General features: G+C 46.8%; 7 protein-coding genes across 9 annotated transcripts in view; 3 read left to right on the forward strand and 4 right to left on the reverse strand.

The window, feature by feature from the left end:
- Positions 1–197, reverse strand: part of Znf74 (zinc finger protein 74) — a 7,309-nt gene extending 7,112 nt beyond the window's left edge. The window contains exon 1 of the mRNA XM_090320608.1: positions 1–197. This exon is cut by the window's left edge and continues 222 nt beyond it. The gene's annotated coding sequence lies outside the window, so the exon portion shown is untranslated.
- A 22,269-nt stretch (positions 198–22,466) lies between these two features.
- On the forward strand, positions 22,467–23,171 carry Fam246c (family with sequence similarity 246 member C). Its single transcript, XM_090320239.1, has one exon. The coding sequence runs from the start codon at positions 22,467–22,469 to the stop codon at positions 23,169–23,171; it is 705 nt and encodes a 234-aa protein (XP_090176365.1).
- A 1,642-nt stretch (positions 23,172–24,813) lies between these two features.
- Positions 24,814–28,643, reverse strand: LOC150045296 (carbonic anhydrase 15-like). Of its 2 annotated transcripts, XM_090320166.1 has the most exons (8): positions 28,437–28,643; positions 28,176–28,211; positions 27,571–27,741; positions 26,718–26,878; positions 26,538–26,630; positions 25,413–25,479; positions 25,159–25,325; positions 24,814–25,061 (listed from the first exon to the last, which is right to left on the reverse strand). In XM_090320166.1, exons 1-8 carry the CDS (start codon positions 28,501–28,503, stop codon positions 24,834–24,836), a joined length of 990 nt encoding a protein of 329 aa, XP_090176292.1. In that variant the 5' UTR covers positions 28,504–28,643; the 3' UTR covers positions 24,814–24,833. The 2 variants fall into 2 exon arrangements, with proteins under 2 accessions (XP_090176292.1, XP_090176291.1); XM_090320165.1 differs by having other exon boundaries at positions 25,159–25,479.
- A 2,555-nt stretch (positions 28,644–31,198) lies between these two features.
- Positions 31,199–100,657, reverse strand: Dgcr2 (DiGeorge syndrome critical region gene 2). Of its 2 annotated transcripts, XM_090320612.1 has the most exons (14): positions 100,588–100,657; positions 100,013–100,081; positions 99,583–99,674; positions 99,303–99,385; positions 98,345–98,765; positions 69,924–70,046; positions 55,102–55,227; positions 52,147–52,357; positions 49,847–49,923; positions 48,067–48,243; positions 43,821–44,024; positions 35,942–36,094; positions 34,458–34,694; positions 31,199–33,047 (listed from the first exon to the last, which is right to left on the reverse strand). In XM_090320612.1, exons 5-14 carry the CDS (start codon positions 98,421–98,423, stop codon positions 32,791–32,793), a joined length of 1,644 nt encoding a protein of 547 aa, XP_090176738.1. In that variant the 5' UTR covers positions 98,424–98,765; positions 99,303–99,385; positions 99,583–99,674; positions 100,013–100,081; positions 100,588–100,657; the 3' UTR covers positions 31,199–32,790. The 2 variants fall into 2 exon arrangements, with proteins under 2 accessions (XP_090176738.1, XP_090176737.1); XM_090320611.1 differs by lacking the exons at positions 35,942–36,094; positions 98,345–98,765; positions 99,303–99,385; ... (1 more) ...; positions 100,013–100,081; positions 100,588–100,657 and adding an exon at positions 59,827–59,896 and having other exon boundaries at positions 52,147–52,364; positions 55,100–55,227; positions 69,924–70,035.
- A 78-nt stretch (positions 100,658–100,735) lies between these two features.
- Tssk1b (testis specific serine kinase 1B) lies at positions 100,736–102,218 on the forward strand. The gene has a single exon (XM_090320613.1). It carries the CDS (start codon positions 100,927–100,929, stop codon positions 102,013–102,015), a length of 1,089 nt encoding a protein of 362 aa, XP_090176739.1. The 5' UTR covers positions 100,736–100,926; the 3' UTR covers positions 102,016–102,218.
- A 3,970-nt stretch (positions 102,219–106,188) lies between these two features.
- On the forward strand, positions 106,189–107,528 carry Tssk2 (testis specific serine kinase 2). The gene has a single exon (XM_090320614.1). It carries the CDS (start codon positions 106,321–106,323, stop codon positions 107,395–107,397), a length of 1,077 nt encoding a protein of 358 aa, XP_090176740.1. The 5' UTR covers positions 106,189–106,320; the 3' UTR covers positions 107,398–107,528.
- Positions 107,529–109,252: 1,724 nt separating this feature from the next.
- Ess2 (ess-2 spliceosome associated protein) lies at positions 109,253–121,537 on the reverse strand. The gene is made up of 10 exons (XM_090320617.1): positions 121,368–121,537; positions 120,162–120,330; positions 119,969–120,064; positions 117,451–117,620; positions 117,217–117,334; positions 116,137–116,270; positions 114,489–114,591; positions 113,771–113,880; positions 110,259–110,374; positions 109,253–109,778 (listed from the first exon to the last, which is right to left on the reverse strand). The coding sequence occupies exons 1-10, from the start codon at positions 121,500–121,502 to the stop codon at positions 109,499–109,501; spliced, it is 1,431 nt and encodes a 476-aa protein (XP_090176743.1). The 5' UTR covers positions 121,503–121,537; the 3' UTR covers positions 109,253–109,498.
- Positions 121,538–121,896: the final 359 nt, after the last annotated feature.

Raw genomic sequence — 121,896 nt, forward strand, 5'->3', positions numbered from 1 at the left:
CCCATCCCCTCACCCTCCGCAGACCGCACAAGCCCCCATCGCCCCCGTCCTTCTCTCCTCGGAAGAACACTGGGGAGATAGCCAATAGGCGAGGAGCACGGCCAGCAGAAAGACGGTCCGAGCAACTGGCCGGCCAGCGAACCGCACTCCCCGGAAAGCACAAGCGACCGCCACAAAGAACAACCGGGCGGCCGCCGCAGGGAAATGCGCATGCGCATAATGGATGTGAACTACATTTCCCAGGAGCCTTTGAGCCGTACGGGCATCTGGCGTATTTCCCAAGAGGGTGACCGAGCCCTAGCAGAGGCGAAGCATAGGCTTCTGGGAAATGTAGTTTGGGGGCACTGCAGCTCAGACTCTGAGCTCCCCTTGTACTTTGTTAGAAGAGCTCTACGCATCCCTACCGAGACAGTTCCTGTGGATGACTGCGTTGGGGGGTCTATTTGCAAGAGTAGAAGACTGGTCTATAAGGTTGTCATTGTCCTGTCGCCTTCTATGTCTCTAGATTGGGAGAGTGGACTCTCACTCCTATCTTCCTACAGGCAAGGTGCAGACCAGGCTTTAGGAATACTGACAATGATGGGCCAGCCTTCTAGAGTTTCCCAGGAGCACTGTCCCCATTGTCCCTCCTGGAGCCACCCACTTGAGACTAGGGACAATGCCTTTCACAAGACAGCTAGCCCCAGGTGTGGCCCTGGATCCACAAGTCCACCCTCAAGGTATTGGAAAAGCTGGCCTCCATGATGGCCCAGTCTTGGCAGTGTTTTTTTGTTTTGTTTTGTCAGTCCTGGGGCTTGAACTCCTGGCCTGAGTGCTGTCTCTAAAGTTATCTTGATCAAGGCTAGCACTTTACCACTGGGGTCACACTTTATTGTTTATGTGGTACTGAGGAATGGAACCCAGGGCTTCATGAATGCTAGGCAAGCACTCTACCACTATCTCTTTTCTACCGTAATGCCTCTAAATAGTCATAAGTCTCTTATGCCTAGAACTTAATGTCCTTCCTGCAAGATCTGGACCTGCAGACGAGATAATAGATATGTTTGTTTTGTGCATGACATTCTCCATGGTACCCACATCTCTTTTGTACCACTCTTCCACTCTGTTTAGCCCTTTGGTCTTTCTTTTTCCCTTTTCTGCTATATGGGCTTTCCCATCTACCTTATAGGACTCACCTGTCTGCCACTAGTCAAAAAAGTAGCTTGTGCTCAACTTTCTTTACAGCTCCTACTCGAGCTCTTTAAAGACTTAGCTGGTCCATTCTGTGCCCTGAGGGAAAGTTTTTCACTGTTACTTTTGTATTGCTGATTAAAGATCTGAACAAACCTGTCTTTGTGCCATCATAAAGTAAAGGACATTCTCCTGGCTTGGGAGAACTTTTATCCATTTATTTATTTTTTAAATTTTGTCTGTCACAGGGCTTGAACTGGGGACCTGGGCACTATCTCTGACAGGAACAATGCCACACTTTGAGCCACAGTGCCACTTCCAATTTTCTGGTGAGTACCCAATGCTATGGACCTAGTCTTGGGAGATATAAACATAACTACATAGACATAAAAATCTATGATGGAATATATACTCTATAGACATAATTTTACATTATATAAATTAATGTGTATCTATGATATATAAACCCTTAGCTTAATTTTAATTATCTTCTAAAAGCTATGTGCCAGTGATTGTATATAGAGATTCCCTTCTTGAATACTTTTTTGTTAAACATGACATTTAAAATATGATGTAAAAATCAATGTTAATAAAATCTTTCAAAAAAATTTGGGGCTGGAGGCTATAAAATTAACCCTCAAAAATCAACTGCTTTTCTTTACACCAACAGTGAGAGGAACGAGGCAATAATCAGGAAAGCAACTCCTTTCACAATAGCTTCAAAGAAAATAAAGTACCTAGGAATTAGCTTAACTAAGAATGTAAAGGACCTTTTTGATGAAAACTTTAAAACCCTAAAAAAGGAAATTAAAGCAGAACTAAGGAAATGGAAAAACCTCCCATGCTCCTGGATTGGAAGAATCAACATTGTGAAAATGACAATCTTGCCAAGGGCTATCTACAAATTCAACGCAATACCCATGAACATCCCAATGTCATTCTTTAAAGAAACAGAAGAGGCAATCCAAAATTTCATATGGAATAATAAAAGACCCCGTAGAGCAAAAACACTTCTTAGCAGAAAGAACAGCGCTGGAGGAATTTCAATTCCAAACTTTAGACTCTATTACAGAGCTATAATTCTCAAAACAGCTTGGTACTGTCACAAGAACAGGCCTGAAGACCAATGGAATAGAACTGAGGACCCAGATACTAAACCACAGACCTATGGCCACCTAATCTTTGACAAGGGAGCCAAAAAAGTAGAATGGAAGAAAGACAGCCTCTTCAACAAGTTGTGCTGGCAGAACTGGTTAAGCACCTGCAGAAAACTAAAGTTGGATCCTTCTTTGTCACCCTGTACTAGAATTAACTCCAAATGGATCAAAGACCTGGAGGTAAAAGCTGACACACTGAAAACTTTACAAGAAGGAATAGGAGATACCCTAGGCCTCCTTGGCACAGGTCGAAACTTTCTTAATAAGGACCAAGAATCACAGCAAATAAGAGAAAGGCTGGATAAGTGGGACTGGACTGCATTAAACTGCGGAGCTTTTGTATGGCAAAGGACATAGCTAGTAAATTAATTAGGAAGCCTACAGAGTGGGAGAAGATCTTCACCAACCAAGCAACGGACAAAGGCCTCATATCTCAAATATATCAACAACTCAAAAAATTGAATCACTCCAAAACTAATCTCCAAAGTAACAACCATCCCATTAAAAAATGGGCCAAAGACTTAAAGAGAGTCTTCTCTGAAGAAGAAACAAAAATGGCCTACAGACACATGAAGAAATGCTCAACATCTCTGGTCATAAAAGAAATGCAAATCAAAACAACTCTAAGATTCCACCTCACTCCAGTTAGAATGGCCAGGATCAGGAAAACGAATAACAATAGATGCTGGAGGGGATGTGGCCAGGAGGGATCACTACTACACTGTTGGTGGGAGTGCAAACTCGTTCAACCACTATGGAAAGCAGTGTGGCAGTGCCTCAAAAGGCTAAACATAGAACTCCCCTATGACCCAGCAATTCCACTACTTGGCATTTACCCAACCATTCAGGAACTAGGGCATACTAAATCCACTAGCACAACAATGTTCATTGCAGCATTATTCACCATAGCAAAGATATGGAACCAATCTAGATGTCCCTCAGTTGATGAGTGGATCAACAAGTTGTGGTATTTGTACACAATGGAATTCTATGCTGCTGTCAGAAAGAACGACATCGCCCCATTTGTTAGGAAATGGAAAGACTTAGAAAAAAATCATATTAAGTGAAGTAAGCCAGACTCAAAGGAACTTAGGCTCAATGGTTTCCCTCATTTGTCAAAATCAGTAGAAACCTTGGGCTCTACTAGCAGAGATCTGCAATAGAGCAAAATCTTGATACATAAGGCCATATAATATGAAGCTAATTGAAAAGACCTCCAGGATATTGAAACAAAAGCCATATAACGAATGATTGTTGTCCTTAATGTACTATGTTATATCTTTGCTGTCCCTTGGTTATCTCATATTGTTACAGTATCTCACTTAGTTATCTGATATGTTGAATTTATTTGTATTTGATTATTTGAAATTTGATAGGGAAGGGGGGAAAACCAAGACGGGTGGAGGGGTGGGGGGGAGGGTAATGGGTACCAAGACATGTGAAAGGGTATCAATGTACGTGAATTAATGCACCTTCTATCTGGCAAATATCATGTAACCCTTTTGTTAATTACAATAAAAAATATTTTAAAAAATTATGGGGCTGGGAATTTGGCCTAATGGTAGAGTGCTTGCCTAGCATGCATGAAGCCCTAGGTTCCATTCCTCAGTACCACATACATAGAAAAAGCCAGAAGTGGTGCTGTGGCTCAAGTGGTAGGGTTCTAGCCAACCCAAGGACAATGCTCAGGCTCTGAGCTCAAGCCCAGGACTGGCAAAAAAAAAAAAAAATTATGATCCTCGAATCTTCCTGGATAGCTAGGATTGTAGACGTGAATGATTGGCACCCAGCTCTTCTTACAGAGCTGTCAGTATTCAATTGCAAAGAGTTCCCTCTGATGACTCTACTTCCTCCTCATCACCCAAACCCTGTTTTCTAACTAAATACTGCAATCAGTTTCCATCCCCTTCATTCCAACCACTAGAGGACATACTTGCACCATACCACTGGGTTTCGGATTGTCACCTGGGCAGAAGTTGATGGTGTTGCAGCTTGTATCAGCAATCTCAATTCAGATAGTCAAGGATTGAAAAATAAAAATCAAAGTAAAATCTACTGGGAAAACTGCACCCTAAGTCCTACATGGATTTAGAGACAGATGGTGGTGGCATGCAGACCCAGTGGTGCAAGCTGAAACTAGAAAGAAAGCTCAGGGTAGGCGTCAGATGTGGCTCTGAGCCAGTGGATTTCTGTGCAGGCAGCAGCCAGTCAGACACTTAGCCACACAAGCCCAGCAATCACATGATCACAGAATGTCACGTAGGTTTGTTTGTGAGTTTGGCCTAGTGGTAGACTGCTTGCCTAGCATGCACAAAGACCTGGATTTGACTCCTCAGTACCACATACATAGAAAAAAGCCAGACGTGGTGCTATGGCTCAAGTGGTAGAGCTCTAGCCTTGAGAAAGTCCCAGGACAGTGCTCAGGCCCTGAGTTCAGTCTCCAAGACTGGCAAAAGCAAAAAAAAAATAAAAATAAAAAGAATGTCACCCAGGGACTACAGACATTGAATTTCCACCCAAATTAAGTCTCTGTTGCATACCAATCTGGCCCATAGAGTAGATAAAATGATTCCTTGGGGGCTGGGAATTTGGCCTAGTGGTAGAATGCTTGCTTAGCATGCACAAAAACCTGGATTCAATTCCTTGGTACCACATACATAGAAAAAGCTGGAAGTGGTGCTGTGATTCAAGTGGTAGAGCTCTAGCCTTGAGAAAGCTCAAGGACAGTGCTCAGGCCCTGAGTTCAAGCCCAGGACTGGCAAAAACAAAACAAAACAAGAAAACTATTCCTTGAATACCAAAAGAGGCTGAAAAGCAACTCCCAGGATTAAATGCTGAAATGCTTTCCTTCTTTCCTTCTCTCTTTTCTTTCTCCTTCCCTCCTTTCCTTTCTTTCTTTATTCCTCTCTTTCTTTCTTTCTTTCTCTCTCTTTCTTTCTTTCTTTCTTTCCTTCTTTCTTTCTTTTCTTTCTTTCCTTCTTGCTAGTACCGGAGCTTGAACTCAGGGACTCACACACTTGCTTGGCTTTTCTTCCTTCCTTCCTCCCTTTCTTTTCTTTCTTTCTTCTTTCTTTTTATTCCACTTGAGCCATACCTCTGATTCAGACTTTTTTCTTGTTAATTGGAGTCTCAGATTTTTATTTTTATTTTTATTTTTATTTTTTTGCTGTGGCTCAAGTGGCAGGGCACTAGCTTTGAGCAAAAAGTGTCCGAGGACAGTGCTCAGGCCCTGAGTTCAAGAAGTAGGACTGGCAAGAAAAAAGTTTTTAATGAGTTGCATACCGTATAATACGTGCAAATATACATACACACTTTTTTTTGTCAGTCTTGGGGCAACAGCACCACTTCCAGTTTTCTGGTAGAGTTTTCTGGTGGTTAGTCTCATGGAGCTGGGTGCCAATGGCTTACATCCCTTACTTACATCTAGTTACTTGGGAGGCAGAGTTCTGAAGAGCATAGTTCAAAGACAGTCCAGGGAAGGAAAGCCCTGGAGACTCATCTCCAATTAACTACCAAAAAAGTAGGAGTGTAGCTGTGGCTCAAGTGGTAGAGAGTTAACCTTGAACACAAAAGTTTAGGAACAAGGCCTAGGCCTTGAGCTCAAGCCTCACAACTGGTACACACACACACACACACACACACACACACACACACGCACGCACGCACCCACACACAGGTAAATCATGACAAGCAAGGCTCTTGTTAATGGCTCTGTAAAGAGGAAGAAAAAGAGCCATTAACATTAAAGGGTGGTTCATGATTGAGAAGTTAGCTCATATGTGTTTGTTATGGATGCTTTTAGCTTAGGTAGATGTTAGGTAGTGTTTTATGTGTTATCACATTACAGTAAACACATAATAAAGAGAATAATTAACCACCTTCAAGATTGGAGACAGGAAGACAGAGAGAAAAGACCTTGGTGGGGGGTGGTTACAAGGTCGTGGACAATGTCTGCTGTGAGCTGATACAAATCTGATTTAAAGCTTAGCTTCAGGTCTACCTCTGTTCTGCCTCTGTCCCACCCACCAAGGCAAAATGGCTTAAAGTAGGGTTCAGTGGGGTAGGTGGCATAAGCTCTGCTGCTGTGACCATCCATCTGTGCAGCCAGATGTGGGTGAAGCTTCAGCTTTCCAACCACAAAATGAGGAGACAGGGCTTCAAACAGAATGGGCTGGGGAGGACCCTGCCATGGCTCAAATACTTCAAGCACAAGGCTGAATATGCAGCCAGCCCCACAACTCAGCCCCACTATGAGGAAGAGAGGCCCAAACACACAACTGAACAAGTATGAAAGGCAACGAAAGCTGGGCGCCAGTGTCTCATGTCTGTAAAACTAGGTATTCAGGAGGCTGAGATCTGAGGATCACAGTTCAAAGCCAGCCCAGGCAGAAAAGTCTATGAGACTCTTATCTCTAATAAGCTATTCAAAAAAAACCAAAGTGGTGCTATGGCTCAAGGTGGCATTAGTCTTGAGCACAAAATTTCAGGGACAATGTCAAAACCCTGAGTTCAAACCCCACAACCAACAACAAGGATTTGTTTTTTTGTTTTTTTTTGTTTTTGTTTTTTTTGCTAGTCCTGGGGCTTGAGCTCAGGGCCTGAGCACTGTCCTTGGACTTTCTCAAGGCTAGACTCTACCACTTGAGCCTCAGCACCACGATCAGCTTTTTTCTATGTATGTACCAAGGAATCGAACCTAGGGCTTCATGCATGCTAGGCAGGCACTCTACCACTAGGCCACACTCCTAGCCCCAAGGGCCCTGCACTCTTGCTTAGCTTTATTGTGCTTTACCACTTGAGCTAAACCCACTTCAAGCACTTTGCTGGCAAACTAGAGATCAGAGTCTCTCAGAAGCCAGGTACTAGTGGCTGATGCCTGGTAATCCTAGCTACTCAGGAGGCTGAGATCTGAAGGTGGAGGTTTGAAGCCAGCTGGGCAAGAAAGTCAGTGAGACTCTTATCCCCAAGTAAACACCAGAAAACTGGAAGCAGAGCTGTGACTCAAAGTGGTAGAGTGCTAGCTTTGACTTCAAAAGCTCAGGGACAGCACCCAGACCCTGAGTTCAAGCCCTATAACCACACACACACACACACACACACACACACACACACACACACACACACACACACAAAGCCTCTCAGATTTGACTGTCTAGGCTGGCTTCAGACTAAAATCCTCAGATCTCAGCCTCTGGAGTAGCTAGAATTACAGGGGTGAGCCACCAGCTTCTGGCAGAAGATAAGTATTCGATATACATGTTTCATGCCAGCTCCTTTTCCAGAGGGCACAGGACATAAAGAAATCCCTGTCCTGGCTAAAGTCAAAGAAAGACAAAGACTATACTGTCAGGAAGAATTATAAGGAGAGGAGGACTGCAGGCAGTGAGAAACAGGGCCAGCCAGGAGAAGGGCAGAGGACACAGTAGGCCTCTGAGAGGGAGCAGGAGAACTGGCCTCAGGCACAGGATGTGTATCAGGCCCAGAATAGGATTTGACTGGCATGTGGACATGACAGCGTGCCACTGTCACTGAGGGCACGGTGAAGGCCTCTGGGCAGGCTGATCCAGCCATCGATAAGGTGTTCTCCAGGGTCTGGTTGTGCTGGAGATAGCCTTGGCCTAGAGACTTCAGCCCCACAGGCAAGGAGGCACTGGGAGCCAGAAGAGACCCCTAGACCAGCATGGCATAGCCCTCCAAGGTGGCTCCACACTGCCCTGCAGCCGTCTTATGTGCTCATGTTCCTTGGTCTCCATGGCTAAAGGAAATCAGTTGAATGACATTTGTTCAAGCAAACTCAGTGAGGAAGACTTTGCTCAGATCCACCATGAGAGAAGCAGGAGCTGGGGCAATGGAGTTTGAAGTGAGGAGAGATGGCACTCAACTCTGGTGAGGATGGTGAGGGGAACTTAGGGCCAGGGAGTAGGGCAGGGCAGTGAAGGAAGGCAATGAGAGGAGACGTTAGGTGCTGGGTGTTGTAGTTGGAGGCAGGCTAGGAGATTAGACATTACCTGAGGGAGGTTGGTGAGGGAGGGATGATGGTGAGGAGTCTGACTGGGTATGGAGGGCAGCTGTTGAGAGAGAGATGGTAGAAGATGGAGACTTCTGCTAAACAACTTGGCAGAGTTCTTGCTAAAACTGGATTTTAAAGAGAAATGTCTAAATGGGCCTAGAAGAAGGTTTAGGTGAGGGGTTGGGAGTTTGCATCAGGTTTGAGCAAGCAAAGGGGCTCTACCACTCCCATGTGTGGTGGGGTGTTCAGATACAGGCTTCAGCTACTTCTCTACTTGGTTGTACAGTTGAGAGGGGACTGTCAGGAGCTCAGGTCATCCCACTGGGAGCTAAGGCTGGCTCCTCAGAGCTCACACAAATGTTGATGGTCCCATACCCTGTTCCCCTCTGAGGCAGGTGGCAGGAGCTTGAGGCATAACCATGGCATGGACTGGTCAGAGTCACCTGAATCCAGACATTCCTGGGATGTAGGGCAGGGGGGGTGGGTTCGGCTGCTGACGCCAAGACGAGGCAAACAAAGCCATTACCAGTGAATGAAGTCATTAAAAAGTCAGACAAGGTCATTACTGTGTAATGAATTACACCCCCTGCAGAGCCACCCAGTCCCAGAGAAGACCTCTGGTGACATTGCCATCAAAACCTGAGGAGGGGTTAAAAAAAATAAGGAAAAGAAAAGAAACATTACCAGGTGCTGGTGGCTCAGGCTGAAATCTGAGGACCAAGGTTCAAAGCCAGCCCGGACACAAAAGGATTGGAGACTCTTATCTCCATTTAACCCCTAGAAAACAGGAGATGGGGCTTGGCTCAAGGGTAGGGCAGTAGCCTTGAACTGAAGAGCTCAGTAACAACACCCAGGCCATGTTCAATCCCCATGACCCACCAAAAAAAAAAAAAAAAGTGAGTCTCCATCTTCAGGCTTCATTCCCATTACCTGCATGGGATGTTTCCCTCTTTCCTGTTTCACCCTACTTTCTCCTGTTTTTACTAACACAAAGCCCTGAGAAAATTTTACTCTAAAGGTTTTGCTTTTGGTGAGAGTTCTTGAAATGCTTTCACCATGGACCTCAAGTTTCTGTGATTTGCGTGAAGCCAAGGGATTTCTTTTGTACTCCTCCATAACACTTTGACAGTGGGGAAACTGAGACAAAGTGAGGCAGGGCGCAAACATGGGAGGTCCTGGTTGCCATGGCAACAAGACTTGGCCCATTGACTGGCCCTAGGTCTTCACACAAGACACATCTTCATATAATCAGCATCCCAAGGCTCTCAGAGATCGTCCCTAGGGAATGGTGAAGGTACTGATGGAGATGCTGATAAAGTTCCTTGGGCCTGACAGCTGGCACCAGGTTCTGATAACCGGGGGCTCATCTAGCAAGCAGGGCCTCCTTCCCAGTGCATATGTACCATGGTGCCTGCAAGTCTCACTTCCAGACTATTCAATCTATAGGGAATCGGGTATGGCATCCCAACAAAACTGGGCATACGTAGAAGTATGTGTGTGATGCACGCAATCAACCTATCCACAGAGTTCCTGCCCAAGGATAGCCCCCACTGAACCTGGAAATATAAAAACAAAACAAAAACAAGGGCTGGAAATGTGGCTTAGTGGTAGAGTGCTTGTCTCGCATGCAAAAAAACCCCCCTGGGTTTGATTCCTCAGTACCACATTCACAGAAAAGGCCAGAAGTGGCGCTGTGGCTCAAGTGGTAGAGCATTAGCCTTGAGCAAAAGAAGCTCAGGAACAGAGCCCAAGCCCTGAGTTCAAGCCTCAGGAATGTCAAAAACAATAACAAAACAACAAAAACCCTCAGCTACACAAAGCCCCCTGGGTCTTTGGAGCCTTGCTGAAACCCAGAACCCTGCTGGTGACTGGATCCTCTGATGAGATGAGACATACCAACTAGGTACCAGCTAGTTCAAAGATCCCCCTCTAGCTCAACCCTCAGGCCTTCCCCTGGTCCCCAGAGCCAGCCCAGGAATTTATGCGCTGTCAACTTCAAGCATCCGTCTGGACTCTGCCTCCCCCAAAACTGGATTGGCTGAACTTGATGGTCAGACACACAGAGAAACAAAGATGTGTCTCTACCTCACGGGGTCCGGGGGGTACCCAGGAGACTGTGAAGCTGTAGTCATACCTGCTTGCTCCCTTCCCTCATGGGCCACGCAGCTTCCTACAGCTGCCCTCTCCTGAGAGGCCCTCAAAGGCTCCCCCAACATGGTTGAGTACTTCCTGGCTCCCAGATGCCTCAGGCTCTGAGAAATAAATCTTCTGGTTCCTGGTGGTTTCCAGGGCTTTATGGAAACAGAGCGTAATAATAACCACCAGTGACGAACAGAGTGCAATAATAACCACTAGTGACAAAGAAATGCCCCACAGGAAGATTGCCCTATTCAGACCCCTGCCTGGAGCATCAAGCTTTCTCCCCCAGGTCTTCCTCCTGCATTGCTAATGAGTGAATGAGAGGCCCTGGGTCCTAGCAGGAGATTCCACCTGGTACAGAGCTGGAGCTAGGGGCACTATGGGGACATCACACAGCCATGACCCCTTAGCTCCATCTTGCCTGTCCCAAGTGGCCTTCTGTACAAGGAGCTACCAGGTAGACCTGGTTCCTAGAGAAGCCAAAGAGGCAGGGAGCCAGATCCTGGTGCCTCATGCCTGTAATCCTAGCTACCCAAGGAGGCTGAGATCTGAGGATCATGGTTTAAAGCTAACCTGGGCTATGAGATTTTTATTTCCACTTAACTACCAGAAAACTGAAAGTGGAGCTGTGACTCAAAGTGGTAGAGCACCAGCCTTGAGCAAAAACCTCAGGGACAGTGCCAAGACCCTGAGTTCAAGCCCCATGATAAGAAAGAAAGTAGAGGGCTGGGAGTTTGGCCTAGTGGTTAAAGTGCTTGCCTAGCATGCATGAAGACCCGGGTTCGATTCCTTGGTACCACATACATACAAAAAAAAAAAAAACCCAAAAAACGGAAGTGGTGCCGAGGCTCAAGTGGTAGAGCTCTAGCCTTGAGAAAGTCCAAGGACAGTGCTCAGGCCCTGAGCTCAAGCCCAGGACTGGCAAAAAAAAAAAAAAAAAAAAAAGAAAGCAGAAAAAGGAAGAAAGGAAGAAAGAAAGAGAGAAAGAGAAGAGAGAGAGAGAGAGAGAAGAAAAAGAAAGAAAAAGGAAGGAAGAAAGAAAGAGCAAGAAAGCAAGCCAGAAGACAGGCCTGCTTTCTCCTTCTCCTCTTCCTTTCTACTTTCACCCCTGCCTCTGCCCATCCCTTCTATTCAATTCCTAAGGCTAACATGTCTGCTCTCCCAGCCAGTCTGAACACAGCTGCCCCACTCCACTCCGGACAGTAGCATCCACTTGGCCTGCCACCACCAATGAAGCCTGAGCCAGGGTCCCCACCACCCTGCACTTGAGCTTAGGGGCTCAAGGCTGTACATCACCCTGCCTGAACACCTCAGTATCCCATCTCAGAACCAGCAGGGGCTTCCTACCAAGTCTCTTGCTACAGGTGGGTGGTCAAGGAGATGAAGATCCTAGATTCTTAGGAGTCTCAAATGTAAAACAGAATGAAGGTATGTACACACACACACACACACACACACACACACACACACACACACACAACGGCAAAGCAAGGAATTTAATAGGACAAAGTAACTGGGTGCTAGGTGCTAGTGGCTCAAGCCTGAATCCTAGTTACTCAGGAGGCTAAGATCTGAGGATTGCAGTTCAAAGTCAGCCTGGGCACAAAAGTCTATGAGACTCTTATCTCCAGTGAAGCACCAGAAAACCAACTGTGGCTCAAAGTGGTAAAGTGCTAGCCTTAAACCTAGAGCTTAGGGATAGCGCCGAGGCCCTGAGTTCAAGTCCTACCACTGACAAAAAGAATTGTATATCTGGGCACTGGTGGCTCATACTTATGAATCCTAGCTACTTAATTGGCTGACAACTGAGGATGGAGAGTCAAAGCCACGGGAAATTGTGAGACTCTCATCTCCAATTAATCATTTTAAACAAAACAATTGAAAAAAAAAAGTCAGAAGTGGAGCTGTGACTCAAGTGGTAGAGCAGTAACCTTGAACAAAAAAAAGCTGCAGGATAGCTTCCAGGTTCTGAGTTTCAAGCCACAGGACACATACATACAAAGTTGTTACCCTTATCTATTAGACTGGAATCTCAGTTTATATGATCTATGACCTTTCCTTAGAAACTAATATAAAAGCAACATTCCACTTCTGGTAGATACAGACTGGTTCCTCCAGTATTGGCTGTTACTAGAGCCAAGGCTCTTCTATTTTCTAAAGCAATGACTTCCAACAGTTCTACTTGTTAGATCAGTTACTTCCTTGAGTACCAGGTTAGGATGAATTGACATATAAACAGAAGAGCTTTCCACGGCTACTCTGGCTAGACCTAAGACCCCAATAATTAAAGGAACTAGCTAGAAGTATCACTACTCTCTTTTGTTGCTGTCTTTTCTTTTTTCTGTTATAAATCTGGGCAACCAAGTGTTTCTATTAGCATAATCCACTTGAGAGAAGAGGTAGGCCAAAGATGGGAAGGATAAGAGAAGCTGAGATACCATGGAAAAACAGCCCTTGTATGAGATGCAAAGCTAATGGATACCCATAGTTAAAAAGAATTCTTTGGCTCTGTCTGTAGGGGAGGATCCTCTGCCAAGAAATGGACATGAAAGTTCTAAAATCACAATGGCCAGTGCTTCCCCTGGCTAGGTCTTGAAGGAACAAAACAAACCAAAACAAAAACAACTACAGCAACCAAAAAACAAGCTAAGATGCCATCAGGAAGCCTTTTGGCAGAGAGTTAGAGAAAGAGAAACTTAAAATCTGATAGGTTAAACTGGGCTTAAGCCTGTAATCCTTGCTACATAGGAGGCTGAGATCTGAGGATGGAGGTTCAAAGCCCACCCAGGCAAGGTGAGACTCTTATCACCAATAAATCACCAAAACACCAGAAGTAGAGCTATGGCTCAAATGCTAGAGCCTTGTGCTGAGAAAGCTCAGGGACAGCACCTAAGCCCTGAGTTCAAGCTCCAGAACTGTTACCCTCCAAGAAAAGAAAAGAAAATGGCCCCTGAGACAGGCACCAACATGATGGGAACAATACTTTCTTATTTCCACAGAGACATGCATGCTCTGAGACCATGTTCCTCCCATACCCATATCAGGATCCCTTTCTCATGCACGCTCCAAATCAGGAGAACCAATCACAAATCTTCCCATAGTGTATGATCAATTCTTAAATAAATCAAACCAAGAAAATACTCTTTGTTGGGGGGGCTGGTCATGGGGCTTGAACTTGGCCTGGACACTGTCCTTGAGCTCTTCAGCTCAAGGCTACCACCCTATCCTTGAACCAAGCCCCACTTCCCATTTTCTAGGGGTTAGTTGGAAATAAGACTCCCAGGTCCTTTTGTACCCGGCTGGCTTTGAACCTCGATCCTCAGATCTCAGCCTCTTGAGTAGCTAGGATTACAGGTGTGAGCCATGGCGCACTGGCAAGAAGATACTCTTGAGGAGAGAGGAAACCAGGTACCATATATCTAATGAGATCAAAGAGATTCTGGGTTCCTATTGTTGGGGTCCTTCTTTACAGAGAGTCTATTATTTCACTGCTTTCTGTTCCCTGCTTTCTTTTTCCTTTTAAATAAACTTGTCTGTCTGCTTAAAACCCTTTCCTGCCTTAATTCTTTACTTGGTGGAGAAAATGAACCTGTAGCCTTAAATACTATCCCACTGTCTCTATTTAATCCTTCCCATAGATTCAGTAATCTGTTAGATTACTAACATAATCATATCCATGGCAGCACTGGGGCCATAGGGGAACAGAAAGCAGGTATATAGAGGAGATTTTTGAGGGTCACCAGAGAGTGGCCCTTTTTAGCACAAGGAATTCCACTCAGAGGGAAGAAAGCACCTTATGTACCAGTCCAGTACTATAAGAAGGCACAGAGGACAACTACAAGCCAAAACAAGGGATGCTTTAGGGTGCCTGGGTTTCTCATTAAGACACAGAGGAGGGCTGGGAGTGTGGCCTAGTGGTAGAGTGCTTGCCTAGCATGCACAAAGCCCTAGGTTCAATTCCTCAGTAACACATACACAGAAAAAGCCAGAAACGGTACTGTGGCTCAAGTGGCAGAGCATTAGCCTTGAGAAAGCCCAAGGACAGAGCTCAGGCCCTGAGTTTAGGCTCCAGGACTGGCAAAAAAAAGAAAAAAGAAAAAAAGACAGAGGAATTCTTAGACTTTTTGCAAAAGGGGTTTCAGGTCCTCTAGTGGCTCACAGAAATAGATATCCTTTAGCTCCTTCTGGTCAGGAGAAATTTCCTCTGGTATTCATTTTACCCAAGCCCTGAATCTCCAGATCAACAAAAAGGTCTTTGGAGTGGAACAATAGTCTGCCATATAACATTGCAGAAGGTCTGAGTGTCAGGCCTAAAATTATTTCCTGTCCTGATTAGGGCAAATAAGCAAGACAGTGAGCCAATTTTCAGAATTCTTTTGGAACAATTTAGTCAAAGTTCTCTTTTAAGGTTTTGTTGGGTTCTTTCCCCCTTTCCCTGAGGCTTGATGTTTCCAGGAAGATTTCTAGTGGTAGTTAATTCCCAGTGTCCTAGCCATACCTTGGAAGACCTGGGCAATGAATGCTGTTATTCATTGTCACTTTGAATGCTTTGAGGTTATCCAAACCTGGGAATTATTATTAATTTTTTATGGAAGACTTTTACTACCTTTATGACTTCCTTTTGGCTAACTACTTAATTTCCTGCTTTTCATTCTCTATTTAGTATATAACTACTTTTCTCCATGAATCATTCATAATCTAGGTGCCTCAAAGGCTTGTCGGTCACGTCTGACTTGTTAGCAAAGGTTTGTAAGATTGCTTATTTAAGATATCTTGACCCAGACGAGGGATAGGGTGTCCTAGAATTATGAAAAACTTACGTGAGAATGCCTGATCCCCAATCTGGCATGACAGATCAGGGGTATAATTATAGGTCTTTGGCAGTATGAGAGAATTTTTGAGCCTAAAGGAATAGATAAAGCTACCTCACAGTAAAAAAGAAAAGAAATTTGCTTTCCCAGATATTCAAGATTGTTCAAATTTCCACAAAGGAGACAGAGTTTCTGTGGGGGTTGCTAAGGGCATCTTGTTCCTCCTCGATCTGTTTCTGAGTGTGTCTTTATTTTATTTATTTATTTATTGCCAGTCTTGGGCTTAAGCTCAGGGCCTGAGGACTGTCCTTGGATTTTTCTCAAGGCTAAAACTCTACCACTTGAGCCTCAGCTTTTTCTGGCTTTTTCTAAGTATGTGGCACCAAGGAATCAAACCCCGGTCTTCATGCATGCTAGGCAAGCACTCTACCACTAGGCCAAACTCCCGGCCCCTGAGTGTGTCTTTATAACTAGAGTCTTGGTGGTTGGCTTTCATCCTGACAGCAGGGATAATCAAGTCTCCAATGCCAATACTTCCTCTCCTATTTCGGAGTACTAGCAAACACAGACTAGGTACTGAACAGCACATCATGAAATGCCATGACTTTTAACATTTGCAGCAATTGCACTTTCTCGGCTTGCTACCCTTCTCCTTCTGGGACATCCTAGGACCTCTAGGAGCCTTTCCAGTCATGACTGCCACAACTCTGGCTCATCTTTCTTTCATATCTGGTCCCTGTTTTCCTTCCTCCAATTGGTAATTGCTACACAACACGGAGGCAGTATCCAATAACTGGATTCCAGTAGTCTGTGGGCCCAGCTTAAGCCTTTGGAGCTTCTGTCTAATAGCTGAGGCTAATTGAAAGGAAAATAATGTAGGGGTCCTAGCAAATGCTTCATCTTTTTCTCTCCTTGCAGCTGTGAAAATTCTGTATCCATGGGAGTGCAGCAGACTGCTCGGATGAACTGGGAATCCCACCAGGACAAATAAAAGGCTTTGGAATCCAGATGCAAATCTGTCCAGGACCTCTTAATAGTTAATGACTTAGATTGTCCCTGCACCATTAGATGTCAGCCACTGAGGAGGGGGGATTTGAACTCGAATGGGCCCTTCTAGCCCTGCCTTTTCACAGAGTGGCAATTGAGCTTCAGGTGTCTGTGAATATGGGGCTCCACTTCTGGTAGGAGGAGGACTGAAGAGGATAGGAGGTACTTGGAGGTCTCTGGTAAAGATGAGGCTGGAGACAGGTGACACTCTAAGAAGCGGATCATCAAGGATGTTTTTCTTTTTTTTAGTTTTCTTTTCTGACAGAAGAGAGGGTCTGGTGCAGGGTCATACGGTACCTAGATCTACTTCCCCTTTTTCTTACAGGAGAGATCTAATTGCTCACTGCCACTTTTTGAGTCACAGCACCACTTCCGATTTTCTGGTGGTTGATTGGAGATAAGACACTCATGGATTTTCCTACCCTGGCTGGCTTCAACCCTAATCTTCAGATCTCAGCCTCCTGAGTAGCAAGGATTATGGGGTGAGCTGCCAGTTCCTGGTCCAGAGGGCTATTTTTTATTATTGTTCTCTCAGCTGATAGTGGGGTCAGGTTATATTTCAGTTCTTCAGGTTCCTGAGATCAAAGTGGTGTAGTGCCTTAAAACACTGCTGAAGGGCTGGGAGTTTGGCCTAGTGGTAGAGTGCTTGTCTTGCATGCATGAAGACCCAGGTTCAATTCCTCAGTACCACATACATAGAAAAAAGCTGGAAGTGGTGCTGAAGCTTAAGTAGTAGAGCTCTAGCCTTGAGAAAGTCCAAGGACAGTGCCCAGGCCCTGAGCTCAAGTCCAGGACTGGCAAAAACAAAACAAAACAAAACAAAAAACCACTGCTGAAATGAGATTCTGCAGGAATGGAACAAGATCCCTCCATGTTAGCACGGAAGGAGGCAAGGGGGAAGGGTGACACCCCTATTACATCTCTGGAGGAGAAGCAGCTCCAGGAAAGTGGAGTTGAATTTTAATTACTGATCTGGAAGATCAGAAAGTCTAGAAAGCCGGGGAGGAGTTGATACCCCTATTACTAATCCAGAGATGCTTCTGGAGGACAGCCCCAGGAAGGAAAGTGGAACCCCCTGTGACTAATATGGAGGGAGTCCTAGGGCTCCATCAGGTATCACAGCCAGATGGAGTACCCATTGGATTGCTAAAGCTTGATTCTTGAAGGAATAAAAGGTGAACTCTAAGCCCAGAGCGGTTAACTCATAGAGTGTCTTTACTAGAGGTCAACTATCTCCAACCAGGAGAGGGGTAGAATTCCTATTGGGTATGGGTGGCTTCATTTGTCAGTTGCTGTCCTCTAGAGGCTATTTACCATTCAAAGGGGTCTACTCAGATGAATGCTCAGCTACTAGCATTAAGGAGGATATTAATTTTTTTTTTTGCCAGTCCTGGGCCTTGAACTCCGGGCCTGGGCACTGTCCTTGGGCTTTCTCAAGGCTAGGGCTCTACACCACTTGAGCCACAGCCCCATTTCTGGCTTTTTGCTATGTGTGTGGTACCGAAGAATTGAACCCGGGCCTTCATGAATGCGAGGCAAGCACTCTACCACTAGGCTAAACTCCCAACCCATTAAGGAGGATATTATAGGCAGCATAGGAAAACCTGGAGGAGCATGGGTGATCATGGAAGTAAAAAAATTCCTTGGCATCTCTAACCGAACATACACCTAGTGGCAAAGAGTTTGACAGAAAGAGGAGAACATCAAGGGAAAACAGTGGGCCTTAAGTAATTCAACAGCAAGCGTGTGGTGAAAAATTTTCAGTTTTCCAGCATTCAGGAAGTTTGGAAGTAGTTCATAGTAATGTCGTGGGCTGATCTTAAGAAAACAAGGGAGATAATTTAGTAGATTTGGGGGAAAGGATCTACCGAGTACAAGGAAATCTCATAGTTTTGCTTATGTATGAGATGTAACCCATCTGCATAAAACCTTAAGTAGAGGGCTAGGAGTTTGGTCTAGTGGTAGAGTGCTTGCCTAGCATGCACGAAGACCTGGGTTTGATTCCTCGGTACCACATACATAGAAAAAAGCCGGAAGTGGTGCTGAGGCTCAAGAGGTAGAGCTCTAGCCTTGAGAAAGTCCAAGGACAGTGCTCAGGCCCTGAGCTCAAGCCCAGGACTAACAACAACAAAAAAAACCCAAAACAAAAAACCCTTATGTAGAAATTGTTGTATGCAAACAGCAGGCTAAGGATGCTTATGTTTCCATTGGGCAGAAGCCTCAGTTTGGTTAGAACTGGCCCAGAGTTTTTCTACCCCTAGGGAGAAGTCCTAACTACAACCTGGCCGCTAATTATCCACAAGGAAGAGTGGCCATGGAAAGAACTAGAGAAGAGATAGAACTCAGAAGAAAGAACTCACATGTATTTCCCAGGGTAAATTGGTTTCAACATTCTTTCCTTTTCACTAACTTGCTTCACACTTCACACCCTCACTCCGGCCTATACCAACCATGGCTTTGGGACACTCTACCACCAAGTGAAGCCCCAATCTGAACTCATTGCGAAGATTCAATCTGAGCCAGGCATGGTGGCTCATATCTGTAATCCTAGCTACTAAGGAGGCTGGGATCTGAGGATCACAATTCAAAGCTAGTTAGGGCAGGAAAGTCTGTGAGACCACCAGAAAACAAGAAGTAGAGCTGTGGCTCAAAGTGGTAGAGCCCTAGCTTTGAGTGAAAAAGCTTAGGGGCAGCACCCAGGCTCTGAGTTCAAGTCCCACAAAACACACACACACACACACACACACACAGCACAGATTAAGCCTGTATCCTAACCTGTCCAGAAGCCTCCTAGACAGGAACACCAAGATCAGACTAGCCATGGCTCCCTTCCAAGGTCCCTGTGATTTCTCACACTCCTATATACTAGTGTGCAAACCTAGAGTCTTTCCTACATCTTCCATTCCATCCTGGGATCTTGCATTTCATGGGTGTGCACTTAGATGAGAGCCCCTAGGTCACACAGTCTGACTCCAGCAGACCCTGAGAAGGACTCAGGGCTCTTCAGGCAGCAGCACTGGTGTTAGTGTGGGGGTATAGTTAATGAGGCTCTTGGGACCCACAAAGCCAGATGCTGAAGGCCCCAGCGGGAGCAGGTGACTCAGCAGCAATGGGGGAGGGGAGTCTGGGGACCAAATTCTCATCTTCCCTCTGTACCTTCCAGACAGCTGCAATGAATGAATGAGTGAAGTAAGGGTAGTCAGGGGATTTTTGCAGTGGCTTCCCAAGAACAAGTTGACAGCACCCCCTAGTCCTTTTTATACACAAACCCAGACACTCAATCCCCTGGAGAGACAAGCCACCATGCCCCCTAGGGACCTAGGTTCCATTGGCTGTCTAACAGTCTCCCTATCCAGCCCACCTGGATCCATGCCAGTCCCTCCCTCTTTACAACTTGCTGGAGAGGCCTCAGAGCCCAGAGCACCCATAGTCCTAACTAGCCCCTAGGGATATAGTGTGAACAACATGCCTGGTGGGGAGATGCTGCCCTCTACAGGGTCTCACAGCCCCCTATGATGGCACAGACAGAAAGGCAAGTACACAGGGAGTGAGAGAATAGGGTACTGGGGTGAGGGACTCTGCAAGCACAACTAGGAGAACTAGTTGCTTGGCTGAGAAGGTAGACCAGTTGGCCATAGGACATGAGAAAAATTGGCAAATAATACCCAGGATTTGGTCCTGGGCCTCCCATCAGGAGGCCACCCTAGCCCTGGATTCAGAGCTCCCATTGTGGGTGGTAGCCAGCTAAACAAGAGACTGTAGTAGATCACATGAGGCCAGGAATTCAAGCCTGGGAAATGTAGCAAAACTCCATCCTATCTCAACAACAAAAAGCTTGTGATTGAGTAGTGGCAGCTCATAATTTTAATCCTAGCTACTACATTGTCCCTAGAAAAACTCACTAGATTCTATCCCTAAAATAGCTAGTGAAGGGCTGGGAGTGTGGCCTAGTAGTAGAGTGCTTGCCTAGCATGGGTTCAATTCCTTGGTATCACATATACAGAAGAAAAAAAAAAAGCCAGAAGTGCTGCTGTGGCTAAAGTGGTATAGTGTTAACTTTGAGAAAACCCAAGGACAGTGCTCAGGCCCTTACTTCCAGCTCCAGGACTAGCAGCAACAACAACAACAACAAAAATGAAATAAAATAACCAGTGAAAAGCAAGGTTGGAGGCATGGATCAAGTGGGATATAGTGGCAAGCTTAATATCTTGAGTTCAAACCTTGGAACCAGAGCCAAGTGATAATAAAATAAAAATAAAAAAGGCTGTGAAGTGTGCTGGGGTTAGGGACTTGTGTTACCCACTGTGGGAGTGGGAGGTCAAGAAAAGCTTCTGGAAGCTGAGTTCCAATGGCTTATATCTGTTATCTTTGCTATGCAGGTGACTGAAGTCTGAGGATTGAGGTTCAAACTTAGCCCAGGCAGGAAAGCTTGTGAAACTCCTCTCTCCAATTAACTACCAAAAAAGCCAAAAGCAGAGCTGTGGTTCAAATGGTAAGGAGCAGCCCTTGAGCAAAATAAAAGCTCAGGGCTGGGAGTTTGGCCTAGTGGTACAGTGCTTGCCTAGCATGCACGAAAAGAAATGCTCAGCTGGGCATGGTGGCTCACACCTGTAATCCTAGCTACTTAAGAAGCTGAGATCTGAGATCAAGGTTCAAAGCCAGCCCAGGCACAAAAGGACCTGAAACTCTTATCTCCAATTAACCTCCAGAAAACAGGAAGTGGGGCTTGGTTCAAGGGTAGGGTGGTAGCCTTGAACTGAAGAGCTCAGGGATACCACCCAGGCCAAGCTCGAGCCCCATGACCCACAGAAAAAGAAGAAGGAGGAGGAGGAGGAGGAGGAGGCGGAGGAGGAGGAGGAGGAGGAGGAGGAGGAGGAAAGAAAGAAAGAAAGAAAGAAAGAAAGAAAGAAAGAAAGAAAGAAAGAGAAAGAAGAAAAGTAAAGCTCAGAGACAGTACCCAGGCCAAGTTCAAGTTCAAGTCCTGGGACTGTCACTGAGAAAGGTGGGGTGAGGAGAGGGAGAGGAAGAGGAGGAAGAGAGGGAGGAGAGAGGCACTTCAGGTCTCAGTGGCATGAGTAAGATCAGGGGACAGTGATGATCGGGAGCAGTAGGAGCCTATGCAAAGTTGTAGAGGGTTGAAGGGTTGTTGCTGAGTTAGGAGAGATTAAAAAGGATGAAGCCAGAACTAGTATGTAGCTGTGTGGCAAAGGACTTGCCTAGCAAGAGCAGCATCCTGGGTTCAATTCCCAGGACCAAAAAAGAAAAAAGAAAAGGTGTGTGTGGGGGGGGGGCAGTAGAGACAGGACACAGAGTGAGGCATTAGGACTCGGCATCAGGGCACTGTCCCTTAGCATTTTCACTTCAGTCTGGTGCTCTACCACTTGAGTCACGGCATCACTTCTGGTTTTAGGTTGGTTAATTGAAGATGAGTCTCTTGGACTTTGCTGCCCAAGTTGGCTTCAAACACTGTTCAGTCTTCAGAGTAGGGAGGAATTATAGGTGACAGCCAGGGTCTGGCCTTGGGCAACTTTAGTGAGCCCTGGAGCACACCTAACCCTGAAGAAGTTGGCAGGGCAGACAAGGCTGGAGTTGTGCAGCCTCGTGTGATCACAGGAGGCCTTCAGAGTGGCCTGGGTTGGAGACTTAGCTCACAGGCAGCCAGCTTGTCTAGCACCCAGGAGGCCCCGCGCCAGTGAGGTCTGCGTGGTCTCTATGATGGAGACCACAGCTTCTAATAGTAGATTTGAGCTGGGTTCAGCCTGGGGGTGCCTGAGTTTTGCAGCCAGTTCTTCCAAGTCCTGTCATTTCTTGCAGAAACCAACCCGAGCATCCAGGAGGCCCCTGGACTGCATGGTCCCTGTAGGCAAGTCCCACACACCCACGCCTGCCCCCATCGACCTTGGCCCCTAGGGTTCCCTGGAACCCCAGTTGCCTAGGGTTTGGCCCTGCCAGGGGTTCCCTTGGCCCCAAGGCTGGATTCCCTTGGGGACCCTAGTCATTCCCACAGCCGTCCCAGAGGCCCTCTCCAGGGCTCCTGGCCCGAGGGCCCCCGCAGTCTGTCGCTAGGCTGCGGGTTGAGGCTCTGAGACAGGCCTGGTGCTAGTGACAGTCGTGGAGTGGTGGCAGCGAAGGATGGCGGCAGAGCCCGGGCGCTCGTGGACTCAAGCGCGCAGCGCCTATGGTGCCAGCGAAGCGTTGCGTCGAGGCGCGGGGCGCCGGCGGGACCCCGGATCACAGCCCAATGGACCGGTAGTCTCCGAGGACATCGGCGCCCCGGGCCGTCTGGCTCGCCTTCGGGGAAAACTGCGGGCCGAGGCTGCGGCGCGGGCCGAGGGGCCGCGGCTCCTGCGGGTGGTGGAGCGCGCGGGGGCCGGCGCGGCGGGGACCGGTGACCGGACGGAGGCGCGCAGCGGCGGCTCTGTGTGCTCCGTGTGCGGGGAGCCCCGCGGCGGGGCCACCTACCCCGCAGGCGTGCTGGAAGTAAGCGAGCGGCGGCTGCAGGAAGGCCTGGCGGCCGTGCGCGCTGAGCTGGGCGCGGGGCTCGAGGCGCTGCGCGCGGAGCTTCGGGCCGAGCTGGACGCCCTGCGCGCGCTGCTGCCACCCCAGCCCCCGCCGCCGGCCCCACGCCGCGAGCCCCGGCCAGCTCCCCGCGCGGCGCCCCGTGGACCCACCCTGCTGCGGGCTCTAGGCACTGTCAACGCTTTACTGGCAGCCACGAAAACTGCGGACGACACCCCTGATGGCCCTGCCGATGGCGGAGCCAATCGAGTCCCCGCACGGAAGAACCATAAGAAAACTCCAGTGCCACCGGGAGCCCAGCAAGGTGGAGGAGACTGAGGATGGCCACGCCTGGGGCAGATGGGAGAGATGCAGAAGAACTTGCCGCTAGCACGCAGGGCTCTAGTATCCCCGGAGGCAAATGGACACATCTATCCCTCTCCAAGGGAGCTCCAGGCGCTGCCAGCCGGGGCTTGTGCATTTAGAGGGGGCAGAGGCTGCCTGGCATGGGGGTCTGCCGGGTGAGAGTGGCTCTGCCCGGCAGGAGCCGATGATTACCGTTGGAAACTGAGTGTGGGCTGGGAGGGGTCCATAGAGCCCTTTTGGGAGGCTAGGACGTGGCAGCAGGCACAACCACGGGGTCTACAATCTGACTCCTTGGGGGTGGTGGTGGGGTTATGATTACAAGTTAGAAAGTTCTAGGGAGGAGACAAACTCTGGATTAGAGATGTCCATACACTATGCAATGGATGGCAGGGGCAAGTGGATGACTGAGACACTGTGGCCTGAAAACAGTGCTATCCCAATGCATCCACACACTCCACACGGCTTCACCTGGGTGACAGCCTAACTAGCTTATCTTACTGGGCTGACAGCTGGCTTTATCCTCTCCACTGGACAGTCGCATCTACTCTATGGCTCTTGGACTCAGTTTGCTCTGAACAGTGACACCATGGATGCTTATCCCCGTTGCCTGCAAACTAGCATCTCTCCACAGTGTCACTCTATACTTAAGTCTCCACAGTCTGGCTTCCCAGACAGTACAGGATATACATGGCTTTACCACTTGGCTAGCTGTTACCAGCCAGGACCCAGCAACCCAGTGCAGTCTGGCCCATCACAGAGTCTGGAACCAATCACTCTTACATCCCATCCTGAGGCTGTCATTTAACTGGGCATATTATCCCTAGGTTGGTTACCCAGCTTGGTTTTGAAATAAAATGTGTAGACTTGGAGTAAAGGTGGGTTATTACGTTTTTGTTGATGGTGGTGGTGGTTGTGGGGCTTGAACTCAGGGCCTCGGTGCTGACTCTGAGCTCTTTTGCTCAAGGCTAGCACTCTCCCACTTTTGAGCCACAGCTCCACTTCTGGTATTTGCGTGGTTAATTGGAGATACAGTGGGACTTTTCGGAACCACAGTCCTCAGATCATGATGAGCCACTGACACCCAGCTAAAGATAGTTCTTCCTTTTCCTTTTCTTGTTTCTGCTCCCTTCTTCCTCTCCTTTCTGTCAGTGCCATGGCTCAAACTCAAGCACTCAAGGCTTCCCACAGCTTTCTCACTCATGGACAGCACTCCATTGCCCCAGCCATGCCTGCTGCTTTTTGCTGCCTATTTTAGAGATGAAATTTCACAGATTCTGCATGGGCTAGCTTTCAAACCTTGATCTTCCAGATCTCAGGCTTTTCTAAGACGTTCTGGCTTTTTCTTCCCACATGACTGTGGAGGAGAGTGAGAAGTAATGAGAAGGAGTGGGGCCCCCTTCCTCTGGAAGGCATTTAGGGATAGACCCGGAGATTGGAGAAGAGGATACTGAACCAACTGTGCTGGAAAGGCAGTGTCTTCCGGGAGTCTCCTAGTTGGACCAACAGTAAACTGAGGCCCCAGAAACTGGGCCAAGAATCCTCCCTGGAAGGAGGCAACTCACTCTATCCCAGCCCTTTCCCCAGTCACAAGAGCCCAGAGTCACTCCAAGCCCTCTTTATTGTCATGCCTGGATCCTAGGGCCCATGCCAAAGCCACAGGCTGAACCCCAAGCCCAGCAGAACCCAGTACAACCCTCCCTGAGTGGGGCTGGAGGATGGACCTGCTGCATCTTGGATGGAAGCTCCTGGAGAGGCCCAGATCCTGCGACCTCCAAGAGGCTGCTGGGGGCGGAAATTATCTGAGAGCGGCCTGGGGTGCAAACCTGGTAGCTGAGTCTGGGGCACAGTCTGGAACTGGGCTACCTGGGGGTTCAAGGCAAAGACAGGTCAAGACAAGGGAGACACAGACAGGGAAGGGGTGATGCTGACTCACCGAGGTGGCCAGTGATTCTGGCCTCACCTGGGAGCGACCAATGGGGACTGTGTTCTCGAAGACTGTCCAGATCACTGATGGCTCACAACCTGGGGTGGTCAGGGAACCCAAGTAACGATAGTATCTAGAGAGCCCGGAGGCGCCTGGCAGTAAGGAGGCCACTGGGAAGGTGGATGTGAGATTTGTCGAGACTCCTAGACAGGGAAGGGGAGAGGAGATAGGAACCGACCTTTGTATCTTATTTCCCTTCTCCTCCAGCCCAAATGCATGCCGCTCCTCACCAGGTAAAGACACGTTTGTCAGGCTGTCCACAATGGTAGAAAAGTTGGGGTTGTCAAGGTCCCGCTCCTGAGGAGGAAGATTTCATTGAGGAAGTCTGAATGAGGGGTCTCTGGGAGCAAGAGGAAGTTTTTAAAGGAAAGCTTCCAGGGATGGTGGGTTACCTCCACTGACCTGGCAAGAGCCACCTCCTCTTCTCCTATCTTTGTCCCCACAGAATCCTTTAAATCCCAGTATCCTTATAAATTGTGGGTGTGCGCCCATGTGTGTGCGTGTGCACCCTGGGGCTTGAACTCAGGGCCCAGGTGTTCAAGACTAGCATTTTATCACTCTGGCTTTTTGGTGGTTAACTGGGGATAAGAGTCTCACAGACTTTCCTGCCTGGACTGGCTTTAAAGTAGGATCTCGGCCTCCTGAACAGCCAAGATTACAGGTGTGAGACACACTGGCACTTCTCATACACAGACCCACTGGGCCCACCCTGGACCCTCTGCCCAACAACCCCCTTTTGGGGGTTGGTTTTGTTTGTACAGATATTGGGCTTGAGCACAAGGCCTCCTCCTCTTCTTTAACTTTCTTTCTCTTTTTTTTTTTTTGCCAGCCCTGGGCTTGAGCTCAGGGCCTGAGCACTGTCCTTGGACTTTCTCAAGGTTAGAGCTCTACCACTTAAGCCTCAGCACCACTTCCGGCTTTTTTCTATGTATGTGGTACCGAGGAATCGAACCCGGGTCTTCATGCATGCTAGGCAAGCACTTTAACCACTAGGCCAAACTCCCGGTCCCTTCTTTAACTTTCTTTGAGCAAAAAATGCTCTCCTCCTTGAGCCACACCTCCATTCCCATGGGCTGTCTTGTTGGTCATAGGGCTTGAATTCAGGACCTGGAAGCTGTCACTGAGCTTTTCTGCTCAAGGCTAATGCTCTATCACTTTAAGCCACAGCACCACGTCTAGTTTTCTGGTGGTTAACTGGAGATGAGTCTCACAGACTTTCCTTCCCTGGGCTGGCTTTGAACCTTGATCCTGAGATCTCAGCCTCCTGAGTAGCTAGGATTACAGGCGTAAGTGATTCATACCCCACTACAGAACGCCTTTTTGGAAACACATGGAGTCACCAGCCCCTCTCTCACCTCCAGCAGCACTGCCAGCACTGCGAGCCCATTGGCGTGGCTTCTCGCTTCTGCCATGCTGTGGTACTCTACGTTCACGTGGACCAGGTGCATCTGGGGAAGATGAAGACCTAGCCGCTGCCTAGTTGCCCTCTCCCACCTCCCTCAACTCCATGGGTGTCCCCTCTCCCCACATCCCACCTCCATGGAGCGCCGCTGCCCATTCAGGCTGTGCTCAGAGCCTGTGTGCCTCCAGGCTCCCCAGTGGAAATGCAGCTGCAGCAGCCGGTAGGCAGGTGACGGCAGCCCTGCTCCCCGAATCTCCAGGTGGTCCTGCAGACCAGCACCCACGTGGAGCAGCACTGAAGTGAAGGGAGCGCACATGATGCTGTCTCCCTCCCCCTGGGGTGATGGCTCTGACTGTATGGTGATGGGGGTGGAGGAGTTGAGACTATTTTTCAGATGTACCCATTTTGGGGGGAGGGGATTCCCACAGTTGGGTGTGTCCTGAGTGTCCTCGGGGAACAAAGTTTAAAAAAAAAATTGTGTCAATCTTGGGGCTTGAATTTAGGGCCTGGGCATGATTATTTAGTATTTTTTTTTTTTCCCACCTAGCGTTTTGAGATTCTACAAGTTGAGCCACAGCTCCACTTTTTTTTGGTGATTAATTCGAGATGAGGAGGCTCATAGGCTTTCCTGCTGGAGCTGGCCTCAAAAATGTGATCCTCAGATCCCAGTGTCTTGGAGTAGCTAGGATCATAGGTGTGATTTACTTGTAGGGGGGATTCTGACACCTATTGGGGAGAAATGTGTTGGCCACTGTCTGTGGAAGTTCTGCCTTGTAGAGATTGTGATTCCCATAGGAGGGTTTCTCCTGGATGTATAGAGCTTAATTTTAACCCATTTGTGGGGACCAGTGACTCAGGGGTTCCTCACTTGCATGTGTAGTGAGACTTCTCTGTATGACGTCTCAGCTCCTGTAAGCTTGTGTGGAGTTATTGCCATAGTTTGGGTGAGGGTGAGGGCGGGGAGGTCCTGATTCCAGGATGCTAACCTGTATGGCCATCATTCTCTAGAGTCCAAGGACCTGGGGGTATTGAGTTGTAGCCTCGAAAGAGGAAAGGTCCTAAAGTGGTGTTGTGCTGGACCAGGCGAAGGTCAATGTTGATGGGAGACTGGGTTGAGCCTCCACAAGCAGGAGCTAGTTCTTTCCAGTGGGTGGGGCCTGAGGAAATAAGATCTGAAATTTGTACGTGTGGGGGGATATCAAGGAATGGACCCCACACCCCCCAAAATAGCCCAGGCTTGGGGAACTCCTCCTTGCTCCCTCCATATACCTGAACGGGTCACCTCCCCAACTTGTTGCCTACATCTGACCTAGTCACTAAGTCTGTAGACCCCCAGGCCCATAGCAAGACTGAGTAGAAGAGGCTGGCACGTGGTTACACAAATACATTGAGGACCCCCTCCTCACTGATTCTAATAAAAGCAGGCAAGGGGATCACCGCAAATGAGGATATAAACACAAAGGACAGCCATACACCCAGAACACCAAAGAGCCTGCAGAGACCCTAGAAGTGTGATAGCCATGTTTGAACCCCTCTAGTGGCTTTAGGACACAGACTTATCTCACACAGCTTCATGTAACACTGTCCTTACCACACTTGGGGTCCTGGGAGTCGTAGCACCACACACCTGCAGACAATGAGCAGGAGAGTGAACTGAGCCTGTCTGGATCTTCTTCAAGTCCCATCCCAGCTGGGGTCCAGGAATGGGGAGCAGGCTTAGCCCAAGAAAGTCGGGTTCAGAACCTGTTTTACTTCCCCCTTCTACCACCACCCAGTAGGACCCAGTGGGTGGCAGCGAACACCAAAGGGTTGGGTAGATGGGAGGTCAGCTGGATAGGGTCATGGTGCTCACCCTCAGAGTTCGATCGCACCATCAGCTGCACCTCAAGGAAAGGGAGCAGGAAACCCAGAGCCCTCATGGTGCCACAGCAGCTGCGACTCAGGGGAACTAGAAAGTGGCAGAAAATCTTGGAACCAGGTTGCTACATATTCATTAGTGGGTGGGACAGAGGGGTGGTTATCTGGAAACTGCCCAGGGCAGGATGGGAGTGGGTAGTGCTCAAGCACAGCCACCAGGGAGGGCGCTAAACTCACCAGGCATGCTCTCTGATCCCCAGGGCTAGCTACAGTCCAGCACCTGCTGCAGCCAGCATAAAGCCCAGAATTTGTGTGTGTGTGTGTGTGTGTGTGTGTGTGTGTGTGTGTGTGTGTGTCTCCTACCCTTCTCATTTATAGTAAACTGGAGATGGAATCAGGAGTAACTAGCTAAAGTCACCAGCAAGGAAGTTAGTTAAAACTGTTGGCCGGGGCCGGGAGATTGGCCTAGTGGTAGAGTGCTTGCCTACCATGCACAAAGACCCGGGTTCAATTCCTCGACACCACATATATAGAAAAAAGCTGGAAGTGGTGCTGAGGCTCAAGTGGTAGAGCTCTAGCCTTGAGAAAGTCCAAGGACAGTGCTCAGGCCCTGAGTTTAAGTCAGGACTGGCAACCCCCACCCCCCCAAATGGTTAAGCCATCGGGGGCAAAGGTGGAAGAGTGTATGTAGCGATTTCTTATTCCAAGACCAGTCTCCTTACTACTGAAATCTCTTTCCAAGAACTACTCTACCCAAAGGGCCTGGGAAAGCTGCTGCCCTCCTACTCTGCCCCTGTCTGGCACAGGTAGGCAGCAGTTGCTGGTTTTGAGACATGGTTTTGAGTCTAGGTGGTTGTCCTGGAAAGCAGCTGTGACTCCTCTGCTGTTCAACGTATCCAGGAGACATGTCTGGAGAGAGCTCTACAACTGCACGTCCATGTGCCTGTGGGTGTCTGCTCAACTTGGGCTCCCTTGCAGTTTTCAGTGCTGAAGAGGTAGGGTGCCGCTTTCCAGACTCCTGTGCAACTCAGTGAGAACTGGAACATGCAAAGCCCTGGATATCCCACACCCCTGGAGAAAGCTGCCTAGGCCAAGCTTTTCCAAGGGATTCAGGCATGGTCTGTGGTACGGGCAGGGATTCCCTGGGCTGCCAACACATGTGTTCTAGTTAAGAGATGAAGTCATGAAGCTTCTACCAAAGGATTCGTTTCTTCCTAACCTTTAACCCCTTCCACATCCTGCCTCACTTACTTTACCCAGACAAGATGCGCCCTTCCCCACCTCCCATAGCCTGGTCTATCCTGGTACCTCTCCCAGGGCCTGTCGCTCAGAACTCTTCCTTCCTGTATCATGAGTTGGGTGGATTTTATTGGAAGTGCAGCAGAAGAAGACAGTACAGCCTGAGAGTCCAAGAATCCCAGGTTGGTTTCCACTAAGCTCCACTTGCCTAATCTATGTGAGCATTTCAGGGCCACAATTCAGCTGGGCCTGTGGCCTCCGATCCTTCTGTGTGCTGCAAGCCCAGTCCCCCCACTTCCCAACAACGAAGCCTCAGCGGAGTCAAGCCTATCATGGACTCTGCTAGCCCATTTTAGAGATGAGTGCCACAGAGGGCCTGAGCCTCAGCCACATGACAAACATTAGGGAGGTAGAGGCCTGTGTCATTCCGGCTCTCTGGGTCTCCTGAGACCTGTAAGTATTCTGGCTGGGTTTCAGAACAGGTATGAAGAGAGGCAGGTAGGTTAAACTGCAGACAGGGGAATACTTACAGCTACCAGGATGGAGGTTAGAAGAAATGGGACTAGGCCAAGTCCCAAGCCTTCCTCTACAGATGCTCTCAGATGACACACCATCCTAGTTAAACAGAATGTGAAGTCCACAAGTGTGGACCCCACATGAAGTAGCATTTTCTGAGGCACGGGGCTTGGGTGCCAGGGGGTGCAGCCGAACACAGGGCCAAACGCTCTTGCTGCTCACTCTGCTCAGTCTAGTCTTAGTTGAAGGACATCACGGGCTGTTCTAGAGGCCTGTAAATTCCAGGAGAATTCAGCTGAAAGACGGTGCCCCAGTCACTGCCACCATGGGGGCTGGCTCACACCAAGGATTGACCACGCCTCTTCCAGAACATGTTTATTTGGCATTTGGATGAAATGGTTCTCACAGCATCTTAAGAAAAGGATTAGTGCCAACCCGACCAAAAATACACCCAAATTAAAACCCTTAGTGAAAGGAAAACATAAAAACAAGCATGGAAACAAAGTACAGTATCAAATTCTACCTCCAGGAAGGTCAGAGGGCACCTGGTCTTAGAAACAGTGGCAAGGCAATCGAGGGGTGCCCCCAGGAGCGCCCCCAGGGGCCTGGCCTGTCCCTCTGGGGCTGGCACTGGGCACATCTCTCACAAGAACACAAGCCTCCGGATCAATCAGATCTTGACAGAGTAGCAGACAGGATGGCAAGGTGAGCACAGACGAGCAGATCCCCATGCCTGGCCCCAAGAGCCTGTGGGCTGAGCGCCCTGGGGAGGCTCGATGCTCCCCAGGGGAAGGGAATCACTGGGAACCCTGAGAACACCTTGGGCAGAAACCCTGGCCAGTCCTGAAGCAAGCCACCCCCTTCCTCAGTGCCTCCGATGTGTGTCTTTAGGTCCCCAGAGGACACTTTCCATTCCACACACCTACCAGCAGCCCTGCCCTGTAAACAACTGAGGCCAGGTAAGGCTTTTCCCAGCTGTGGGGCCAGGCTCCCACTGGCACTCCTTGGGTGGCCCTCAGAACCCTCATCCATCTCTGGGTATTAGTAAGACTTGTCTGCCATTCTGGAGACTGGCCACACAGTACCTAGAACATGCCAGAGGCACGATACATTTCCTGCTCTGTCCTCAGCAGTAAAGGTGAGGCTCTTGTAGCCAATATGCGACGTGAAGAAAGTTGTGCCTTTTGCAAAGGGGAGTACTGCCAGCAGCATCTAGTTTCTGTGAGCCAAGCCCAGGGACAGATGCTCAGTGACAAACCACAACCTCCTGCCAGCTCTGAGATGAAGTTCTGGGACTCTCCAACTACTGTGAGAATGTGAGCACCACAGGACTGCCTGCAACATCCCCCCTCCTACCCAGATCCTTAGCAACCATCACCAAGGGCAAAGGCTTAGACGTGGCTGCCTCAGAGCAGCCCACAAGAACGAAACTGACACCACACAGTGAGGTTCCAGCCTGAGTTCCTGGAAGCCAGCACTACTTGAAAACATTTGGCCACAAACAGACACACATGGACACACACAAAAGAAAAGAGGCAGACATTCAATGTAGAAAAGATGTGGATGTGCTAAAAACCGCACAGAACCCGCTTCATCTCCAAACCTCAGAAATGCTACAGGTCCATGTCAGGAGACATGACCACTGCCTACAGCAGGCAACAGGGTCCCTTGGGCAAAAGGCCCCACACTCAGAGCTGCAGTGGGGTGGAGAAGCGTGCATGTGGCCATGGGGCGCTGGGCCCAGGGGTGGAGATGGTACAGCCCTGTCACCCCTCCCCCAGTGAAATAATCCTTTATGGCACAAATAAGATGGGAAGAGGGTCTCAGACCTGGGGACCATTCAATAGGAGGCAAGGCCTCAGGGCTCCAACGTGTGACCAAGAGGAGCCAGCTTGGCCCAGGCCTCAGGAGAGGTCTAGACTCCTGGGGAGACATGCAGAGCGACGCCATGGGGATGAGGGGTGGACTGGGGCCTTCTGCTATGGAGCCTGGTCTGCAAGGCCCAGACAGAGGGCAGAGAGCCCTCTGGGAACCCAGGGAACCTCAATGTTAGCCTAGGGCCATCCTCAGAGGAAGCTGCATGGCAGCCTCTTGGGCCGCCTAGTGGGAACAGACCCCTTGTACCAGCCCCTCTCAGGGCAGCTGCTGGAGGTGCATGCAGAGGTCCCCACACATCACCCACTCAAGGGCTCAGAGCCTTGTTGGTGACTGGCCGGCCGGCCGGCCACATAATCTGGGTGGCACACTGCCGTGAGCAAGCCAACCCAAGATGTTTGGTCTGAGCATGGCCTAATGCCTTCTGTCCCTTTCCTCCAAAATGTGTGATGTGAACATGATTTGCCATTCTGCCATTTAAAGAGACGGCGACCTGCAGCTATGGATGTCTGTGAAGCCCTCAGGGACACGCAGCGCAGGTGCTTGCTCCTTCCAGAGGGAGCTGGCCACATCTGTACACACGGGCCCACTGGTGGAACAGTGGCAGTGGAGTGGGATTCAGGCTGTCTCAGGGCCCCTCCAAGTTTCCTGCAGGGATGGATGTTTTCTCAACAGCAAAGAGATGCTCGCAGCCCATTTGGGGCTTTGGGCTGGGCTGTCTAGACCACAGTGTTGAGGGAGCCACGGCTGTGATGGTTGCCTCCTGATGGTGGCTCTGTAGCTGGGGCAATACCACTCTGTGAAGAATCAGGGGGCACAAGGAGGGTGCTGCTGCTGTCAGTAGAGTCTTCCAGGTCTGCCAGGGAGGTCCCAGCAGGAGGCAGAGGCTGCTCCAGGCACCGGGGCAACACACCTTCAATGCTATCCTCTCCTGGGGTTGGTGGGCCAGTTTCCTCAGGCTCAAAGGCATCATCATCTGCAGGAAGTGAAGGGGGTGTCAGAAGCAAGTAAGGACGCTCACGGGGATACAGCAGCGCTGGGCATACTGGGGACACCCTTGCCTGAACACTCTCACCACTGCTGGGCAGGGTACTGACTTCCTCGGGGCTGGGGAGAGGCCCTCCTGACATGGGCTCTGGAGCGCCCGCTGCTCCCGAGGGTTGGGGTTGGTAGGTGCACAGTCCTTTACATGCAGGCCTGCACAGCCTGAACAAAGCAGCAGAGCTTCTGTGTGCCATCATAGCTTGAGGAGGGTGAGACACAGTGACAAAGGGAGGTGAGACTCAGCAGGAAGGCAGGAACACGGGACGCCAGAACAGAAGAATACTGGCTTCAGTTGGAGTATACTAATGACAACGTTGGAGCAGGCAGCCTGTGTGAGGCACAGAGGTCAGCAGAGAGGTCTTGCAAGGGAAGTTTGGGGAATGGCAATCCATTGGTTAAATTCTGCCAGCCCATTGTTATGGGCTGCTTTGGAAAGCTGGTGGAAAAAGGCTTTGCTAATGCACCTTTCCCCAGCCAACTCTCCACAGAACCCTTGCTGACCACCTGGTATATACTGTCAGGGACCTGTTGCCACACTTGCAGGAACTTTATCCCCCTCTGTCCTCTCTACCCTTCCCACCCCTTTTATGGTTATGGAGGTTCAATCCAGGGTAGGTGTAGACCAGGAGAACACTTTACCACTGAGCTATACAGTTATCCCTAGAGCCCCTATCCTGGTCTCCTTGATAAAAGCCTGTGACAATCTGCTCTACTGGCAGGATCAAATCCAAGGCTTTCCTGTACACCCATACCATACAGCAGAGCATGCCTGTGGATGCCCACTATGTTAAGGTATGCAGGCCCATAGGAAGCAGGGACAGAACACCTTCACTGCCGGCCAGAAACACCGATACATCAGGAAGTAGGTAGAAAGGGAACACACTGGATTCTAGTTCCTTCTTAGCCGCACAGTCCTAGGGGTTTCAGGGGCAGGTGCAAAACAGACTGCACACTTCCTTGGGCTTCTTCCTGCTGTTATTTGAGGCACTCTCCCAAAGGTGTCTTCACTTTTCCACACATACATGTATAGTCTATATAGCAGAGAGACTACATGTTTGGTCTACGCCAGGGCCAGCACTATTCCCATGACCAGGCAGAATGGGCACTGAAAACTGCTCAACAGGAGCTTATAGGAGGGAGGAAAGAGGAGTTCCATGTACTAGAGGTCAAGTCCTTTCTGCAAGACTAATCATGGGAAGAGCCCTTAGAGAAAAACCAAAAGGAAGGACAGAAAGAAACAGAGATCCCCAGGCCTCTGGAGCTAAAAAAACCCCCCAGTGGTCTTGGCCCAATGTGCCCGACCACTTAACAACTGTGCCCCCTCCCGGGGGTGGGCAGGCACCTGCAGGGTCGTAGAACACGCTGTCAGGGTTGATGGAGGCCTCGTAAGGTGGCGGCGGGTCATCCGGCTGATCGAGGTCTGGGTATTTGTAAGCTGTGTAGGGAGGTGGAGGGTCGTGGAAGTGGAAAGTCCCACCTTCCCCATCGTCAGAAAGGTGCAGTGGGGTGAGGCCCGTGCCAAACCCATCTGGGCCATAGTCAAAGCCAGGGATCCTCCGGCCAAGGTTGAAGTGATGCACTGGACATGAAGAATGAGAAACAGGGCAGAGGTGTATCACTTGAAGGCAAGATTCCTGGCTCCCGAGACTCCCTCTTGAGACCGAGTCTGCCCCCAGAGGGCCACACTCCTAAAAACCAGCTGGATATCCCTTATGTCACCTAAGAAGCTTGATTTGGAAGCTTTTATGCCTGTAATCCAAGCTAGGTGGGGAGCTGAGATTGGAGGATCTTGGTTCAAGCCAGCCCAGGCAAAATGATCCCATCTCAAGCAATAAAATGTTGGGTGAAGTAACACAGGACCTATTATTTCAGTTATAGACGAAGCATAAATAAGATGGCAGTGCATGCCAGCCTGGGCAAAAAGGAAGACCCTATTTGAAAAGTGAAAGCAAAAAGGGCCAAGAGTGTGGCTCAAGTGGTAGAACACTTGCTTAGCAAACACAAGGTCTTGAGTTCAGGGCCCAGTACTCCTCAACTCCATCCCCTAGCACAAAGAATCTCCCAATTCTCCTATCCCTGACTGCTTTCACCAATGTGCCTTTACCCCTCACCCGTATGCAGTATGTCACTCTGTCCTATCCCTTCACAGAAAAAGCAAGTTTTAGGACTGTCCTATCCTTTGGTTCTAATGTCCTTCTTGGTGTCCAACCCTCAAAGGCCTACCCTTCCTAGAGCTACTCCAGTGAGTCTGAAGGAGGCTCAGGAGGAAGGCTCCTTTCCATGGTTGAAAACTGGCGAATCCTGGTGACGCGAGCTTTTCAGACAGCCTAGGTGCCCTAAAGCTCCCTCACAGAGACTAAAGGGGCACACTTGCCCCTATTCTTTGCTCACTGCAGAGAAGCCTGCTAGCCAGGCCTGATGGATTGCTGAGGAACTCAGGGTAAAGAGAATTGCCTGATGTAGCTGCTGGTGTCAGGCGCTCTTTTTCTCGCTGGTGGGCCCCACTCACAGCTCAGGCACCATAAATGACAAGGCTGTCATTTCTCCTTTAAGGACTGGAAGATGGAAGGCTTGCCTCTAAATTTCAACCATAGACAGCTTTCTCTAAGTGCCTGCCTGTGCCTCTGCCTCCCCAGTGACACCCCTGCATTCGTCACCCACACAGACGGGCCCCCTTCCCTTTCCTCCCCAACTCATTCATCAAGAAAACTTCCTTACTCCATCTTACCCTCTTCCTAACAGGGGGTATAACCCAGAACAGGGGAGTCCCGAGACCCAGAGAGGCATTAGCCTAGGCCCCTGCTGCGGCCCTCAGAGGGCACTCACAGTTTGCTCCGATCAGGGACTCGATGCGCTCCCGGCGCCTCTGGCGTAGCCGGTGAACCATGAAAAGCAGCAGCGATAGGATGAGGAAGGAGGAGATGCAGCTGACGACCAGGCGCATGCCGCTGGCCATCGAGTCGAATAGGCTGTTGCCATCTGTGAGGAGGAAGGAAGCCGGCAGCTCTGAGAAAAAGACCTTACAGGGCTAGAGGTGTGGTTCAGTGGTAGAGCAAATGCTAACATACGCGAGGCGCTGGACTTGGCTCCTGACAACACTCATGAGACAAGCTTGCACTGAAGGACACCACCGTACTGGATAATAAGCTAGAGAGTGATGATGCAGAAAGCAGAAAAATGAACTACGTACAAGTGCCGCTTGTGGGGGCCGCAGTCTTGCTCACCAGGCCTCACCTAGCTTGTTCTCTCTGAGCACTTTACTTTGAAGAGCTCCAGCCCTTGGATGGCTAAGTGTGCAAATGTCCTTCCACCTGTCATTTAAGCAAACCAAGTGAAGACTTCTGTCCCAAGACTGGAATTTCTAGGGAACCAAGCACAGCACTGGTGTGTGTAAGTGCAGTCAATACTTGTGCTAAGGCCCCACTGCATCCCAAGGGGCAAGCCCCCACATCAAGGTCACACTGTCTGTGCCCTCCTTGTTCAATAGGGCATGATGTGATCATCCCTGCCTTCCTTCCTTCCATGTCTAAAAAACAAGATGTGATTCCCAACATCATCATCATCATCATTATTTGGTTGTGGAGCTTGGACTCTGGGCCTGGGCACTATCCCTGAGTGATTCAGCTCAAGGCTACCCCTGAAGCCACAGCACCACCTTCCAGTTTTCTAGTGTTTAATTGGAGATAAGAGTCTTATGGTCTTTAGTGCCTGGGCTGGCTTTGAACTATGATCTTCAGATCTCAGCCTCCTGAGTAGCTAGGATTACAGGCATGAGCCACTGAGCCTGGCCCCAACATAATTTTTATCTATGCCCAGTACATCCCCCAAAACAAGGAAGCAGGACCAAAGGAGAAAGACAAAGGGCAGTCAGGGCCAGGCTGCTTGCTGTCTGAGGTCTACTGTCCTTTGAAGGATGAAGCTCAGCAATCAGCAAGAAGGGCTCAGGGAGGGGTCAGGCATCCCTATCCCAGAAAGCAGGTCCTTCCTTGAAACTCTGGGCAATGTGGACTGGAGTGATTCCCTGCAGGACTTGGTTCAAGCAGGTGCTGTATCATGGACTGGCTACAGAGGACCTCGTGGACAGGGAATCCATGAGAAGCCTCCACAGCATCCAACAGAGAAAATGCCAGAGCCCAGGACAGGATGGTGAGAGAAGTGGGGAACAGCAAAAGAGCAGTCTGGACTTCCTTTAGGAATGCTAGGGAGACAGTTGTTCCTTCAACAACTGTCAGGGACAAAGTTCCCAAGGGGCAGTCAACTTGAATCACTCACGAATGGGCATCCACTGCATGTGAATGCATCCTCATTCTTTAGCAAACCACAAGAGAGAAAACACAGTTCCACTGCACATCAGCTCTGGCACACCGGGGGAACTCAGTGCTGACCTTTCCCACAGGTACACAAGGAAGAAGCTCTCTCTGTTCCATACAGTGTACCTAGGCACCTATGTGGGCGTAGGAAGGGCTGTACGTGGCACCAGCTCTATGTCTTCGCTAGGCCAGTGTCAGCTTTCCTCAGCCTGTGTTAGCACCCCATTCATCCCGCCATCCTTTTGGTAGCTGCTACTTGGAAAGGGTGCTACTGGCACTAGTTAGAGATTAGGGGTTACACTAATGTACCCAAGCCAGTGTGTCAGATAGTAGAAGTGACACCTTGCCCCGCTTTAGCCACTCTGGGGTCTCCTTAGGAAGCAGCCAAGCTGCTATGGTAGAAGAATGATGTGAAAGACGGGACAGCCTGCTAGGATAGATGCATCTGGAACTAAAGGAGCCCTTAAGTCCATCCTTCCTGGTACTTAATCTGATGCCTGCACCATCTATGTCCCCAGGTGGACATTCAATCAGTGTAAGAGCTGCAGTGATGAGTTGAGTTTCAAAGAGCTTGACTACATGGTGACAAGTTTCAAAATCTGTCAAAGATGACAGGTAGGGAGGGTCAGCAGAGGTCAAAGGTCATGAACCTGGATCTCAAAGTGCCCTCCCCACCCTCATGCCACTCTTTGGGTACCCGTGTTAAGCTCTAGAGGCCTTGAGATACCAGGGCTGCCTCAAAGTGTAGGAGAGGACAGGCATGAGAGCTCCAGATGTTCTAAGCCAGCATTTGGTACCATGGGTTTTCTTACTTTAAGCTCTCTGCTGAGTATGGTCCTGTGTGGATTCAATGCTTCCCTAATGACCAATATCAAGCACTTTTTCAAGTGTTTCATTGTCATCATTTATATTCTTTGGTGAAGTACAATTTAAAAACCATCTTTTCTTTCGCCTTCTTTGGCATATGGAAGTCCAACTAGTCCAGCACCATTTGTTGAAAGATTGTCTTCTCTTCATTGAATTACCTTTACATGCCTGTCAAATATCACTTGACTAAAGTATTGGACTACTTATTTATTTGCCAGTCCTGGGGCCTGAACTCAGGGTTTTCTCAAGGCTAGAGCTCTACCAACTGAGCCACAGCACCTTTTCCAGCTTTTTCTTTATGTGGTACTGAGGCATCGAATCCAGATCTTCATGCATGCTAGGCAAGCACTCTACTACAAGGCCAAACTCCCGGCTCCTGTTGGACTATTTTGTTTCATCAATCTATATTTTCATCAATACCACACATACTGTTTTGATTACTAAGGCTATATACAAAAGTTACAAATTTGCGTGGGTGACGTCATCCAAAAAGAAGTAACTCTTAACCTGACTTATGTAACTAATTCCTCTGTATATCACCTTTACAATAATAAAACATTAAAATATATATACTATGAGCCTGGAATTTGGCCTAGTGGTAGAATGCTTGCCTAGCATGTACAAAGACTCAGGTTTGATTCCTTGGTACTTTTTTTTTTAAGGCTGGAAGTGGTACTATGGGTCAAGTGGAAGAGCTCTAGCCTTGAAAAGGCCCAAGGACAGTGCTCAGGCCCTGAGCATTGGAAAAAAAAAAAAAAAAAACAACAAACAACAAAAACAAGCAAAAAAAACCCCTGCAAATTCTCTGACTTGGTAAAAATGTCTAGCTATTTAATCTAGTTCCTTTGCCATTCACATCATCAATGTAGCTCATCAATGCCTACATAAAACATCTCCTAGAATTCTGGTTTGGACTGAAATGTATTTTACAAACACTCTGGGGAGAATCAACCCATAAATTACTTTAAATTTTTTGATCCAGGCTGGGAGTCTGACCTAGTGGTAGAGTGCTTGCCTAGCATGCACAAAGACCTAGGTTTGATTCCTTGGTACCACATACACAGAAAAAAGCTGGAAGTGGTGCTGTGGCTCAAGTGGTAGAGCTCTAGCCTTGAGAAAGCCCAAGGACAGTGCTCAGGTCCTGAGTTGAAACCCCAGGAATGGCAAAAACAAAACAAAACAAAATAAAAACCCTCTTTTAATCCATGAATATGGTATCCCCCATCCTTTTATTTAAAGCTTTAATCTATTTCTACCCTGTGTTTTATTTACTTATTTTATTTTTGCTAGTCCTGGGCAAGCACTCTACCACTAGGCTAAACTCCCGGCCCCTATTCTGTGTTTTATATTTGCAGCACAATGTGCACAGATTTTGTAAGATTTGTAATTAAGAATTTCATGCTTTTTAGGTGGTGGCTATAATACTTTTCTTAAAAATTTCAATTCCCATATGTCACAGATAGCATAAATAAATAGAATGGATTTTGTTTTTGTCAGTCCTGGGGCTTGAACTCAGGGTCTCGGCACTGTCCATGGACACTTTTTGTTCTAGTGCTCTGCCACTTGAGCTACAGCGTTATTTCTGGCTTTTTCTGCATATGTGGTACTGAGGAATCAAACCCAGGGCTTCGTGCATGCTAGGTGAGCACTCTACCACTAAACTACACTCCTGGCCTGGATTTTGAATATTGGCCTTACATCTGAAGCCTGTTTTTTTGTCGGTCATGGGCCTTGAACTCAGGGCCTGGGCACTATCTCTGAGCCTCTTTGTGCTCAAGACTATTGCTCTACCACTTGAATCCAGTGCCACTTTCAGTTTTTGAGTGGTTAATTGGTTAATTGCATGGTTAAGAGTCTCACAAGCTGGCTTCTGCCCAGGCTGGCTTTGAACAATGATCATCAGATCTCAGCTTCCTGAGAGAGCCAGTGCCTGGCTCTGAAGATTTTTAAAAACACACCCACTAAGCCAGGTGCAGTGGTTCACGCCTATAATCCTAGCGACTCTGGAGGCTGAGATCTGAGGATCGAGCTTCAAAGCCAGCCTGGGCACTAAGGTCTGTGAGACTCTTATCTCCAATTAACCAATTAACCATTAGAAAACCAGAAGTGGTGCTGTGCTCAAGGGGTAGGGCAGTAGCCTTGAGCTGAAGAGCTTAGGGAGAAGGATCGCCCAGGCCTAGAGTTCGAGCCCCAAGAATTAAACACACACACACAGACACACACACAGACACACACACAGACACACACATACACACACACACACACACACACACACACACACACACACACACACACACTAATTGCTTTTCTATTAACTCCTCTAGGACGTTTTTATTGTAATCATTTTATCTGCAAAGAGCAATAAAGTTTCAATTTTACCCCTCTAATCACCTTTCATTTCTTCTTGCCTTCTGACATGGCTTCCTCTGGCCCTGAGGAACCTCCAATGGAGAGATGAAAGCAAATATCCTTGAAGGTAATTCAGATATCCTAGTCCTAGTTTCTTCACCAATTTTTTTTTTGGTGGGGGGGGGGGGGAAGAGGGAAGCCTTGGGGCTTGAACTCAGGGCCTAGGTACTGTCCTTGAACTTTCTCAAGGGTAGCAAGCACTCTACCACTTGAGCCACAGCACCATTTCTGGCTTTTTCTGTGTATGTGGAACCAAGGAATCAAACCCAGGGCTTTGTGCATGCTAAGCAAGCACTCTAGCACTAGGCTACACTCCTAGCCCCAGTTTGTTCACTCTTGGTGGCAGAGTCTTGTTCCTTGGCACTTTCTAGGAAAAGACCTCTGGGACAGTCAAGAGCATATGGAAATGCAGTCACTCCATAGATGAGTGGATTCTGCTTAAGCTGCTCTAACTGTGCCACAAAGTGGTTTGTAGCAGCACGGGGCCTGTCCAGATGCACTGAGGATCTCTCTCTACTCAGAGACCCTTGGTTGGGCAGGCCTAAGAGTCTATATATGCCATTGATAGACCATCCTCTATAATCATGGTCATTTTTACAAAGTCTGGACAGAACAGAAGGGCAGTATTGGGAAACTTCTGAAAAATGGAATGAGGAACCCAGATGACATGGCTTGTAAAAGGTAAGAGTTTGACTCTCATAGACAGTAACTGAGCTGGAGTTTTGGAGTACTATAGCTTGGGGCACAGAAACATGGTATGTACTCAATCACTATTATTTTACTATCCTACACCAGCAGAAAATTGTCTACTCTGAGGAAAGGAAAAGCCAAGTGACCACCCTCACTGATCTCAAGTTCTCTGTCCCCCGGCCGGCCCCTGGGCTTTCTCAGTGGACATGACTTCATCAGCTGCACATGTCCAGAGGTACCTATGTCAGAGTGCTTGCTTCTACCAAGCTTTAGACATAGCCTCTGCAGGACTGCTCTATTCTTCCGCTCAGCAGCCTTCCTGGTGTGAGGGAGGCTGATGCTAACGATTCATAGACGTTCTCATTGTTGACACCTCACACTAATGCACTCTGTTCCACAGGGCCCTTGGTAGACACAGCCTGCCTAAGTTGCCATTTTTCAGGATCTATGAGTCCAGGGGCTTCCACAAGTCTCTACTGCATCAATCTCACACTGTGGTACCAAGAAAGAAACAATTCATATTTCTGATTCATACAACACTTGAATCCACACAGAGCTGTCCAGGGAGTCAGGTGGGTGGCAAGGAAGTGTGCCATACAAAGTGTCCATGGGTGCTGATGAGTCCAGGGATCTGGACTCCACTTACCATTTCTATTTGTGTGGTTTTTTTTTGGGGTGGGGGGAGGGAGCTGGTCGTGGGCCTTGAACTCAGGGCCAGGTGCTGTCCCCGATTCTCTCTGTGCTCAAGGCTAGTGCTCCACCATATAGGTCAAAGTGCCACTTCAGGATTTGTATTTTTTTGTTGTTTAATTAATGTAACAGTAATTTTTATTGCAACTGGAAGACGATACATCACAGAAACTTTATGGTAGGTCTGGGGAAAGTGTTATTTACAATAAATGATGAGATAGTTTGCCTTTGGCAATATGATTACATGTGAAGAATGCAAAATGCACATGTGGGTCTTCCCGACTGGAGCACCACCAAGGGGTTTGGTTGATCATGCCTGTTTTTTTTTGTTTTTTGCTTTTGAGTAGTTTATTGGAGATGGAGTCTCACATGTGGCTTCAGATCTCAGCCTCCTGAGTTGCTAGTATTACAGGCATGCTGGCTTATTTCTATTTATTTATTTGAAGGGTGGGTCGTGCTCCACCACAAACTACACCTGGCTCCCTGCAGCAATTTTGGTGCACGTGAAATAGGGAGGGTCATCCTGAAGCCAGAAGCCTGTTTAGCATCTACTTACAGCACCACCTAGTGGTATGGAGTTGTATCTTAAAATTGGAGGTAATATTGAATCTCTTATTATTATCATCATTATTATTTTTTTATGTATGTATGTATTTTATTTTTGTTTGTGGATCATGGGGCTTAAACTTGGCCTGGGTGCTGTCCTTGAGCTCTTCAGCTCAAGACTACCGCCAAGCCCCATTTTCTTTCTTTCTTTTTTTTTTTTAATGTTTTATGACTTTTTTTTTTATTGTAATTAGTAAAAGGGTTACATGATATTTGCCAGATAGAAGGTGCATTCATTCACATACATTGATACCCTTTCACATGTCTTGGTACCCATTACCCTCCCCCCCACACCCCTCACCGTCTTGGTGCCAAGCCCCATTTTCTAGAGGTCAATTGGAGGTAAGAGTCTCAGCCCTTTTGTGCCCAGACTGGCTTTGAACCTTGATCCTCAGATCTCAGCCTCCTGAGTAGCTAGGATTACAGGTGTGAGCCACCACATCCAGCTGAATCTCTTCTTAAAGAGTCTATCAGTAAACAAGGACAATTGTTACTACACCATGCCATGATAAAAGAAAAAAAATGCGGACTTAAATTATAAGTCTAGTTCTTTTAGGAGAAGGGAGGTTTGAATGTGCTAGTTGTACATGATATGCTGCAAATTCAAGTTCATTTGTGAACAGAATCTGCTGCCTGAGTAGGAATGACACAATGTGAAAGATGGCAATCAGAGGAGTCAAGGATAGGAGCAGACTGGCTGTTGAGGATTGGGAAGGTAGCTTAGTGGTAGAGTGTTTACCAGGCATGAATGAAGCCCTGGGTTCAATTCCTCAGTACCACATACACAGAAAAAGCAGAAGTGACACTGTGGCTCAAATGGTTGAATGCTAGCCTTGAGGAAAAGGTCAGGGACAGTGCCCAGGCCCTGAGTTCAAGCCCCAGGACTAGCAAAACAACAACACTGGCTGTCAAAGCCTCTGAGCCTCTAGAGGAAATGCTACCATAGCTGCTGTGTCATGTGTAGTGAGCTGTTGAGAATCCTGTCATGCTGGCCAGATCATGTCTGAGAATCCTTCCTGGGCTACAATGCTGTGAATCTACTCTACTGTATGGGTAGTGGTTGTCTGAAAAGTAAAAGGACAGCTAGCTTCTGGCCCTGAAGAAGGAGGCCGACTGCTTGCCACCAGTCTCACCTGGGTCCAGACACATGAATTTGCAGCATTCTTTAGGGTCTTTACGGTATTGCTGACAGCCCTGGGGCCGCTCACAGAGGGCTGCCACACACATCTCAGGTTCCCCTCCGTGGCAGGTGCAGCTCAAGCATGGGTCGTCCCCCTTGGGAGTGAAATAGAATCCTTCATCTACCACGTTGTCTTTGATGTCGACACATGTCTGACCTGTAACAGTCACAGGTATACATTATTAGTAAAAACAAACCCTCATCCCCTACTCTCCCCATCATTAGGCCTTTAGAGGGAACAGGACAACTGAGGAGTAGGTCAGATGTCTGAGAATCTTCTAAGAGCTAGAATGCTATGGTTCTTCTGCTCCTGCTCCACTGCACAGGGAAGGGTTGTCTGAGAACAGATACTGCAACAAACTGCCACAACAGAGCACTCACAGGCACAGCAAGTAGAACCCACAGGGCCCAGCAGGCCACGACAGATAGCACTACATTCCAGAGTGAAGGATCCTGCAAAAGCATTTTTAATTGTTGCTGTTGATCATGGAGCTTGAACTCAGGACCTGCACAATGTCTGAGCTTTTTTTTTTTGCTCAAAGCTAGTGTTCTACCACTTTGAGCCACAGCTCTATTCTGGTTTTCAGGTAGTTACCTAGAGATGAGTCTCGTGGATTTTCCTGCATTTGTTTGCTTTGACCCTCAGTTCTCAGATCTCAGCCTCCTGTGTAGGGCTTGAACTCGAGTTTAGACACTGCCCCGGTTCTTTTGTGCTCAAGGCTAGTGCTCTACCACTTCAGCCACTGTTTACTTTCAGCTTTTTGGTGGTTAGATACAAGAATTTCACTTTCGGGGCCGGGAGTTTGGCCTAGTGGTTAAAGTGCTTGCCTAGCCTGCATGAAGACCTGGGTCCGATTCCTCGGTACCACATACATACAAAAAAGCCGGAAGTGGTGCTGAGGCTCAAGTGGTAGAGCTCTAGCCTTGAGAAAGTCCAAGGACAGTGCTCAGGCCCTGAGCTCAAGCCCAGGACTGGCAAAAAAAAAAAAAAAAAAAAAAAAGAATTTCACTTTCCTGTCTAGGTTGGCTTTGAACAATGATACTCAGCTCTCAGGCTCCTAAGTAGCTACATTAGGCATGAGCCACTAGCAACTGATGAGCAGATGACTAAGTAGTTTATCTGGGAGATTTCTTGAAATCCAACTGCAACTGTTATAAACACTTAACCATTTCAAAATCAAATGTACTGCCAAAAAAGTTGCAGGTTATGCTTTGGAGATTGTCTTCTGGAGCTGAGACACATGGAATAAACTCAAGTGAGACTAGAATAATCACAGGAACAATCACAGCCCTGAGTTGTCAGGCAGGAATTAACAGATGCCTGGTCATGGGGGAAGGGACACATGCTTAGTGAAAGGCAAAGGTACGTGAGATTAAAGCTGAGTCCTATACGTTCCATATGAAATGGGGACATCTTGAAAAGGAATCAAGATTTCTCACAACTATGGGTCTGTGGCTCAGTTAAGGGTCAAATCTAAGTCTCTCATGTGGTTAGGAATTCCTGGAGGAACAAAGGCACAAAAAATTATCTTCTATTATAAAAGACAGAAAAGAATGATGAAACTGAAGTCATCAAAGAAGCATAGCACATTATTAAGAACACAATGTATGAGAAATGGGAGTAACAAAGAGAGAAAGAAGCAGAACAGTCAAATCCATTAAAAAAACAAAAACCAGCTGGCTTGGTAGTTCACGCCTGTAATGCCTAGTTACTCAGGAGGCTGAGATCTAAGGATCTTGGATCAAGGCCAGTCAGGGCACAAAAGGACCTGAGACTCTTATCTGCAATTAACCTCTAGAAAGTACTATGGTTATATAAAAAGATACTTTGGGGGCTGGGAGCATGGCCTAGTGGTAGAGTGCCTGCCTAGCACGCACAAAGTCCTGCTGGGCTCAATTCCTCAGTACCACATACACAGAAAAAGTCAGAAGTGATGCTGTGGCTCAAGTGGTAGAGTGCTTGCCTTGAGAAAGCTTCAGGACAGTGCCCAGGCCCTGAGTTCAAGCCCCAGGACTAGAAATTTAAAAAAAAAAAAAAAAAAAAAAGATAGGGAATACACACTGAAGTAGTTAGGGTTAAGGACCCACAGAATCTCTAGTTGACCTTCAAGTGATTCAGGGAAAAAAATACGTAGAGGATGAGTAATAAAGCAAATGCAGCAAAACGCAAGTACCAGGAAAGTCTATAAAAGGGTATATGAGAGGAAGTTCAATATACTATTTTTGCAACTTTTCCATAAGATTGAAATTGTTGTTTTTGCCAGCCTGGGGCTTGAACTCAGGATATGGGCACTGTCTCTGAACTTTATTGTTCAAGGCTGGTAATCTACCACTTGAGCCACAGTGCCCTTTCCAGCCTTTTCTATTTATATGGGCTTACTGGGTGAAATGGGGAACTACTAGCTTTCACCTGTTTTTTTTGGGGGGGGGGAGAAGGAAGAGGAAGAGGGAGAAGGGAAGAGAGAAGGGAGGAAGATGGAGAGGGAGGGGGAAGGGAGAGGGAGGGAGGAGGGAGGGGGGTAGGGGAGAGGGAGAGAGGAGGGAGGGAGAGTATGTGTGAGTACTGGGGTTTGAACTAGGACCTTATGCTCTCATTCATTTTTTTCCCACTCTACCACTTGACATTTTGCTGGTTAGAGATAAGAATCTCTTGAATCTGTCTGCCTGGGTTGGCTTCAAACTAAAATCCTTAGATCTTAGCCTCCTGAATAGCTAGTACTACACCTGAGATACACACGCAGCCAACTGGCCTCAAATTTTTTTCTCTCGGCCTCCTGAGTAGCTGGGATCACTGTGTCCAGCCCATTACAAAGGCAATTTCTAACCTCAAAAAGATAGAGTTTAGAAGGAAAAAAAGAAGGATCCACTGGGAGCCGGTGGATCATGTCTGTACTCTAAGCTATGTTGGGAGTCTGAGATCTGAGGATCCTGGTTTGAAGCCAGCGTGCGCAGGAAAATCTGTGAAACTCTTATCTCCAATTAACCACCAAAAATCTGGAAGTGGAAGTGAGATCAAGTGGTAGGGCATCAGCCTTAAGTGAAAAAGCTCAAAGAAAGTGCCTAGATCCTGAGTTCAAGCCCCAGTGCTGGCACTGAGAAAAAAAAAAAAAAGGAAGGTAGCAAAATACTCTCATTTTTCTTCACCATGTATTTATTTTATTCATGTATTACCTATAACGTATGTTATTTGATCAAACTACTGTTACATCAACTAGTATGAAAAATAAAATTTGATTTTACCTTAAAATGTAACTATTTTCCTTAAAAAGGTTCTAAAATACTATAGAAAGAATGCCTAGTGTTTTCTTCCTAAAAGTACAATGTTTTAAAAGTTGCTCACACTACTCTATTTGAACAACTGTGCTCAAGACCTCAGCCAGAGAACTTAACACTTGGGGAGAGGGAGCAGAAAAGAAGCAAAAGTCTGAGATTTGAGAGAACAAACCTATCTTACATGAATATAGGAAAATGTACACGCTAAAATAATAGAGAAGTTTAAAAAAAATCCTAAAATCCTTGTATAATTATAAAAGACAAGAAAGATCAAGAAAAGGCAACATAATGGTTAAAAGGAAAGGAAATAGATGCTAGAGCTATTACCATCCATCATAAGTTACTGTATGAAGGGTCAGAATGGAAGACAGAAACAGGGTCAGCAGGGGAGGCAGGATGGCCCATTTGAGGAGCGCTGAGATCATTAGCCAAACAAGATTTCTCATCAGCAGCTGTCAGCAGCTACCAAGGCTGATTATACACTTCTTACTTCCACTGCAGATGCATGAGTGAAGGTGAGATTTGTCCTTGGTTGGCAAACCACACTATAAACCCAAAAGCTGAAAGAGGACTCTATGGGGATTTGGGGTGACTGTGATACCTACCACAATCTAGGGAAAGAGAAAAGCAGAGGGAAGGATTCATGAAAAACAGGAGAGGTGATAGACTCAGATGTTCCTCAGCTACCCTGGGATTGCTAGGTCTTGATCACTAGTTTCAATTCATCTTCTAGTGACACTCAAGTGGGTAAGGCAGGGATTATAGTCTCTACCTTAGGAAAGAAAACTAGGGGCTCAGAGGTGTTCACAGCTGCTCAGGCCACAGAGCTATAGAGGCTAGCAAGGTTGGTTCTACCTGAGAACAGCTTATAGAGGCTGACCCCGGGCCTTGATGGTTTTCTGGGAAGGCAAGCTCCAGGAACTTACTTCTTTTACACAGAAACGAAGATTTCTCATAGCAGCTCTCAGCATGCCAGCTGTGCAGGTCATGGTGTCGGAGGGTGGGGAAGTGGAAACACTGAAGCTGGGCACAGAGCACGTTGTCATTCTCAGACATGGCAGAGGTAAAGATGGGGTCTGGTGGAAGGAACACTTGTGATGAGCCTGGAAGGGAGACAAACGATGGGATTGGCTACAACAGAACATTAGCAACCAGTCACGTGCAGTCCTCAAGCTTAGGGCTGACAGTGTCAATAGCACCATAAACCAAAGAGCTTATCGACCACCAAATGCTGCTAAGTCCCTGTGGCTAGAGCCCCATAACTCCTGCACTCTCCTGGAAAGCAGCTCCAGATAGTGGGCCTCACAGGGTCTCAACGAATGCAGGGAGAAGAAAATCTTGGTTTCCAGTTGCTGGTGGTTTGCACTTGTAATCCTAGCTACTCAGGAGGCTGAGATCTGAGGATGAGGTTCAAAGCCAGTCCAGACAAGAAAATCCTTGAGACTCTTATCTCTAACTACTCTAAAAAGGCAGGGTAGAACTGTGGCTCAAATGGTAGAGCACCAGCCTTGAGCAATAAAGCTCAGGGACAGTGCCCAGGTCCTACAGTTTCAAGCCCCAGGATTTGCATGAAAGAGAGGGGGAGAAAAGAGAGAGAGGGAGAGAGGGGGGAGAAACAGACAGAGGGGGGCAGAGAAAAGGGAGGGAGGGAGGGAGGGAGGAAGGAAGGAAAAACAAACAAACAAAAAAAAGCAAAGCAAAGAGAAAAGAAAAGAAAATCCTGGTGACAAGTGGAACCCAAGAAAGAGGGTGTGGGATGGTGATATGTCAGGGTTGTTAAAGTCAGAACAATAGCATGAATAATACTGAATAACAGCACCCTGGATTAAAATGCAGAAGCTCATATTGACAAAACAAAGGAACAAAAGGGGAAATGTACACCCAACTTTATGGTTTTGTTAGGAAGTATTCCCCCAAAAACTCATGTAATAAAGATTTGGTCCCAGATAGTAGATTCAATTATTGAGGAGTGATTAGATAATGAGAGATTAGTCTTTACCAATGGATTATTATTTATAATTTGATGGCTTTACTAGGAGGTGGTAGAAACATGGAGGTAAGCCCTAGTTGGTGTTAGAAGGTCACTAAAGGCATGTTCTTAGAACTGTCTTGTCCTAAGTTCCTGGCTGTCCCTACTTCCTGGCCATTATAAGTCGAGCAATCTTTGCTAAGCACTCCTTGCAGCCATGATCTTCTGCTTTGCCTTGGGCCCAAACAATAGATCAGTGCAACCTTGACCTGAAACCCTTAAAACTGTAATGCACAGGGGCCGGGAGTTTGGCTTAGTGGTAGAGTGCTCGCTTAGCATGCATGAAGACCCGGGTTCAATTCCTCGGTACCACATACATAGAAAAAAGCCAAAAGTGGTGCTGAGGCTTAAGTGGTAGAGCTCTAGCCTTGAGAAAGTCCAAGGACAGTGCTCAGGCCCTGAGCTCAAGCCCAGGACTGGCAAAAAACAAAAAACAAAACTGTAATGCACAATAAATTAATATTACCTCCTTTTTTCTTTTTTATTTCACCAGTCCTGGTGTATAAATGACATTTTCTCTTTCTCCATTCATCCTCACATGAGTACTGAGGCTAAATCTTATAAATAATGCTAGATAAACATGGATGTGTAGGTATCTCTCTGGGAAGCTAACCTTTTTGAGTATATACCCAGTAGTGATATGCCTCCCCTCAATTTCAAACTCAACAAGGACTTACCTTTGAATGCAACTTCCCAGCGACCTTTTAAGGACTGGTTCCTATCAGTAATGACATACTGATAGCCAACCCACAGCCTGCAGGGAACAGAAAGAGACACCTCAGCACCAAGAGATAGGATGCAACCAGGACTGTATATTTTCCTTTATTCTTTTAGTGGTGAAGATTTGTTGTTGGTTTGTTTTTTGTTTTTGCCAGTCCTAGCCCTTGAACTCAGGACCTGGGGAGCTGTCCTTGGGTTTTTCTCAAGCACTTTGTCACTTGAGCCACAGTGCCACTCCAGGCCTTTTCTGTGTATGTGGGTAACAAGGAATCAAACCTAGGGCTTCATGCACGGGAGGCAAATATTTTACCAGTAGGCCACACTCCTGGCCCTATTTATTTGTTCTTGTAAGGAGTGAAGTCAGGGATTTATGCATGCCAGGTGAGGACAGGACCACTGAACTATACCTCCAGCCCCATGTCCAAGTTTAAACAGTTACATTCACCTTGGTGGGAAAAAAAAAGGAACTTCAGTCAGGTGCGGTGGCTAACACCCGTAATCTTAGCTATTCAGGAGGCTAAGATCTGAGAATTTCAGTTTAAAGCCAGCCCGGCGGTAAAGTCCATGAGACTCTTATCTCCAATTATCCACTAGAAAACTGGAAGTGGACCTGTGGCTCTAGGGGTAAGGCAGTAGCCTCGAGCTGCAGAGCTCAGGGACAGTGTTCAGGCCCAGGATTCTACAACATGAATGGTTTAAGTTTTATGCTCAGTTTTAATAAGATTAATTAAAATTCTTGGGGTTGCAGGCATGGCTCAGTTGGTAGTGCTAGCCAATGAGCTAAAGCATCAAGTACTGAGTTGAAGCTGCAGTCTTGGACCAAAACAAAACAGAAAAGACTAATTAAAATTCTAAACAATAAATTTATAGGTCAAAACATGTTTTATCTCTAATAATCCATGCTAATCCTGTTCTTATTAGCTAAACCCATGAAGCTTTCCTATTTTAAGCCAGGGTAAGCTTATTCTTAATGGACGCAGAGCCTAAGAACATAACTTTGAATATGTCAAAACCACATAATGGTATACTCTAAAGAGATGGGCTGAATTGTAAGTTACACCTTAATAAACAAAAACCTATGCACATATACTGCAAAGTTGGTTAATGACTTATGCACAAGTACTGCACACAGCCTGCCTGCCTCAAGCCCCCAGGTGGGATTTGCTGTAAGTACTAAGCAAGTTTGTTTCCTCTGTCCTTGGCCTGTTCAATGCACACACATGGCCACCAGTGGTGTCCATCTACTGGCTAATGATTCTCAGGTGGACTTCCAGGCATTTCCTAACAGATTTGGTCTGTATGAAGAGAAACAGCAACATCGCACAGGATGTAGCTGTGGAGGTGAAAGCTATTATGTCTTGAAATGGCCTTCTGTCCACCTGTCTTAGCTCTGAGCATCTTTTGGATGCCTCCAAGTTGTGCTTTCTTCTGAAAATGGGATGTGGAGTGGCTGCCATTATCCAGTCACCAACCCTACCAGCATGCAAAGGACACTGGAGTACAGCCTCCAAGGTGGCACACTGCAGGCATCAGCACATTCTTTTGTTTTGGGGGGAGGGGTGGATGGGTGTCATGGGGCTTGAACTCGGCCTGGGCACTGTCCCTGAGCTCTTCAGCTCAAGGCTACCGCCTTACCCTTGAGCCACAGCCCTATTTCCCATTTTTTTAGAGGTTAATTGGAGATAAGTCTCTAAGCTTTGTATTGCCTGGACTGGCTTGGAACCTTGATCCTCAGATCTCAGCTTCCTGAGTAGCTAGAATTACAGGTGTGAGCCACCTCGCCCAGCCTCAGCACATTCTTGTCCCATAAACAATTCATATGCTGGCCAGGAAGATGTGCAGACAGCTGCCATTTCTATGCACAGTGTGGGGGGAGGGGGGAAGGGGGGAGGTGTAGAGCTAGAATTAGGGCTCCCAGGTTAAGATTATACCCAAAGTCACACATATACCCACCCTGGGTCCCTCAGGTTTCTAAGAGGAAAGAAAAAAAAGTATTGAGCACAGAGCTGGTAGAGCTCTCAGAAGGAACCTATATTTCTCATGCATCCTTCATACCAGATTCAGAGCCCCACTGAGAAGCCCTTGAGATACAGGCTGGCATACCCCAGCTGGACTCACCAAATGCAGTTGCTCTCACAGAAGGAGACCAATGAAACAAACTGATCATGGTCCTGCAAAGCAGATTCCAGCAAATTCACCTGCTTCACAACCCCCCACAAAGCTCAGTGGTAAACCAATTCCAATCCCTAGGACTCACTTGCGCTGGTCCTTCCAACCAAAGCTCCGCTCTGGCTGGTCCCATTCCTGAGCCAGAACAAAGCGCAGCTCCTGATCGGTGGAGAAAGTAGCAAGGGAACCGTTCACACGCTGGCAGGTCTGTGCAGCATCCCAGTAGTTCTCCCCATTCAGGTAGACCCGATAGCAGCTGGCTGTGCCTTCATAGTGATGCCATCCTGTTGGGCACTTCCCTAGGAAACATGAAGGTTGGAAGGGGAGTTGTCCCCAAAATTAGGATCTTGACTTCAGAAATAAAATTATACGTGCTGCATCAAGGACAGACCTTTCAGATAACATTTAGAGAAAGTGAGGCTCAGGGTGACAAGCTTATGCTCTTATCACACACTTGCAGAAATGTTCAAGTTTCTATCAGATGCAAGTTTAACCCATGATTACATCCAGTGATTGGCCCCATGCCCACAAGGTCTTTTAATTTACTCAGTAGCTAACAGGTGCTGATTTCCTTTTTTTTTTTTTTTTTGCTAGCCATAGGGCTTGAACTCTGGGCTTGGGCACAGTCCCTGAGCTTTTCAGCTCAAGGCTACCACCCTACCCCTGTAGCCACAGGCCACTTCTGGTTTTCTAGTGGTTAACTGGGGATACGAGTTTCTCAGACTTCAGTGCCCAGGCTGGCTTTAAACCTCAGATCTTAGCCTCCTGAGTAGCTAGGATTTCAGGTGGGAGCCACCATGCCCGGCTTGATTTATTTCTATATAGCAGATTTCAGTCTCTGATTAAATCTGGTAACAAGACAGCACCACTCTCCACATATTGTCATTGAGGCCCTGCTGGGAGTAAGCAGGAAATAATCTCGATGCCTAATCCTTGCTTCTATTTCTGCTGCCAGCAAGCTCACTGCTTCCTGAGCCAGGTCCTGGGGAGCAGCGATAGCTAGGGAAACCAAAGAACCAGCTGGAACATTGTCTCCTTGAGATAGGCTGGCATCTTTTCACTTTGTCAACCTGCATCATGAAAAGGCTGGCATCTTTTCACTTTGTCAACCTGCATCATGAAAAGGGAAGGCTGTAATGTACAGCTTACCAGGTACAATGTGACTGGCTTGCTTTATGGAATCTATAATCGTCAAATGTTATAATGCCTCCTATCAGTATACTGAAAGCTAGCAAAGCCAGTTGTAACAACAACAACAACAACAACAAAAAAGCTAGCCTGGCTCTAGTAGTTCATATCTATAATCCTTGCTACTCAGAAGGCTGAGATTTGAGGACTAAGGTCCAAAGCCCGATTGGGAAGTTAATTAACGAATTAATCTCTAGCTAATAAATAATCTCTAGAAAAAATGCTATTTTTAAATGCATCTATATGCTACAGAACTTACTTGTAAGGTTTATTTATGAGTTTGTGCTAATTTTATCTATTTCTTTCTGTTCACACACCAGTAATAAGACTTGAACTCAGGATTGGAGTGCTTATACTTCCTGTACACTTAAGCCACGGCTCCATTTCCAGCTTTGTGTTGTTAAATGGAGCTGTTAAAAGTCTCGTAGACTTTCCTAGTTAGCTTTTGGCATAGTTCCAAAACTCTACCCTTAGATCTCGGCCTCTTGAGTAGCTAAGATTGATGATAGGTGTGAACCACTGGTGTCCAGCTTATGCTGATTTTATGTAAGTGTGTATGTATGTCAGTTACTTATTAATCAAGGCACAGAGATTACAGGAGGGAAATGGCAAAGTAGGCCCCTGAGCAGCTGAGGCCTGTCCGCAGCGCTGTAAGGATAGCAAGCTGGACAGCACTATTGCTAAGGTCTCACTAGTTACACTTGCCTATGTGAGACTAGCTGCCAACCCTAGAAGAAACATAGTAGTATGGGGGTACAGGAATGGTGTGCCAACTGAGTGAGTGAACATAATAACACTGCAAGATTCCTTCAAACCTATGAGATGCATTCTTCCTCAACACCCTCACTAACTTCTCAACAGACAAACAACTGGAGCCCAGCGAAGAGAAAGAATCAAGAGGAGTTCTGGGGCCTGCAGGTGGGTGGCTTTCCAGTGCTTCTTTCCTCAAGACAGTGTTAGGTTTCCATAGAACCACTGTGGCTCAGTCTAGCCCAAGGCTGTGGTTTGGCAGCACAGGCTGGCATCTCCAGGTTCCTGAGATCCTCCGAGTGCTGTGTCTGGGGGATCAGATGTCTATGTTCTGCGGCTGTAGTAACCTGTTAGGACATTGTTTTTGTTTTATGAAAATGCTTGAACTGCTTGACTCCCTGCGTGTGGTGTTTTCCTGGTGAACAGGACCACCTGTGTATGGTGCTCTCCTTTAAAAGCTCAGCCCCACGGAAGGCGGGGCTGTTCTAGATCAGCCCGAAGGGTGGAAAGTAACCGCTGCGCTGCTATTAAACTGACTCCTAGCTTCGTCCATTGAGTGCTGGAGGGTTTGGGGATTCCACAATAGCTAGGATATTACATAGCAGGCAAGGGGCGGTTCTTCTTACTTCAGCCCTAGCAGGTCTTCATACCTAAGTGTTTCAGCATGAGCATGTATGCTCAGCATAAGGCTTTTTCCTATCCTCAATCCTTAACTTTGTTATTCTTTCAAAATTTAACAGCACAGGTTATGAGTTTAAAATGGAAGAGGGGAGGGGACTTCCCATGGGGACTCTACCTAATCTCCCAGAACTGATTTCTCATCTATAAGAGGAATAATACAGCTAGCTTTGAAAGTTCCCAGGGCCAATGCTGACCAGCCCTGCAAGCTGCTTTGGAGCCTGGGTACAAGTCTCACTTTACTATTCTACAGCTCTAGTCACCATGCTGCCTCCTTCATCCCGCCCCAAACATCTTCAAGTTGCTTTAGGAAACAACCATACCTCCCAAAATGCAATGGGAAGGCTGGTGGCTGAGTCTCTGGCTGCAAGTTTGAGGTGCACTACACACTGATGGACATCACGACTAGGGCAGGTCTGCAACTTACTGCTGAAGCGGACTGGCTGCGCCACATTCACTGAGTGGAAGTGTGTGGGGTCGCCTCCTTTGGTCCGCCCCTGTCTCGGATCCACAGCCTCCTTCCCATGGTAAAGACGTGCCTCCCCAGTTACTTCTGAAAGCAAAAACATGTGCTGTTAAGTCTCACTGGTATAGCAGCCAGAGCATAGCCTGGCAGTTCTTTAGCCACTGCCAATTCAACAGCCACTCATTTCACAGTACTACTGTAATATCCCAGCCATTGGGGAGGGGGCGCGAATCCCCCAGCAATAGAGTCACCAAACTCAATGAACTGAGCTAGGAGTCAGTTTAACAGCAGTGCAGTGACTACTCTCCACCTTCAGGCTGATGGGAGAGCAGCCCCAAGCTTCAGGGGGGCTGAGCTTTTAAAGAAGAGCATCACATACAGGTGGTCCTGTTCACCAGGAAAACACCACACGCAGATGGTCAAGCAGTTTGAGTATTAAAAGAAAAAAAACCAAAAAACAGATTGATTTAGACAGCTAAAACTGACTGGTTATTACACTATAGGGCTGGAAAGGGTTAAGATGTTAGGGAGACGCAGGGTGTGGCAGCAAAGTAAAATTTTCTGGTTCACTTTGGATCTCAAAAAGATGCTAATAACGTATGGGTCACATGTGCTTCTTATAAGAATTATTCCTTGAGCTGGGAATGGTGGCTCATGCCTGTAATCCTAGCTACTCAGGAGACTGAGATCTGAGCACCAAGGTTCAAAGCCCAGCCTGTGCACAAAAGGACCTGAGACTCTTATCTCCAATTAACCTCTAGAAAACAGGAAGTGGGGTTTGGCTCAAGAGCTGAAGAGCTCAGGGACAGCGTCCAGGCCCATAACACCCCCCCCCACACACACACAAATTATACCTTGACTGTCTTCTATCATTCTTTTTTGCTTGTGTCATTATTGGGGCCTGAGCACTGTTCTTTGGCTTTATTTCATTCAAGGCTGGTGCTCTACCACTTCATGGACTTTCCTGCCTAAGTTGGGTTTGAACTGTGATCCTCAAATCTTAGTCTTCTGAGTAGCTATGATTACAGGTATGAACCACTGATGCTTGGCTGTTCCTCTCTTTCTTTTGGTTGGGCATGGTACTTGAACTGGGGCCTGTAATAACCTATTAAGCTTAGTAAATTGTTTTTGTAAAAAAAAAAAAAATGCTTAAGCTGGGCGCAGTGGCTCATACCTGTAATCCTAGCTACCTCAGGAGGCTGAGAGTTCTGAGGATCAAGGTTCAAAGCCAGCCCTAGCACTAAAGTTTGTGAAACTCTTATCTCCAATTAACCATTAGAAAACCGGGAGTGGGGTTGTGGCTCCAGGGATAGGGCAGTGGCATTGAGCTGAAGTGCTCAGGGAAAACCCCAAGGCCCAGGGGTAGGGCGTAGCGTTGAGCTGAAGAGTTCAGGACAGCACCCAGGCCCAGAGTTCAAGCCCCACCACCGACTGACCAAAAAAAAAAAAACAGAAAAGAAAAAGAATCTAGGACAGAGGAGGGGGAAAAGAAGGAAAAAGTCACTCAGAAAGACTGCTTGTTTAGTCACATGGGCACCAAGACAGGTATATGGATACTATCAGATTGAAGCTGTCTGGAGTCTAGGTTGAACATTTAACCAGAAAGCCAGGGGAGTTCTTTGCCAAATGGATTTCCCTAGGGCTCAATGGATAACTTCACAGCCCTTACTCCCACTTTCTACCCACTCAAATTTATCACCTCATTTATTCAACATTCATCCCATGCTTGCCAGCATAGACACAGGCCTTTATCAGCAAGTCAAAACCCTGTCTCAAAAAACAACAGCAACAACAAAACCCATTTTCAAGTACACTTCAGCCTCTCTCCAAGTCAGGAACGAAACCAGCAGGACAATCTCTATAACCATGGGGAGTCTACAAAAGCTTCTGTTCTAGCTGGCTGCTGGTGGCTCACACGTGTTATCCTAGCTACTCAGGAATCTGAGATCAGATAGGAAAGTCTATGAGACTTGGGCTGAGATGTAGCTCAGTGGCAAAGCACTTGCCTAGCAAGTGCAACGCCCTGGGTTCAATCCCTCGTACCAAAAAAGAAAAGACAAAAAAAAAGGAAAAAAGTTAAAAGAAAGTCTGTGAGACTTTACCTCCAGTTAACTACCAAAAAGCCAGAAATGGAGCTGTGGTTCAAGTATAGAGTGCTAACTTTAAGGGGGGGGAGGAGGGAAGGGGAGAAAAGACTAAGGAATAGTACCCACACTCTAAGTGCCAGGACTGCCACAAAACAAAAATAACCTTTATTTTTGTTTATGTGGTATCAAGAAATCAAACTTAGGGTATCATGCAGGCTAGACAAAGCACTCTACCACTAAGTCACATTGTCACATTCTTTTTTTTTTTTTTTGCCAGTCCTGGGCTTGAGCTCAGGGCCTGAGCACTGTCCTTGGACTTTCTCAAGGCTAGAGCTCTACCACTTGAGTCTCAGCACCACCTCTGGCTTTTTTCTATGTATGTGGTACTAAGGAATCAAACCTGGGTCTTCATGCATGCTAGGCAAGCATTCTACCACTAGGCCAAACTCCAGGCCCTAAGTCACATTCTTAACCCAAATCAATCTTTTCTAAGCCAAATTTTCCTGTAAAAGTAAAACCAAATATGATACACCAGACTTACACAGAGTCCATGTCCCCAAGGCCAAACTGGAATAGGTTCTGGGCTCCCTGTGAGAATGACTAGCTGCATGTTCCAGAAGTCAGGGACTAGAAGAACCTTCCACTCTGGCAATGAGGTCAGGCACAGACAGTGGGAGAAGCCGCAACACCTCTATATTTAGGAGCCTGCAGGTACTTCAGGTCCATAGCAGTGAAGAACTTTGAAGTCTACTGGGTTTTGCACATGGAAATTGCACTAGGAAGGCAGGGATTCCAGGGCCCAGTGCAGATGTTATATCCTGGCTTGGAGTTTACCCTGGCAGTCTCCATATCAGTAAGAATGTCCTCATTGCTCACCATCTTTTTACAGCCAATGAGTATCCTCAGCAGACATCAGGAAACACATGTGAAAAGCCAGGAGGCTAGATGAGGCCTTGACGGCAGATTGTCAGGGAAGTAGAGAGAAGCCAAGATAAATAGTCTGGAAATGACTATAAACAGAAAGCACTGTTGAAAATGCTGAATGGAAGCTGATGGCTCACACCAATAATCCTAGGAAGCTGAAGATTGCAGTTCAAAGCCACTTTGGACAGACAAGTCTTCAATTAACTAGCCTTAAAATTGTTTCACTGTAGATCACTCTAGTCTTTTTTTGGGTGGGTGGGTCATGGGGCTTGAACTAGGCCTGGTCACTGTCCCTGAGCTCTTCAGCTCAAGGCTACCACCCTGCCCCTGGGCCTGAATATTGTCCCTGAGCTCTTCAGCTCTAGGCTATCGCCTTACCCTTGAGCCAAGACCCACTTCCCCTTTTCTAGAAGTTAACTGGAGATAAGAGTCTCAGGTCCTTTTGTGCCCGAGCTGGCTTTGAACCTTGATCCTCAGATCTCAGCCTCCTGAGTAGCTAGGATTACAGGCATAAGGAATTCTAAGAAAATGTTTTTTTATAAAGTTATGAGTTTTGAATCTTGTCTATACAACACACACACACACACACTTTTTCCTAGGGAGAGAGTGCCATTAAAGTTTGAGCTCAGGACCTTGTGTTTATGAAGTAGCACTCATTACTTGAGCCATGCACCATCCTCTTTCGCTTTTAGTTTTCAAGTAGTGTTTCACTTTTTGCCTGGGCTAGCCTCAGACACATTCTGTCAGTCTATGCTTCCCACACAGCTGGGAATACAGGCATGTACCACCATACTTGCACCATATATAATTTGTTTAGCCAATCCTGGGGCTTGAACTCTGGGCATGGGTGCTATTCCTGAGCTTCCTCCACTTCTTCCACTTGCTTAAGGCAAGTGTTCTAACACTTGAGCCACTGTGTCACTTTGGCTTTTCTGAATAGTTTTATTGGAGGTAAGTCTCACAGACTTTCCTTTCTGGGCTAGCTTCAAATCATGATCCTCAGATCTCAGTCTCCTTAGCTAGGATTACAAGTGTGAGCCACCTGTGCCCTGCTGCTTATATTTCTACTTACATTCGAAAAGTAAATTAAATATCTTATACAAACAATTTTGTGGCTATACTTAAAAAAAAAAAAACATGTAATTATATTATGTGAAGAGGCAAAAGTGAAAAGGAACAAAGTCTGTATATGTTGAGTAAGGCACAGTACTTTCTACAAATGTTTTTGGTCTGAGGTTGTAGAATCCAGAAAGACTAGTATAATCTCAAAATGATTTTGCATTCATTGCAGAATTGGCCAAATTTGTAAATATGTGGAAGATATGGGGACCAGGGTCTTGCTGCAGAAAAATAAGGCGCAAATATAAAATGGGAGGTAAGAACTCTTGTGTAGAATAGAATCAGATGGATCAATGAATATGAGCTAATAATAAAAAAGAAAAGATGTCTAGCTCTATCTACAGACACACCAGCCAACACTGAGATGTCAGTGTTTGTTAATACCACTCCCTATAATGGGAGAATACTTTTGGGGAAAAACAGCCAAGTCCATGCTGGGGCAGGTACAGTATAGGATGAACCTATACTGGCACCTTATACTGCCAGAAAGCAATGAAGAGGAAGTAGGAAAGCTTTTTATAAAAAGAGTATCCTTGCCAAGTATGGTGGCACATACCTATAATCCCAACACTCAAGAGGATGAGGCAGAAGGATCGAGAAATCTGGGCTTCATAGTGAGATCTTGTCTAAACAAAACAAAACAAAACAGTGTCATAAAATGTAGTGTGTGTGTGTGTGTATGTGTGTGTGTGACAATTACAGAAATTGGGTGTTTTAAACCATTACTGTTGTAGTAGCTACAGATAAAAATCATCAATACAAATGAATACAACTTGGTATGAGGGGAATCCAAGCACACATAGAACAACATTCTATAGATTATGTTCTCATTGCCTATTTTACAAACTGCTTTTCTTTTCAATACAACAAGAGAAAAATATTCATAATAGAAACTTTTAGTAGATGTGAGTGCAGCCAACTGAGGAAACCCAACATTTAAAAAACAAACTAACCTCTGAAATGACTGATGAGCCATGTAGTATTCTTGCTTAATACAAAAAAATTGTGAGCAGACAAATCTAAACTAAGGAGATTCTACAAAAGAACTTAACTTATACTCTCAAATATGTCAATGTTACCAAGTGGCTCACTCCTGTAATCCTAGCTACTGAGGAGGCTCATATCTGAGCACTGGGGTTTGAAGCCAGCCCAGTCAAGAAAGTCTATGAGACTAACAATTTTTTAAAGGTTTTATTAACATTGATTTTTACATCGTATTTCAAATGTCATATTTAACAAACAAGTATTCAAGAAGGGAATCTCTATATACAATCACCGGCACATAGAAAGCTGAGGGTTTATATGACATAGATACATATTAATCTATGTAATAAAACATTATGTCTGTAATATAGCCTATCATATATTTTTATGTCTATTTAGTTATGTTTATATCTCCAAGACCTCCATAACCTTGGGTACCCAAATACTGAGTCATTGCTCTTGTACTGTTCCCACCAGCAGTGCAGTAGGGTTCCTTTCTCCACAACCCCATCAGAATTTGTCAGAGACTAACAATTTTAAAAAGCTGAAGTGAAGCTGTGCTCAAGTGGTAGGTTGATAGCCTTGAACAAAAAATCTTAGTGATAGTGTTTAAACCCTGAGTTCAACTCACACACACACACACACACACACACACACACACACACACACACACTTGAGATCTGAGGATCACAGTTCAAAGTCAACCAAGGCAGGAAAGTTGTAAGACTCTTATTTTCAATTAACTAGCAAAGAGCCAGAAGTAGAACTGTGGCTCAAGTAGTAGAGCAAAGAAGGCTCAGGAACAAAGCCCAGGTCCTGAGTTCTGGCCCCGGGGTGTGTATAGTGGTGGTGGGGGGGTATACATATTTTTTTATTTGTACAGAAACAAACACACTTTCTATATACAGATGTATGTGTATATGTCTGTGTATGTACATGTCATGAAAGATCCACCTCTATCCTCAAAACTAACTGTAGGGGCCAGGAGCTTGCCTAGCACATATGAAGCCCTAGGTTCAATTCCTCAGTACCACATACATGGAAAAAGCTGGAAGTGGTGTTCTGGCTCAAGTGGTAGAGTGCCAGCTTTGAGAAAACCCAAAGACAGTGCCCAGGCCTTCAAGCCCTGGGGAGAGAAGAGGGGAACTGTAGCCAAGTGCCAGTGGCTTGAACCTGTAATCCTAGCTACTCAGGAAGCCCTGAGATCTGAGGATGGGGATTTGAAGCCTACCCGGGCACAAAAGTCCATGAAATTCTTATTTCCAACTAACCACCAGAAAACCAGATGTGGTGCTGTGGCTCAAGTGGTAGATCGCTAGCCTTGAGCTGAAGAGCTCAGGGACAACACTCAGGCTCAGGGGCAAAGTGGTAGCTGTGAGCTGAAGAGCTCAAGGACAGTACCCAGGCCCTGAGTTCAAGCCCCACGATCAAAAAAAAAAAAACCTTCTAAGTTTAGGATGATAAAAAGTTTAAATTTGGGCCGGGAGTTTGGCCTAGTGGTAGAGTGCTTGCCTAGCATGCACGAAGACCCAGGTTCAATTCCTTGGTACATACATAGAAAAAAAAAGCTAGAAGTGGTGCTGAGGCTCAAGTGGTAGAGAGCCCAGGACTGGCCAAAAAAAAAAAAAAAGTTTAAATTTGGACTATGTAAATAATATTATAGTAAATTTTTTGCACATTGTTAGATGAGAGCATCTAAGAGAAATGTCAAGGTATTCATAACACTTTGAGTTCAGAAAAACACACAGAATAACTATGGCACAATATAATCAGCTAATGGGTCTGGGTAAAGATGAGATGTGCAAATCTATAATACGTCATACTAGAAGATGAGGGTAGTGGATGAGCAGCTAGACACACCCAGGTCCCTCCCCATACCATTGGCGATTTACTAGTGAGAAGACAAAATAGGAGGTCTTCCTGGATGAGAATACCATTGAGCTCAACGTTAGGGTTCTTTATTCAGAGAGAGGAGACAAACCCCAGGTACTTACTCGACCGAAGTCCCTGAAGCCCAAACTATAGACCCCAAGAAAAACCTGCCTAGTCCAAACAAAACACTCCAGCTGACTGACTCTCCAGGAGTATCACCCAAAAGGACTCTGAGTACCTCTGATGCAGACCAGCAGAGGAAGGTCCACCAAACCTCTGAGAAGAGCCTTCAAATGAAAAGTTCATCCTCTCTACCACTTGCTTTTAGCAAATCCCTTACCTTCTGCCAATCTAAAATCTGGAAATTGGTATCTTGCTACAGTATTAAAACAGAATTATTTTGGGAGGGGACCAGTCCCGGGGCTTTAACTCAGGGCCTGGGCGCTATCCCTGAGCCTTTTTGCTCAAGGCTAGCATTCTACCACCTGGACCAACACTTCCACTTCCAGTTTCTATTAGTTTATTGGAAGTAGAGTCTCATAGACTTTCGTGCCTTGGCTGGCTCTGAACCATGATTCTTAGATCTCAGCTTCCTGAGTAGCTAGGGTTACAGGTGTGAGCCACCAGTGCCTGGTAGGAGTATCTTTTTTCTATGTCTAATCACTATTCTAGGAAATTCTTTTTTTAAGGTATACCAATACTAGGGCTTGAACTCTGGGCTTGGGATTTCTCCCACCACACACCTCACAGCTGGTACTCTACAGTCCCTTTTTGCCTTTCAAAGTAGAATCTCCACTTATGCTTAGGCTGGCCTGGGCTGCTATCCTCATATTTATGTTTCCCTTTGTTGCTGGAATGAGAGATAGGGGGACACTATGCACAGTCATTATCTGAGGAGAGAGTCTCAAAACTTTCTTTTGCCTGGGTTGGCTTCAAACCTCCATCACTAATCTCTATCTCCCAAATAGCTAGGATTAGAGGCTAGAGCCACTATACCTGGCTTTCTGGTATTCTTTGATAAACAGAAGATCTTAATTTTAGGGCCAGGAGTATAGCCTACTGGTAGAGTGCTTGCCTAGCATGCACAAAGACCTGGGTTCAATTCCTTGGTACCATATACACAGAAAAGCCAGAAGTGGTGCTATGGCTCAAATGGTAGAGCCCTAGCCTTGAGAAAGCCCAAGGACAGTATTTAGGCCCTGAGTTCAAGTCCCAGGACTGACAAGAAAAATCTTAATTTTAATGTAGTAACGTTGGTGATCTTATTTTAAAGTTAGCATTTTTGTAATAAAAAATTTAATTATAGAAGTCATAAAAATATTATTAATTTTGCTTTAATTTACCCCCAAACTGTCATTTCTGTATGCTATTAGTTATTTAATTTCATTCTTTTTCCAACTGTCACAGGAATGAGAAATCTGTCTTGCGCCCAGTCACATGTACTTCTACCACTGTCATTTATCATGCTTCTTGGGCCAATATCTGACAGCTTCTGTCTTATGGGCTAGTTGAAGTCTCCCTAAAGCCAACTTTAAACTTTGATCTCCACAGACAAGTATTCTATCCACGCTTCTTTAAAGTGGTCTAACAATATCAGTACTATACTCTTCCCAACATTTTATAATCACCTTGTTACATTTCCCATAAAACCCTCTGGAGCTTTAGATGGAGCTGCACTGAATCCATAGATGAATATAAAACTTTAACACAATGAGTCTTCCTAGCCAAGAACACTATTTACTTTCGATTCTTCATTAATAAATCTTTACATAATTTTCCATCAAAAAATTTGGGATTAGCTGGGTGCAGCGGCTCACATTTACAAATCCTAGCTACACAGAAGGATGAGATCTGAAGATTATAGTTCAGAGATAGCCTAGGCAAATAAATCCAAGAGATTCATCATCAATTAACTAGCAAAAAGATAGAAGCAAAGATATAGTTCCGATGGTAGGGTACCAGTTGTGAGCAACAAAACTGAAGCCTAAGTAACAAGTTGGGAACATAGTTCAGTGGCAGTGCATGCATTTGGCAGTTATCAAGTCCTGGATTTGATCTTCAGCATTAAGAACAACAGCTGTTTTTTAAATTGGTCATGGGGCTAGAACTCAGGATCTGAGCACTATCCCTGAGCTTTATTTACTCATGCCTAGTGCTCCATCACTTTGAGCCACAGTGCCACTTCTGATTTTCTGGTGGTTAATAAGAATCTCACAGACTTGGGGGGGGGGAGGGAAACGGGTACCAAGACATGTGAAAGGGTATCAATGTATGTGAATTAATGCACCTTCTATCTGGCAAATATCATGTAACCCTTTTACTAATTACAATAAAAAAAAATAAAAATAAAAAATAAAAAAAAAAGAATCTCACAGACTTTCCTGTTTGGGTTGGCTATGAACCACAATCTTTAGATTTCAGCTTCCTAAGTAGTTAGGATTGCAGAAGACTGCCTTTAACACCTGGCATGAAGAACAAACTTAAATGTCTTTAATTTCTATTTATATCAAAGTTGGTTCTGCTACTATACTTTTGGTGGGAATGTAAACTGGTTCAATCAATCTGGAAAGCAATATGGAAGTTCCTTAAAAGACTAAACAGAGCCAGGAGTGTGGCCTATTGGTAGAGTACTTCTCTAGCATACATGAAGCCCTGGGTTCAATTCCTCAGTACCACCTACACAGAAAAAGCCAGAAGTGGCACTGTGGCTCCTGTCATAGGGCTCTAGCCTTGAGAAAGCTCAAGGACAGTGCCCAGGCCCTGAGTTCAATCCCCAGGACTGGCAAAAAAGAAAAAGAAAAAGACTAAGCATCCAGCTCACTCCTGGATACACTCAAGTGATCACAAATAAGAATACACTAAAGCTACCAGCAGAACTATGTTCATGGCAGCATTAATTACCAAGCTAAAATATGCTCAGATGCCCCTCAGTAGATGGGTGGACCAAGAAAATATGGTATAGGCAGGCCCGGCTCACGCCTATAATCCCTATAATCCTAGCTACTCAGGAGGCTGAAATCTGAGAATCAAGATTCAAAGCCAGCCGGGGCACTAAAGAACTTGAGACTTTTATCTCCAATTAACCTCTAGAAAAATGGAAGTGGGGCTTGGCTCAAGGGTAAGGAGGTAGCTTTGAGCTGAAGAGCTCAGGGACAGCACCCAGGCCAAGTTCAAGCTCCATGACCCACCAAAAAAAAAAAAAAAATATATATATATATATATATATTACATACAAATAGTATATATAACCAATGGAGTTCTATACTTCCATCAGAAAGAGTAACATTACCCCATTCATAAGGAAATGGAAAGACTTGGAAAAAAATCTTATTAAGTGAAGTAAGCCAGACCCAAAGAAACATAGGCTCCATAGTTCCTTTCATTTGTAATAATAAGCATATATCTAGGATAGTCCTAGCAGAAGAACACAATAGCTATGTACATATGACCACAATAAAGTGATACTAATTAAAATGACCTCTGTGATATGGAAAGGAGGGTTTTTTTTTTATTGTTGTTGTTTAATGTGGTTTTGTTTTTCTTTCTTGCGTGTGTGTGTGTGTGTGTGTGTATACTGTTGCAGTTATTTCTTTTTTTCTTATTGGCCTGTTCTGGGGCTTGAACTCAAGGCCTGGGCACTGTCCTTGGGCTTTCTCAAGATTAGAGCTCTACCACTTGAGCCACAACACCATTTCTGGCTTTTTCTATGCATGTGGTACCTAGGAATCAAACCCAGGGCTTTATACATGCTAGGCAAGCACTCTACCACTAGGGCCAAACTCCTGGCTCCCAGTTTTTCTTTTCTCTTTTTTCTCCACTGGTTTACTCACTGTAGTTAGTTTCTGATTTGGATACTCTTTGTCCTGTATATGTTTATTTGATTTGGGGAAGGGAAAGGAAATCACAGAAACAATGGGACAAAGGGTGACCCAATGCAACAGCAATACGCACAAGATACTATGTTGGAAATGTACTTTACAACTTGAGGGGGAGGGGAATGGGGGGAGTGCAAAAGGACTGGCCAAAAACAGAGCAGGAGATATGTGGCTCACAAACAGAGAAGGAAATATGTGGCTCACTGGAGTGGTAGAGCACAAAAAGAAACTCCCCAGTTAAGCGATGGAAACAACCCAGATCCCCTACTACAGATGAATGGATACAAAAAATGTAGTACATATGCATACAATGGATTGCAAATGGATGAAACTCGAGCCAATCATGTTGAGTGAGATAAGTCAAGACCAAAGGAACAAACGATGATATATGATCTCCTTGATATGTGGATATTAGATCCAAATAATACAAGAGCAATGACTCAATATTTGGGTACCCAAGGTTATAAACATGGTCTAATTACATAGACATAAAAATATATGATGGGATACATACACACACACACACACACACACACACACACACACACACACACACACACACACTCTATAGACATAATGCTATATAGACTGATATTTATCTATGACACAAACCCTCAGCTTAATTTTAATTATGTTCTAAAATATATATGCCAGTGATTGCATAAAGAGATTTCCTTCTTGAATAATTGTTTGTTAAACATGACATTTGAAATAAGATGTAAAAATCAGTGTTGTTAAAATCTTTCAAAAAAAGAACAAAACTCCCCTGTCACTGAAATTACTGATTGTCTCAAATTTTCTTTGTTCCTGTAGTTTTTGGTATTCTTACATTCTTTCCCATCATCCTTTTAGTAGCAGGACAATCAAATAACCTGAGGGATCACTCCAGTTGTCCAGACTGAGAAGGACCATGGTTTTCCATAGAATTAAAGTCTCCATACATAGAGGAAGACCATGCTTTACAGAACTGATGGCTAACTCCCTACTCCCTTCCTTTCCTTTTTGTCAGTCATAGGGCTTGAACTCAGGGCCTGGGTTCTGTCCCTAAGCTTTTAGGCTCAAAGCTAGAGCTTCAAGCCATAGCTCCGCTTCCAGTTTTCCGGTGGTTAATTGGAGATAACAGTCTCATGGGTTTTCCTGCTTGGGCTGGATTTGAACTGTGATTCTCAGCTCTCAGCCTCCTGAGTAGCTAGGATTACAGACATAAGCCAATGGCTCCCAGATCCCTTCCATATAAGAATTTTCTCCTGGGGGCTGGGAAGATGGCTTAGTGGTTAGAGTGCTTGTCTAGCATGCATGAAGCCCTGAGTTCGATTCCACAGTACCACATAAACAGAAAAAGCCAGAAATGGCACTATGGCTCAAGTGGTAGAGTACTAGTCTGGAGTAAAAGAAGCTCAGGGCCAGTGTCCAGGCTCTGAGTTCAAGCCCCAGGACAGGCAGGCAGGCAGGCAGGAAGGAAGGAAGGAGAAAAAAAAAAAGAGAATTTTCTCCTGTGTACTTTTTGAGGGGGGATGGAGGAAAATACTAATTTGGAGCCCATAACAAAACAAAACAGAATTTCAGTAATTAACTCCGGAAAGTGAGAAAAAATAAGTATGCTGATCTTTGTATATTTTTATAATTTATTTATTTATTTTTGCCAGGTCTGGGGCTTGAATTCAGGGTCTGAGGACTGCCCTTGGGCTTTCTCAAGGCTAGTGCTCTACCACTTGAGCCACAGCACCACTTCCGTCTTTCTCTATGTATCTTAGATTCCTAACATGAACACGAGGAAGTACTGAACTCCCTAGCAGAATTTCCTCACATGGATCAAAGGAAGCCGGTGAAAGCCGGATGTAGCACCTTGGCTACATCCTCAACCACAGCCATACCTGACGTTCTCAGCGCCTGTGTACACAGCCATTCTTGGTTAGTATGCTGTATCAGACCTTACATCCAGAGAAACACCACTCCCAGCACTGGCTCTTTATGTGATTATATTTTTTGATCTGGGGAAAAATATAACAGCCTCTATCTAAGTGAAGAGCTTATGCTTCCTCTGTGCCAAGCCATGTGGTTTGAAGGGCAACAACTATGACCACCATTGTTTGTGGTGGCCTTAAAAGCTAAGCTGGAATCAGTACCTCACACCTATATAATTCTAGCTACCCAGAAGGAGGCTGAGATCTGAGAATCATGGTTCAAAGCCAACCCTGGCAGAAATGTCTATGAAACTAAACTAAAAACAAAAACAAAAACAAGGGGGCCTGGAGTTTGGCCTAGTGGTAGAGTGCTTGCCTAGCATGCACGGAGACCTGGGTTCGATTCCTCGGTACCCCACATACATAGCAAAAAGCTGGAAGTGGTGCTGAGGCTCAAGTGGTAGAGCTCTAGCCTTGAGAAAGTCCAAGGACAGTGCTCAGGCCCTGAGCTCAAGCCCAGGACTGGCAAAACAAAAACAAAAACAAAAACGGCCAGGAGTGATAGCTAGTGGAAAAAGAAAAAGCAGCAGCAGCTCAGGGATAATGCTCAATCTCTAAATTCAAGCTCTAGGAGACACACACATATCCCACAAAGTGAAGCCAAACAGCAAGTAAGTGGTGTTTCCATTTGAAAGGAAGCCAAGATTCATTTAGTTCTTTCTTCCAAAACCTCCCAGGAAAACTAGAATAAAGTATAACCTTAACAACATCCCTGAGCTGTGTCTATGCATGGCCTATGCGTCCTCACCAGGATGACCAACCATGAAGCATTTGTGGCCCAAGTGCTGGGAGGTCCAGTCTTTCTGGGTTTTAATTCAAAGAACAAATCTAAACTATAGAGCAAGTCCCAAAGGGTCCTGCCAGCCCACAACCAACTCATATCCTTCTTCAGAAAAGCAAACAACAACCAGAGGCATGTCTAACCTGAGTCAGGGACAAAGGCTCAAGTGATGATCAAGAAGCCCCTTTAAGCTACATTCAGTTATAGTTCTACCATTCACCCCGCTCTCTTTGCCAGTTCTGAGGCTTGAACTCTGGGCCTGGACATCTTTTGCTCAAGGCTAGCATTCTATCACTTGAGCCACAGTCCCACTTCCAGCTTTTTCTGTGATTTAATTAGTCTTAAGAGATCTTCCTGCCCTGGCTGGCTTTGAAGAATGTCCTCAGATCTCAGCCTCCTAAGTTGTCCTCAGATCTCAGCCTCCTAAGTTGGTAGGATTACAAGTGTGAGCCACAGGAATTGGGCTTTCTCCCTTTTCTTTTTCTTTCTTTTTTTTTTTGGTTGGGCTTGAACTCTGGGCTTGGGCATTGTCCCTGAGCTCTTCAGCTCAAGCCTATTGCCCTATGTCTGGGCCTGGGCATTGTCCCTGAGCTCTTCAGCTCAAGGGTACCATCCTACCCCTGGAGCCACAGACCCATTTCCCATTTTCTAGTGGTTAACTGGAGATAAAGAGTCTCAGGTCCTTTTGTGCCTGGGCTGGCTTTGAACCTTGATTCTCAGATCTCAGCCTCCTAAGTAGCTAGAATTACAGGCGTGAACCACTGCATGCACCCGGCTCTCCTTTTGCTTTTTAAGAGACAGGATAATACTTCTTGTTACCAAGTCTTACCTTAAATACTTAGGCTAAAGCAGTCTTTTTTTTTTTTTTTTGCCAGTCCTGGGCTTGAGCTCAGGGCCTGAGCACTGTCCTTGGACTTTCTCAAGGCTAGAGCTCTACCACTTGAGCCTCTGCACCACTTCCGACTTTTTTCTATGTATGTGGTACCGAGGAATCGAACCAGGGTCTTCATGCATGCTAGGCAAACACTTTAACCACTAGGCCAAACTCCCGGCCCCCTAAAGCAGTCTTTTGAAAGAGAGGTAGAGACAGCACAGATTACCAGGTCCTACCTTTCCACTTTTCACAAGCACCAACGAGGACAAACAAGTGGCCCATGGACACACTGTACACACTCACCTGGACAGTCAGCTTCATCGCTCTTATCCTCACAGGCTGCCAAGCCGTCACACTGCCACAGGAGGGGGATGCAATGGATGGCACCACTCTGACAGGCAAACTGCCCAGGGTTGCACCGCAGCTCTGTAGAACCAAAGGGTGAAAGACTATTGAGGAAGTACCAGGAGACACAAGAAACCTGGAATGTAAGGCTCTGCGCCTCACAAGTACCAGACAAGGTGGGCCAGAGACTAGACAGCTGCCCATAGCCCATGAACTTGGGATGGCCTGGATACTCTCCGTCAAAGGAGGACCAAGAACATCACACTACAGCAGTGTGGCTCCTACTATCATGTAGGTCTTGCATGAGGAAAGTTATATGGAACTTTAAGAAATGGAGCTCCCTAACACCACCACCAGGAGTGTGCCACTGCCAGAGAGAAGGTCGGTGAAACTATTCCACCCCTGGGGCTGGAGACAAAAAGCTGGTTCCTTGGGGTCAGGAGTTTGGCCTAGTGGTAGAGTGCTTGCGTAGCATACATGAAGCCCTGCGTTTGATTCTTTGGTTACCACATACACAGCATTAGCCTTAAGAAAGCTCAAGGACTACTGGGGGATGGAGGGCTAGTTCTTTGAAAAAATTAAAAAGATTGACAAATCCCTAGTTAATCTGATGAATAAAAGAGAAAAAACCCAAATCAATAAAATTAGAGATGAGAAAGGAAATATTACAACCAACATTTAAGAAATTCAAAAGATTGAGGGACTGCATTCAAAACCGATACTCAAGGGTAAGATGGAAAATCTAGTAGAAATAAATTCTTTTTTTTTTAAGTTTTATTTACATTGATTTTTTTTTTTCTTTTTGTGGGTCATGGAGCTTGAACTCAGCCTGGGCGCTATCCTTGAGCTCTTCAGCTCTTCAGCTCAAGGCTACAGCCCTACCCCTGGGTCTAGGTATTGTCCCAGAGCTCTTCAGATCCAGGCTACTGCCCTACCCTTAAGCCAAGCCCCACTTCCTGTTTTCTAGAGGTTAACTGGAGATAAGAGTCTCAGGTCCTTTCGTGCCTGGGCTGGCTTTGACCTTGATCCTCAGATCTCAGCCTCCTGAGTAGCTAGGATTACAGGCATGAGCTACCATGCCCAGCTTAACACTGACTTTTTTTTAATATCATATTTCAATGTCAAGTTTAACAAGTATTCAAGAAGGAAATCTCTATATACAATCACTGGCACATAGATTTTAGAACATGATTAAAATTAAGCTGAGGCTTTTTATGTCATAGATTCATATCAATCTATATATCTATAGAGTATATAGCCCATCATAGATCTTTATGTCTGTGTAGTTATGTTTATATCTCCAAGACCATGTCCATAACCTTGGGTACCCAATATTGAGTCATCGCTCTTGTAGTGTTTGGATCTAATATCCACATATTAAGGAGACCATGTGCCTTCTGTTCCTTTCGTCTTCACAGAAATGGATAAATTCTTACAGACATATGAGCTGCCTAAGTGGAAGCAAGAAAATGTAAGCCACTTAAACATAACAAGCAATGAGGTTTTCCAACAAGGAAAAGTCCAGGTCCCAAAGGATTCACAGCAGAATTCTACTAAGATCTTTAACTAAGAACTGACACCCGGTTTCCTCAAACTTTTCCAGGAAGTAGAAATGGAAAGATCACTACTAAACTCATTCAGTGAAGCAGTATGACATTCATCTCCAAACCAGGTAGAAAATGTGGCTTAGTGGTAGAGTGCTTGCCTAGCAAGCATAAAGCCCTAGTTTTGACTCCTCAGTACCTCATAAACAGAAAAAGCAGATAGGGACCAAAAAAAGGAGAACTATAGACAAAGGGTGAACAAATGCAGCAACGGTACTCACTGGGCACTATATTGATAATGAACTATAAAACTTGTGGATGGGGTCCCGAAGTTTGTTCCAGTGGTAGAGTGCTTGCCTTAGCATACATGAAGACCTGGGTTTCATTCCTCAGTACCATATACGTAGAAAAAGCTGGAAAAGGTGCTATGGCTAAAGTGGTAGGGCTCTAGCCTTCAGAAAGAACAAAACAGCATTCAGGCCTTGAATTCAAGACCCAGGACTGGCAAAAAAAAAAAAAATCCCCTAACAAAAAAACCCCGCCAGGCAGGCACAGTGACTCATGCCACTCATGGCCTGTAGATCTTTTTTCTTATTATAAAGGTAATGTGCAGAAGAGTTGCCATTACGTAAGTCAGGTAAAGAGTACATTTTTGCCATGTGCTGGTGGCTCATGCTTGTAATCCTAGCTTCGCAGAAGGCTGAGATCTGAGGATTGTGGTTCAATGACAGCCCAGGCAAGAAAATTCATAAAGCTCTTATCTCTAGTGAGCCACCAGGAAATTGGAAATGGTGCTGGGACTCAAAGTGGTGGTTTATTAGTCTTGAGTTTAAAAGATCAGGTACAGCACTCAGGCCCTGAATTCAAGCCCTACAACTGACCAAAAAAAGGAAAAAAAGTACATTTCTTTTGGGATAATGTCATCCCTTTCCTCACTCTCTCCCAGCTTTTTCCTCCCAACCCATCAAGATTTTTGGCTTTTGTTTTTTTCCCTTGTGGGGCTTGGGGCTTGAACTTGCCTGAGCACTGTCCCTGAGCTCTTGCTCAAGGTTACTGCCTTATCCTTAAGCCAAGCCCCATTTTCTAGAGGTTAATTGGAAATAAGAGTCTCAAGTTCTTTTGTGCCCGGGCTGGCTTTGAACCTTGATCCTCAAATCAGCCTTCTAAGTAGCTAGGATTATAGGCGTGAGAAACTGTGCCTGGGTTTCAATGTACTTATTTTAAAATGAGCTGTGTAGCTGGGTGCTGGTGGCTCATGTCTGTAATCTAGCTGCTGAGGAGGTGAAGCAGGCCTGGGTGGAAAAGTCCATGAGATTCTTGTCTATTTTTTTTCCCAGTCCTTGGACTTGAACTCAGGGCCTGGACACATCCTTGAACACTTTTGTTCAAGGCTAGCACTCTGCCATTTGAACCACATGATTTCCAGCTTTTTCTGTGTATGTGGTACTGAGAAATCAAACCAGGGCTTTGTGTATGGCAAGCACTCTATCACTAGGCCACACTCCCAGCCCTCTTGTCTCCTATTAACCAGCAAGTGGCCCAAAGTAGAGCTGTGGCTCAACTGGTAGACTGCCAGTCTGGAGCAAAAAAGTTCAAGGTTGGCAACAAGGCTCTGAGTTCAAGATCCAGAACTGACACCAAAAAAAGGAAGAAAGGTAGCTGGGAACATGGTCTAGTGGTAGACTGCTTGCCTAGGGTATATAAAGACCTGGGTTCAATTCCTCGGTGCCACATACACAGAAAAATCCTAGTGTGATGCTGGAGCTCAAGTGGTAGAGTGCTAGCCTTAAGAATGCCCAAGAGGGGCCAGGAGTTTGGCCTAGTGCTTGCCTAGCATTCACAAAAGACCCGGTTTGATTCCTCGGTACCACATGCGTAGAAAAATGTCGGAAGTGGTGCTGAGGCTCAACTGGTAGAGCTGTTGCCTTGAGAGATCCCAAGGACAGTGCTCAGGCCCTGAGCTCAAGCCCATGACAGACAAAAAAAAAAAAAAAAAAAAAAAGAAAAAGAAATGCCCAAGAACAATGTGCAGGCCCTAAGTTAGAGTCCCAGGACGGGCAAAGAAAAAAGAAAGAAGGGAAGAAAAGAACTACATAACTTGAACATTGGAATAGGAGGAAAAAAGTGGAGGAGAACAAAGAGAGGTGATATTGACCAAGAAGTATTGTACTCATAACCTGAAGAGAAGAAGAAGAAGAGGAGGAGGAGGAGGAGGAGGAGGAGGAGGAGGAGGAGGAGGAGGAGGAGGAGCCGCCGCCACAGCCGCTGCTGCCTGGCAGAGGGGCTCATGCTCATAATCCTAGCTACTTAGGAGGCTGAGATCTAAGGAATGCTGTTTGAAACGCGTCCCAGGCAGGAAAGCCCATGAGACTCTTATCTCTAACTACCAAATGAGCTAGAAGTGGACCTGTGGCTCATGTGGTATAGCACTGGCCTTGAGTAAAATAGCTCAGAGATAATGCCCGGGCCAAGTTCAAGCCTGGGACCAGCACACAATGAATAACAAGAAGAGATGGAGCCTAGTGAGAGGCCCACTTTCACTATGTGTCATATACTTGGTCTGTTCCTGCCTTGAGAGGTGAGCAATCACTCACAAATACTCTTGCCAGAGATCCAGACCAGTGAAACCATCCACTTTTAGACTGAACCTCCAAAATCATTAGCCATTACTTTCTAAATACCTATGTCAAGTTTTTCAATGTAGTATACAACGCTGACTAATACTACTCTGTACTGACTTAAGGAAGACAAGGATTCTAGATCAACAGGCAAGGAGACACACATGCCCTACAGATTTCTGACAGAGTAAATGGAGGAAGCCATGGTATAATCAAACAACAACATGAAGGAGACAATCATCTCCAACCAAGGGGCTCTGGAATATTTAAAGGTGGTGTGTGAAACAAGGTTTCTAAGGAAAGGGATGGATCAGCAAGTATGTAGTATGTGATTAGAACAATACTACAGGAAGAGCAGGACTTAAAGAGGCATCAAGGAGTTAGAAGGCAGAGGAGTAACACTTTAAGTTCTAAAAGAAAAAAATTATCAGCCTATAAATATAAAGGAAAAGTGCATGGTGTATTGTGAGGTTTACAACATATGTCTAAGTCTAATTCTGACACTACTACTAAAGCTGGAAGAGAAACAAAAGCATACTGCTTAAAATCTGTCCTTGGAGGCAGATTGTGCTAAAGATGGATGTCTCCAGAGTAACCCAATCTAAAAAGAAGCATAGCAAATAAGCTAACATTTTTTTATATGGAATAAAAAATACTCGATCTAAAACTGGGTAGTGTGCTTGCCTAGTATTCATGAAGCCCTGGGTTTGATTCCCCAGGACCATATACACAGAAAAAGCCAGAAGTGGCTCTGTGGCTCTAGTGGCAGAATGCTAGCCTTGAGCAAAAAGTGTGCAAGGACAGTGCCCAGGCCCTGAGTTCAAGCTCCAGGACTGACCAAAAACAAACAAAAACAGTAATGAACAGATACATACATCTGCACAGTTGAATCTCAAAATGAGTAAAAGAAGCCAGTTCTTATTTAAAAGAGTTCCTTCTAGTGTGGTAGATCACATCTGTAATCATTAGCTATTTGGAATTCAGGGATTAGGAGGATCATGATTTAAGGCAAGGCATGAGACAAGCTGGGCACAATGATATACACCAACTACATGGTAAGTACAGGTAGGAATATAACAGTCCAAAGCTGGTTAGGGCAATAATGTGGAGAAAAAAAACAATCATGTAAAAGCAACTAAAGCAAAGAGCTGGAGGAACCAGGTAGCTTATGCCTGCAATCCTAGCTACTCAGAAGACTAAGATATGAGAATCACAGTTCAAAGCCAAGGCAGAGCAGGAAAGACCACGAGACTCTTATCTCCAATTAACCAACAAAAAGCCAGAAGTAGAGCTATGTGTAACTCAAGTGTTAGAGTGCTAGTCTTGAGCACAAAAGCTCTGGGACAGGGCCCAGACCCAGGGTTCAAGCCCTAGGACTGGCACAGGAGAGAGAAAGGGTGCCAGGGGAGAGATAGAGACCATGCACACTGGGGGAGGGGAACATGACTCAAGTATAAAGCAGCTGCCTAGCAAGCAAAAACCTTTGCACTTAAACCTCAGTACCACTCACCACACACACAGTTTCTACTACATAACACCATTTATGTGAACTTCTAAAAAGTGCCCATTGATCTACAATGAAAAAGGAGGTCAGGAAAGGAAGAGTAATAGAAGGAATTATAAAAGAGTATAAGGGGCTGGGTGGGTCACACCTACCCTAATCCTAGCTACTCAGGAGGCTGGGATCTAAGGATGGAAGTTCAGAGCCAGTCTCAGCAGGAAAGTCTATGGGACTTTCATCTCCGAAAAAAAACAAGTAGAGCTATAGCTAGTGGTAGAGCACTAGCTTTGAGCACAAAAGCTCAGGGACAGCACCTAGGCTGAGTTCAAGCTCCTGGAAAACAAACAAAGCCACCTATCATAAGGATGAATATGATAACATATATATGCATGAAAATATCAAAATGAAAAGGGAGAAAACAAGATGAGGGGAGGAGGTGGAGGAAAATGGGGCCAAAAACACGAGAAGGGGTATCAATGTTTGTGAAGTAATGCACCTTCTATCTGGCTAATATAAGGTAACCCTTCTATTAATTATAATAAAAAATGTCAAATAAAAAAGAAACCCATTAAAAAGAAACAAAAAAAAATCTATCCTAAAGAAGAGTGCAATTCATTGATTTCCACAACAGAAGTATACTGAAAACATGCTGGAAGGTATTAGGCTGAAAGGGCTGGATGTATGCTGTTGGCCTAGATCTGCCTGGAACTGAAGAACATCCTTATGAAGATTATAACTGCCATAACCTGCTTCCTCACCTGGGAAAACCAAGCTATCTCCTCTAAAACAGATGAGCCAGTTCTCTCTCACTAGGTCAGACCCAAGCCCCATGTGTGTGCCAAAGAAGTTTCTGATGAGGGAATCAGTCTGTGTTCCTAACAATTCAAGTACCGGAAACAAATCATGCTTTCTAAGGTATCCTAGGGCTTCCAGGATCAAGTTAAAAATTTCTTAAAAAAAAAAGTTATAGGTGGGAACTGGTGGCTCATGCCTATAATGATAGCCTTATATAAAAATTAACTCCAAATGGACCAAAGAGCTAACTTAAGAGCTAAAATTATAAAACTTATGTGAAACATAAGGGAAAATACATCCTGATACTGAACTTAAAATATTATTGGATAAAAAAGCAGCAAAAAAAAAAAAAAGACAATATAGATTTCACAACATACAGACTTTTACACATTTTTGGGACACCATCACTGAACAAACAACTCATAGAGTACGAGAAAATAAACATTTAGACTATACGGCCTGGAATATGGCCTAGTGGTAGACTGCTCGCCTAGCATGCACAAAGCCCTAGGTTTGATTCCTTGGTATTGCATACACAAAGCCAGAAGTGGTGGTGTGGCTCATGTAGCAGAGTCCTAGCCTTGAGAATGCCCAAAGACAGTTCAAGCCCCAGGACTGGCAAAAAAAAAAAAAAGTACTATATATGAAGAACCATTAAAACTTGATAATGCTGGATGGTGGCTCACGCCTGTAATCCTAGCTACTCAGGAGGCTGAGATCTGAGGATCAAGGTTCAAAGCCAACCTGGGCACAAAAGGACCTGAGACTCTCTATCTATAAAAGTGGGGCTTGGCTCAAGGGTACAGTGGTTGCCTTAAGCTGAAGAGCTCAGGGACAATACCCATAGGAGTAGGGAGGCAGCCTTGAGGTGAAGAGCTCAGGGACAGCACCCAGGCCAAGTTCAAGCCCCATGACCCACCGAAAAAAGAGAGTGGTGGGGGCCGGAGTTTGGCCTAGTGGTTAAAGTGCTTGCCTAGCATGTACGAAGGCCGGGGTTCGATTCCTTGGTACCACATACATAGAAAAAAGCCAGAAGTGGTGCTGAGGCTCAAGTGGTAGAACTCTAACCTTGAGAAAGTCCAAGGACAGTGCTCAGGTCCTGAGCTCAAGCCCAGAACTGGCAAAAAAAAAAAAAAAAGAGAGAGTGGTGGTGGGGCCGGGAGTTTGGCCTAGTGGTAGAGTGCTTGCCTAGCATGCACGAAGACCTGGGTTCAATTCCTTGGTACCACATACTTATAAAAAGCCAGAAGTGGTGCTGAGGCTCAAGTGGTAGAGTTCTAGCCTTGAGAAAAATCCAAGGACAGTTCTCAGGCCCTGACCTAAGCCCAAGACTGGCAAAAAAAAAAAAAAAAAAAAAAAGAGAGAGAGAGTGGTGGTGGGGCTAGGAATGTGGCCTAGTAGTAAAGTGCATGCCTTGAGTATGCATGAAGTCCCAGATTCGAGTCCTCGTACCACATACACAGGAAAAGCTGGAAGTGGCGCTATGGCTCAAGTGGTAGAGCTCTAGCTTGAGCAAAAGAAGCTCAGGAACAGTGTCCAGGCCTTGAGTTCAAGCCCCAGGACTAGGAGGGTAGGGGAGAGGGAGGGAGAGAGGGGAAGGGGGGAGGAAGAGGAGGAGGAGAGAAGGAAAGAGAGAATTCATTGTTTAAGTTGATATATTCTTGAGAATTCAAGCAATGATGTCATATAGTTTCTGAAAATGCTACTGTACACTTTCAAGAGGTAAATGCTATGTATTAATGAAGTGATTTTCTTCATGATCCCCTGAAAAGGTGAGCAATGCCCTGGAGGCCTCTGGCCACAAAGGGAACTAGTGCTTTATACTATGCATGGCATGGGAACTGGAGGATTCTTGTCCTGTAGAATTAAGGAATCTTTGTAATAGATTCTTTCTCTAGATTCAATTTCTTCTTTGTCAGCAAGCCTTGGCCTCATTTAAATTATGTAAACTGAGCTGTCTCAAGTTACTGTATAAAATTTAATATGCTGCCTAAATTGTTTGGAATTGATTTCCCTTCAACATTTGTCCAAGGGGAAGACAGAATATTAGCAAAAACACACATGTCCACATTTAATATCACTAAGACAACAACAACAACAAATAACAAAAACTGCAGCAAGGCAGTACGAGAACGTTTTAGTTGGCTTCCTTCTACAGCCCACAGCCCACTCAGATGGGGCTCTATCATGGGGGACTGAAATGTCTTGGCCACAGCCTTCCACACCCTGCAGGGGTGTCCCAGCACCAGGAGATCCCAAGGTCCCTGGTTGGCCTGTTCTCAGCTGAGCAGGGAACCCTCTAATTGCCCAGACATTCTACCTTGGACAAACTAGCGGCTGCTTCTTGTCAGTGCTCTCCCCAGCTCATAATCTACCTTCTCTAGAAGATACTTCTACAAAAGAGATACTGAAAACGGAAGAAAGGATTTAGAAACAATGATGTCTCGATCTCCTGGCCAAGTGGCCACACAGCGATAGGAGGCCAGACATAGGGAGGATACACCATGGAATCTGGGCTAGAAGTCTTTTCTCAACACAAATAACCAAAATACAGACACACAAAAAAATCTAAAACACAAGAGGGCCATTCTTGCTCAGAGTCACCTCTGTCCTGATGTAAGCAGCTGAACAAGGGCCTTGAACAGAGCTTGACAAACAGCATCTGAAGCACCAGAGACCCTGGGAGCAGGCCAATGGATGACAGTGTAGCCTCAACAAGGGCTGCCAGTAGGGAGTGTGGATAGTACTCTGCAAGTCTGCACTATGGCTCCAAGAAGGGTTGCAGCTGGAAACAAGACAGCAACATCAGAATGTTTGCCTAGTGTCCATAGCAGACTGGGGAGGTCAGAATCAGAGAGAGAGAAAAATATGGTCTAGGCATTATTATATGGCATACTGTAAACTCCCCACCATCTCAAAGGGGCATTATAGTACTCATGCTTTGATGAGGACTGGATCACCTCTGGCCTTTACCCAAGGTTTTCCCATCTTTTTTGGCCTCTGGTTTAGCATTCTCCAGAACTCTCCCACTTCAACCTCTGTAGGTCTTTCCTGGTCACTACCACTTCTCCGCCAATATGCTTACATGTAACTCTCTGGCCTCTGAAGCTTCTTGGAATGACCTACGAAGATCAGCTGGAAAGAAGCTCCAGAACCATCGTTAGACGAATGACAGGCCTCAGTCCCTGGACTGAGGAACTATTTGTGCATATCAGGCTCCATTCCTTCATCTGTAGAGCATGGAGGTAACCGTCCCTGCTCTGCCCATCCTCCTGACTTCCCTAGTAGTCCTGGATGTCCAAAGGAGAAAACTACTCAAAATGGTGCTCCATGTTCCATAGCTAGGAATATTTCCAGGAGGTCTCTGAAAAGGAAAATTCTCTGAGAAGGTTCCACACAGGCAGGACACTAGAGATAGAGGCTCTGCACGGCGTGTCTTCCTGTTAAGTGTCCACAGAGCAGCCTGATAATGGCTGCTGTATCTGGAAGTCTGGGCATCCTTCACTCTTCCAACCACCTGGTTGTAGCCCCAAAGACACCAGCAACCCCACATCAAACAGAAGGAATTCGGTCCATTCAGGCAAATGCCACCAGAAGGCCTGATAGTTCACAGCAGACAGCTGTACATGACTCATAAAAATGAAAGTTTCGGGCTGGGAGTTTGGCCTAGTGGTTAAAGTGCTTGCCTAGCATGCATGAAGCCCCGGGTTTGATTCCTCGGTACCACATAGAAAAAAGCCAGAAGTGGTGTTGAGGCTCAAGTGGTGGAGCTCTAGCCTTGAGAAAGTCCAAGGACAGTGCTCAGGCTCTGAGCTCAAGCCCAGGACTGGCAAAAAAAAAAAAAAAAAAGCTTTATTAGCAGAAAGGAAAGGTCGTCTGAGGTTTTTCTACTTGTCAAATCACCTATTTAGTCTTGTTGGTCCACGTTATGGAAGGGCTGCTTGCCTAGCTCAGAGTCCCACCATTAACTTGATATCCACAGAACAGGTCCAAGAAACTAGGCTCTTTCACCCATATCCCTGTTCCCAATGACTCTTACTTAGCAGAGCTCTCTCATCAAGCTATCCCATGTTCTGACTATATCACAGAAAGCTGAGTCCACACTTTTTAGTTCTGACCATTTTCTTTATTAACAGAAGACAGAAAGCTTAGGAAGTATACAACCTCTACGGAGTGTAGCTGGACAGAGCTTCAGAGAACCAGGAGGCATCAGTGCCTGGCCAATAATTTGGGGCCACAGGACCATGGATGTAAGAAAATATAAACAAATACTCCTGACATGGTTTTGAAATGCCTTCAGCATCTTTAATGTGGCTCCCTAGGTGGCAGTAGTGCCTTAGTCACAGTGACTCATTTCCAAGTGACTCCTTCAGGCAAGTAGAACCTGGCTAATGACTCCACCTCAGGGATCAGAATTCCTCAATTTCTTGTCACTGGAGACTTAGCAGCTCTGCTATGACTTCGGTAGAGGTAGGGTCTGTCAGGGGAGTTTGTAATATGCCATATTACAATGCCTAGACCATGCTTTCTCTCTAATTCCGACCTCCCAGTCTGCTATGGACACTAGGCAAGCATTCTGATGTTGCTGTCTTGTTTCCAGCTGCATTCCTTCTTGGAGCCATAGTACAGACTTTCAGAGTACTATCCACACTCATAAGAATGTCACACTAGGGCCGAGAGTTTGCCTAGTGGTAGCGTGCTTGCCTAGCATGCATGAAGACCCAGGTTCGATTCCTTGGTACCACATACAAAGAAAAAAGCTGGAAGTGGTGCTGAAGCTCAAGTGGTAGAGCTCTAGCCTTGTGAAAGTCCAAGGACAGTGCTCAGACCCTGAGCTCAAGCCCAGCACTGGCAAAAAAAAAAAAAAAGAATGTCACACCAGAACAAAATGATAGGGCTAAATGGAAATAATCATTTCTTATATATAATGAGATGCAATGATCACCCCTTTAATCACCCATATAGATAATCAAGAACCTACTGACTCATTTGCCCTGTGGCTACTTCTTAGACAGGTTAAAGAAATGTTTTAAAAAGTAGGGCTGGCTGCAGTGTAGGTGGCCCATTTATTTATTCTGGGGGACCTCAAACAGCTTTTTGGGGGGGGACAGTCCTGTAGCTTGAAATCAGGGCCTAGGTGCTGTCCCTGAGCTTGGGGCTCAAGGATAGGCTATCTACCACCTTGACACACAGCTCCATTTCTAGCTTTCTGATAGTTAGTTGGAGATAAGTCTCATGAACTTTCCTGCCTGGGCTGGCTTCAAACTGCCACCCTCAGATCTCCCAAGAAGCTAGGATTATAGGCAAGAGCCACAGGCACCCAACCCTACCATCTCCTTTTTTAAAAAAATAATTTAATATTGTTTTTTACATCATATTTCAAATGTCATGTTTATGTCTACAGATTATATAGCCCATCATAGATTTTTATGTCTATGCAGTTGTGTTTATATCTCCAAGACCATGTCCAGAACATTGGGTACCCAAGTATTGAGTCATCGCTCTTTTACTGTTTGGATCTAAGAGCCACATATTAAGGATACCATGAGCCTTTTGTTCCTTTGGTCTTGACAATCTCACTTAACATGATTTGCTCAAGCTTCATCTACTTCCCAGCAAATGCCATTATTTTATCTTGTCTGTTGGCTATGGAGAATTCCATTGTCTACCATCTCTTTTTAAGCACGTTGTTTTCTCTTTTAAAAAGTATCACACTTTGGCCAGGAGTTTTGCCTAGTGGTAGAGTGCTTGCCTAGCATGCACGAAGACCCGGGTTCGATTCCTTGGTACCACATACTTAGAAAAAGCTAGAAGTGGTGCTGAGGCTCAAGTGGTAGAGCTCTAGTCTTGAGAAAAATCCAAGGACAGTGTTCAGGCCCTGAGCTTAAGCCCAAGACTGGCAAAAAAAAAAAAACAAAAAACACTTTTAAAGCCTAATAATCGTGAGGATTTTTAGATTACCTTGGTAATATCTTGGTTTGAGGACTGTGAAGTTACTTATGAGGAAGACAAACATCACTTTGCAGAAAGAGCTGCTTCTGATAGTTTAAAAGAGATTCTTTGAAGTCTTTTTGTAATACCCCAAACTGAATGTTATTATTATTCTGTATTTTATTTGCACATTAAATTCTTTTTTTTTTTTTTTTGCCAGTCCTGGGCTTGAGCTCAGGGCCTGAGCACTGTCCTTGGACTTTCTCAAGGCTAGAGCTCTACCACTTGAGCCTCAGCACCACTTCTGGCTTTTTTTTCTATATATGTGGTACCGAGGAATCGAACCCGGGTCTTCGTGCATGCTAGGCAAGCACTTTAACCACTAGGCCAAATTCCCAGCCCCAGCACATTAAATTCTTACAAACTAAAAAAAAAAAGAAAAGAAAAAAGAAAAAAAGTAGGGCTGGGAGTTTGGGCTAGTGGTAAGAGTGCTTGCCGAGCACGCACAAAGACCCAGGTTTGATTCTTCAGTACTACATAAACAAATGGTGCTGTGGCTCAAGTGGCAAAGTGTTATCCTCGAGGAAAAAGCCCAAAGACAGTGCTCAGGACCTGAGTTCAAGCCCCAGGACTGGCAAACAAAAAAAAGGTAACCTTTATGCTGAGCACCACTGGCTCATGCCTGTACTAATCCTGGCTACTTAGGAGGCTGAGCTCTGATGCTGTAATTTGAAGTCAGCCCAGGGCAGAAAAGTCCATGAGACTTATATTTCCAATTAACCACCAAAAATCCGGAAGTGGAAATAGAGCTCAAGTGAAAATGCTAGCCTTGAGCAGAAAAAGCAAAGGGACAACACCAACTATGAGTCAAGGAGGTGGGGAGGCCTTAAGCCCAGCACTGACAGCTCACATCTACGATTCTAGTTACTTTAGAGGATGAGACCTCGAGGATGCCCTAAGCAGGCTGGCCAAGAAAGGACGGGAGACACTGAATTCAAGCCCTACCCCTCCCCCCGAAAAGTTTCCTGAACCTAAGCAAAAGGTATAATCATAGAAGGCAAGACAGGCAAGGTTCAAACATGTCTATTAAGTGAATGATACTCTTCAAGAAAAAAGAATCCTCAGTTGCTTTCTAATTTTGGAGGCTCAATGGGAGAGAAAAGAGAGCTCAGAAACTCAGAAAAAGGACAGTATAAGAGAGGCTAGGATGAGGGGTGGTCGCTCATACCTATAATCCTAGGTGGCCAGGGAAGAGAGCCAGAAATAGAAACATTGTTCAAGAAGTAGAAGACAACCATTAGTGGTAGGTGGAGTGAGAATTTAAGGCCCCAAGTTCATCCAACTCTTGCCTGACAGCTTGATCCATTTACCTTGAGAATACTTGTCACAGCAAAAATTGATGTGTGTGTGTGTGTGTGTGTGTGTGTGTGTGTGTGTGTGTGTGTGTACTGATACAGGGTCTTGAACTTGGCCTTGTGCTCTTTCTCTCAGCTTTTTTGCTCATAGCTGGTACCCTACCACTTGAGCCATAATTCCAATTCCGGCTTTTTAGCCGGTTAATTGGAGTCAGAGTCTCCCAACTTTTGTCTGCCTGGGCTGGCTTCTCAGATCTGAGTCACTAGGATTACAAGCATGAGCCTGAAAATTCCCAGCTAGAACCAGATTCTTGAACATTTATTTTGTGTTTCACTTAATATACCAAGTGCTTGGAAAAAATTCTAAATCTTAAACCCACTTGCTCATCAATTACCTTGTACTTCTTAGGGTCCAGACACTATGCAAGTCCAAAGTGGAAATGTAGAACGAGAACCCTGTGCATTGAAAATGGGCATGTAAATGGTGGGTCACTATGGAAAAGTATGGAGCATCCTTAAAAAAATAAAACAACAACAACAAAAACCTGTCCTCTGGTTCTCACCTATAATTCTACCTACTCGGGAGCCTGAGATCTGAGGCTTAAGGTTGAAAGCTAGCCCAGGCAGGAAAGTGCAGGTTTTGGGGTTTTGTTTGTTTGTTTGTTTGTTTTTGCCAGTTGTGGGGCTTGAACTCAGGGCCTGGGCTCTATCCCTGAGCCTTTCTGTGATCAAGGCTAGCATTCTACCACTTGAGCCATAGCTCCACTTCCGGTTTTTTCTTTTTATGTGATACTGAGGAATTGAACCCAGTGCTTCATGCATACTAGGCAAGAACTCTACCATTAAACCATGCCCAACCATAAGTTTAAAAATTATTAAGACAGGATAACAATGTTCAAGAATAATTATTCACTTTACCTGACAAATAACTATAACCCCTCTGTATATCACCTTCATGGTAAAAATATTTTAATTTATTAAGACAAAAACAAAATCTTACTTCCTTTGAGATGAGTGTCTTGCTGTGTTGCTCAGGCTGATCTTAAAACAAAATTCATCTACTTACTTACCTACCCTGTTCTCCTCTTCCTTTCAATCCTTTCTCTCTCCTTCCCCTCTCTTCTCTTCCTCCCTCCTTGCAATGGCTAAGGATAGAACCCAGGGCCCTGTGTATGCTAGGCTAGTATTCTACTATTGAGCTCTACATAAGGGTAATAATAAAACTGAGTAAAGAAAAATACATGCAGGAGCCGAGAGGTAGAGTTCTTGCCTAGCACACATGAAGCCCTGGGTTCAATTCCTCAGTACCATATATACAGAAAAAGCCAGAAATGGTGCTATAAAGTGCTAGAACACTAGACTTGAGCACAGAGAGGCTCAGAGCCAGTGCCCAGGCCCTGAGTTCAAACCCAGGATTGGCAAAAAGAAAGAAAGAGAGGAGGGGTGGGGGGAGAAGGAAAGCTGGACTAAATTCTAAAGTCTCCTAAAAGGTGATGATTCTGGGACTCAGTAGTGGCAGGCAGCTTTGACCCTGCTCCTCCCTTATCCTAGATCTAAACACTAATGCACACATGAATCCCACAGTGAGCCATTCCCAAAACACACATATTACTCTGGGCTCTCTAATGGCTACTCAAAGCCCAAAAGCTTCATTTCACACACTTATTTGGAAACTTAAATTGAGTGCAAGGGGGTTGAGATGTAGTTCAGTTGTAGAGTGCTAGCCAATGAGCAAAAGCATCATGTAGAGAGTTTGAGCCCTGTTCTCAGCACAGAAGGAAAGGGAAAGGGGAAGGGGAAAGGAAGAAAAAAATATACTGAGTCCAAGATTCATTGTACAAAAAAAATTCAATCAGAAAAGGGAAATTTGGCCCAAGAGCTGGAAGTGGTGCTGTGGCTCAAGTGGTAGCCTTGAGAAAGCTCAAGGACAGTGCCTAGATTTTGAGTTCAAGCCCCAGTACTGGCAAAAAAAAAAAGGAAAATTATAGTTCAGGGTTACATCAGCTACTTATTACACACTAATTATTTAGCAAAGTGCAGGAAAGTAGTGGCTCAGCTCCAGGAGGGCTAAGTATGAGGTGCGGACAGCCATGCTGACAAAACACAGAAATGAAGAGGAGAAAAGTGAGACTGGGGAGTTAGCTCTGGGATGACCAAGGCTAGAGTAAGAAGATAAGAGTAAGAGTAGAGGAGTGGGGAGCTGGAGAACTGAGGAGGTTCAAGGCAGGAGGACACGCCACTTAGCTCTGTAGTCACACAGTACTGAGTGATTCTGGAATCATGGATTAGAAGGTAAAAGCAGGCTCAACACAGTATTGTTTCTTCTGCTTAAAACCTAAGAGATATCACCAATTTTAATAACCTCTGGATCTCAACACTTTCATCTTTAAAATAAGCCATCTACTCCTGCTCATCGAGAAACCTCCTTAAACATGGTTGTCAAGTAAGTATGCACATCTACACCCCATCTGCTGGACTAAGATGGACTCACTGCTTCAAGCCAGTTTTCCCACACTGCCACACACACTGGATGGTGATGAACAGATGGAGGAGTCCACTGTTTACTTAAAAAGCCAATTAGCTCACAGAATGTCAGCAAGTGGATTCAAACATCTAAGCTCTGAGGGTGTGTGTGTGTGTGTGTGTGTGTGTGTGTGTGTGTGTGTGTGTGTGTGTGTTCATCTTCAGGGAAAAACTGAAACTAAAACAAACTCTTGGCAAATTCAGGCTAATCAGGCTTCAGGGCACTTAGAAATACAAAACAGTAGCAGTGCACTAGTGGCTTACATCTATAAGCCTACCTACTCAGGAGACTGAGATCTGAGGATCGAGATTCAAAGCCAGCCAGGGCACAGAAGTCCATGAGAGTCTTATCTCCAATTAACCACTAGAAAACTGGAATTGGTGCTGTGGCTCAAAGTGGTAGAGTGCTAGCCTAGAGCTGAAGAGCTCAGGGACAGCGCCCAAGCCCAGAGTTCAAGCCCCCCCCACCCCCTGACCAAAAACAAAAAAAGGATAGGGCCAGGAATTTGGCCTAGTGGTAGAGAGCTTGCCTACTGCTTGCACAAAAACCTCGATTTCCTGGTACCACATACACAGAAGCAGTGCTATGGCTCAAGTGGTAGAACGCCAGCCTTGAGGAAAGACCAAAGACAGTGCCCACTGAGTTCAAGCCCCTGGATTGATGGGGGAGGGAGGGAAACTGGGCCAGCTGGGCAGCAAAGTCCATGAGACGCTTATCTCCAATTAACCACCATAAGTGCATAAGTGGCACTGTGACTCAAGGTGGTATAGCATTTAGGGACAGTTCAAGCCCCATGACCGACCCTCCCAGCTCCCCACCCCCGAAAATATTTTTACTTGACTTATACTTATGTAACTGTAACTCCTCTGTACATCAACTTTCTAAAAAAAAAAAAGAAAACAAATTGAAAAAGTTTAGCCCCAGGCTAGTGTGAGGCCCATAGCTCAAACCCCAGTACTGCTACAAACAAAACAAATAGCAAAACCGTAATAATTTATTCCCACCCAGTAACCAGGATTATAGGATTTGTGTTCATGTGCCTACTGGATTCATATTTTGTGTTTCTGCTGGTCCAGAAGGCTGTCCCTGAGTGTTTTTTGTTCAAGGTTTAGTGTTCTACCATTTGAACTACAGCTCTACTTCTGGCCTTCCTTCCATCCCCCCACCTTGGTAGTCAATATGAGATCAATCTTAGACTTCCCTTCGCTTTGAACCACAGTCCTGAGTTCTCAGCTTCCTGAGTAACTAGGATTACAGGTATGCGCTACTGGCACCTGACTCACACATTGTTTTTAATCAATGTGTCAAACTGGTTACTGTCATTCCTTCCCCCCCTCTTGCCTTTTTGGTAGGTTGTGGGTGGTTTTTTTGTTTTGTTTTGCTTTTTTTTTTTTTTTTTTGCCAGTCCTAGGGCTTCAACTCAGGGCCTAGACACTGTTCCTGAGCTTCTTTTGCTCAAGGCTAGTACTCTACCACTTGAGTCACAGCACCACTTCTGGCTTTTTCTGTTTGTGGCACTGAAGAATCAAATCCAAGGCTTTATGAATGCAAGGCACTCTACCACTACATTCCCAGCTCTACTGAGATCTTTTTTTTCCTCAAAGCATTCTACCACTTTGAGCCACATTGCTACTTCTGGTTTTCTAGTTAATTGGAGATCAGAATCTCACTGGAATCCTCAGACATCAGCCTCCTGATTAGCTAGGATGACAGATGTAAGTACTGTGAGCACCAGTGAGGGCTAGGTTCTGTCATTCCTCTTTATGCTTATGATTGGTTTGGCAAGCACAATTCCTTCAGGATGATGTCTATGTCCTTCTGACATGTTGTCATCCATCTGAACATCCTTATTACTGGGCATCTCTCATACATGGAACACTGGGCACTGATTCCTTTTCATGTGAGATTTTATTTGGCATGGTTGTTGATAGTAGAAAGTTACTGACCTGAAAGTGCATATGTATCTGAACACATAGAGACTGCACACATGTAAATGTTATAAACTTCTCAGGCAAACTCATCAAGGAATTATTCTTTTTTTTTTTAAGTACTGGTACTTCTTTTTATTTTATTTTATTTTTTTATGCTAGTCCTGGGCTTGAGCTCAGGGCCTGAGCACTGTCCTTGGACTTTCTCAAGGCTAGAACTCTACCACTTGAGCCTCAGCACCACTTCCGGCTTTTTTTTCTATATATGTGGTACCAAGGCATCGAACCCGGGTCTTCATGCATGCTAGGCAAGCACTTTAACCACTAGGCCAAACTCCTGGCCCTCATCAAGGAATTATTCTTTCGAGACAGAAAAGGGGAACAGGTCAGCATACTCTGATCTCAGCCCTTATCCTGTCCAATATACAGCAGTCCACTGAGACAGACAATTGGCTAAGTTGAGGGCTATTGACCAGAGAACAGCAGAAAATCTATAGGGAGGAACAGAAGGAGCAGGGACATGAGCATGTACTAAGTTGATAACCAGTCCAGAATAACAGACAACAGCTTCTGCAGGCTAAGAAGGGAGAGAAGGCCAAGAGAATGTGTATGTAGCCCTCAATCCAGCCAGCACTCAATCATCATTTGAAACATGAGCTATCCAGGAGAAGCTAGCCAAAATCTCATGTGGGGGTAGCACTGTTACTAAGCACAGGTGCCAGGAAAATCTAGCGTAGAAATCCAATTATGCCACCAGCTTCTCAGCCCCACCCCCTGAGAGTCATACACCCCTACTGAAGCTGCTCAACTTCAGGGAGGATCCACATTGGCAAGAATCCTTGCCTTTCTTATCTCTCAGCCCAGGAGACAGCAAAAGAGAGCTCTCCAACGTGAAGCCCAGGCCAGCTGGATCTGTCTCCTCCACATCTTATGATTTTGCAAAATCTCATCTTCCTCCATATCACAAACCAGGACAGTTGCAAAGCTGGGTAGACAAAAAGAGCTAGCACTGTTTTATTATTATTATTATTATTATTAGTGTGTGTGTGTGTGTGTGTTATAGGGCTTGAACTCTGGGCCTGGGCACTGTCCCTGAGCTCTTCAGCTCAAGGCTAGCATTCTACCAGTTGAGCCACAGTATCACTTCTAGCTTTTTTTTTTTTTTTATTGTAATTAGTAAAAGGGTTACATGATATTTGCCAGATAGAAGGTGCATTAATTCACATACATTGATACCCTTTCACATATCTTGGTACCCATTTCCCTCCCCCCCCACACCTCCCACCCGTTTTGGGAACTTCTAGCTTTTTTAGTTAATTGGAGAGAGTATCACAGACTTTTCAGTCCAGGCTAGCTTTAAATGGAGATCCTCAGATTTTAGCCTCTTAAGTAGCTCATGAGCCAACAAAAACAACAACAACAAAAAAAGAAACCGTCAATGTGAACAATCCTCAGATGATACAAAAGCATGGTGGTTGTTTTGGGGACTCTCAGAAACTCACACAGATTTGTCTGCTATATAATTGGTATAGCTAAGACTCCTACAACACTTGCTATGTGGTAAATATGCCTCAAAACCACACCACACGGTACTCTGCTGCTTCCTACAGGGAACCCTGCCTGTAATACAAGCACCATCTGGCACAGATTTAGGGGGAAAGTCCATCTGTTGGATAACTCCAACCTTGACTTGCTTTATATTAGCTGCTTCTTGGAACTTTCTACTTACCCATTTTAATACTTACAACATCTTCACGAACCCATGTGATAATGTTCATGATAGGGATGAGAAAAGTGAGGAACAGAATCACAAGAGGGAAGTGTGGGACAAACTAGACCTCAGGTAGTGTGTCTTTGGTCCATGCTCTAAACCACCACTTGAATTACCTGTTCACCTGAATAAAAAGCCTTGACATAATCCTTTTAAGACAGTTTATATGGGGCAGGGATTGTGGCCTAGTGGTAGAGTGCTTGCCTAGAATGCTCGAAGACCTGGGTTCCATTCCTTGGTACCACATATTCAGAAAGAGCCAGAAGTAGTGGTGTGACTCAAATGGTAGAGCACAAGTCTTGAGAAAGCTCAATGACAGTGCCCAGGCCCTGAGTTCAAGCTCCAGTACTGACCCCCCCCAAAAAAAATGGGGAGGGGGAGTTTGGCCTAGTGGTAGAGTGACTGCCTAGCATGCATGAAGACCCGGGCTTGATTCCTCAGTACTACATACATAGAAAAAAAGCCAGAAGTGGTGCTGTGGCTCAAGTGGTAGAGCTGTAACTGCAGGCCCATAAGTGATTCACCCGTAGCATAGGCTTGTTCTGGTAAGGTTTACAATGTCTGAACTGACATGACACATGGCCCAGTAAGGAATGGCAGGACAAACTATAACTGCCTTCCATTAAACCTCCCAAGACAATTGATAAATGACACTGGAAACAAAATCAGCTGTAAACAAAAACAGAAACAAAAAAAATTGCAAAAGCCAGAAATGAAGCCATGGCTCAAGTAATAAAGCACTTAAAAGTTAAACCAAAAGGCTCAGAGACCATGCCCAGACCCTGAGTTCAAACCTAGGGCTGGCACAAAACAAAAACAAAATACACAGGTCAGGAGCATAGCCTAATGGTACAGTGCTCCCCTAGCATGCATGAAGCCCTGGGTTTGATTCCTCAGTACCACATACTCAGAAAAAGCCAGAAGTGGTGCTGTGACTTGGGTGGCTCACGTCTGTAATCCTAGCTATTCAGGAGGCTGAGATCTGAGGATCAAGGTTCAAAGCCAGCCCAGGCACAAAAGGACCATCCAATTAACTTCTAGAAAATGGGAAGTGGGGCTTGGCTCAAGGACAGTGCCTAGGCCGAGTTCAAGCCCCATGATCCATTAAAAAAAAAAAAATCTATTAAAGGGCCAGGAATGTGGCCTAGTGCTTGCCTAGCATGCACAAAACTCTGGGTTCTATTCCCTGGTACTACATACACAGAAAAAGCTGGAAGTGGTGCTGTGGCTCCAGTGGTATAATGCTAGCCTTGAGCTGAGAGCTCAGGGATAGCGCCTAGGCCCAGAGTTCAAGCCCCATGACTGACCAAAAAAAAAAAAAAAAAAGAGAGAGTAAGAGGCTCTTCAATTCAAGCCCAGTAAGGATGGAGGTGGGGAAAGGGAGAGTTGGTGAGAGAAACAGGACTACTGTTTCCAAAAGCCAAATACCAAAGTAGACAAAGGAATTCTTCAAGTTCAGGTCCAGAAGGGGGAAAATCAATTACTAGATCACTAAGGAAAACCAACATATAGCTAGATCACCTCCAACCTTTGCTAGGAGGATCCACACACAGCTAGAACCCTCTCGCCACTAAAAGATATACAGATAAATTATTGGCCATTACTGCTAAGAGAACCCACTCAGACGAATGATTGTTGTCCTTAATGTACTATGTTGTCTCTCATCTCCTTTGCTATCCCTTGGTTATCTCATATTGGTATAGTATCTCACTTTGTTATCTGATATATTGAATTTATTTGCATTTGGATATTTGAAATTTGATAGGGAAGGGCGGAAAACTAAGACGGGAGGGGGGTGTGGGGGGGGGAGGGAAATGGGTACCAAGACATGTGAAAGGGTATCAATGTATGTGAATTAATGCACTTTCTATCTGGCAAATATCATGTAACCCTTTTACTAATTACAATAAAAAAAATTTAAAAAAAAAATAGAATATAGACCATTGTCAGATGAATAGACAAAATTGGCAGGTTTTAAAGAGTTATCTAACAGTTGCCATCTATGCAAAGTACCAAAGCTTGGGATTGTTCCACTCTTTGATATGAAGAATAAAGTACTGATAAGACAGCAGTTAAGAAAATAAAACATTAGATGGGGCCGGGAGTTTGGCCTAGTGGTTAAAGTGCTTGCCTAGCATGCATGAAGACCCGGGTTCAATTCCTCGGTACCACATACATAGAAAAAAGCTGGAAGTGGTGCTGAGGCTCAAGTGGTAGAGCTCTAGCCTTGAGAAAGTCCAAGGACAGTGCTCAGGCCCTGAGCTCAAGCCCAGAACTGGCAAAAAAAAAAAAAAAAGAAAAGAAAAGAAAACATTAGAATGAAAAAAAAAAAAAAAAAAAAAGAACCCACTCAGGGCTAGATCACATCCCACTACTGCTAAGAGCTAACTCATCTCCCTCCAGTAAGAGGACACACGTGCAAATGGATCACTTCCCACTGTTAAGAGGACCCAAGCAGTTCTAGATCATCTTCCATCGCTTGTAGGTCACATATACATCAGACGAAATGCTAAGGGGAATAACCATTCGGTACCTTGTGAGAAAAACAACCATAACTGAGATAAAATGTCTGTAACTAGGTCTGGCCCAAGAAGGATGGAGAAAGAAAGCACAGTCAAACAACAGATGGCCAACAGCAACAGTTTTCATTTCTAAGACCCAAATGACCAACTCAAACAATAACCCTAATATACACTGATGCTTCCTTGACTACACTTGGGCCAGCCTAACTTTCACCTACAGGACTTCCTGTGCCCTCAAAGTCTTTTTATTTGACATAATGCACTGCTTGGCAGAGAGCAGGTTTTAGTGAGGACAGGTAGGAGCCACCTCTTTCTCCCTGCAATGACTCATATTATTAGGGGTCAAAGGCTATGATATATGAATGCAACTTTTTTTTTTTTTTGCCAGTCCTGGGGCTTGAACTCAGGACTTAGACACTGTCCTTACCTTTTTGCTCAAGACTAGCACTCTACCACTTGAGCCACAGTGCCACTTCTGGCTTTTTTCAACTTATGTGGTACTGAGGACTCAAACTCAGGGCTTAATGCATGGTAGGCAAGCACTCTACCACTAAGCCACATTCCCAGTCCCTTACTTTTGAATAATTTAGGATACATCTAAGTGCATACATGGTGGGGAGGAAACAAGGCAAAATAATGTATAATGCTAACAAAAGGTGAAACAGTACAAAAGAATGCTTTCTGAATTAATTCTAGTTTTGAAACTTTCCTATGAATTTGATAGTATTTCCAAATTGGCTTTTTAAAAAAGCCAATTCATGGACTGGGATGTAGCTCAAAGATAAAACACTTGTCTTAGCAAGTGCAAGGTCCTAGGTCTGATCCCCAGTACTGGGGGGGGGGGGAGCCAATTCATAAGTGAGTGAAGCTGGAAAATGTATTATATACCACACACCAAAAAAAGAATGCAACTGAGGGGCCAAGAGTTTGGCCTAGTGGTAGAGTGCCTACCTAGCATGCACGAAGACCTGGGTTTGATTCCTGGGTACCACATGCATAGAAAAAAGCTGGAAGTGGTGCTGAGGCTCAAGTGGTAGAGCTCTAGCCTTGAGAAAGTCCAAGGACAGTGCTCAGGCCCTGAGCTCAAGCCCAGGACTGGCAAAAAAAAAAAAAAAAAAAAAGAATGCAACTGAGCCTGGCACTGGTGGCTCTCATCTATCTAGATACTCAGGAGGCTAAGATCTAAGAATCATGATTCAAAGTTTACCTGGGCAGGAAAATCAGTGAGACTCTTATCTCCAATTAGCCACCAAAAAAGCTGAAAGTGGAACTGTGGCACTAGTGGTATAGAACACTAACCTTGAGGAGAAAAGCTCACAGACAGCACCTAGGCCCTGAGTTCACCGCCCAGGACTAACCCTGAAAGAAGAAAGTAACTGTTAACTAATTCCTTTTCTTTCTTTTTTAGGGGGAAGGAGGTGGGAGGGAAAGTCTGTCATGTCTGTTGGTGGGCTTGAACTCAGTACCTGAGTGCTGTCCCAGAGCTTTTTTTGCTCAAGAGGAGTACTCTACCACTTTGAGCCACAGCTGTATTTCCCGTTTCAATCTAGTTAACTAGAGGTAAGAATCTCATGGATGGGGCCGGGAGTTTGTCCTAGTGGTTAAAGTGCTTGCCTAGCATGCACGAAGACCCGGGTTCGATTCCTCGGTACCACATACATAGACAAAAGCCGGAAATGGTGCTGAGGCTCAAGTGGTAGAGCTCTAGCCTTGAGAAAGTCCAAGGACAGGGCTCAGGCCCTGAGCTCAAGCCCAGGACTGGCAAAAAAAAAAAAAAAAAAAAAAAAAAGAATCTCATGGACTTTTCCAACTGGGCTAGCTTTGTGTCCTCATAGTTCAGTCTCCTGAGTAGCTAGGATTACAGGCATGAAGCACCAGTGCCCAGCTGTTAGCCCAAATTTTAAAAAGAGAGGACAGTGGGCTGTTCAGGAAAGCACTCAAAACTTAAGAGGCATTCAGTAAGACCAGTGCAGGCTCAACTGTTGAGCTCTAATAGAGCTTTGGCCCCTTCCACTCATGACAACTTGCCAGTACATGTTACTTTACATGAAAAAGAATGGTGGGCTCCAGGGCCAGGAGTTTGGCCTAGTGGTAGAGTGCTTGCCTAGCATGCATGAAGACCCAGGTTGGTACCACATACATGGAAAAAAAGCCAGAAGGGGTGCTGTGGCTCAAGTGGTAGAGCTCTAGCCTTGAAAAAGCCCAAGGGCAGTGCTCAGGCCCTGAGCCTAAGCCCAGGACTGGCAAAAAAAAAAAAAAAAAGAATTGTGGGCTCCAGTGGCAAAAGAATCCTAAACTAAGAGATCAGCTCACCCAAGCTATATACTACTGCTCATAGCTGTGTGATCTGAGGTAACTTTCCTCTCTTAACTAGCTTTGTCAGGAGTAGAAAAAAAAAACAAAACAGCAGCCAGTCCTGCTCCTCCCTAGAAGGCCCGGGGGAGTACACACCTCTTGAAGGATCAGCAGGGACAGGGTCCTTCCATTTCAGTATTCCTGAGAAGGCAAGTTTCCTCCACTATATATAATGAGGTCACCAGAGCGGTGACTGGAAACATGGCATATTTTTGCTTTCCAATTAAAGCTAGAAAAACCCCACTCCCAGAGGGGTCTTTCCCAACTCACTGTCAGTTATTTCAGGGGTCCTGATCCTTCTTTCTAGCCACTCCCTGAAAAGGTACAACACATATTATCCATCGTCAATATAACTAACTACAGGGGATATGGTCAGACCACAGTACTCAGATGGATCCACCTAGAGGAGCCCTTAGACCCATCAGGAGGCAGAGGCTTTCTGGTGCTCCACTGCTAGGGGTTAAAATAGTTCAGTGCATAATATGAGGCTCTCCTGAGGCCAAAGATGGAAAAAGATAGATCAGGAGTAGACAGGACCCACACAAAGGGGCATACTGACAGGACTAGCAAGACTCCTAAGATTAAATCTCATCTGAGTCACAGCTTTGAGTGCTCTACATTTCAAATTCTCTGTCTGTAAAATGAGGCTAATAACAGTCTAGCAGGGACCAATTGAGAGTTGATCAATATATACTTTAATGTTTAGGGTCTGACACATAATATATCCTTAATCAACCAACATCAAACATACATGAAAAAGAAACGTAGGGACTGGGAATGTGGCTTAGTGGTAGAGCGCTTGCCTAGTATGCATGAAGCCCTGGGTTCAATTCCTCAGTACCACATAAATAGAAAATGCTAGAAGTGGGCCAGGAGTTTGGCCTAGTGGCAGAGTGCTTGCCTAGCATGCATAAAGACCTGAGTTCAATTCCTTGGTACCACATACATAGAAAAAAGCCGGAAGTGGTGCTGAAGCTCAAGTGGTAGTTTTAGCCTGGAGAAAGACAAAGTCTAAGGACAGTGCTCAGGCCCTGAGCTCAAGTCTGGGACTGGCAAAAAAAAAAAAAAAAAAAAGTAGAGTTGTAGCTCAAGTGATAGACTGCCAGACTTGAACAAAAGAAGCTCAGGGTCAGTGCCCAGGCTCTGAGTTCAAACCCCAGGACTGGCAAAAGAAAAAAAAAGAGGAAGGAAGGAAGGAAGGGGGGACGGGGGAGAAAGTAAGCTTAGGCAAAGTGAAGTAAAAAAAAAACACAACAACTTTGTTTTGCCAGTCCTGGGGCTTGAACTCAGGGTCTGGGCACCGTCCCTGAGCCTCTTTGTACTCAAGGTTAGCGCTCTACCACTTGAGCCACATCACCTCTTTTAGATTTTTTTTCTTCTGTTTATGTGGTACTGAGGAATCAAACCTAGGACTTCATGCATGCTAGGCAAGCACTGTATCACTGCCACATTCTCATCCCCTAAGTCAAGTTTTGTTCCAATTTTAGTATATGTGCTGCCTAAGTGAGCACCCCAAAGTCAAGTTTTGTACATACATGTTACCCCATTCTCTTAACTTTGAAAACTCTGACCTGCACCAAAGAAGAGCCCAAAGTAACTTGGTCTGTCCTCAAGGCAGGAATCAGAGGGCAATATATTGTTCAGTCAGGATGCTGACAGCATGAAGACCAAAACTACAGAAGCACCTTCCTCAAGAAAACACCAGACAGACAAGATTCCTGCCCGGGTACTATCAGGAAGAGAAAGACAAGCATATAAGGAAAAGATCTGGCTGATTCCTTGCAAATTCCTGTCCTATTTGGGTACCACATGAGGTTTTCCTTGAAGCTTTCCTCTTCTGTATCTGTCATTTGCTTATGGTCTCCTCACTCAAGGGTGGGAAGAATATATACACAGGAGTATACGACTGATTTATATCCAGCTTCTTCTCTGGAGTATCCAACTCCCAAAAGGGTATGGTTCTCTACATTTGCCCATCCCTAGTGATGGAGCAGTAGGAGGAACTCACCTATACTTTCTCAACTGCTTCAAGTCAGGTGGGAAGATATATGAATAGACTGACAAGAGAAAGGGAGTTAGGGACATTGGTCATCTCTGTAATCTAGGCAGGCGATGGTGGATCTGGAACCAGAGGTATAAGGAAGACTGAGATAGTATATGGCTTCATCTGGGAGCCTAATGACCTCATCTGCAAAACTGGGACCCAGAAAACAACAAGGTAACATTCTCTACAAGTGTATACATGTTTACAACAAATCCAATCACTAGAATCCTCAAACCCACTTGCTCTGTCTTCCGAGAATCTATATGGCATTCCCATCCACATTCTATTCCTGGCTTCTGTGCCTATCAAAGCTATTTCACAATCTCAGTCACTCCGTAGGCAGAGAGCATTCAGTTGAAATGAGCAATTAGTTGTATTCAGGGAGCCCAGCTTAGTCTTTCCAGGTTGAGCATGAGCCTAAGGCACACTGGGGGAGGAAGCAGATGACAAAGGCACAGAGCTAAGAGGTGCAATTTAGGTGCCCTGACCAGGGCACAACAGGAATGTACACCTGTGCTCCCACACCCAGCTTTGTGTCACTCACAAAAGATGACCATGGGTATTTCTACCTTCACAAGACCCTTCCTCCACTAAAAAAAAAAAAAATATATATATATATAGTAAGAATTGTAATATCCATGAACTGGTACAGAAATGACCGTGTTAATATGTTTTCTCCCTCCTAATTGTTTTTCCTGCTGATTGTAAAACACTTTTACCAGCCCCTAAAAATAGTGATTTGGGGCCCCGTGTCTTCCTCCTGTACATGGAAATCAAGGTTTAGGGATGGGTTAGGTTTTCTTGACTCAAAGTTCAGGGGCATCCAAAATAGTTAAGAAACAAGCCTTTTAAGCTTCCACACCAGCCACACACATCACACACAAACTTTCAAGGGGTAGTTCCAAGAGCATTTAATCCTATCACATGGATGAACCACTGCAAGTGCCTTGGCGCTCTCAGAAAGGTCGATACGATGGACACACGATGCTTAGCGAACTCCTAGTACCTCCTTTGGGCCAGGCGGGCTTTGATCTGAGGACTTCCCTGGCAACCACACGCCACCCAAGCCATCGCTGTCCAGGACTGAAAAGACTGGCATGAGGCCACAGATGGGCGGACGCCTGAGAAACCAGGTTCCCCTGTGAGCTGCTCACCGTTCCCAGCCCTCCTCCATTCAACCCCGACGCCCGGCCAGCAGGGAAGACGACCCACGGGACTCAGCAAATGGCCTGTGGCTCTCGGAGCAGTCAGTGCCCCGTGGACGTGGGTCCACAGGCAACGTCCCCGAGGGGCTCTGAACCCAGGGATGGTCCCTCGCGCGTGGGAGCCGGCAGCAAATCCACCCTGGCCGAGCCCATCCCCAGCCGGACGCAGAGCCCGCGGGAGTTCTGGGCCCGGAGCGAGAGGTCCCGGGACGACCCCGGCCGCCCGCCCGGCCCCGCCCCCCGGCCGCGCCTCCGGCCTCCCCGTCTCCCCCACCGCGCCGCGCACCTGGCCGCAGCGGCTCGGTGACGGTGAGCACGAGCAGGAAGAGCAGCAGGAAGGCACCGCTGTCTGCCTTGGGCACCATTTATCCTCCGTTCATCGTCCCCGAGGTGGCCGCGTAACCCCGCGGGGAGGCCGGACCAGGCCGGGCTGAGGGGCTTCAAGGCCGGGCTTGGGCCGGACACGAAGAGACGGCGGGCGAAAAGAGCCAGCAGAACCGCGGCGACAGTGAGTCGCGGCAAGGGAAGGGCTTGCGCGCCTCTAGGCCCGAAGCCTCGAGCTCCTATTCCGTCCGGCTCCGCGCAAGATGGCGGCCGTCCTGTTCGGGCCCGCGCTGCCCCGCCTCCTGCCCGCGACGCCAGCAGCAGCCAATGAGCGCCTGGCATGGAGGCGGGGCCTGAGTAGCAGCGTCCAGGAGAGGCGAGGCCTAAGGGCGGGACGGCAGAGGGCGGAGACTAAGGGGCGGGCCTGGGGGGAGGAGGCGGGACTAAGAGCAATAAAGCGTACCATTGGCTGACATGAGGGGTGGGGTTAGAGGGCAGAGCCTAGGCTAAGCCACAGGCTCCCATTGCTGGGGGCGGAGGAGAGGGCAGGGGCAGACAGTCTTCACTGAAAGGGCTGCAGCCTGGGGGCAGGGCAGACTGGGGCCTCCGGGCAGTGAGAAACCCAAGTGGCTAAGTTAGACCTGGAAATGCAGAGGGACTGCACACCTGCAGGCCTAAGTCCTATCCAGTACCTAAAAGTGCATCCTAAACTGTTCAGGTTTCCCCCCCCCCAAAGGATGAATTCTATGGAGGAGGAAAAAAACAGGAGGGTGAAATCCCCAGGGATAGATGTGGCTTCGCCTGCACAGAAATTGAAAACGTGTCAAAATGGCTAAAGGGACATCATTCAGAGAGATCACAGGGAAGCCCAGATCCTTGAAGCTAACACAAAGCTGGCCTTATGTGGAGGAAGAACTTACCTATATATACACGAAGAACAACCTGAGTAGAAATGGGGCTGAGTTCACTGAGAAAATAGCTCCAAGTGCTGACCTCCTCCAAGCTGTCCTCATGAACAGGAAGGAGAGAGCAGATGGCAAATCCTCAGTAAATAGGAGAAACAAACTGCCCAGGGGAAAGACCACCAGCTATGCCCATGGGTGGCCAGTGGGTGGTCAGGACTAGAGAAGGTAAAGATAAGGAGTAAAGAAAAGGGAAAGAAGGCCAAGGCTGTTAGGGACCCAGCCCGATCTGACTCACCTCCATCTCTTGACTCATTCCTGAGTATCCTCCTGAAGGTCCCAGGATTCCAACGTGTGACACTTGGGATCATGTGAATGAGGGAGGGACACCTGCTCACCATAAGTAGATAAGGCCAAGGTCAATTCCTAAGTTAGGCCAGACCTTTAAGAGCTCCTATGCTCCCAGCATTTGCCTCAGAATAGGGGTTAAACAAAGGTCCTGTCACAACAGAGGGGCAACCCAGCCAGCAGAAACACATGTTTTGCCCAGTGCTGCCACTGAAGCTTGCATCTTCTTTAGAGCATTACCAGGGGCAGTTGTTGGTGCTTAGCTTAGGATGCAGGCTCAGGCTATGGCCCTCCCACCTCCCCCCAGTGTTCCAGCCCCAAATCTGCCCTGGTAGCCTAGCCAGGGACATAAGCTGGGTAGGTCCCTATCCCTGACTCACAGCCAAGAGCAGAATTCCTGACAGTCGTCTCCCTTTAGAGCCACTGTAAGAAGCAGGTCAGCAAAGGTTCTGATGGGAAAAACGGAAAGTATAGGGAGTTGACAAAACAGCCAAACCATATATCGACAGGGTAGATTCCTGGCTTTCCAAGCTGCATCAACCACTGGGCAGGGTATCTCTGTCCCTCCTGCTTCACTCTTATCTTTCTCAGCCCTGCTCTATGCTGCCTATGTAGACAGAATGTGGAGCAGAAAGAAGGGAAAAGAGATCCCTGTCACTGTTTCATAGAGTGAGGGCAGCCTGGCTCTTTCTCTCCACCAAAGGTCTTTGTCTCTCTCAGATACCCCTCTCCATACTCTGTCCATCCCCTTCCTCTTCCCTACATTCTGCTCTCACTTTTTCAAGTATTGTCTACAGTTTCCTGTTGGAACCCTGACTGATAAGACACCCCAACCCCACCCTAGATTGCATGGATTGATCTGGATTACAGTCATTAGCAACTACTCCATAAGCAGCCCTGGCTTCAGGTTGAGGAACATGGGCAAAACTTCATGTCCCCCACAACTCCTTTATACCTCAGGTCAAGCAAGCCAAGCACTGAGCCACTCTGTGGACCTTCAGTCTGCTCCAGTCCAATGTCAGATCCTCCAGGATTCTAAGTCCAAGTGACTCAGGCCAGAGCATCATTCCCCCAGGAATTCTCCCACTCTTCCTTTGTGACTTCACCCACTGAAGTCACCTGGGAGACAGTGCTGAATGTTCCATCCTAGAGTCTTAGAATCTTAAGAGGCAGGGCCATCAGGCCCGGCCAGCCCAAAGGACTCTCTGTCCACAGTGTAAATGAGGACTCTGCTGGCCCATGTCTGGCAGGGATGTAGAGGGAAGCCTCAGAGGCACCGGGCGCTCCCGGCACCATGGATGACGCTGCCGTCCTGAAGCGACGAGGCTACATCATGGGGATCAATTTGGGAGAGGGCTCATACGCAAAAGTCAAATCCGCTTACTCTGAGCGCCTAAAGTTCAACGTGGCGGTCAAGATCATCGACCGCAAGAAAGCCCCCACGGACTTCCTGGAGAAATTCCTTCCCCGGGAAATTGAGATTCTGGCCATGCTAAACCACCGCTCCATTGTCAAGACCTACGAGATCTTTGAGACATCAGATGGGAAGGTCTATATCGTCATGGAGCTCGGCGTCCAGGGTGACCTCCTCGAATTCATCAAAACCCGGGGAGCCCTGCAAGAGGATGATGCTCGCAAGAAATTCCACCAGCTCTCCTCAGCCATCAAGTACTGCCACGATCTGGATGTCGTCCACCGAGACCTCAAGTGTGAGAACCTTCTGCTTGACAAAGACTTCAATATCAAACTATCTGACTTTGGTTTCTCCAAGCGCTGCCTGCGAGATGACAGCGGCCGCCTAACCTTAAGTAAGACCTTCTGTGGCTCAGCAGCATATGCAGCCCCTGAGGTGCTACAGGGTATCCCCTACCAGCCCAAGGTGTACGACATCTGGAGCCTTGGCGTGATCCTGTACATCATGGTCTGTGGCTCCATGCCCTACGATGACTCCAACATCAAGAAAATGTTACGCATCCAGAAGGAGCACCGTGTCAACTTCCCACGCTCCAAGCACCTGACAGGTGAGTGCAAAGACCTCATCTACCGCATGCTCCAGCCAGATGTCAACCGGCGACTGCACATCGATGAGATCCTTAGCCACTGCTGGGTGCAGCCAAAGGCACGAGGTTTGTCCTCTGCGGCCATCAACAAGGAGGGGGAGAGTTCCCGGGTCACTGAACCCTCATGGAACCCTGAACCTGGCTCTGAGAAGAAATCCGCTACCAAGGTGGAACCCCGGGAAGAGGTCCGGCCTGAGACGAAACCCGAGGAAGATGCAGCACAAGTGGCCAAGCAGTCAGAGCCCCTGGGCTTAAGCAGTGAGCAGCTGCCCAGGGAGAAAGAGGAAGTCCCACCCCAACAGCCTCCAGAGACACACACCTAGCAAGGCTCTGTGGGCCCAGGGGGCCAGCAGGGAATGAGGCAGAAGTCCTGGCTTGAAAAGCCTGAGTCAGGAGGATGTCAAGGGACAACCCAGAGAAGGTAGACAGTCCCGGATGAGCTGCTATTTTTTCGTGTTTTTCTCTCTCCCTTTGAACTTGTAACTCACATGGCTAAAGAAGCAATAAATCACTATATTAGTGCAGACCCTAAAGTGAAATGCATGTCTTTGCCCAGCTAACTATAATGTTGGGCTCCACCCGGCTTCTCACTCAAATTGTAAATCCTCACTTGTAGGAAAATACATCGTAGTGCACCCAACCCCGATGCTGGCCTCAGGTCAAGGCGATTGCACCAGTCAGAGGCTACAGAGGCAGAGGGCAGGGTAGAAATCCGACTAAGATGTGAGGGGAGGAGGACTCAGAAGGCTAAAATGGGTGATGTGGCCAGACACCAATGGTTCTTGCCTGTAATTGTAGCTTATTCAGAAGGCTGAGATCAGAGGGTCCTGGTTTGAAACCAGTCCAGGCAGCAGTTTTTGAGAGTCTTATCTCAGATTAGTCATCATAAAGCAGGAAGTAGAGTTGTGGCTCAAGTAGCAGAGTGCCAGCTTTGAGCAGAAAAGCTAGGGGACAACTCCTAGGCCCTGAGTTTAAGCCCCCGGATGGGCACAAAAAGGAGGAGGGGAGGGAGGCAACTGCTTGCAGAAGTAGGAGGACTGGGAGAACTACAGCTGTGTGAATTTGGGTCTGAGGGGCCAGGCAGACATACTGTCATTGCCCTAGTACATCTAGCCACGTAAACCAGCCAACAGAAATTGGGGAGACAGAGTAGGTGGTCCAGCCATGCACCCCCTCTTGAGCTCACTGACCTGTGGGGTGAGTGGTTTTTCTGCTGTGTCTGCCATGAGACATCCTCCCCCTCATCAAGCCAACACTCAGTTCTCAACAATGCTGAGTTATCTGTCCAGGATTAATGAGGGGCTGCACTTGATAGAACAGCATATCCCACAGTATCATGTAACCACATTACATCCCCCCAAATCCCAGTTGGTCCCTTGGGGTGACATCCTTGCCAGAGTTGGAAAGCAAGCATGACAGGTGTCTTCACAAAGTGGGCCTGGGCCTGGGCCCAGTACAAAGCCACCATGGGTGTCTGACCTACACTGGCACCACTGGCTGCCATGTGCCACTCCTCTTGGCCTGTACCATATTACAAGGTGGTCCTCACCTTGATATGGTGGCCTATTTTTTCTTCACCATACTTTGGACAACCTCATGGGGGCCTGGAAGTTAAACACACATTAAAAAAAAAAAAGCAGCTGGGCACCAGTAACTCATAGTAACTCATGCCTGTAATCCTAGCTACTCAGGAGGATCTGAGGATCATGGTTCAAAGCCAGAAAGCCAGCCCGGGCAGGAAAGTCCATGAGATTCTTACTTCCAATGAACCACCAGAAACTGGAAGTGGTACTGTGGCTCAAAGTGATAGAGCACCAGCTTTGAGCAGAAAAAGCACAGGGGCAATGTGCATCCCCTGAGTTCAAGCTCCAAAGCACGCGCACGCACACACACACACACACACACACACACACACATACACAAGCATTCAGATTCAACTTACTTCCCACTTGTTTCCACCTTGGCAGACTTCAATCCCCCAGCCCCAGTGCCCTAGGAAAAAAGGGATCCAGTGAACCTGTCCTCCATATATCCCTCACCCCTCCAGCCTCTCCTGCCACTTAGTGACCACACAGCCCCTACAGTCAGTGTGGTTTCCAAATCTGCAAGGATTCTAGGGCCTAGCCTTTGAGGTGGGTTTTCCCTCGCCTGGCCACCTGTTGGTGTGTCTTTCCTCAGCTGCTTGCTCCTGCAGATGCTTCCCATTTCCCTAGGCTCAGCCAAGGTCTCCATGGAGCCCTCTGAGGGTCACTACCAGTGCTCCACAGCCTGCTTTTGTAAATTCTATCTGGCAGGCCTCAATGTCTAGGATGCAGGCACAGAACAGGCCCTGAGGAACCCTGGAAGAGTCCGACATCCTATGAAGAAACCCATAGTGGAACAAGACCCTTTCCATGTGCTCTACAGGTGACATGAAGAGCACAGTGCTGGAGAGCAACAGGTCAACTGCTTGAAGCCTATGCTACCACAGATGTCATCTTGCTGGACAACTGTGGGTTGCTTAGGCCTTATTTCTCACTTAGTGGCCCTCAAAGGCTTTAGGACAAAACCCAAAATATAGCCCCATGATCTGTTCATTTCCCTCCTTAGCCACAGACCATCACAAGCATTACCCATCCTTATCCTCCAACTTGGCTGGTTCCTCAGACTTCAGCCATCCCCCAGCCTCCTGAAGTTCAGGCCCAGGGTGTGTGTCTTCACCATTCCCACAGTCCTCTGCATCATGGCAGCTACCCATCTTGCACTCAACACTGACAGGTGTGATGCTGTTTCCCTGGTCTCTGGGTCCCAGGATTGGCTATTGCTAGCTCATCAGTGTCCCTCTGCACCTAAAACAAGATCATCAAATACTTGTGGATGGGTGCGCTAGTGGGAAAGCCAAGTTTGGAGGGCAGTCGACTTCCCAGCAGGCAGGTACCTGGCCCACAGACCTCCCATCACTGAAGTCATCCTGGAAGTCTTTGGTCTGATCTCTCTCCCTGGAACACATGGCCTTCATGAGGAGGCTACCCATCCCATGTCCTTAGCAGCTCTGCTTGTGCCAAATTGACCCTCTGACACATCCCTTGAGAAGCAGAGACCAACCACACTGTTCTGGACAGTGGCAGGATTTGAGGGAACCATAGCCATAGAAAAGAAGGGATGCCCCAGACAGAGCACTCAGGGTACCAAGAATGTGGAGGAGAAATATCATGAACCAGTTCCTTCTGGATCACAAAGGAGTAAATTGTCCTGGAAGAGTAAAATGCTCAGGAGAAAGGAATGCATCAAGCTAAGCTACTAACCACAAATGCCACGGAGCCAGAGGGACTTGGAGCTGCTAGCAAGGTGTCTCCCCTTGGGCACCAGCCCATCCTGTCCATTCTGTCCCAGTCTAGCAGCACACAGGGTGTGCCTTACATACTCCAGGTATTGAGTACACTTCGGTGCTGATGGGCTTGAGGATGAGCAGTGTTTACAGCATTGCTCACCAAGTGTAAGCTTAGGTGGAGACACAGCGAACATTTCCAGCCCGCCATATCCACCTGTAAAAATGTTGCTGATTTTCTGCGCCCAGGCTCCTACATCACCTTCCCATTGAACTCTACTACCCTTTCTCCCTATCAAGCCCAATCCTTCCACTTACCACTGATCAGATCCAGGCTGGCTTTTGCCTGGATCCCTCTGACCCATAGGGGCCTACATTACTCAAAGCTGGCCTCGGGCACTGGCTTCCGAACTCACCCCAAGGCCAATTATGTTCACATTTTGGCAGTGACCATTTTAAAACAGGACTCGGGTTATGCAATAGTGACCCATTACTTAAAGAGGAAAAAAGACAACGCAGTCTCCTCTTCCCTCCTGCCTTGTGCTATGCAAGTACTCTCCTGATCCATTCCTATTCCTGGGCCTGCCTCAGGATATGCACCTGCCTGCATGAACCTTGGGCCACCTAGCTGGGGACTCTGCACATCTCTTAACATTGCCTACCCCCACCACCTATTTACCTTGCTCAGGACACTAGTCCAAAGAGCTTGCTCGCTCCTCATCCCAAATCTAGAGGTGTGTCCTTCACCAGGCTTAGAACTACCCCTGGCCTGGCTGGACCAGAGCAAGCACCACTGATTCCAAGGACACAAACTAACTCTACAAGGGTTTTTCTCCATAGCCCTGAGGTAGCTGCAAGAAGCCAGTGCTAGTGAGATGAGGGCTAATGCAGGGTCAGTTCCCATAGCTAGGAGAGAGAAAACGGGAATGGAGCTGGGACTCCGGCTGGACCTTGGCCACCTCCCCTTGGACCTAACTTGTATTGGGGAAGCCACAACAAGAAAGAGGAGCAGGGAGGGTTACCACAGGCCTGGGTGCCAGCTTCATTCCAGTGGGTGGGGAGGGGGGGTGCTCCTTCCAGGGCAGCCTGGCTTCTAGGGTTCTAGAGGCCTCATTCCCCCCAGCCCAGTCCCCACTCCAGGCAGCCTGGCTTTATGACTTCATTTGCTGAAGTCACCTGGCGACAATGCTGAGCGTTCCACCCCTCCAAGTCCAAGCCCAGCCCAGCCAGACGCCTCCCCACAGCGGAAATGAAGACAATGCCTGCTGGCCCGTGTGGGGAAGAGATGTAGAGGGCAGCGGCACCGGCCGCTCTTGGCACCATGGACGATGCCGCGGTCCTAAGGAAGAAAGGTTACATCGTGGGAATCAATCTAGGCAAAGGCTCCTACGCAAAAGTCAAATCCGCCTACTCTGAGCGCCTCAAGTTCAATGTAGCAGTTAAGATCATCGACCGCAAGAAAACACCCACGGACTTCGTAGAGAGATTCCTTCCTCGGGAGATGGACATCTTAGCAACTGTCAACCACCGCTCCATCATCAAGACCTATGAGATCTTCGAGACTTCTGATGGGCGCATCTACATCGTCATGGAGCTGGGCGTCCAAGGTGACCTCCTTGAGTTCATCAAATGCAGAGGAGCCCTGCATGAGGATGTGGCTCGCAAGATGTTCCGCCAGCTCTCCTCCGCTGTCAAGTACTGCCATGACCTGGACGTCGTCCACCGAGACCTCAAGTGTGAGAACCTTCTGCTTGACAAAGACTTCAACATCAAGCTGTCTGACTTTGGCTTCTCCAAGCGCTGCCTGCGGGATGGGAGTGGGCGCATCGTCCTCAGCAAGACCTTCTGCGGCTCAGCGGCGTATGCAGCGCCCGAGGTGCTGCAGGGAATCCCCTACCAGCCCAAGGTGTACGACATCTGGAGCCTTGGCGTGATCCTCTACATCATGGTCTGTGGCTCCATGCCCTACGATGATTCGGACATCAAAAAGATGCTGCGCATTCAGAAGGAGCACCGTGTGGACTTCCCCCGCTCCAAGAACCTGACGGGCGAGTGCAAGGACCTCATCTACCGCATCCTGCAGCCAGATGTCAACCGGCGACTGCACATCGATGAGATCCTCAGCCACTCCTGGCTGCAGCCCCCTAAGCCCAAAGCCATGTCTTCTGCTTCCTTCAAAAGGGAGGGAGAGGGCAAATACCGGGCCGACTGCAAACTGGACACCCGGCCAGGCTCAAGACCCGAACACCGGCCTGACCACAAACTGGGGGCCAAAACTCAGCACCGGCTGCTGGTGGCGTCCGAGAATGAGGACAGAATGGAGGAAAGGCTGGCCGAGACCTCCAGAGCTAAAGACCATCACATCCCCGGAGCCGAGGTGGGGAAGGCAAGCACCTAGCGGTGGACAGGGCCCCCGGGGGGGCATGGTGCAATTGGCACTCACATAAACTAAGTAGGCAGGTAGGAGCTGAAGAAGGCACAGGTGCAAGGAACAAGTAAAATCCGTCAATTAAACCACTATTTTGATTACGTTCTATTAGCTTTCTTCCACTTAGTAGCAAAGACGTTAACTACTGACCACCAAATAAACCACAAAGTGTATACAAGCATCCAGAGTGCCCAGTGAGGAGTCTTTTTCTCTAGGACTCAGCCAGCGCGGAGGGTCTCCAGTGTAGGGGTCCAGGGACCAGTGCTCAGGCATAGGCAGATTCATGGTGAGGCCTCTATGGCAAGGAGAGAACCTTTATCATGGTCTCTACCCACTAAGCTCACACTTGTCTGCCTCTGACCTGCCCTCTGTCTCCAGAGGCCTCCATTGCCAGGCAGTGTAGCGGCCCCAGGAAACAGCGCTTGGTGATGGTGCCTGCTCTACTTCTCATGTTCCCTGTTACTAAACCACTTTAAACCACATTCCTCACGATGGCTTGGATAGCATCTTGACCCTCCTCCTCTCCTCTGCTTCCCACTTGCTATGGGTTCCTTGAGTTCAAGTAAACCTTCTCTAAGAGGCGAAAGCATCCAAAGGTGCAGGGAGCACCTACCCTAAAAGCTCCCAGGGTCTCACCGTGGGGGTTAGCAGAGGCCTCAAACAGGTAGCGGGTATCTGGTCCCAGATCAGCTTCCAGAGAACATCAGGGTTCAGGGAAGGGGTGAGGACCAATGCAGGAAGACTGGAGCAGACCACGCCCACAGGGCTCAAAGCAGTCAGGTGTGACCAAAGCCCCCCGAGTACAAGTTCCCAGAGGGCAACAACCTGTGACCCCCGACCCCCACTCCATGCACGCCTCCCACTGAAGACACTGGCTTGGGCTACACCATGGTGTTGGATCCAGCCAAGTCCAGAGGGCAGGGGGCTCCACAGCTCTATAAACATCAATCCTATGGACCCAGCGGACTACCTTCTGCCTAACAGGCACATAACCTGGCCCCAGTTCTTTGTACATTGTGGCCTGGGCTAGAGTGAAGCTCATGCCTCAGAGCTCAGTGGACAGAGCCAAGAGCAGTGGGAGAGATGAGAGGATAGTGGAGATGGCCCAGTCTGCACATGAGCTGGAAGCCAAGTGCTGGTAGGTGACAGCTGATGCCAAAAGGAGCCGAGGCGGGGAAGTGAGTCAAGCTGTGTGGGGCCTCATATACAGGACCTGCTGAGACAGAATCCAGGTGACCCTGAGGAGTACACATTTTTTTTTTTTTTTTTTTTTTGCCAGTCCTGAGATTTGACTCAGGGGCTGGGCTCTGTCCCTGATCCTCTCTGTGCTCAAGGCTAGTACTCTTTTTTTTTTTTTTTTTTTTTTTTTTGCCAGTCCTGGGCTTGAGCTCAGGGCCTGAGCACTGTCCTTGGATTTTCTCAAGGCTAGAACTCTACCACTAGAGCCTCAGCACCACTTCCGGCTTTTTGCTATGTATGTGGTACCGAGGAATCGAACCCGGGCCTTCGTGCATGCCAGGCAAGCACTTTAACCACTAGGCAAAACTCCCGGCTCCAAGGCTAGTACTCTTACCACTTGAGCCATAGTGCCACTTCCTGAGGGATACAACTTCTAAGGGCTCCATCCTTCTTCAAAACAGAAAGACCCATGGATACAAGAGAGGGGCATGTGTGAGCTCAGCTCAGAAGGCAAGTCCCTCAGCCACCCACGATTTTGTCCCCTAGGGGTACTTGCCACCGGGCCCAGAGTTCTGAGATCCTTGGATTTCAATGTAGGGCCAGGGCCCATTCAGGGAAAAAGATGGAAGGGAGCCTGACAAGACTATGCTTTCTATTTTTTTTTAATGACAGTTCAAGTAGGAATTAAATAGAAAAGTTTCAAGAAGGTCCTGGGGAACAGAACGAGTGCTGTGTGTTCCAAGCCATCACAGCTGTGACACAGTGGCTTTTATCTGTGATTTCACCTCTGGCCTTGGGCCTTGGTCTCCAGAGTCTGGAGTCCTCTGTTGAGTGTCCAGACAGATGCCCTGCAGGCTCCATAAACATCTACAAGCTCAACCTGGGTCTGGCTTTAAAAGAAGTCTGAGGCCTTGCGCCGGGCGGGGAGCTGCAGCAAGTTGTCTGTGATGGAGGCGGGATCTTGTGTGAGGGGTGTGCGTGTGGCAGAGCCAGGGGCTGGTGTGCTTGTGGGGGTCTGTGGCCCACCAGCAGGGGTCTTCAGGTGGGCAGAGCGTGCTGGGGATGGTGTGTAGCTGGCTCGCAAGGCACGATCTGTGTACTTGCTGGCTGTCCTGTTCACAAGGCGCTGTAGGGCTGGAGACATGGCTGGACTCAGACCTTTGGGGGTGAGGCTAGGGTAGAGGGATGAGAGAGAGAAGCAGTATTACGTGAGCCTGAGTATACTGCCTACATAGGAAATCCCTTAGCCCTCCAGAAGAGCCTGTCAGAGGCACAATGCTTTAGCGCTCAGGATGACACCAGGCAACCTGGCACACAGTCAGGTCAAACCCGAGCTCAGCCAGTGATGGAGCTGCCTCTGGATGTAGGTGGGTCCTCAACATACCACCTCTCTAAGAGGTGAATCGTAACACTGGCTCCACAAGGCTGAGTGGGACAAAGGGTCTGGAGGCAGCTCTTATAAAGATGGGCTAAGGAAGATATGGAGCAAAAATGGATAAGGGTCCACAGTCTACTTCACATATGGCTACTTCTGTCTGGATCAGTGCCTTAAAGACCATGATTCCACATGGCCTGGGATGGGTAGAACAGGGTCAGAGCAGAAACCAGCCCAATCCTATGCCAGTTCAATCAAGGGCCTGGCTGCCCCTTACCTGGCTAGGTTCTCTGTCACTCTCCGCAAAGCTTCCTGCTTCTTAGCTCGGTTCTTGGCAGCTGCCTCATTTGCCATCTTCAAGCCCAGCCGTTCCCTGCGGCCTGGCTCCAAGATCTACAAGGAAGCAGATATGGGGGTGTACTGGACCTGTCACTCAATCAGGTAGTCCCTCACCCAGAAAGGCAGCTGAGGGTTGGGAGTGTGGCCTAGTGGTAGAGTGTTTGCCTAGTATACACAAAGCCCTGGGTTCAATTCCTCAGTACCACATACACAGAAAAAGCTGGGAGTGGTGCTGTGGCTCAAGTGGTAGAGCTCTAGTCTTGAGAAAACCCAAGGACAGTGCTGAGGCCCCGAGTTCAAGCCCCAGGACTGGCAAAAAGAAAGAAAGAAAAAGCAACTGATATGAGCACTAGCCTCTTTCCCCAGGCTGATGACTCGAGAAACCCACCATCGTCTCCCTAACAGTCTGTCAAACACCAGTTGCTATGAGCCTGGGAGTATGGCCTAGTGGTAAAGAAAGAGTGCTTGATTGCTTGCCTAGTACGCACAAAGACACGGGTCCGATTCCTCGGTCCCACATACATAGAAAAAAGCCAGAAGTAGTGCTGTGACTCAAGTGGTAGGGCTCTAGCCTTGAGAAAGTCCAAGGACAGTGCTCAGGCCCAGAGCTAAAAAAAAAAAAAAAAAAAGCCACCTGCTGGCTGTGCACGGGTGGCTCACACCTATAATCCTAGCTACTGTGAAGGCTGAGATCCGAGGATCAAGGTTTGATCATAGCCTAGTTAGATAAGTCTATGAGACTCATCTCCAATTAACCGCTAGAAAACTGGTGCTGTCGGTCAAGTGGTAGAGTGTGTTAGCCTTGAGCAAAAGAGCTCAGAGACAGTGCCCAGGCCCCAGGCTCAAGTCCCACAATCAACAAAAATAAAAGCTCCCCCTTCCTCCCCCTCCCCCTCTAGTGTGTCTTCCATAACGACATAAAAGAAGACACGAGAAAAGCTAAATATCTTCCTGTCTTCAAAGAGATGCAGATTAAATCATGGTATTGGCATTTAATAACTCTAACAACTTTAATAACTTTAGCAGGAAGTGTACATACAACACTGGGAAGGCAATAAAATCCACACAAATTGTGTGTGACAATGAGTAATGTAAAATGCCCTGGTCTGGTTTCTGAGAAATTATCTCAAAATCATCAAAAGGAACAAGACATCAACTAGGATCACAGGTGTGAGTCACTGGGGCCCAGATGGAACTTCTCTTTGTTATTAGCTAGTAGGTCTAGAATTGTAATACATGTGCTTTGCTATTATTAGCATACATTAGTTGGGTGGTGGAAGACTCTGTACTCATGGAATACGATGTATTCCATCCAATCTAACTCCCTCAACTACGCTCCCTTAGTCCCCTCCATAAAACAGTTCAACAGGTTTTATTGTTGTATTTTCATCCATGCTAACAACCATAGAATAAATTCAATGTTTGATAACATGGGGGTCTCGGTTATTTATTTATTTATTTATTTTTTGCCAGTCCTGGGCTTGAGCTCAGGGCCTGAGCACCGTCCTTGGACTTTCTCAAGGCTAGAGCTCTACCACTTGAGGTTCAGCACCACTTCCGGCTTTTTTTCTATGTATGTGGTACCAAGGAATCGAACCCAGGTCTTCAAGCATGCTAGGCAAACACTTTAACCACTAGGCCAAACTCCCAGCCCGGTCTCGGTTATTTCTTTCTTGAGTTTGTTGTGGTTATTTGTGTAGGTATGTAATACGTGATGAGTTGATCTGAGGAAGAACCAGAGCGCTCTGCTGGGGAGGCTGCAGGTCAGGCTGGCAGTGCAGTGGCCGTTCTCTTCAGCATTGAAGTCCAAGCCTATGTTTGTGCTTTCTTTTTTCTTTCTTTTTTGTTGGCAGTGCTGGGTAAACCCAGGGCCTAACACTTGCTGGGCAGTTGGCTCTACCACTTAAGTCTCTAATCCCTTTGAACTATTTTTCAAATAGGGTCTCATGGTTTTTCCCTGGCTGTCATCCTCTTAGTAATGCTTCCTGTGTGACTGGGATACCAGCTTATTAGTGGAGATGGAATCTTATTAACTTTTTGCTCATGTTAAGCCTCAAACTGTGATTGTAAGCTGAGATTTTAAGTGTAAGGGAGAGGAGTGTGTGTCCTGTGTGTGTGTGCATGTCAGAGTCTGGGTGAGGTCCCATAGCTTTTTCACTAAAGGCTAGCCCTCTACCATTTAAGCCACAGTTCTACTTATAGCTTTTTGGTAGTTAAGAGATAAGAGTTCCACAGACTTTTCTGCCTAGGTTAGCATGGAACCACGAGCTCAGCTCTCAGTCTTCTGAATAGCTAGGATTACAGGCATGAGCCGCTAATGCCTAGCTAGTGGTTTTCTTTATGAAAACCACTCTAGTTCTGCTTCCATTGCTAACCAAGTGATGTTTTTTTTGTTTTGGTAGGTCATGGGGCTTGAACTCTGGATCTGGGTGCTGTCCCTGAGCTCTTCATTTCAAGGCTACCACCCTCCCTTTGAGCCAAGCCCCACTTCCCATTTTCTGGAGATAAGAGTGTAAGGTTCTTTTGTGCCTGGGCTAGCTTTGAACCTTGATCCTCAGATCTCAGCCCCCTGAGTAGCTAGGATTACAGGCATGAGCCACCGTGCCCAGCACCAAGTGATTTTTCTTTCCAACACATCTAAACTGATCATCACCAATGCCTGAAGGAACTGGTTCAAATGACTGACCTTTGACCTAGTCATTGAACTGGACTAGACCTGTGCATTCATTCCAGATTCTACACCTGATTCTTTGGGTTGGGTTTCTAAACTAGGTGACACCATTAACATGCCATGACACCATTAACATGACTCAGTACAAAACTGGCACTTGGACAGCACATGTCTATGCCCTGGGTTTTATCAGTCTCTTCTTCCCCTTCCAAACCTAGTCATTCAGTCTCACTGGCAATCACCCTGCAGCCCAAGATACCTTGTTTTCCCCACACATCTTGGACTACACCTGGCCACACTTGTAACCTTGCCATCCAAGGCCACCAGTTTCTCACCCCTCCTGGCACCCCTGCTAAGCTGCATTCAACCCAATTCATGAAGGGCCTGCCTCCCCTGCCCTTGGCTCACACACACCATTCACCCACTCCTGTAATGTTGGGCTTGAACTGCACCATTTAAGATGAGTGTTCTGTTACCCAGAGGCCTTGCTGTGCCAGCATACACCTTCTGAGGATGCAAACCATATCCCAAGGCTCTCAGACCTGCAAGGCAGATGAAGCTCTTGTTCTGACTGTGTGGCAATCCTACCACATCTATGACAGACCCTGGACCTCCAAACCCCGAAGGGAGATCAGTTCACTCCCTGCCTTGCAAGACCCATCCATCTAAATGCCAGCATTCAAAGCACCAGAGCTTGGCCTGCTTTGACCTCTTGTGCTCAGTCTTGAGCAGCAGGTACCCACACTGACTCTCACCCTTGCTCCCCTCTCACAACTCACCTTGAAAGCTGGTCCCGGGGTCCTGTCCACATAGGGTGTCTCTGACCCTTCAACTCTCAGGGGAGTGTTCTCAACTTCTCCCCAGGTCATCAGTGGAGACTCATTCACACCTAGAGGTAGAAAGCCCACAGTTACTCAGGCTGGGGATCCTGCCCGGTCCCCATGACATCCTCACTATCACAGCCAGTTACCTCTATGTGTATTCTAGCTAGCATCATGGCTAGACACAAGCCCTCTCCCCTTCCCCAAGACCCTTATCCTTTGAGAGGGAAAGCTAACTCACCATGGGCTGGCCCAAAACAGAAGTGCCTCAGCTGGACCCTATCCTAGCACTGGACCATGGAAACTTCTAAAAGTCCTACCAGGACTTTACTGGTGGTTCTCACCACCCCTAAGGGAAGAGATACTCTAGTCCCTCCACCTCTTAGAACTCAGAATAAACCTGGAGCACCTCCACATGCTTTAGCCCTTCATAGCAACTAGCACTGAGAGCATAGAGGGCAGAGGGGCAAGGCCACCACGCAGGAAGGCTATGTGCCCAGCACTTAGAGGCTCTCTTCCTTCAGAGAGCTCTTAGATCAGGAGGCACTGTCCACACAAAACCCAACCTGTTATCATGGACAGGTCCAGAAGGATACAGCACCACTAACATCTCAGGTCAGGTCTACAGAATCTAGGCCACCCATAACCCCAGCCTGGTACCTGATCTGTTTCTCACCAGGGGCAGGAGAAGGAGTAGCAACAAATCCGAATCCACCCACTCGGGGAGACTCCTGGGGGATCAGCTCCTTGCCATCAGGGCCCACCTTGCCCTGTTTATGCTGCAAGAAGCAGAGAGGGTATCATCAGAGGGACTCTTCCCAGCCAGGAAAGTAGATGCAGAGGTGCTGCTGGAAACACTTTCCCTCCTCAGGACAAAAGTGGAGATCTAGGATGGGAAGCACACTCAGGGAAAAAGGAGGCTCTCATCCCACCCTCAAAAGACCTTGAGGAGGCCAGGAGTTTAGCCTAGTGGTAGAGTGCTTGCCTAGCATGCATGAAGACCTGGGTTTAATTCCTTGGTACCACATACATAGAAAAAAAGTCAAAAGTGGTGCTGAGGCTCAAGTGGTAGAGCTCTAGCCTTGAGAAAGTCCAAGGACAGTGCTCAGGCCCTGAGCTCAAGCCCAGGACTGGCCAAAAGAAAAAAAAGACCTTGAGAATTTAGTCCACTGGCTCAGGAAGCTGAGAGCTGAGGATCATGATTTGAAGTCACACTGGACAGGAAAGTCCAAGAGACTCTTCTCTCCAATAAATACCAAAAATGCCAGTAGTGGAGCTGTGGCTCAAGTGGTAGAGCACTAGTCTTGAGCAAAAAAGCTCAAGGACCTCACACAAGTCCTGAGTTCAAGCTCCAGGACTGGTTTGTTTGTTTTTTGTTTTTTTTTAAAGACTTTGGGGGCTGAGAGTTTGGCCTAGTGGTTAAAGTGCTTGCCTAGCATGCATGAAGACCCGGGTTCGATTCCTCGGTACCACATACATAGAAAAAAAAAAAGCCGGAAATGGTGCTGAGGCTCAAGTGGTAGAGCTCTAGCCTTGAGAAAGTCCAAGGACAGTGCTCAGGCCCTGAGCTCAAGCCCAGGACTGGCAAAAAAAAAAAAAGACTTTGGGGCAGTGCTGGCACCCATAGCCTGACAGAGTACAATGTAACAAGACAGGGCTGGACTGTCTCTTTCCTCTAAGGCATCTGTAAATCTTTCCACCTCTTGCCACCAGCCATAACTATCCATGACCACCACAGTCACTGTCAAAAAAGTACTGAGAGGCCAGGAGCATAGCCTAGTGGTAGAGTGCTTGCCTAGCATGCATGAAGCCCTGGGTTCGATTCCTCAGTTCCACATACACAGAAAAAGCTGGAAGTGGTGATGTGGCTCAAGTGGTAGAGTGGTAGCCTTGAGCAAAAAGTGTCCAAGGACAGTGCCCAGGTCCTGAGTTCAAGCCCCAGAACTGGTGAAAAAAAGTACTCAGGACTGGGAATGTAGCTTAGTGGTAGAGTGCTTTCCTAGCATGCATGAAGCCCTGGGTTCGATTCCTCAGTACCACATAAACAGAAAAAGCTCAAAGTGGTGCTGTTGTTCAAGTGGTAGAGTGCTAGCCTTGACAAAAAGAAGCTCCTAGCAGACTTTATTCTCTTGGGCCTTGCTATCAAGGAAGCTGGCATGAATCTGGACCCACAGAATGTGCCCTTGGCTTGGCACTTGCGCCTATTTAATTCCATCCACCTAAAGGCAGTTCTAACTAAAAGAAGACAAACAGGATGGCCATGTCTGCCCACAATCAGCCCTGTCACATGTGACTCCAGCCCACATCTAGCCCTGCTAGCTTACCTGGGCATTGAGGGCAGCTGCCTGCTGAAGCTGGGATCTGCTCAGGGCCTGGCTGAAGGGATCCCGCAGGAATCGTGTGTTCTTATGCACTACCTGCCGGGGCTTCTTAAAGAGCTGATCTTCATCTGGGACACCTGGAAGAAGAAGCAGAGGACAGAAGTAGGTGGCCAACCCCAATGCCCGCAGCTCTGTGGCTTGAGGGTCAAAAACACTCTTTCCAGGATTGGAGGCGTAGCTCAGTTGGTAGAACACTAGCTAATGAGTGAAAGCCTCTACTGAGTTTGAGTTCTGATCTCTGGTCTCATGGGGGGGGGGGGAGGAATGAGAGAGAGGGAGGAGGGGTGGGAAGGGGGAGGGGAGGGGAGGGAGGAAGAGGAAAGAAGAGAAGAGAAAAGAGATCAGAGTATCAGTGGCTCACACCTGACAGACATCCTAGCTACTCGGGGAGGCTGAGATCTGAGGACCATGGCTTGAAGTCAGCCGTAGGAAACTCTATGAGATGCTTATTTCCAATTATACACCAAAAAAATTCAAAAGTGGAGCTGTGGCTCAAGTGACAGAGTGTTAGCCTTGACCAAAAAAGTTCAAGACAGTGGCCAGACCCTGAGTTCAAGAACCAGGACTAATACAAAACAACAAAAAGAAAGAAAGTGGGGGGGGGGGGAGGAAGAAAGGATAGACATGGATAGAGATAGATAGATAGATAGATAGATAGATAGATAGACAGACAGACAGACAGACAGACTCGTTCCTCAGGCAAAACACTCCCAGCTGAACAGAAGCTCTCTATCTGTAGCTCTCTATCTGACTCCATACAACCACAAAGCATGGATAAAGCTGAAAGGAACTCATTACCCCAAATAATGTCATTACCCCACCTGAAGCAAACCCGGACCTATCTGAGGCCTACACTACAATACCCACAACCTCTGCTGCAAAGGAACATACCAAAAACAACAACAACAACAACAACAACAAAACAAAAACAGGGCAACCCTGACAGTGACCCCCTAATAGAGCCAGGGACATATAGCTGTATCCCTTGGCTGCGGGTCCTGCACCTCAGTCCCTACTGCTTACCTTCTGGGTAGTACATGAGAGAATTCTTCGCCTTGTACTTCCAGGTCTCCACACCAGCCTGGCTGCTCTCGATGGCTTGGTGCTCTGCCGATGGGAGTTCAAGATTGTCTTTTTGCCTCTATAATCACATGGAGGAAAGTGAAAGTCAGGAATGTCCCTAGGCATTGTACCTACGTCCCTGGGACTCCTCAATCCCAACAGAGAATGAATTATGTTCCCAAACTGCAGAAATACCTTCTCAAACTCCTCCTCAGCTTGGTAGAGCCAGGCATGGCGGGCCCGGTTCTTCTCCTTGGCTACCTCCATGATCTCCTGGAAGGAGGCATTGTCCTCACTTGTGTAACGACTCAGGAAGACATCCAGGCTGGGAAGTGGCTCCTTCTCCTCTTCTTCTATAGCCTCTCCTGTTCAGGGGTTGTAGGCGTGTGTGGGCGACACAGTACCATACATGGCATAAACCTCACTTTGCAGAAGAGAGGTCAGTGTACCCAGACCCTGGAATTACAGCACCCAAAAGCAGGGCTAGAATGCTTGTCCCTGCGAGATGATAGCCCCATGGGATTAGAATCTACCCACCCCCAACTGCCCAGGGAACTCTTGTGGGACACTTTGTGGCAGCCTGAGCACCATTCTTATCTGCTAGATGCCAAGAAAAGTATTCAATCTGATGGAGGGAGGGAGGCATTAATGTAAGAGTTAGTGATGAGAAAGTTCAGAGGCTCTTGGTCACTGGAATTTGCTGACCCTAAGGATCTCACTCTAAGCCTTGAGATCTCCCTCCCCCACTCCTTCCCTCCCTCCCTAGGATTTCCTTATTCTAACTGTTCCTCCCTTCCTGGAACTTGTATTATTACAGGTATATGATTGTAAATGAAGCAGCCAGACTTGCCAGCTAGTCCTTAAGGGAAGTCCTCTATGGTTCAGGGCATGTAAATTCTAGGCCACAACTTCAACCACTCCAGCTACCACAGAAAGTGGTATTCTCAAAGGGAAAAGCACCATCCTTTCAAAGATAGTACTACAAATTTCAGTGGAAGATCTTCCTTTTCTGTTCTGATACTCTTGATCACTGGCTAAGTGCTAAACTGCAAAGCACAGCAGGATATAAGTTTGAAACCTGGATTAAGAAAGAGGACATAGAGGCCAGGAGTTTGGCCTAGTGGTTAAAGTGCTTGCCTAGCATGCGCGAAGACCCGGGTTCGATTCCTTGGTACCACATATATACAAAAAAGCTGGAAGTGGTGCTGAGGCTCAAGTGGTAGAGCTCTAGCCTTGAGAAAGTCCAAGACAGTGCTCAAGCCCTGAGCTCAAAAAAAAAAAAAAAAAAAGAGGACATAGATGGGGCTGGGAGTTTGGCCTAGTGGTAGAGTGCTTGCCTAGCATGCACGAAGACCAGGGTTCGAGTCCTCAGAACCACATATATAGAAAAAAGCCAGAAGTGGTGCTGTGGCTCAAGTAGTAGAGCTCCAGCCTTGAGAAAACCAAAGGTCAGAGCTCAGACCCTGAGCCCAAGCCCAGGACTGGCAAAAAGAAAGGAAGACAGGAACTGTTTACTCATGCCTACAATTGTATCAACTCAGGAGGATGAGATGCGAAGACTTCAGTTCAAAGTCAACTAGGACAGAAAAGTCTGTGATACTCTTATCTTTAATTAAACACCAAAAGCCAGAAGTGGAGCTACAATAAAGTGGTAGACTCACAGCCTTAAGTGGAAAAGTTAAGGAACACCCTGGCCCTGAGTTCAAGAAGCCCCAGCACTGGCACAAAAGAAAGGAAAGGCGCCATGGCTCAGGCCTGTTCAGAAGGCTAAGACCTGAGGATCATAGCCAGCCTAGCAGGAACGTCCATGAGACTCTTATTTCAAATAAACTTCCCCTGGGCGCCGTGGCTCACACCTGTAATCCTATCTACTCTGGAGGCTGAGATCTGAGGATCACAGTTCAAAGCCAGTCCAGGCACTGAAGACTGTGAGACTCATCTCTAATTAACCAGTAGAAAACTGGAAATGGCACTGTGACTCAAGGGTAGGGCCTTGAGCTGAAGAGCTCAGGGACAAGGCCCAGGCCCAGAGTCCAAGCCCCACAACCAAAAACAAAAAACAAAAACAAAAACAAAAAAAAGTGGGCTGGGAACGTGGCTTAGTGGTAGAGTGCATGCTTAGCATGCATGAAGCCCTGGGTTCAATTCCTCATTACCACATAGACAGAAAAAGCCAGAAGTAGCACTATGGCTCAAGTGGTAGAGTGCTAGCAAAAAAAAAAAGCCCAGAGACAGCACCAAGGCCCTAAGTTCAAGTCCCCACAATTGACAAAAATGGAAAAGAAAAACAGATCCAGATAAAAGACAGCACACCAAGCTTATTGCAACTTTATACAGAAAGACCAGGAACATTTTGCCTGAACAGATATCTGAGCAGATATTTGAAGGAAAAGAAAGAACAAACTAGGCATTTATCTGAGAAAAAGGAACAATATTAAAGAAACCCCCTGTCAGAGGACAGCTGTGAAAGGAGCCTTCTAATTCCCATATAACCCCCACAGAGAAGGAGCTAATAGACAGTGGACAAAGAAGCACCATCATAGTTGAAGAAAGACCCAGATCTTTCAGCTTCTTGACAAATGCTATTTAATCCCTCAGGTTGTTATTTAGGCAAGAAGACCTTTCAGGGATAACATGTGACCTGCAGTGCTTGGACTATTCCTGAGGGCCTCAATCCCTGACCCTGTGACCAAAATAATAAGCTCTCACTCACCATCCTCTAGATTTCGGCCCTGAGTCCTGGGCCTATTGCCCACAACTCCAGGGGCGCTGTGTACCTCGGGGGTTTCAAATGTGGCTGGAGTCACATCTAGAGAAAGACAAGGAGGAGGTTAGAAATAAGAATGAGTCTATAGTGACATTCAAAGAACTTTTCCTTCTGCCACCCACCCAAAGAATCCTCTTACAGGGTAGTGGGGGCTCTCGTGACATTTTGCCAAGGGCAGAACCAAACTTGATAGCTATCTGGCGCATGCGTTCCAAGTCACCATTCTCCTCAGCTTCCAGATACTCTTTTTGTGCTTGTAGCTTCTCCACATCAGGAAAGAAATCCCTCTGGATGACCATCTGGAGGCCCTATGGAAGAGATCAACAGAAAAGGCAGAGTGGCGTCAGTGGTCTGCACCATAGTTCACTGTTCTGCCTGCTAAAGCCCTGCTGTACCTTTCACTGTCTGTTTTCTGAGTAGTTTACTGGAGGCAAGGGTCTCACAGAATTTCCTGCCTAGCTTTGCTTTGAACATATGGTCTTCAGATCTCAACCTGCTGAGTAGCTAGAATTACAGGTGTGAGTCAGTGGTACCCAGCTTTCTCTGAGCTTTTGTGCTCAAAGCCAGTGCTTTATGACTTGAGCTACAGTTCTCACTTCCAGATTTTTTTTTTTTGGCAGCTAATTGGAGATCAGAGTGTGATGGACTTTCCTGCCCCAGCTAGTTTCAAATAGAGATAATCAGATCTGAGCCTCCAGAGTGAGCAGCTTCTAGGCATGAGCCTGTAATCCAAACCTTTGTCCTGAGTGACTTCAAACAGTCACCACCACAACCACCGGATGAAATTCCTGTTGTCACCTCCTTCCAGATCTTTGCTCTTGAGCTGCAAAATCTGTACATCGTCTCACATTTAAATCAGTGTAAAATCAAACTTGCTGCCTCCCCTAAGAACAATCCTGGGGTCAGCACATTTGCAGTCATGACCAACTCCCACTTTGAGGGGCATCTGTGGACCACCCAACTAAAGATACTGCCACAATAGCCTCTGATTTCCAGGACATCCCCTCTCCTGGCCTTTCCATTTGTTGCCACTGCCTTGTAGAAAGTCATTTCTTGCTATCATACTTCAAACGTGTGAACCTTCTGAAACTGGCAATTTAATGGAAAACTTGGTTTTCCTGATCGTGACCATATATTTCCCCCCCCCCCACCTTTTCTCCTGCTAATGCCACCCCTCCAGTAAGGACACTTTCCTCTGCACTGGTTAGTGGGCTCACGAAACTTTCTACACCGCAAGGGAAGAGGATCAATTGTTAACACTTCCACAAGCTGATGGGAATGCGGGGACCCCAGAGGAGTGCGAAACAGAAGGAGGACCCGGAAGACTCTGGCAGTGAGGTCATACCTCGATATATTCTTCCTCATCCAGGACCCTCTGCTTGCTCCTTGCAGCTCCAGTGTCACCCGCCGCGCGCTTCCTTGGGGCCCCGGACTCGGCAGGCTGCAAAAGGGCCCGAGCCGAGGCGCCCGGCGTCCCCATCGCTATCCCGAACTGCTCGGGCGACGCTAACGCGTCACAAGGTTGGGGCGGGGAGCGGGAACTTCACCATTTGCGCAGGCGCCTACAAGAGCTAACCAATGGGAAAACAGTACTTTTCTAACGCCAGATGGCGCTTCGTGTGACGTCACGAAAGCGCTTGCTCTTATGGGACTTGTAGTCTTGTTCATCCCTGCGTTATCTGGGCTGTAGACACAATGGGGCGCTGTTGTGAGAGCTATTTCACGTGCGGGTCGGGCAGTTATATTTTAGCACTGGGAAAAATAAAAAAAGCTTTGGGTTTCCGCAAATAGCACTCAATGCACTTCAAAAATATTAACAAAAACCACTCTCTTCAGAAACATTGATTATGTACAAGTTCCAAACTTTATGCAAG

Source organism: Megascapheus bottae, chromosome 28, assembly GCF_031878675.1.
Source record: "Megascapheus bottae isolate mThoBot1 chromosome 28, mThoBot2.hap1, whole genome shotgun sequence".
In the NCBI taxonomy this organism is placed as follows: domain Eukaryota; kingdom Metazoa; phylum Chordata; class Mammalia; order Rodentia; family Geomyidae; genus Megascapheus; species Megascapheus bottae.

Coding starts and splice junctions, on each gene's coding strand:
- Fam246c (XM_090320239.1), top strand. CDS start 22,467: ATGGCGGCAGAGCCCGGGCGCTCGTGGACTCAAGCGCGCAGCGCCTAT.
- LOC150045296 (XM_090320165.1), bottom strand. CDS start 28,503: ATGAGGGCTCTGGGTTTCCTGCTCCCTTTCCTTGAGGTGCAGCTGATG. Junction 26,879..27,570: donor AGAGAATGATGGCCATACAG/GTTAGCATCCTG, acceptor CCTTCACTTCAG/TGCTGCTCCACGTGGGTGCT. Junction 26,631..26,717: donor GGCAGCGGCGCTCCATGGAG/GTGGGATGTGGG, acceptor CATCTTCCCCAG/ATGCACCTGGTCCACGTGAA.
- Dgcr2 (XM_090320612.1), bottom strand. CDS start 98,423: ATGGTGCCCAAGGCAGACAGCGGTGCCTTCCTGCTGCTCTTCCTGCTC. Junction 55,228..69,923: donor CGATGAAGCTGACTGTCCAG/GTGAGTGTGTAC, acceptor TTTTGCTTTCAG/AAGTAACTGGGGAGGCACGT. Junction 34,695..35,941: donor GTCCCTGATCGGAGCAAACT/GTGAGTGCCCTC, acceptor CTTCATGTCCAG/TGCATCACTTCAACCTTGGC.
- Tssk1b (XM_090320613.1), top strand. CDS start 100,927: ATGGATGACGCTGCCGTCCTGAAGCGACGAGGCTACATCATGGGGATC.
- Tssk2 (XM_090320614.1), top strand. CDS start 106,321: ATGGACGATGCCGCGGTCCTAAGGAAGAAAGGTTACATCGTGGGAATC.
- Ess2 (XM_090320617.1), bottom strand. CDS start 121,502: ATGGGGACGCCGGGCGCCTCGGCTCGGGCCCTTTTGCAGCCTGCCGAG. Junction 117,621..119,968: donor GGGCCGAAATCTAGAGGATG/GTGAGTGAGAGC, acceptor ACCCCTGAACAG/GAGAGGCTATAGAAGAAGAG. Junction 117,335..117,450: donor CTGAGGAGGAGTTTGAGAAG/GTATTTCTGCAG, acceptor ATGTGATTATAG/AGGCAAAAAGACAATCTTGA.